Source organism: Malania oleifera, chromosome 2, assembly GCF_029873635.1.
Source record: "Malania oleifera isolate guangnan ecotype guangnan chromosome 2, ASM2987363v1, whole genome shotgun sequence".
In the NCBI taxonomy this organism is placed as follows: domain Eukaryota; kingdom Viridiplantae; phylum Streptophyta; class Magnoliopsida; order Santalales; family Ximeniaceae; genus Malania; species Malania oleifera.
This window is the reverse complement of record NC_080418.1, coordinates 57326209-57470387: the sequence shown is the minus strand read 5'-3', so window position 1 is coordinate 57470387 and position 144179 is coordinate 57326209. Positions and strand designations below refer to the sequence as shown.

The following is a 144179-nucleotide window of genomic DNA, read 5'->3' as shown; positions in this document are numbered from 1 at the left end:
TGTCCAACTTTCTTACAATTATTGCATGTTGGAGTTTCAGCCTTTGTTTTCTTTTTTCTGATTTCTTTATCTTCTTCTTCATCTAATTTTAAGTTCCGGATTTTTCTTGTAAATTTATTCTTCCTTCTTATGATTTTTGAAAGTTTCTTGGATATGAAGGCTATTTCATTTTTATCCATCTCTTCTTGATCTTCATCACTAGAGTTTTCTTTTGATGCTTTAAAAGCAATTAATTCTTAGGCTTTAGATTTTCCACTTCTTTCATTCATGGGCATCTCATAGGTGAGAAGGGATCCTATGAGTTCATTTAGGGATGTATTTTTGAGATTTCTTCCTTTTCGTAATTGCTGTAGCTTTAGGTTCCCATATTGGAGAAAGTCCTTCAAGGATTTTCCAGATCATTTCATAAGTTGAATAATTTCTCCCTAAGGCATTGAGGGAGTTTATTATGTGAGTGAACCTAGTGCACATGTTAGTGATGGTTTCATCCGGGTTCATCTTGAAAGCCTCATACTCACTTGTGAGCATGTCGATTCTACTATCTTTAACATTAATGGGGCCTTCATAAGTTACTTCTAGTTTGTCCCATATTTTTTTGGCTGATTTACATGCCATGATCCTATTAAACTCATTAACATCTAAAGAACAATATAGTGCATTCATGACACTTGAGTTTACTTGTAACATCTTATGGTCATTGTCGCTCATGTCTTTTTCTTTTTTGGGTACTTCTTTTCCATCTACAAGTTTTTTTTAGGAATTAAGTCACCATGTGTGACAACCTTCCAATCCATTGTTTGAAGATAAATTCTCATACGTTGTTTCCAAAATGTGTAGTTGAGTCCACAAAAGATGGGTGGTCTAGTTGAGAATTGACCCTCTCCAAAGGGAACTACTCCTAGGTGTGCCATATAGATCTTTATGTAGCTACTAGTTAGGATTTTCTATAACCTCGCTCTGATACCAATTGAAAGTTGAGGTGCAGTACCAAGAGGGGGGGTGAATTGGGTTATAAAAATTTTCTTTTAATTCTTTTCAAGATTTCTTAACCCTTTTGTTAATTTAACAATCACACAGTATAGAATTATTTACTCATTCAATCCACAAACCAAAACACAACACAAGGAATCAAAACTTAAACAATCAACCAACAACCAATCAACAACTTTAAAGTAAACAACCAAAGATACCAAATTAAGATAAAGTATGCAACTTTTCAACATTTTTAGCTTTTGCAACCTTGTGAATGTATGATTTCGTTTCAAGCCTTGAGTTAAATGAAATTGTTTGCACTTCTCTTAATAAAGATTTAACCAAATGATTACACAATGTGCTCCCTTTTTAGGTTTCCGTAAACGTTTAATCAAAACGTACTTTATTTTATTAAGAGTCTTGTTGTTATTCTCAATTCTAACTTCAGCTACCTGCACTTTGCATTCATACACAACAAAGTATATAGGTTGAAAAGTAAAGAGAATAAGGAAGGAGAGTGACATCACATTTTTTATAAGGTTCGACTTATCCCCAGCCTACGTCCTCACCTTTGGCCAATACCACCAAAAGATTCCACTATACCGTTCCTTTTTGGGCTAAACAAACCATTACAAGCGATACCCCACACTTAGACACTCCTTAAGTAGTCTAGAGCAACGCCTCTTCAAGCGATACCCCACGCTCGGTCACTCCTTCAATAGGCTAGAGCAAATCTTCTCCAAGTGATACCCCACACTCGATCAACGATCGAATAACCTGGAATCGTCCAAGAACTACAAGAAACAAGAAATACTTTTTGCATACAAGAATACTCTCACAAAGAGCAGATTAGTACAATTTCAAATACTAGATACTTCAATATTCAAATATCAAATTGAAATAAGACTGAAGCTCAAGTAAGAATTCACCAAGTTTCTTCTCCAAATGAGAAATCGGCAATGGGAACTCAAAGAATGGTGATCAGCAATACAGAGATTTGGCAATTCAGTTGAGCAAATATTTGAGCCAGAGAGAGTTTTGATAGCAAAATGGCTTTCGGCAGATTTTTCAATTCTTGGTATGATTTGATATGCAAAATCATGTATTTATAGGCTTAGAAAAGTAATTTCGTGTTGCCCAAGATTACTTGGAGTATCGTTCAAGTTTTTAGAAAATTTGGGGCACAAGAAGCCATTATTTGCAATTTAAAACAATTAAAATTTCTAACTGTTAATAGTGATCAGACGACTGAAGTATCAAGTTCAGTCTTCTGATGTTCCTTAACACACTGAAAAATTTGAACTGGACATAGGATCAGACGACTAAACTGAGGGTTCGGTCTTCTGAAGTCCCAGATCAAACGACTGAACTAAGGATTTAGTCTTCTAAGGGTGTACTGTCTTTTCTATATTCCTTCAGAAAAATATTCAGTAGACTGAACTAATTCTTCAATATTCTAAAGAAACTCTTCAATAGACTGAAGTAAAACTTCAGTCTTCTAAGGTACATCTTCATTCTTCTGAGGGTGCACCTCAGTCGTCTAGGCAGACCAAATTCAGATTTTTCATTTTAGTTTTAGAAAATCCTTTTTACTCTTTTGCTTTGATTTCTCATAAAACATTTTTTGGGATTTTAAATAAGGGCCTTAAGTCAATAAATACCCCTAAAGAGCTTTCAACTTATTTTCATAAGATATTTAAATACGAAGTACTTACATAAAGACTTCTTAGGACTTTTGACATTCTAAGCACTTAAGTCTTCATGCTTGTTCTTTATTTGGCACATCTTGTCTTCAAGCATCAATACACTTTAAGCTTTTAGCAAGTTCTATTTATCATTCATGCTCTCATGATCATCAAGCTTTATTAGATCATCTTTGAATTCATGCCTTAAGATTCTTTAAGCTTCATTTGATCATCTTTCTTTGGGGCATAAGCTTTCAGTGATCCTTATGAGCATTTGACCTTATACTTGAGTCTTGAAATATCATCACTTAACCAAATATGCTAAGTTCCTCTTGTTTGTTATCATCAAAACAAGATTTTAAGCATTGTAAGGTCAACAGAGCCTAGCGCCCCAGAGCAGGGCATTGAGAGAGAGTGTTGAAAGTAAGTATGGGAGGGAATTATTCTTGTTTATGGAGATGTATCTGTACACCTAGGATTATGATAGCATTTTGGGGAGAGTGACCTATGTGTGTATAAGATAGCACTAGAACTCTGGTATATTGTATTCTAGCTTGATAGTTATGATTCTGCTGTATGTATGTATTTTTGGGTTATACAGTTATGGTATCAGAGGTGAAAAAAAAAATGGTAGTAATTTTGGGGCGTTACAATCCACGAATGAATCATATTGCTATTGATCTCATTTTGTTTGTGATTTGGTTATAAAAGGTTTGCTGCATGTCTCTTATGTTAGTACCCATGATCAACTTTCCGACCTCTTAAAGAAGGCTCTATCTCATCACAAATTTCCTCACTGTGCTCCAAGATTGGCTTAAATGATGACACGCCTATCTTGTGGGGGCGTATTAAGGAAATTACTTAGTTTTCTAGCAAACTGTTGACGGTTTCAATAAACCATTCGACGGTTGCTTCAACGGATTAAAACATAATGGTTATTATGATTAAACCGTTAAAGGTTACACTTGTTACTGAACTGCTGAGAATCCTAACAGTTGAAGATTTGTGAATATCCATTGTATGCAACGATTTGGGATTCTTCAGATTGTATTACTTGAATATATATTTGTATTTGATAGTTTAGAATCTCTTTGATTTAGTATTTAAATATTTTTGAATTTGTATTTGAATTTGTAACAACTATACCTTGTACAAGTTCTATAGATAGGATATTTATACATCAATGAAAGGGTCTTGCATTTTCTATATTGATGTCAGGTACCATTTCTTTGTGATATTATTTCACAATGGAAAATTATTGTAAAGAAAATTAATACTGTTGATAATCGTATAGATATGTTGATAAAGTCTCTACCATTAACTAAGTTCAAACATTACTTGGACTTGGAATTTCCAAGTCTTAAGTATTCAATTTCATTTTTTATGCATCCACTAAAGCTTTCACTTAGATTTAAGAACATTCCACATATTCAATATCATACTAGCTAGTCTTCAACAATATAGGTACTAATCTCACATTGATTTTATAAATGATATGCATACCAAACATGTTTTGATTTCAAGATTCATACTTTCCAATTTCAAGAATCATACATCTAGCACAATTTGATTCCAAGAATTGGACATTCTGATTTAAAGAAACATGCATCTAATGTTCAAATCATGCTAGTATTATGCATTCTACACATTTTCCATTTAACTACTTCAACAATATATGCTTATGATTCGCATCAGTCATTATTTCATATTGACAAGCAACAAGCACACGAATAAATTGACTAGGAATAAATCATCTTCCCGAATTTGTATTATGAACAAACCAAATATGTCGATAAATCAAATCACATCTAGTTAAATTTCAATAGTATATACATTTTGATTTTGGAAGCTTCATGTATAGTTCATAATCATAACACATTTATTAGTCAAATTTTCAATTTGATTTAGCAATTTCACAATCATCTATCATACTTCAATCAAATCTAAGTAACAAGCTATACGACAAGCATGTTTAGATTTCAGCAAACAAGCATTGTTCAAATTTTAGCAATCATTAACTAACTTGCTTTCAATTTCATGCGTCGATTTACTTATTTTCAAAATATGAGTATGAAAAACAATAAAATTACACTAGCCCTTTGTGAATCCAATCCAACTTGATCCTTAACTTCCACAGAATCTTCCTTTCAATCTATTCTTAGTTTTTTTTCTAATTTTAGAATATAACTCCTCATGGCTCTCTAAATTCTCCAATCCAAGTACTCTTGAGTAACACTCTTAAGTGACAAATTGTGTTTAATTGCGATATATCTATGTATAATCCATTTATAATCGTGTAATTGTCCCCAAAATGGCTAGCCATCCCTATTTATATGGCATGTTGTATATGTGCACCCACACCAAACACAACCAAGCCCTTCTCTATAACCAATTTTGTAACTAAGTGTTGCCACTACTTGATAGCCCATAGCCTCTCTTTATGATTTCACTAATCTAATGAAATGACTAATTTTCCTATTTTCTTTTTATTCCTAAAATACCCATATTAGTTTTACATATTTCCAATTTTGCCCTTTTTTTTTTCTTTTCTTTTTTTTTTTTTTTTTTTGCTTCTTGTCTCATTGTATTAGTGGTTTTAACCTTGTCCAAGGACAAGAGTTATTTCCTAGACTAGAGAGAGACACAAAGAGACACATAAACATTGACCTTGCTTCCCTATAGTTGCCACATGGCTATCAATGGACGTTCCCCAATTAGAAGAAGATTCCACCTCAACAAGGAAAAGAAGGTTGAGGCTACTTTGAAGATATTGTTTTAATATATTTTGAGATTTGCATTGTAATTTGGACCAACTCAATGTATTGTATTCTTTTTTTGGGTCACAATTCAACGGCGCCCCTATCCCTTGAGTTGCAACTCCCATCATCTAGTCAGCCCACGATCGCCAACCATGCTTTACAGGTTATTGTCTCTCGTCATTAATGTGATTTTTTTCATTTATTAGTTATTTTAAAAAGTCTTGCTAATTAATTAATTGTATATCATTTTTTTAAAAAAAAAATTATGGGCTACTTTTTAAAAGAATATCAATAAACTAATTATTCCTTATTTGATAATTTTTAAAAAAAAATTAACTCAAATGAAAAAAAAAAAACTTTTAAGAATAAGAGAAAATAAAAAATAGAAACCGAGAAGACTGAAAGCAAACAATTAAACAGGTTTTCGATTTTTGCAATAGAACCAAAGATGTGTTGAGAATTCCACTTGTAAATTTGTCCCACATTGAAAAATTTGAGTGGATGATGGGTGTTTATATATATGGTTGGACCCACGACCCAATAGACGTGGGAGATAGGATTGGTTCAGAAGCACGTAAAATGCAATCCGAAACATGCAGGGCACCAGTGGTAAGGCACACTTAAGCAAACAGATGTCATTTAAGGGAGAGTAGTTAAAACTCACAAGTGAGAAAGAAATTGTTGAAAATTCCACTTGTGAGTTTGTCCCACATTTAAAATTTTGAGTGGATGATGGGTGCTTATATACATGGTTGGGCTAAGACCCAATAGGCCCATTAGCTCCTCCTGCGCTAACAAAATGTTAATAGCTTTTAACTTTCGGTTTTAAATTTTGCTTTTCGATTTTGATTTTCTAAAATTTTTATAGTAATATCAAACAATTTCTAAGATTTTGTAGAAAAGATTTAAGATGAAATAGAAAAGAAAAAAAAAAGCGTTAATCCCTATAAAAATGAATTTTCAAAACAAAGGACTCAAAAGCCTTTTCAGATTTTCCAATCAAAACTAGATTTTGAAATATCAAAATTTTATTATGTGAGCTCCAAAATAAATAGTGACTATGCATTATGCCCTCACGCATGAGATCTATTTTTCACATCTCAACTAATTAGATTGCACTTGAGATGAGATATCAATGGTGACTATGCATTATGCCTTTCTTTCTAACCTAATGTGTTGAAAACTTCTAACCATTTTTTCAAAAAGTCATTATAAAATAATGACAAAAAGTCTAAAAACCAAAACTATAAAGTCATAGAGCCAAACACTTTTTTCCACGTTGGATTCTCTTTTTTCCAAAGTTCAAAGTCATTCAAATAATCTTTTTCTATTTATCCTCATGGGAGCATTCAAAGAATATATATATATATATATATATCTTATCCTACATAGTGGCAAGGCAAGATTTCAAGGCTAGCATTATACTATCATTAAATAAATAAATAAATAAATATATATATATATATATAAATATATAATATGCCATACATAGGAATATTATTGTAAGTATTTATATTTGTGGAATCACTCATTACTTTAAGAAATTGACTAAGTAGAATGGTTTTATGCCCTAAGAGATAAGGATTTGTGGGGCACATATATCTTTAGCTAGAAATGGGATGTCCATCTAGCATGGCAATGATATCCCCACCCATCAAATGTTATATAACATTGGTGCATTCTAAATTTTTGCTTCCTATCCTTGGGATTGATTTTGACCTGTAGATCAAGCAGGCTAAATGGTTACATAAGATTTCAAAATTTTCATCAGTCTCTTATGAGATTTCAAAAATTTTTATAAATTTTTTTTTAAATTAAATTTGTAAATTTTTGGAACATTTGCACACAAAAAAAAATTGTCTTTTTGCAAAATATAAAGGGGGATTTGTTTCTTTTTGACAGACTTATAGGAAAAGTCTCTAAATTTTTTAAGACCTCAAGAGAGATTAGTATCTTCTTGTCAAGTTTTAAGAGAGGTCAATATCTTTTGCTCAATATTTTAAATTCTTTATTGAAATAATTTTTTAGACATAATTTTGAACCAAACTTTTCTTAAGCATTTAATAGGATGACATTAATTCACACACATTATTAATCATTTAGAATCACTTGTACAGATGTGCTTTTCAGAACAAGAAAAAAATACTAAATTTAATAAGTGCTGATAATAAATGCTAAACTAGGAAAATGCTTATAGTTGTAAGTTGTGTTTGATTATGTTTAAAATAAGTTGTATTTGGATACTTATAATTATTATAGGAGTATATGATTATTTTTAAGTATGTTTTTAAATTACAAATATTAATATTCAGTAATAGTTATTTTAATTATTTATAATTAAAATATAAATATTTCCTTTTAAAATTAATATAAGATTATTATTTCTAATTAATAATAATCTTAAAATTAAAGTGTATTTATAACATATTACTATCATAATAATTTATGATAAAATTAATTCATTAATTAAATTTACAATTTTAATTTATTTTATATAATTTAAATTAATGAATAATTATTATTCAATCCAAAGTTGAATTAGGTTTATAGATGTTTTTTATTCATTCTTGCATTTAGTTATATTTTATTAATAACTAATAGGTAAAATGCAGAATAAAATAATATATGATTAATTTTTAATTAATAATTTAATTAGTAATTATGTTATTTTTTATTTTAAATATTTTATTTAGTTAAAATAATATAATTTTATTTTTTTGATTAACAATAATCTTATTCTTAATATATATTTATAACATATGATTATCATATTAATTTATGTTAAAATAATATTTTTAATTAAATTAATATTTTAAATTTTAATATTAATTTAAATTAATAGATGATTTTTCCTCTTCATTCCAGAATTGTGTTATGTTTCATTAATAATTAATATATTACAATACATAATAAAATAACATATGATTATCTTATAATATATTATTTTAAAATATAAAATCGAAACTTAATTTTCTTATATTTATACAATAATTTTGCCTATAAATATTGTTGTTCATAAGTAACCAAAAAGTTACGTTAGAGTGTTTCATAAATTTAATTAAATAGTTCTTAAATAAGAGGTTCTAAAAAAAACACCTTTTGTAATAAGTGTTTGTTATAGTACGAATTAAACACCACTTTTTTTGTAAAAGTGCTTATTTTAAGTGATAAGTACTATAAACACTTTTCTAAAATAATTTTAAGGAGAGACTTAAGAAATTTATTGGACTCAACTATTCAATAAAAAGATAATTTCTCTATCATTTTTTAAAAAAAATACAATGTTGTCCGAGGTCCTAACATTCATTTTCTATCTTTTTATTTTGTTAAATTGAGTTAGAATCAAGTCTTAAAAAAATAGCTTCTCACTTGCGGCTCACAAAAAAATATTTTTAATGAAAAAAAAAAATGAGGGATATTGGTTTAATGGCTTCTAACTTATAATAATAATAATAATAATAATAATAATAATAATAATAATAATAATAATAATAATAATAATAATAATAATAATTTATTAAATGAGTAAAATTTAGTAACACCCCTTAAAAATTTCAAATATAATAGTCCACTTCCCGAGTTTTTTAAATCTATACAAAAATCTCCGGAGATTTAATTTTATTAATAAAGTGAACCTTCCGCCAGTTGACCGTTAGTCAACCCTTAAGTCTAATAAAAAGTAAAATTTTATTTTTAATAAAATAATAGTATTACCCTTTCATTTGATTTTGGTAAAATAAATTAATAAATGACATTAATTTGATAAAAAAAAAAAAAGTTGAAAAAATTAGTTAGTTAAATATAATATGCTTTAAAAAAAGAATTTTAAGTGAATTGTACATCCAACAACTAGTTATGTCAACTTGTTGGCATGAACATAATAACATAATAAAATAAAAAATTTTAAAAATACATAAAAGAAAATACTTTGATACTTATATCATTCCAAAATATTTGTTATATGCATTTTATGTAAATTAAATGACTGAATATATCTCTTAAAAATAAAATATAATTTAAGAGTCAATTGATCATTTCGAATTGTGGCTCACTTTTATGGTTTAATTGAATACCATATATTTTTTTTTTTAAAATAGCACCTTGAGAAAAATCAGGAAAAATTGAAGAATTGTCTCGAATAAAGGTAAAAGATTTCATATAAATTTGAATATTTATTTATTTATATAGCTGTTGTATTTTACATATAAAAGAGTTAAAATTCAATTTTATAAATTTTAACTTATAAAGTATGAAATTTGGAATTTTAGTTAACGTCTTTTTTAACTCTATATTTGATAGGGTGACTGAATTTAAAAATTTTGAACTATATTTTGTTTGTTTCATAATGTGTTTAGTTCTTAAATTTTCATGAAAACTATATCTAACAAACATTTTGTAGCATTATAATTGTTATACATTTTTTAATGATTTATTAGTAATTTTTATTTATAAATATGTTTAAATTTGAAATAAATATACATTTTTTTGCTATAATAATGTCAATTAGTTGATTCAAAGTAACTTATTAAATTAATGTCACTTTAAAATATCATTACTATGGGAAAGATTTATTTTTTATTTTTGCATATACTTAACAATTGACTAACAATCATTCAATGCATTACTTTTTTTTCTTTTTAGGTTTTTATTACCAAGAAATGTGAGAAAAATAAAATAATATTAAATTATGATATATTTTTTCTTCCATGTAATTAACATTTGTAATTATATTTCAACAAATTTTCATCCTTAACAATAGTAGAAAGATGCTATTGGTAGGCAAAAAAAATAGCCAATTAATACTCTTAGGTTTAATTTTCACGTATTTTAAATGATACTTTTTTCTTAATTATTGCGACCAACGATTCTATTTCAATCATTTTCACTTGTAAAGTAAAAGTTAAAAGTTGAATTTTTTAATTTATAACATGAAAAAAATAATGTGAGTGTAAGTAGTACATTTTTGAAGTATTAATGCCTCACTAAAAAGTTAAAAAAACAATTAATTTTTTTTTTTTACAAAACTTATTAATCCAAACCACGCAGCCAAAATCAAGGCTAGGGTATATAATAAACAATCTCTAATTGTCATGAAATTTCAAAAAATTGAAGCAAGTTGGATTAGGCCCTCTAAACCCTAGAAGGAAAGTTCTTGCACTGTTCCCTAGTCCCCAGGTTCTGCCTCGATTGAAGCCAAGCTAGATTCTTTGCTTGACAGTGTTAGTCATCTAGAAGCTTAGGCAGCTGACAATGTTGCCATGATGGAGAATATTTTGAATTTGGAATTCAGGGACGAAGATTTGTCAATGACTAGAAGCCTCTATACTATTAGTCTCAAAGTTTTATTAATTTGGTTTTAGTGAAAACAAACTATTGTGTTAATGAATTAAGAGCGGATTTGAAGAATTAAAAATTTTTTATTTATATTTTTATTCTCTAAATTACAATTTATTTTATTTTGTAAATCTCTAGTAATATTAAATATATGACACTAACGAAATGGGATAGATGGTAGGATATATGAATTTAAGCAAACAAATAAAATGAAAACCAGTAAAAGGCAGTCGACCGCTCTCTGCAAGCGGTTGACTACTTGATCCTGCAAGTGCATTTTGTGATTGTTTTCACTATTTTTCCTTTAAATTTTTAATTTTAAAGTTGGAGACACTCACACTCATACAAGTTAAGGTGCTGCAACCATTCTCAGAATGGTCTCTTTAGGGTGCTAGACTTTTTAAATATCAAATTAGAGAGATTTAAATATATATATATATATATATATATATATATATATATATATATCTTCCTTATTCATAGCGGTACTAGCTCCTAAATCATATATTTTCCTGAGGAAAGTTTTCCTTTATTTTACCTTTTCAAAAATCAAAATAAAGTGATGACTTTGTTGTAAATAAAAAGTGTAAGTAAAGGACCCAAAAGATGGTTCATATTGCTTTGTTTTTCCTAAGTCACCAAATGTTGGCAACTAAAATAGGTTCTCCTCTAAGCCTGGTGTTGACAACCACCAAGAACTCATAAGAGCCATATCGGGTCACATAGTCTGTCTTTGAATTATTCCCTTTTTTGCAATCGAAATTTTCTAATTCCACAACTGCAAGTCCAACTTTGTGATATTAGAGTCAATTAAACAGCAACCCCATATTTAGAACAAGGTACTTATTCTTAATAATACCTTATTTTGTGCCAGAAAAATCTAAGAATATTCACAGTGAACCATTCTATTTTTTCTAAAACATCATAGAGGCACCACAAAGTGATTTAGAAGTTTGGATAAATCTTGAACTCATAAATTATCCAACTACTTCCACAATTTAGTTAATTTTGAAGCTCATACCTTATAAAAGGCTTGTGCAGGGGGTCTAGCATCTAACGCTAACTCAGTTCAGTGATCAATTTCATGTCATTGAGAAAGTTACTTTGGAAGTCTTGTGAGCATCATCTTAAAGAATTCTCCTAATAAGTCAGCAAGATAAGATGAGAGGAATGGTGTATTCCCAAGAATAGGGGTGAATTGGATATATAAAAAAAATTTCCTAGGTTAGGTGTGTTCAAGTTTAAACCACATCCAGTATTACACAACCTAGGGTCTATCTAAGCAATTACCAATTCCCTAGATATTGAGATGTGCGAATATTTAAATCATACACAACAGTTTAAATATAGACATGTAAGTGCTGGAAAATAAAAAGTATAAGGAAGAGAACAACATAGCTATTTTTATCAAGGTTCGGCCTATCCAGCCTATGTCCCCGCCTAAAGTTAACTAGTAAAAGGATTCCACTATTTGCTCACTTAACCGGGCGGAGCAACGCCGTTTACAACTCTACTTATGGGACAGAGACTCCCCAACTCAATTATGGGGATGAGCCACAACCAGTTCTCCTTACAAGGTGAAGTTACCTCACCTTAATTACATAGTTGAGCCACAACCAGCTCTCCTTACGAGGCGGAGACACCTTAACTCAATTACCAAACTGAACCAAACTGGTACACCTTACAGGATGGTGACTTTCCTCTTCAGGCCATGCCTGGAATACAAAAAATTTTGTATACAAATATTAATGCTTCTATGAAAGCAGATGTGTACAATATGAAGCTCAATATGCACTCTCGTATGATATGAGTTTAAGCTCAGTATAGTAAGGAAATTTTCTCAATAAAGTTTTGTAATCTTTGAATAGAATGTATATATTGTATGTTTCAAAGATTAACCCTAAATAATTTCTTCCAAAAAGATGTTCAAAAATATGTTCAAAGGAAGCTAGGTTTTTGTTCAAAATGATTTTTTCAATAAAGATTAGTGAGCTCATGGAATCTCGCAATAGATGTGCAAAGATTCACAAGTTACAACAAGTTTCTCCAAAAATATTTATCAAGGAAAATATAAGGGAGAAATTTTTAACCTTACTCTCAAGAAATATTTTCAAACTAAAATGAGTGAGAGTAAAAGCTTTTGAATGAAATAAATGCCCAAAATAAAAGCATCTTTCACCAACCCTCAAATGCAATGATTTTGCAAGTGAAAGTAGTTGAAGAAGAAATCAACAACTCTCTTTCAAAAGATTTTTCGAAGGAATAATATGAGAGTATAAGAGTTTAAGCACAAAAGTATTTTTGGGAGAATTTAAAATCTAAGCATTATCTAATAAGAGAGTTATGAAGGGGTATTTATAGAGTCTTGACAAAATATGACCGTTAGGGATATGGAGGATATTTTTAAAATTATTTAAACAAAAATTAATTATGTTTAAGCGATGAAAAATTGGGCAACCCGAGAGGGTCAGTCGATTGACGACTTTGTCGGTCATTTTTTATATGCACTTCCATTTTCTAGGTGGTTCATTAACCTCATTTTCAATTTGATTAGTTTCAGAAGATGGTTCCTTAATTTCATTTCTCTTTTCTGAATCATCTTTAATGGATAGTTTTTCCAATTCCTTGTTTATCTCAATTTCACCTTCATCGGTCTTTTTAGAGAAGGGATTAGACTCATCGAACATTGCATGAATGGATTCTTTAACGGTTAATGTTCATTTGTTGTATACTCTGTAGGCTTTACTATCTAAGGCATACCCTAGGAAGACACCTTCATCTGATTTCACATCAAATTTTCCTAAATGTTCATTATCTCTAAGTACAAAATATTTACAGTCAAAGACATGAAAATATGATATGTTTGATCTATGGTCATTCCATAATCCATACGGAGTCTTATTTAGAGATGGTCTAATCGAAACTCTATTTAGAACATAGCATGCAATATTTACTGTCTCAGCCCAGAAGTACTTAGGTAGTTTATGTTCGTTAAGCATAGTTCTGGTCATTTCTTGTATAGACATATTCTTCCTTTCAACTACACCATTCTGCTATGGTGTTCTAGGAGCCAAAAAATCATAAGTTATTCCTAACGCATTGCAGTATTTTTCCATGCTTTGATTTTTAAATTCTTTACCCCTCTCACTTCAAATTTTAGTGACAGTGTAGCTCTTTTCATATTGAATTTTCTTACACAGATTTATGAATTGTTCACACGCTTCATCTTTGTGACCTTAAAATAGAACCCATGTATATCTTGAATAATCGTCAACTATAACGAATGCGTATAATTTTTCTTCTAAACTCTAAATAGGGTTTGGACCAAATAAATCTAAGTGTAGCATTTGAAGTGGCCTAGTAGTAGAGATTTCTTTCTTCTTATTAAAGCTCGTTCTTGCTTGTTTTCCTAATTGGCATGCATCACAGATTTTATCTTTCACGAATTTAGTCTTAGGCAATCCCTTAACTAATTCTTTCTTAACAAGTTTAGATATTAAATCCATGTTTGCGTGTCCTAGTCTCCTATGTCAAATCCAACTAATCTCATTTATGGCAGAGAAACAAGTAACATGTTGAGATGCAAGATTATCAAGACTAGTGATGTATACATTTTCATGACGATCAGCAGTAAACAATATTTTATTTTTAGATTTGTTCTCTACTGTGCATTTGTCATGTTCAAATGAGACTTTATAACCTTTATTACAAAGTTGACTTATACTCAATAAGTTATGTTTCAATCCATCTACTAACAGCACATTATCAATGACAAGCGAAGGTTCCTTACCAACTTTACCAACTCCAATGATTTTACTTTTAGAGTTATCCCCAAATGTTACGAATCATTCATCTTTGGATATGATAGATGCGAATTTAGCTTTATCTCCTATCATGTGTCGCGAGCATCTGCTATCCATATACCATTTGTCATTCAAGGAGGACAATCTCAAGCATATCTGGAGGATATAATCAGATAACTACTTTTGGTACCCAAATTGGGTCCATGGGGGTTAGTACTAGATTCTCCCTTGACTTTCCAGACTTTCTTAAGTTTAACATCTATATTTCTGAAAGGACAATCAAATTTTATATGACCCAACTGTCGCGATGTCCCGGGAGCGCGTGTGCCCCGGGCGGCGAAATAAAAATCAATTTTAATATTTTCAGGAAAAATGGTTATATCGGAGTCGTCACTAACCTTTTAATGTGGTTAGAACATATGATTACTACCCTGTTAAGGGTAGAATGGGTCTATGTTACCAGAGTTGGGTTCGGGAGTTCGGTTACGCGAGGGGAAGGTACGAGCACCCCCTACGCACCCGTTCTTACGAACGGTACCTAATTAATTTGGAATTATCCCTAAGTCAATCTAATAAGTCTTTAAAATTACTCCTCTAGTAAATTTGCTAATACACGTACAAAGTGGATAAAAAAATAAATAAATAAGTAAATGAATAAAACAAAAATATATATAAAAAATAAATATTTACATATTCCCTCAAAACCAAAGGTACATAAAGCCCGAAGGCTCATACCCCAGCATTAAAATCGTAGGGATAAAGAAAGTCGAAATTATTTAAAAATAATAACAATAACACTAAAATATAAAAATAAGTACCATAGTACAAAATAATAAATATACAGTATAATAAGTAATACCATATATATTAAAATACTAAAAATATCCTAATAAGTAATACTAACCACAAACATAGTAATAATACCATAATATATACCATATATACTAAAAATACTATAATAATGCTTCCTACCATAATAATAATAATAATAATAATAATGATGATGATGATGATACTAATAATAATAATGATGGTACGCACATCGAATATTATATATAAATATGACAATACAAATGTAAAAATAACTAAATCCCATAAATAGTATACAATATATGAACATGCAAACAAAATTATGGAAATAATTCAAACTACAAATCTATTATGCAAGTGTATACATATACAATATGGAAACAATGTGATAATTAGGAAACATAGCAAACATCTAAAATAGAAACACAATAAAATGCGCGGTCAATAATAATATAAATATGCAAATAACTATATGAGGCAATCACTATAATAAATATGCAAACTACCCATGCAATTAAATGATAATATAAATATGCCAATAAATAATTAAGGCAATGAAAATAATACATATGCAAATTAAATATACAATAAAATACCAATAACATAAATATATCGCACATTAATAATAACACAAATATGTGAAAATATATACAAACATACCAATAGCATAAATACATCGTACTTTCATAATAGCATAAATATACAAAAAAAAATAACATAAATGTAGAACACCATAATAATCTGAACCTACAGAATAAATAAACATGCAATATAAATATAGAACACCATAATAAAAACATTCTGAATATACCATAACATAAACATACGCTACAATAACAATAATATGATGATACAAAATAATAATAATAATACAAAAATAACATGAATACACACCAGTGATTTAATACCTGCAAATATAAATATACAATCCTGCATATATACAAAACATAACCAAGTAAATAATAAAAAAAAAAAGTCCCCTAAAATACATTCAATACCTAAAAATCAAACCTTTGGAGAAGGAGAGGGCTCACGGCTGTCCTTGGTGGCGGTGGCTACCTGCAGGGAAGATGACAATGCTGGATGGTTGTTCAACTGAACGTTTGGGAGCCGTGAGAAGCAGGGGTCGCCGGAGTTTCTAGGGATGACAACAAAATTTTCTGTGACGCTGCGGTGGTTGCGGCTGTGATTTCGTACAGCTACTGCCAACTGGATTTGAGGGCTGCTGCTACTGCCGGAGAAGATCGCCGTGAAGTGGCGTGGCAATGGGAGACGACGGAAATAGTGAGGGGGCGACAGCAAGGACGATGACGGAGCTGCTGAGTCGCTGTGCATGGCCGGAGGCTGGCGTGACTGGATCTGCAGGGAGCAGCAGCGGTGCTGCTGCTACCGTGTGTTACAGACGGAGGTTGGTCTGAAGTAGTGGTTTATGTGGGTGATGGCCGAGGATGATGGCTGGAGAATCTCGTGGCCGGAGTTGCAGGAGAGGTCGGTTGGTGTGTTGCTGTTCATGATCCGGGACCTCTGTCGTGGCTGGTGGGTTTCGTGAGAATGAAAGAGAGAGAGTGATGGAGAAGGTGGAGTTGGCCGGGGATGATGGCTGTGTGAGCGTGAGCAAGAGGCAACGGGAGACTATCAGGAAGAAGAAGGAGAAGAAGAAGAAGAACAGAAAAGTTGTTTTGTTTTTTTATTTGGCTGTGCGCTGCGCCTCCGGCCCCCTTTTGGCTTGTGAGAATGAGCCTATAAATAGGCTCTCCCCCCAAAACCCTAAAAAAAACTTCCTTTTTTGATTTTCTTTTTCTTTTTCTTTTCTTTTTCTGCTTTTACTATTATGGTAATAATGAAAATAGTAATAATAATAATTATTATTATAATAATAATATAAGGATCAATAAGGAAATAATAATAATAATAATAATAATAATAATAATAAATAATTATAGTAAAAATAAAAATAATAAAGATATTATCAGTAAAATAATAATAATAATAATAATACTTATAAAAATAAAGTAATAATACAAATATTAAAAGTAATAATTAATAATAATAATAATAATAATAATAATAATAATGATAACATTACTAATAAAAATAAAGATAATAAAAATAATAATAGCCAAAATAAGATACTAATGCTAATAATAATAATAATAATAATTATTATTATTATTATTATTATTATAATAATAAGGTAATAAAATAAATAAATAAATAAAAATAATAGTAATAATAATCCAGAATAGTTATAGTAAATTAATAATAATAATAATAATAATAATAATAATAATAATAATAATAAAATAAGGATAATAAAAACACTAATAATAATAATAATAATAATAATAATAATATTGGGCCTAGATAAAAATGGGGTGTCTACACCAACCTTTTACATTTAAAACATGTAATGTTTCTATGATAGTCTTTAGTTGGAACATACAATTTTGACTCTCTTACAAAATGTCTCATGTATAGATGTTTCGATTTTAGGTTCTCCTTCCTATTAAAATCAAGACCTTCCTTCTCTAGGGAATTTCTTTGAGCTCTTAGGAGCTTTTCAAAATTATTTTGACCTTCAGTAAACTTACCAATAATCTTAGATTTGTCTTTCAAATTCTTTTCTAACTCCTCAATTTTCAAATCCTTGTCTTTTATGAGGGATGCATGAGTTTCACTTTAATGTTCAACTAAACTTGAAAGTTCTTTGACTTTATTTTTCAAATCAGAAATTTTCTTAATTTTCTTCTCAAGCATTTTAATAGTGTACAAATATTCTTGTTTCAGTTCATCATATGAAAGCATGTCATTCTCATTTTTAGAATCACTAGAATAATAAGAAGATGATGAGAATGATGATTGTACCTCAAAGTCATTATGTGTCATTAGACACAGATTTGCAATCTCGTCATTGATTACGCGCTTAAATTGCGTAATTAGGTGTTTTAATTCATGCATTACGAATTATATTTTTTTATTTAAATGTCTAATTACTCTCAATATTCTAGCATTGTGTTATATTTATAAAATTTGGATTTTATTGAGTAATTTAAGAAATTTTGGTATTTTTTTTTATTGCAGGGCAATTATTGGAAGCTAAAAACCGACGGTACTTTATAATATATGCGTAACTCTTTCATCCGACCTTCAATTCAAATGATTCAGGATGCCATAGAAAGATAAGAAAACATTCTACAATTTTTATGTTTTGCATTTTGTCAAATACTAACTGCATCAAAGTCGAAATCAAATGAGAAGTTACCATACACTGTTTTATGAACTATTTCGACAATTCTCCGTAATCTAGGTGTAACGTTTTCATCCAAGATCCGATCGAGATGATTCAAAATTATGGGGAAAGATGACAAAATGTTTTACAATTTTTGTGTTTTTATTTTTGAGAGTTACGAGCTGTAGGAGGGTCGAAATTGGGCTTGAAGGTGGAGAGCAGATTGTGTACCTTTGAAAAAGGAAAAGAAAAAAAATAAAAAAATAAAAAAGGTGACATGTGACCCGGCCGCATGTGACCCGGCCATGCAGCCGGGTCATCTTAGTAGGGTGAGGCGCTGAGATAACACAAAAGAAAGGAAGGAAAGAATAGAAAGGAAAGGAAGGAAAGGAAAAGAAAGGAAAGAAAAAGAAGGTTGAAAAAGTCAAAAGGGAAAGGAGGCATAGGGTTTCTTTGTGGGAGGCCGTGCGCAAGAAGGGATTTTGAGGGGAGCTTTGAAGATTATTGATCTACGGGGAGAGGCCGCATCAAAGAGAGGGTGGAAGGTTTTTTTTTTTTTTTTTTTTTGAAACACACAAGGGAGGCCGGAGTGGAGGCTGAAAAATATTGTTTTGGGAGCTTTCCCGGCTAGTTCCTTTGGGGGTGAGCGCAGACAGAAGACACAGCAGCAAGGGAGAGATGGTGCAGAAAAAAAGTAAAATCTTTTCGAAATTGGAAGGCGGTGAATAACAATGGTGCCCGGGGTGTTCGCGGCGAGCGACGGTGGTGCTGCAAATGTTGATTTTTCTCATACGCTCCAAATAGAAGAAAATATGGTGAAATCTGTTATGTTGAATTTAATTTTCGAAATGAACTAAATTTTTGTATTCTAGGAAAACGATGTAACCAGTTTCGAACTATGCTTGCTCTTTCATGCTAATCTGAAGTAGTTTTCATTTATGTTTGTTTGAGTTATTCTGCGCTTAATGCTTTTAATTAACTAGTCATTAATTAAATGATATTAGTCTTGTGATTTGCTACCGAAAGGGGGATTATAGGATAGATTTTGGATAATTCAGCGTAGGTAAATATAAAGATTGAAAGATTTGTATAAACCTACGTAGCATTAAAAAATCGAGGGTCTTATTGCGTTCTTACGTTATTAATTTGCATACTCTTATGTTAAGTAATAAACAAGAATAGGTTCTGATTGACTATCAAAAGAGGCTTTTGGAAAAATTGACGATTTGCTAACAAATAGAGAAAAGGAAGTCGAATTAGCTAAATGAGTAAAGTATAGTGAGAAATTAGGTGAAATCGGTTTCCTAAAAGTTTTCATCATCAGTAATTTGATACGCGGCATCCAATTTTAAATTCTCTTGAATAGTTTATTTAAAGTAGCTTGGTTTAAATTTCGCATTCTAAAATATTAATCTTTCTAAATAAAATCAAGGTTATTATAAATTCGGTACTCGGTAAAATTAAGATATCAATCCCTGAGGACGATACTCTACACATCATTATATTATAAAACTACGATACTGTGCACTTGCAATTTGCACCGGTCAAGTTTTTGGTGCCGTTGCTGGGGATTGAGTTTATCTTATTTTTGCCAATATCGGTACAAAGTAATCTTGGTTTTAATTTAGAATTTTTTTTTTATATTTTTATTTATTTTATTTTATTTTATTTTATTTCACTATTTTATTTATGCATTTCTGGTGTGTTTTTTATGTTGGATGCGTAGTGCTAGAACACGTGCCATTATTCCTTTTGATCCGAAGATTGAAAGAATGCTTAGAGCACTAAGGAAAAAGAGGGTACTAGCCATGGAGAACAGACAAGATAATGCACAGCCACGCACCCTGAAGGATTATGTGCGACTAGTTGTGAATGACAACTATTCGGGTATCAGACGCCAGCCCAATAATGCCAACAATTTTGAGCTCAAACCCGCATTAATCAACATGGTGCAGCAGGCCCAATTCAGTGGATCACCACTTGATGATCCCAATATCCATCTGGCGATGTTTCTGGAGATTTGTGATATTGTGAAGATCAATGGTGTTACTGAAGACACCATTAGACTGAGATTATTCTCTTTCTCTTTGAGGGACAAAGCAAGAGGTTGGCTACAGTCTTTACAATCTGGGAGTACCACTAGTTGGCAGGACATGGCAGAAAAATTTCTAGCTAAATTCTTTCCACCAGCAAAAACGGCCCAACTAAGGAGTGAGATTGGTCAATTCAAACAACATGATTTTGAATCACTCTATGAAGCATGGGAAAGGTATAAGGATTTGATTCGACACTGCCCACAACATGGATTTCCGGATTTGTTACAGATTCAGATGTTCTATAATGGCTTAAATGGGCAAATGCGAACTTTAGTTGATGCTGCATCTGGGGGAACTTTGATGTCAAAGACACCTGAGGGTGCTACTGCTCTTTTGGAAGAAATGGCCCCAAATAACTATCAATGGCCAACTGAAAGAACTATGACTAAGAAAGTTGCTGGAATTCATGAATTGGAGTCGTTTGCTGCATTTTCTGCTCAAGTGGCTTCTCTGTCCCATCAAATTTCAGCTTTGACAACCCAGAGGATACCACAAGGTGCAGAATATGTGGTAGTTACAAGTAGGACAGATCCGAGCAATGAATCGGGTCATGAACAGGTTCAATACATCAACAATCGGAACTACAACTATCGAAGCGATCCTTTGCCACAATATTATCATCCTAAGCTTCGAAATCATGAGAATTTTTCTTATGGAAATACAAAGAATGTGCTGTAACCTCCTCCAGGACTTGATAGTCATCAAGATGAGAGGAAGATGTCACTTGAGGATGCCATGATATCATTTGTTAAGGAGACAAAAGCAAGGTTTAAAAAGACAGATGCACGGCTGGATAACATTGAGACTCATTGTAATAACATGGGAGCCGCCATGAAGAATCTTAAAATGCAAATTGGGCAACTAGCCATGACCATAAATACCCAACAGAGAGGAACTTTTCCTAACAACACAGAAGTGAATCCTAAGGAACAATGCAATGTCATCACACTTAGGAGTGGAAGAGAAATTAACTGGCCACTAATTAAATGATATGTCTTGTGATTTGCTATCAAAAGGGGAATTATAGGATAGACCTTGGATAATTCGGCTTAGGTAAATATAGAGATCGAAAGACTTGTATGAACCTACGTAGCATTAAAAAATCAAGGGTCTTATTGCGTTCTTGCGTTATTAATTTGCATACTCTTATGTTAAATAATAAACAAGAATAGGTTCTGATTGACTATCGAAAGAGGCTTTTGGAAAAATTGACAATTTGCTAACAAACAAATAAAACAAAGTCGAATTAGCTAAATGAGTAAAGCATAGTGAGAAACTATGTGAAATCGGTTTCTTAGAAGTTTTCATCATCAGTAATTTGTTATGCGACATCCCATTTTAAATTCTCTTGAATAGTTTATATAAAATAGTTTGGTTTAAATTTCGCAGTCTAAAATATTAATCTTTCTAAATAAAATCAAGGTTATTATAAATTCGGTACTTGGTAAAATTAAGATATCAATCCCTAAGGACGATACTCTACACATTATTATATTATAAAACTACGATACTGTGCACTTGCAATTTGCACCGGTCAGTCATCACTCGATTCAGATTCTGAATTACTTGTGTTGTGCATATCCCAACCGAATTTTAGCCTTTTCTTCTTTTTCTTGGAAGCTTTCATTAGTTTGGGAGACTCAGGCTTGATGTGTCCAACTTCTCTGTAGTTGTAGCAAGTTGGTAGATCTTCCTTCTTTTTCTTCATGCTTGACTCTCCTCTTTCTAATTTTGAGTTTCGGGATTTTCTGTTGAACTTCTTATTCTTCTTCAAGAACTTCCTGAACTTCTTTGTTAGCAAGGTATGTCATCTTCTATATCGGAATCACTTCCTTCACTAGAGTTGTTTGATGATGCCTTAAGTGTTGTGGCTTTCTTTGCTTTAATTTGCTCATTTTTCCTCTCATTTATTACAAGCTCATAGGTGATGGGCGATCCAATTAGTTCATCAACAGACATCTTCTTGAGATTTCTCCCTCTGCTATTGCCGCAGCTTTTGCTTCCCAAACTGGAGGTAGTCCCCTAAGTATTTTCCTGATCAACTCATAAGTAGGGTAAGATTTACCAAGCGCATTTAAAGAATTTGTGATGTGTGTGAATCTAGTGTACATGGATTGAATAGATTCATCAGCAGTCATTCTAAATGTTTCATATTCACTGGTGAGCATGTCTATCCTACTATCTTTTACTTCCTTAGTACCTTCATATGTAACTTCTAACTTTTCCCAAATTTCTTTAGCAAAGTTACATGTCATTATCCTATTAAATTCATTTACATCTAGTGCACAGAATAGCAAGTTCATCGCAGTAGCATTTAATTGTACCGATTTCCAATCTTCCTCTGTATACTTATCTTCAGTTTTGGGTACATTTACTTTATCAATTACTTTCATGGGAATACGATTTCCCTTAGTAACTATTTTCCATACCTTCCGATCTATATTTAATAGGTATATGCTCATCCTACGTTTCCAATAGGTGTAATTTACACCACATAAAATTGGTGGTCTAATGGACAAGTGTCCCTCACCGAATCGAGTTACACTGATGTGTCATGTGATCTTTTAACAAATGAACAATTAAGTCTATGTAAACCCTCTCTGATACCAAATGTTAATTTAGGTGTAATCCCAAGAGGGGGGGGATTGGGTATTTTTAAAACCTTTCAGATTAATTACCACTTAATCCCGATTTCTATGTTTAACAAATTAAATGGAGGAGTTTGAGGCTGATTTAAATTTATTTTATCATAGAATTATTTTTACCCAATTAAGTGTGTGTGGAGTTATTCAACATACACATGCAAGCTAGATATTGAAATGTGATGCGAAAAATAAAAAGATAAGGGAAGAGAGAAGGCAAACACAATTTTACGAGGTTCGCCTTCAGCAACCCACTCAAGGATTCCACTATATCCCTGCTCCTTTAACTGGGACGGAGCTTCCCTTACATCTGCTGCTTACAAGAGGCACAGCTTCTTCCTCACCCGATTCACAACCCAAACTGTGATTTCAATATAATATCAAATCTACAAAACAACTCAAGATTCGCTTCTAATAAAGCTAGTGAGTACAATCGAAATCCTAACACATATACATATGATGAAACTTGAAGCTCAGTATATATGTAACAATATAATCGTTAGATGAAAGATATGCTTCAACACACAATTTCCCTTTTTATCAAAACTCCCAAAATAATGACATAAGTAAATTTTTTGGAGAAAATTAGGGTTCTAGTTCACTTTACGAAAATGCACAAATATCAAATGTGAACTTATCAAAGAAAAACTTTGTCTTGAATATTATATCAATCAAAATCAAAAACTTTCTTTCAAATATTCAATCACAATACAATCTTTCTAGTATGCAAATATATATATATATATATATATATATATAGACACACACACACACACACACACACACACACAATACGATCTTTGTAGTATGCAAATATATATATATATATATATATATATATATATAAATATATAATATGATTTCCAAAGATCAAAAGTTGAATATAATGTTTTCCAGAAAATATCCCACAATAAAATATATAGTTATGAACACTAAGGATATTTAATCAAGTGGTTTTAAGATATCAAAAATATAGAACTTTTAACTGAATACACACTTGATTCAAAAACATTTAATCAATGGCAAAAGCTTTTCTCAAATATTGATCTTATCAAAATAATCTATAAGTAAGTACACTCAAGATCAATCACTCAACTTATATTCAATAATAGATTTTGAGATGAAAGGTTCTTTAAAAACTAAATACCAACAAGCAAATTAGTTTTGATGAAAAAACTTTATGAGAATAAATATTAACGTGTAGATCGATATACCAAACCTCAATACCAAAATGATTACACAACGATTACAATATTGTCTTTTGAAAATTGAGATAGCCTTAGCTTAGATTCGACATAAGAACTTTAAAATCCCAATCAAAGTTTCGACAATGTGTTCAAAGTTGTGCTAAATGTGCAATCTCCTCAATCATATGTCAAAGGTTTGTTCTATTCTCTTCTCATTGGGTACTATTGTTTAGATGTTCATTATATAGGTACCTTGCCCTTAGAATGAATCTTAACCGTTGAATCAAAAAATAATTCGCGAGTTCTCTCATTAAAAATTAAAATTTTAAACTTTCCCACAGGTTCAGACGACTGAGGATTAAGGCCCAGACGACTAAAGTTCCTTAGAGTTTCGAAAAACTAAACCTAGACACAAGGTCAGACGACTGAAGTTAGGGTTCAGTCTTCTGAAGTATCGGGTTCAGACGATTGAAGTCTGAGTTCAGTCTTCTGAGGTGCTTCTATCAGGTTCTGTGTTTCACCATTAATTCTTCAGACGACTGAACTTAATCTTCGGTCTTCTAAAGAAATTCTTCGAACAACTGAGCTTAACTTCAGTCTTCTGAAGTTACATCTTCAGATGACTGAACGTTGAGTTTGGTCTTCTGAACTAACCAATTCCTGGATTTTTTCTTTTTAGTTTAAGAAATCTGCTTTGCTCTCTTTCTTGGTTCTTTTATAAAACATTTTTCAAGGTTTTAAAAATATCTCTAAGTCCATAAATATCCCCTAATGATGTTCATGAGATACATAAGTCCTAAGGTCAGTTTAGGGTATATGTTGAGCCTTAAAATTAAATCATATGAAATATGTGTATACATAAGTTCTAAGTACCCATTCACATGACGTTCTTGAACTTGTCGTTTGCATCTTCATTCTTCTACTCTTTCAATTCCATGGATTGTGCCAAGTTGTGTATGCTTTAATCTTCATGGCTTCCATGACTTGTTATCCTTCCATGCATGTTAAATATTGTTCATGTTCACAATCTCAATGCACAGATCAAATACCAAGTGATTTGTTATTATTAAAACCGGATTGGACTCATAGAGTCAAAACTCCCCATGGGCTGATTCCATGCTCACTGAATTTTTATTTTTCGAACAATAGGACGCAAATCCTGCAAGTCTGTGAACCTCACAAAGAAGGTATTGCTTTTATCAATGCATCTCTTACGAGTATGGTTTTGACAGTTGAGGTTAATCAAGGGACAATCGCCTAATCGATCCGCTCAATTCCTGAGACTCCATTTCCGCGACCTCTAATGTTTTAATCAAGATCCTGTTTTTCCACTCCTACCTAGGGTTTTTTCCCTTCCTCGTTCTCTCTGCTGTTCTAGGGTTTTGAAAAAGGTAGCAACAAAATTTTTTTACTCTGAAAATTGTGAGCTCCCAGACCCCAAATCGATATGAACAAAAGGGTGATTTTTTTATTTAAAAATTGAAGATTCAGAGTTTGATGGAGCTGGATGCTCTTTGCGTCATCCGATGAGGGGTGGATGATTCATTTGAGTTCTAGTTCCAGTTTGTTGATGGAGATAAAGTGTAAGTTGTTTTTTCGACGGTGAAGATGACAATGTTTTCTCCATCTCAGATATCCTGGGTACCGTGGAATTGATGAATCTGATTTTGTTTTATATTTTGATGGGTTTTTATGCTGAGATGGTTGTTCAATCTGAGAGTTATTTACAATTTTGATTTCGTAGGGGTTAAATTCGTGTGTACGATGGTTGTGTGTGCACCATGTGTTCAACCATTTGCGACTTTGAGTTTTGCAAATCTTTCAGTTTCTTTTCTAGTTGGATTTCAGAGCCAATTGGTTGTTGCACCAATTTTATGGTTGCTCTATCTTTGTTTCTGATCGAAGGCTATTCCCAGTTGGATTTTTCGAACATGGGGTTGCAAACTTGGAAGTGACTCATGCCCGTGGTAGATTGAAGTTTGAAATTGAGATCTGTGAGATGTCTACCATTGACGATGGTGATTTTGTTACTATTTGTTTTGATTATGGTGTGGATTGTTCAACTGATTGGGCTCCAGGTTCTCGACAGAATGTCACTAAGGAGCTCAATTTTGATGTTTGGGGTTTTGCTGATTGTAGTTGCTACAATGGTGCAATTTCAGTGCGCGTTGCAATTTCAACTCAAATTTCAAATTGCAATTTCAAATTCACTATTCGGAGCACTGTTCAGCACACATGAATGTGCAAGAGTCATTATTGCCGACCCCATGGTGCATTCAGCCAATCCATTTGAATTTCAAAGCTTGACTTTATTTATTTGACTAGCAATGCAACTATCATGACCCCACTATGCATTTGGGGCATAGGTCATTATTCAATCAATTAAATAACTTGAACATTCTATTAATTATTATTAGCCATCAAGGTGGAGCTCTTCAAGCGTTGAAACTGTGGCATCTATTTTTTTTTTTTTAGAATTATTATTGTATGATGGAGTAAAAATCATACCTTGAGAATAGGCATGTTGGCTACATAAATCTTGCGCATAGAAACATCAATTGCAGTTAGATTCACATTAGATCTAGAATTTCCTAATATCGCAAGCTAAGTCCCTGTTATTCATCCATAAATTTTCTTCCTTGTCTTTTTCAACACGAACAAAGTGCCATTGGCGTGCTTGAACGTGATAAAACCGTGCCCTTTCCTTTTCCCAGTGACCTTGCCAAGGATCACGACAGTTTCTTTGAGGTCATCATAGGTGGAGAAGAGATTGTGGAGGTTTTTGATGGCAGTGTCCCATCCAAGGCCACGAATGAAGAGTGTCACGACGTCCCAGACCTACCTCGAGAAAACCACTCTTTGGTGAAAAATGTGGGTACGGCTGCAAACTGGGAAAAATAGATGTGTGATTTGAAAAAGATTTTTCGTGGAAAAATAATGTGTGATGGAGTCGTCACTAACTTTTTGAAGTGCGATTAGAATACTTGATTGTTATCCCGTTAGGGGTAGAATCGGTCTGCGTCACCAGAATCGGACTCGGGAGTATGGTTATGTGAGGGGAAGGTATTAGCACCCCTTACACGCCTATTCTTACGAACGGTACCAAATTAATCAAAAATTATCCCCAAAATAAATCTAATAGGCCTGTCAAAATTACTCCCTTTCAAAAATCAAAAGAATGAAAATACTATATAGGTACTCCCTCAGAACCGGGGCAATCCAATACTCCGAAGAGTCTATGCCCTTAGTTGCAATCATTGGGAAAGAAAATCAAGAAAATAAGGTACAAAATACGCTCTCGGGGGTTTTGAAATCCGTAGGTTTTTCTAAGTAGGAAAATACTATTTCGGGAGGTTTTTGAGGTTTGTTTGGGATGAAAATGATTTTTTGGGTTTAAAAATATTTTTGTGATTTTTCTAAGTGTGAAAACATTTTTTGTGCTTTTTCAATATTTTTCCCAAACTTTAAAATAGCACAAATAAAAACCATGGAAATCAAAGTATGAAAACATTTTTTGGGACCTTGTGAGATTTTTGTGATTTTTTTGGATTTTCTAGATATTCAAATAATAATATACAAGTGAAATGGAGAAAATCGGCGTGAACCGGTTGGGCACCGACTGGTACGGGGAAGAAACCAGTTTAAGGTCTTGGTCGAGACCATGGATTAACACGTGTTACCTTACGCGTGAGCAGTGTGTGTTCAGGTGTATGCTAGAGTGCATGAATGATGCATAATGCATGTGTGAGCATGAATGCATGACCATGTGTATGAATGGATGAGCACGTGCATGAATGTGCGTGTATGCATGAATGAGCATGTGCACGAATGTGCATACATGCATGGATAAGCACGTGCATGAATGTGTGCATGCATGATTGTGTACGTGCGTGAATGTGTGTGTGCATGCATGATTGGGTACGTGCATGAATGTGTATACATGCATGAATGAGCACGTTTGTGTGCGTGCATGATTGAGTACATGCATGAATGCGTGTGCATGCATATGCATGCATGCATGGATGTGTGAACGTGCATGTTTGTTGTGTGCATGCATGAATGAGCACGTGCACGAACGTGTGTGCGAATTAGCATGTGCACGTGTATGAATGAATGAGCGTGCATGGATGTGCACATGTATGAATGTGTGTGCAACTAAGCATATGCACGTGCCTACGTGCATGAATGAACGATGACATAGACACATGAATATGTGTATGCGGGTGAGGTACAAATGGGCGTGCACATATGCATGATATGTGATGGATGGGCGTACGCATGGGCATGCGTATGCATGCATGCATGCATGAAAAATGACATGATGTGAGACTTGGACTAGAAAACTCATGCCATGGATGCATGAATGGTCAATGACCTATGTGATGATTTCATGGGTGATATCGAAATGCCTAAGTGCACGTGTGCATGGATGGGAATGAGCATGCCCGCGTGGTGTGTGAACAAATGAATGAGCACGTGCATGAATGTGTGTGCATGCATGGATGAGCAATAACCCAAATGATGATGTCATGGGTGGTGTCGGAATGCCTAAGTGTACGTGTGCATGGATGGGAATGAGCATGCCCACGTGGTGTGTGTAAGTGCGCACATGAATACGCATGGATGGACGCTCATGGATGGATGATGATGTACATGATGATGTCATGGGCAACATCAGAATGCATGAGGTGGGTTGCATGCACGCAAGTGTATAAGTACGTGATTATGTGCATTCGAGTATGAGTGCATGCATGCATGGGTGTGTGAATGAATGTGCATGTGAATGCATGCATACATGTGCATGCATGTGCATGTGAGTGTATATGAATACATGCTTGCATGTACGTGGATGTGGGTGTATGTGAATGCGTGTGTTAACCTTACAAGGCTTAATATCCTATTTTGTTGCTAACAAACAAGTAGAACTTAACATATTTGGTTAAGTGTTGTTATTTTCGGGAATAAAAGAAGAATGCAAGGATAAAGAGTTCATGAGAGCTTGTACTTCAAAAAAGGATAATTATATCAAACTTGAGGCATGGATTCAAGAATAAATAGCCAAAACTCAACATGGAAAACTCAAAGTTCAAATGAAGCTCAAACTTCAAATGCTATATCTTGAAAGCTCACAAGGATCAAGGAACATGAAAGTCTTATATAAATGCAAGTGATCCAAATTGAAAGCTCAGAGAAGTCTAGAAGATCATAAGTTCAGCAAAGAAGATCAAGAGACCTTAAAGCTAAGAAAATGTCAAAACAGCTTAGGTCCAAGTCTTTGTGAGTACTTCTAATTTTATTCAAATATGAAGTTTTCATTTTGAAGCTCATTAGGCAAAGAGATTTAGGGACCTTAATGTAAAACCTGGAACAAATTTTTCAAAGTCAAACAAGTTCATATTCCAAGATGAATTGAGCAAAGAAGAGAGAATTTTAAAAAAAATATATGTTGAAATGCAAAAATGTTAGTTGACAAACGACTGTTTGTTTATGGACAGACGACTGGCCAATTTAGAGTAGTATAACTGAAGACAGAAGCCTGATAGATGACTGTCAAAGTTTTGACGGACGACTGCCAAGTGTCAAGTGAGAAGTCTGTGAGTGTTCTGCCAGACGACTGTCCACTCTCTGTGTATATTGAAAATTTTGATTTGTTCATGGACAGACGACTATTACCATATGGGCAGATGACTTCCACTCTACTGAGTTGTAATTATAACTACATTATTCTGGTGACAAACGACTTCCAATCAAGGGACAGATGACTACCACCTCTCTGGCTATTATTTTTATAGTTATATCATATGGACAGACAACTGCCAGGACTTCACAGTCGTCTGGCTCGCGGCATTTTTCAATTTTCGAACGGATATAATTTTTGAAATTCAAATTATTGGAAGCTTAAATAATTTTATTATTTGGAAACAACTCTATGTATTCTTGGGGAATAAGCAAGGAGGTTTTCTACCTCTATAAATACCTCAAGATACATTGTTTTTAAACAATAAGAGAGACACCAAGAAATCAAATTCTGCAAATATACTCTCTCAAGTCTTCTGAAATTCTGAAATTCTGAAAGTTCAAAGCTCACATCATTCACGAAATCAACTGAAGTCTTGCTGATCTTCTCACCAATCTTGTGCTTAAATTGCTAATTCTTTCATCTATTAAAGAACTCTACGGTGAAACAATTCTAGAGCTTCAATTTTGAATTTCATATTCTGAATTTACTTTGAAGTATATTAGTTGTGCTATAATTGTTGTACTAACCAGCTCTTTGAGGAGCAAGTTCTTTGTACACATCTATTTGATTTTTATCTTATAGATTGATGAATCCAAGGACTGTTTGGATCATTGACTACGTAAGGGGATATTGCTTAGAGAGGCAGGCTCTAGCCTAGTTAAGGAGTGACCGGACGAGGGGATATCGTTTGGAGAAGGTGGGCTCTAGCCTTAACCAAGGAGTGCTGTAAAGGTATTGTTCCTCCCGTTAAAGGAACAGGTTTAGTAATCCTTTAGTGGTTTGCCAAAGGCAAGAACGTAGGCTGGGTATAAGCCGAACCTCGTAAAATCCCGGTCTCACTCTCTCTTTCCCTTACTCTTTATTTTCAGTACATATACAACTGCGTGGATGTTTTGAATATCTAAATCATACAAACTACGTAATTTAGGAATCAAGTAAACTTGAAGTTTAATTTTGATTTGGGTTGCGGAAACCGAAAGGGAGTACGTTGATTATACTATATCTTGCGAAAACCATACAGGAGTACGTTATTTGGATAACACCCCAAAAATAAATTAACTGAGAGTTTAGTTGAGTTCTAAGTATTGGGAAGAGTGTGAATATTGTGTTGATTGAATGATTTAAAGTTTGATATTGAGTGGTTCGTGTTAATATTCCAAAGAGTGTTGAATCTTGTATTAATCAAATAGTGCTGCAGTTAACTTGTATTTGACAAATAATTTGGTTGTTTGGTTTAAGCATTGTGCTTGATTGGTTTGGTTGAGTGATTGATTACTTGTTTGGTTAGGCAATAGGGTTGTTGATTGGATAAAAGAATTTAAGTTCTTTTGTTATTAAAAAGTTAAACAAACAAGTCAAGAATTGTGTAAAAGAAATAAAAGAAGTTTAAGAATTCTCAGAAGGAATTAAAAGAAATTTAATAATCCAATTCACCCCCCTCTTGGGACTATACCTTACTTTTCAACGTGTATTCATATGTATGCAACATGTGTAACATTTGGGTGTAGGAATGTGTGTAAATAACATGTGCAAAGTGTGTGAGCAAACGTGCGTAAGGGAAATAATATACAAGTAAGCAAACGTTAGTATGCAAGTTAGCATGTGTTAGTATCCAAGTTAGAGTACAAGAAATTAAATGTTAGTATACAAGAAATTAAAAGTTAGTATACAGGAAATTAAATGTTAGTATACAGGAAATTAAAAGTTAGTATACAGGAAATTAAATGTCAGTATACAGGAAATTAAATGTTAGAATGCAGGAAATTAAATGTTAGTATACAGGAATTTAAAGGTTAGAGTGCAGGAAATTAAATGTTAGTATAGAGGAATTTAAATGTTAGAGTGCATGCAATTAAATGTTAGTGTAGGAAATTAAAATGTTAGCATGAGTTAGTAAATGCATGAGTTAGGGTTAATATGAATGCAAGCAAAGAAATAAAATGTTAGTTAAAGTTAGTAAATTAGCATGTGAGGGTGTGTGAAAAAGGGTGTGAATAGTGTGTGTAATGGTGGGTGAGCAGCGTGTGTTGATGTGAATGAGCAGTGTGTGTAATGGTGAGTGAGTAGAGTGTGAGAAGTGTGCATGGTGTGATTTTTGGTGGTAGTGACACACCATGGCATTAATTTAGCCCATGTAAGCCTTTAAGAAGCCAAACCTTTTGTTGATAATGCAAAAAGCCAGCAGTGTCTTGGGCTTTAGTATCCACAATCGAAACACACTTCCTTCATTAAGATGTTTTCACAAACACCTCGCATGCAAACACAATCTACCAACACATTTCATTCATTAAAACATTTTTCACAAATATCCCACATGAAAAACACAAACCACTAACGCACTCACTTCATTAAAACATTTTCACAAACACCTTGCATGCACACTATCCCCAAACACCATTTCTTCATTAAAGCATTTTCACAAACACTTTGCATACACCCAATTCACCAATCCTGCAAGAAACAGAATCTCCTTGCAAGCCCATGCGATGTAGGGAAGAGAAACAAAGAGAGTATACCGAGAACGCTGCGAGAGCTGAAGGAGATGCCGGTGTGAAAGTGACGATGGGAAGCATTTGAGAAAGGAACTCGGGTGGCGGTTCTGTGAGTTTCCGCTGCAGAAAAAGAGGGTGTTGTTGTTCTATGAATAAGAGTAGGGAATGAAATTAGAATAGCTTCCCAAGACGGGGGTGAATTGGAATTTAAAAATTTTATTCCCCTTTGTTTTAGTTCTTTTGAGTTATAACAATAATCAAAACTTAAACACAATCACAAAATTTATCTAGAGTAATCACAATCAAATCAATATAATCAATCACTCAATCCTTGTAACAATAACCCTGTATTAATATGAAAATTGGCTGAACTTGTATAAGCCCTATATCACAACTATACTTCTTCCCAATGTTCAGTTTTTAAATAAACTTTCAGATTAATGAGTCAAGGATAATCAACCAACGTAGTCCCTTTCGGTTTCCGCAATCAATGCTGATCAATCCAAAACAAATTACCTTCCAATCTATTTAACAACCAAATACTCAGAATTTATTAATTTTAAAACAACCACACAGATTGTAACTTTTGCTGAAAAATAAAGAGTAGGGAAGAGAAAGAAGAACACAGTGTTTTACGAGGTTTGGCTTCAACAAAGCCTATGTCCTCGCCCTTGGCAAAACCACCAAAGGATTCACTATCACCGTTCCTTTACCAGACGGAACAATACCAATTACAACACTCCTTAGGTAAGGCCAGAGCCCGCCTTCTCCAAACAATATCCCCTTGTTTGGTCCAATGATTCAGCACTCGAACCGTCAATCAATCTGTTACAAAGATATAAAACAAAGCGTACAAAAACTTGCTCCTCAAAGAGCTGATTAGTACAAATTGAAAAACTATGTACTTTAGTAAATTCAGAATATGAACTTCAGAAAGAAGCTCTAGAAATTTATCACCGTAGGTATCTTTCAATGGATGAAAGAATCAAAAATCAATGCACAAACACAATGAGAAACTCGGCAAGACATCAGAGATTTTCGTGAGTGATGAGAGCAATAAAGAGCCTTCAGAATTTCGGTAAGCTTTGAGAGAGTATGAGAGCTAAATTGATTTCTTGGTGTTTAAATTAATGAACCTTGAGGGTATTTATAGATGTAGAAAGACTTCTTGTTTGTTCCCCAAGTTTACTTGGAGTAGGGTCTAGTTTGTAATTTAGTTTGGACTTCAAATAATTTAAATTTCAAAAATATGTCCGTTGGAAATTTTAAAATATGCCGCGAGCCAGACAACTGTGAAGTCATTGGCAGTCGTCTGTCCATGTATATCAACTATAAAATTCACAAACAAAAAGGTGGCAGTCGCCTGTCCTCAGGTTGGCAGTTGTTTGTCACTAGAATAACTCAGTTTTAAAAACAACTCAGAAGGGTGGCAGTCGGTTGTCCTCATGGTGGCAATCGTCTGTCACTGAACAAATCTATTTTTCAAAAACACACAGAAGGTTGGCAGTCAACTGGCAGAACACACACAAATGACTCACTGGTCACTGGTAATCGTCTGTCAATTGCTTGATAGTCGTCTGTCAGGCTTCTGAATTGTATTTAAAATTCTTTAAAAACATGTCAGTTGTCTGTCACTTAGACAGATAGTCATCTGTCAGCTGGCTGTAAGTCATTTTTTATTTCTCTCTCTCTTTTAATTAACCTTAGAATTTTAACTTGTTTTAACTTTTAAAAACCATGTTCCAGGACTTTAAGACTTCAGATTTCTGAGTTTGTATTTGCCTAATGAGCTTCAATATGAAAATTCATATTTGAATAAACTTAGAGTACTTACAAAGCTTTGTTCTTAAAAACAAATTTAAAACTTATTTGCTTTGAGTCCTTTTGATGCTACTCTTTAATCTTCCAAACTTCTATAAGCTTTCATTATGGATCTCTGGTATTCATGTGTGACTTTCCTTGTTCCTTGATCCTTGTAAGCTTTCATGTCAGGGTATGTGAAATTTGAGCAAATCATCTTTGCCTGAAATAATATCACTTGGAAACACATTAGATAACCTTACTTTGTTATCATCAAAATCAAGAGTTTGTAAGCCTAACTAGGACAACAATTTCCCTCTTTTTGATGATGACAAAGAAAGAGCAAAGATATAAAATAAAAATTCTTCTTCTTCTTCTTCATCAATGTTTGAGATCTTATCCTAAAGAGAAGCAAAATTTTCCCTTATTTCAAAACTGAAGTAGGTATAATTCTAATAAAATGGAACAAACCATGTAGGCATATCAGCTTCTTCTGGTCTTGGGTTAGGTTCTTCTGGTGCTGGTCTCGTCGGTCTATTTCCCCTAAACATCCATCCCTCAGTATACTTTTTGTAACCCATTCTTTTGAGTGTAGTAGAGGAGAAGACACGGTAATGGGTTCGCTTCACTATTTTTGAAGATGAAGTGAGGACTTGAAAATGAGCGAAGACCAAGGAAAGAATGCCTCCATATGGAAGTCCAATTCTGGGAGATTCGAGCTTCATAACCATCCATTTTAGTGTGATGCTAGCTAAATCTAATTTCTTCCCTTTTAATATGTACCACATTACGAAGTAAACGAAGAAAGACATATGATCAAAGGATCCGGACCTCAGAATTATATTATAAGCAATGATCTTGTGAAGGATTTGTGCTTGGAGATTGAGCTGTTTGTACCATGGAGGATGTCCAAAATAGACGGGTTGATCGTTCATCACAAGAGGCAAAAATTCTTGTGGTGAAAAACCCTGCTCCATAGTCCACTATTTTTCTACTGGAATACACTCAAAATCCCCATGCTTGATACGAAGTATTTTACGTAATGAGTGTGGAGTAAGTGTTATCTTTTGGCCAAAAACTTCAGTATCAAATCCAACGTCTTTCTTTACCAAGTTTGAGTAAAAAAGTTTAATCTGGTCAGGATAGTATCCCTTAACTTGGTGAAGAACGAACTTATCCTATCCAATATTTTTGAACAATTCAAGAATTTCAGGGAAGTTTTCTTCAAAGAAAGTAATATCTAATACCTTACAAAACATTGGATTGATTGCAGAGATGTGATTTTGATACAATGCTTTTGCATGAGTTGAAACCAGTCATTTCTCTATGTCGTTGTTGCTTGTAGCCTTTGAAGAAGAAGTGGATGCTTTGTCATTTTTCCCCACTGTTTTGGTACGAGCCATTTTGATGAAGCTAAATTTCAAGAAACCCTAGGTATGCAAGAATTAGAGTTGTGATGGATTGTCGTTGGAAGGAGGTTTGGAGAGGGGAAACTTAAAGGAGAAATGAATAAGAGCTAGTTTAGAGAAGGGGAAACGAATGGATAGGCATCTGAGGGTTTAAAAGGAGTGTTTTTTATGTTAAATGAATACGACCCATGGCGAGACAATCGTCTGTTACCAAGTTGACAGTCGTCTGTCCACTGTCTTTTTACATAGACAGTAGCCTTCCAGTCGCCTGCCAGCTATCTGGCAATCGTCTGCCCTAAACAACTGTTCTCTTCTCTCTAAGTTAACTTCTCTTACGTGTAACATTCCTAATTCCCGTCGGATAAATACAAATTGATCTTCAGCTAATGGTTTTGTAAATATATCAGCCAATTGATCGTGAGTGTTAACAAATTCAAGTACTATCTCTTTCTTATCTACATTATCTCTTAAGAAATGATGACGTATATCAATATGTTTGGTTCTTAAATGTGATATCGGATTCTTTGAAATATTTATGGCACTTGTATTGTCACGCTTTATAGGGATTGTTTGGTATTGTATTTTGAAGTCCCTTAATTGTTGTTTCATATACAAGGTTTGTGCACAACAGCTCCCGACTACTATGTATTCTGCTTCTACTATTGATAATGCTACGGAATTTTGTTTCTTTAAAAACCAAGAAACTAGTGAGTGTCCTAGGAAGTGACAAGTCCCACTAGTATTTTTTCTATCTATTTTGCACCCCACATAATTTGCATCTAAATAGCTAATCATTTCGAAGTCAGTTCCTTTTGGATACCATAAACCTAAATCAAGTGTGCCTAGTAAATATCTAAGAATTCGTTTCACTGCGATTTGATGTAATTCCTTAGGAGTCGATTGGAACCTAGTACATATACAAACACTAAACATGATATCCGGTCTACTTGTTGTTAGATAAAGTAAGCTTTCTATCATTCCTCGGTAATGCTTGGTATGTACTTGTTTTCCTTTTTCATCCTTGTCAAGACTTGTTGAGGTGCTCATGGGAGTTCCTATGAGTTTGCTTTCCTCCATATCAAACTTTTTTAAGATGTCTTTGATATATTTGGTTTGATTTATGAATGTTCCATTTTTAGCTTGTTTAATTTGTAACCCTAAGAAGTAATTTAATTATCCCATCATACTCATTTCAAATTCTCTTTGCATAGTTGTAGCAAATTCGTTACACAAATCTTCATGAGTTGCTCCAAAAATAATATCATCAATATAAATTTGTACTATAAGCGTATCATTATTTTTGGTTTTTATAAATAAAGTGCTATCTATCTTTCCTCTTGAAAAATTGTTTTGGAGTAGGAACTTACTTAGTTTATTGTACAAAGCTCTAGGAGCTTGTTTCAATCCATATAAGGCTTTAGTTAGCTTGAATACATGATTTGGATTTTTAGAGTCTTCAAAACCTTTAGGTTGTTTAACGTAAACTTCTTCATTTATATAAACGTTTAAAAATGCATTTTTTACATCCATTTGATATAATTTAAAGTCTTTATTGGCTGCATAGGCAAAAAGCATCCTTATAGCTTCCATTCTTGCTACAGGAGCAAAGGTCTCTTCATAATCGATACCTTCTTGATTATAGCCTTGTGCTACTAGCCTAGATTTATTTCTGACAACTACCCCAGTTTCATCCTTTTTATTTCTAAACACCCATTTAGTTCCTATGATTGACTTATCTTTGGGTTTAGGTATAAGTTCCTATACTTGACCTCTTTCAAATTGATTTAGTTCCTCCTGCATAGCTATGATCCAAGAATCATCTTTTAAGGCTTCTTATATATTCTTGGGTTCATCTTGAGATAAAAATGTATAATGGTTACAAGTATTTTTTAATGAGGCTATTGTGGTTATTCCTTTTGATGGTTCACCAAGAATTTGTTCTTTTGGGTGACTTTTAGCATATCTCCATTCTTTAGGTAGTTCTATATTTTCTATGATGTTTTCATTTGAAGCTTCATTATTGTTTTCTTCATTTATTTCAAGATCTTCTTCTTTTTGTGAAATATTTTCTTTTTCATCAATCTTAATTTTGTTGTCATGATTATTTGATTCATCAAACGTTATGTGTATTGATTCAATAATAGTAAGAGTCCTTTTATTATAAACCTTATAAGCTTTACTATTTGTTGAGTAACCTAAGAAAATTCCTTCATCAGATTTTGCATCGAACTTTCATAGATCATCTTTAATATTAAGAATAAAGCATTTGCACCCAAATATATGAAAGTAGGAAAATTTGGGTTTTCTACCTCTTCATAATTCATACAGTGTTTTGTCTATATTTGATCTTATGGATATTCTATTTATAATGTAACATGTTGTATTCACAACTTCTGCTCAAAAGTATTTAGGTAGATTATTTTCATTTAACATGGTTCTTGTCATTTCTTGTAGGGTTATATTTTTTCTTTCTACAACTCCATTTTGTTGTGGAGTCCTAGGTGCTAAAAAATTATGATTTATTCCATGTTCATTACAGAATTTTTCAACATTTTTATTTTTAAACTCCCTACCTTGATCACTTCTAAAATTTGTTACATTATAGCCCTTTTCATTTTGTAATTTCTTGCATAATGTGATTAGCATGTCACAAGCTTCATCTTTGTTTGCTAAGAATAATACCCAAGTATATCTTGAATAGTCATCTACTATTACAAAAGCATATTGTTTACCTCTTAGGCTTAAGATTCTAGTTGGACCGAATAAGTCTAGGTACAAGAGTTCTAGGGGTCTTTTTGTAGATATGTATTTTTTCTTTTTGAAACTTGTTTTAACTTGCTTTCCCTTTTGGCATGCATCACACATCTTATCTTTTATGAATTTAGTATTTGGTAGTCCTTTTACAAGATTTTTCTTAGATAATTTGGATAAAAGGTCCATACTAGCATGACCTAGTTTCTTATGCCACAACCAACTTATTTCATTCATTGCTGCCAAACAAGTTACGTTTTGATTTACTAAGTTCTCAAGGTTTATACAATAAACGTTATTTATCCTATGAGCTATAAACAAGATTTCATTGTTCTTAGGATTTTGGATAACACATTTTTCTTTCTTAAAGGTTATTTCGAACCCTTTGTCACTTAATTGGCTAATGCTTAAAATATTGTGTTTTAACCCTTCTACTAATAGCACATTATCAATGGTAAGAGAAGGTTCTTTACTTATTTTCCCAATGCCAATAATTTTACCTTTGGCATTGTCGCCAAAGGTGACATATCCCCCATCCTTTTGTTTCAATGTAGTGAACTTGGTCCTATCACCAGTCATGTGCCTTGAACATCCGTTGTCCAAGTACCATTTATCCATTGACAGTGTAATCCTAAAGCATACCTACAATGAGGGATTCATTGTGTTTGTATTTGGAACCCAAATTCTTTTAACTTTCTTTGTATTGTTTTTAGTTCCATTATTGACTTTCCGTTCTCCTTAAACTTTAACATACTTTCTTTTTAGTGGGCAATTGAACATTACATGACCTTTAGTTTTGCACATGTAGCAAGTGGTGTCCTCATGTTTGTTGTTTGAAGAAGTACTAGCATAGTGCTTGACTTCTTTGACAAAGTATCCCATGCATAATTTTTTACTCTTTTTATTTATTTTACCAGTATAACCTATTCCTTCTTTATTTCCATGTAGTCTTTGCTGTCCAATCATTTTTTCAAAATTTCCTTTTCTTTTGGTGAAGTTATATATAATTTTCTCCTTATCCTCTATTGATTTCTTAAGTTCATTTATCTCTAAATTCTTTTTATTCAAATCATCTACATGAGTTTTGCCTAACTCTTGAGTTATTTCATTTACTTCATCTTCTAACTTTTTAATACAAGAGTCTTTTTTTCTTTTTCAATGGATTTGAAGGATTCAAGTTGATTCATTAATTCTTTATTTTGATCTTTTAGAGTTATATTTCTCTTAGAAATTTTTATGAACATTTTATGTAAGGAAAACAACTCAGCTTGCAATTCCTTATAAGAAGGCATACTATCACAACACTCATCACAAGACTCATTGTAGGATTTTGTTGAAGAGAAGTAGGAATTCACCTCTTCGTCATTCGCCATGAAGCATATATTTGCCATCTCTTGTCCACTTGATTCATTTTCCATCTCGCTAGAGCTTGAATCATCTCACGTGGCCTTCATAGCTTCCTTCTTTTTCTTCTTGTCTTTCTTGAGCAACGGGCAGTCCGGCTTGATATGCCCTGGTTTCTTGTAGTGATACCATATACGAGGTTCATTCTTACCTTTATTTTCTTTTCTACTTGTCTCTCCTTTTTCAGATTTCTTTTTCTTAAATTTTCTAGGAAACCTTTTATTTTTCCTATAGAACTTGCCTAGTCTCTTAGTGATGAATGCTAATTCATCCTGATCTAAGTCGCTTGATTCGCTTTTTTCTTGACTTGAGCTGTTACTAGAGGCTTTTAATGTAATGGATCTTTTATGTTTGGGTTCAGGATTCCTTTCCTTTAAGGTTTCATAAGTAAGTAGTGAACCAATGAGTTCATCTAGAGAGGTGTTCTTAAGGTTTCTACCTTCTGTGATAGTTGTAGCTTTTGGTTCCCATACTGAGGGAAGGCCTCTTAGAATTTTTCTAATCATTTCATAGGTAGTATAAGTTTTTCCTAAGGCACTTAAGGAATTGATTATGTGGGTAAATCTAGTGTACATGCTTGATATTGTTTCATCTGAATTCATCTTGAATGCTTCATATTCGCTTGTTAACATATTTATCCTATTGCCCCTAACATCTATTGTTCCTTCATATGTCACTTCTACTTTGTCCCATATTTCTTTAGTCGTCTTGCAGGTCATGACCCTATTAAATTCTTTAGCATCTAAAGCACAATATAAAGCATTTATAGTGCTTGAATTGATTTGAAGCATTTTATAATTTGAATCGGTCATATCTTTTTTATCTTTTGGAATCTGTTTTCCATCTACTATCTTAGTGGAAATAAGGTCTCCATCCATAACTACTTCTCATGCTTTCCAATCCATGTGTTGGAGATAGATTTGCATTCTTTTTTTCCAAAACGTATAATTATGTCCACAAAAGATTGGTGAACAGGTTGAGGATTGGCCCTCACCGAAGGGTGCTACTCCTGTATTTTCCATTTGATCTTTTTATAGTTTCTTGTTAGGAATTACTATAACTAGGCTCTGATACCAATTGAAATTGAAATAGCTTCCCAAGAAGGGGGTGAATTGGGATTTAAAAATTTTATTCCCCTTTGTCTTAGTTCTTTTGAGTTATAATAATAATCAAAACTTAAACAAAATCACAAAATTTATCTAGAGTAATCACAATCAAATCAATATAATCAATCACTCAATCCTTGTAACAATAACCCTGTATTAATATGAAAATTGGCTGAACTTGTATAAGCCCTGTATCACAACTATACTTCTTCCCAATGTTCAGTTTTTAAATAAACTTTCAGATTAATGAGTCAAGAATGATCAACCAACGTAGTCCCTTTCGGTTTCCACAATCAATGCTGATCAATCCAAAACAAATTACCTTCCAGTCTATTTAACAATCAAACACTCAGAAATTATTAATTTTTAAACAACCACACAGATTGTAACCTTTGCTGAAAAATAAAGAGTAGGGAAGAGAAAGAAGAACACAATGTTTTATGAGGTTCGGCTTCAACATAGCCTGTGTCCTCGCCCTTAGCAAAATCACCAAAGGATTCACTATCACCGTTCCTTTACCAGATGGAACAATATCAATTACAACACTCCTTGGGTAAGGCTAGAGCCCGCCTTCTCCAAACAATATCCCCTTGTTTGGTCCAACGATTCAGCACTCAAACCGTCAATCAATTTGTTGCAAAGATATACAACAAAGCGTACAAGAACTTACTCCTCAAAGAGCTGATTAGTACAAATTGAAAAATTATGTACTTTAGTAAATTTAGAATATGAATTTCAGAATGAAGCTCTAGAAATTTATCACCGTAGGTATCTTTCAATGGATGAAAGAATCAACAATCAATGCACAAACACAGTGAGAAACTCGGCAAGACATCAGAGATTTTCGTGAGTGATGAGAGCAATAGAGAGCTTTCAAAATTTCGGTAAGCTTTGAGAGAGTATGACAGCTGAATTGATTTCTTGGTGTTTAAATTAATGAACCTTGAGGGTATTTATAGATGTAGAAAGACTTCTTGCTTGTTCCCCAAGTTTACTTGGAGTAGAGAAGCGTTTGAGAAAGGGAAAAAGAGAATATACCGAGAACGCTACGAGAGCTGAAGGAGATGTCGGTGTGAAAGTGACAATGGGAAGCGTTTGAGAAAGGAACTCGGGTGGCAGTTCTATGAGTTTTCGCTGTAGAAGAAGAGGGTGTTGTTGTTCTATAAATGAGAGTAGCGAATGAAATTAGAGTAGCTTCCCAAGACGGGGGTGAATTGGGATTTAAAAATTTTATTCCCCTTTGTCTTAGTTCTTTTGAGTTATAACAATAATCAAAACTTAAACACAATTACAAAATTTATCTAGAGTAATCACAATCAAATCAATATAATCAATCACTCAATCCTTGTAACAATAACCCTGTATTAATATGAAAATTAGCTAAACTTGTATAAGCCCTATATCACAACTATACTTCTTCCCAATGTTCAGTTTTTAAATAAACTTTCAGATTAATGAGTCAAGGATGATCAACCAACGTAATCCCTTTCAGTTTCCGCAATCAATGCTGATCAATCCAAAACAAATTACCTTCCAGTCTATTTAACAACCAAACACTCAGAATTTATTAATTTCAAAACAACCACACACATTGTAACTTTTGCTGAAAAATAAAGAGTAGGGAAGAGAAAGAAGAACACAGTGTTTTACGAGGTTCGGCTTCAACACAGCCTATGTCCTCACCCTTAGCAAAATCACCAAAGGATTCATTATCACCGTTCCTTTACCAGACGGAACAATACCAATTACAACACTCCTTGGGTAAGGCTAGAGCCCGCCTTCTCCAAACAATATCCCCTTGTTTGGTCCAACGATTCAGCACTCGAACCGTCAATCAATCTGTTCCAAAGATATATAACAAAGCGTACAAGAACTTACTCCTCAAAGAGCTGATTAGTACAAATTGAAAAACTATGTACTTTAGTAAATTCAGAATACGAATTTCAGAAAGAAGCTCTAGAAATTTATCACCGTAGGTATCTTTCAATGGATGAAAGAATCAACAATCAATGCACAAACACAGTGAGAAACTCGGCAAGACATCAGAGATTTTCATTAGTGATGAGAGCAATAGAGAGCTTTCAGAATTTCGGTAAGCTTTGAGAGAGTATGACAGCTGAATTGATTTCTTGGTGTTTAAATTAATGAACCTTTAGAGTATTTATAGATGTAGAAAGACTTCTTGCTTGTTCCCCAAGTTTACTTAGAGTAGGGAAGCGTTTGAGAAAGGAAAAAAGAGAGTATACCAAGAACGCTGCGAGAGCTGAAGGAGATGTCGGTGTGAAAGTGACAATGGGAAGCGTTTGAGAAAGGAACTCGGGTGACGGTTCTGTGAGTTTTCGCTGTAGAAAAAGAGGGTGCTGTTGTTCTATGAATAAGAGTAGGGAATGAAATTAGAATAGCTTCCCAAGAGGGGGGTGAATTGGAATTTAAAAATTTTATTCCCCTTTGCTTAGTTCTTTTGAGTTATAACAATAATCAAAACTTAAACACAATCACAAAATTTATCTAGAATAATCACAATCAAATCAATATAATCAATCACTCAATCCTTGTAACAATAGCCTTGTATTAATATGAAAATTTGTTGAACCCTGTATCACAATTATACTTCTTCCCAATGTTCAATTTTTAAATAAACTTTCAGATTAATGAGTCAAGGATGATCAACCAACATAGTCCCTTTCGGTTTCCACAATCAATGCTGATCAATCCAAAACAAATTACCTTCCGGTTTATTTAACAACCAAACACTCAGAAATTATTAATTTTAAAACAACCACACAGATTGTAACTTTTTCTGAAAAATAAAGAGTAGGGAAGAGAAAGAAGAACACGGGGTTTTACGAGGTTCAGCTTCAATACAGCCTACGCCCTCGCCCTTGGCAAAACCACCAAAGGATTCACTATCACTGTTCCTTTACCAGGCGGAATAATACCAATTACAACACTCCTTGGGTGTTGACCAAATTAATTACAATGTTGACTTTGTTTGGTTCATTTGACCAAATTAATTACACTGCAAAGGTTCAGTCAACCGAAGCCCTGTCAATGTTAATTTAAGGCCCTAATTTTTATCAAAAGTCACCCATGTTCATATGGGTATAACTTTTAAGTTATGGGGGACTTTTCATGTGATGTTTAGGAACCTAAAGTCAGTCTATGGTCATTGAGCTTATCTATCCTATCATGCATACAATGCGTTAATTATTACAGACTATGACTTAAATAAATATTACAGACCCAAATTGAATGAAATATAAATTACAACAAATAAATATGTTGGGTCTTCATTTTCTTCAAGTCACCACTTGCTTTCATATAACATTGCCAATATGATCCTACACACAAACTCGGCAAACATTAAATTCCAAAGTATTTGTCATAATCAAAACGAGATATGGCCTATAAGGTCAACAATCTCCTCCTTTTTGATGATGACAAATACTTAATGCAAAAGTGGTTATAGCCAAGAAAGGCTCCCCCTAAAAGTATGCATAAAGGAAATGTAAAGTTCAAGCATTTTCCCAATTACCCAATTTTGCCCTACTTCTCCCCCTTTCGATAATAGCAAAAAGGGCCAAGATATTGAAACAAACAAGCAAGCAAAGGGTAATAGGTTAGAGACAAGATTTAGTTTGGGAAGATTTTTAGAAATTTCAGAGGTATGCCATTTAAAAATGGAGCATTTCCCCAAAAAAAATTTGTATAGAAATGACCTGATTGAGTTCAAATTTACAATTTATCCACAACAATTAACTCAAATAGTCCAATATGGATCAAAATGAGAAATAGGAGTATGATTATCAACATGCAAGAGATATAATAGTCATGCATGAAACACAAACAAACTCACAAAGTATAAAGCAAAGATAGATGTAAAATTTTTAAGGCCGTGGAGTTTTAGAACAAGTAGCTCCCCCTAAGTTTGTGCACTCAACCATGTTTCTAAGTGGCCTCTCTACTATGCATTAGACCGAACTCATGTCTAATCTAGATAAACCTATCTTCCTGAAGAGGTTTGGTGAAAATATCAGCCCACTGTTCATTAGTACACACAAACTCAAGAGTCACATCCCCTTTCTGCACATGATCACAAATGAAATGGTGTCTAATCTCAATATGTTTGGTTCGTGAGTGCGAGATTGGATTTTTAGATATATTAATTGCACTAGTATTGTCACATTTAATTGGAACTGTATCATAGTGCAACCCAAAATCTATAAGTTGTTGCTTCATATAAAGCATTTGAGCAAAACAACTTCCAACTGCAATATATTCAATTTTTGCTGTGGATAAGGCAACTGAGTTCTGTTTCTTGGAGAACCAAGAATCCAGAGATTGTCCTAAATAATTACAAGTACTTCTAGTACTCTTCCTATCTATTTTACTACCGGCAAAGTCAACATCTGTGTAGCTAACAATCTCAAATGATGTGTACTTAGGGTACTACAAACCTAATTCGACAGTCTCAATTAGGTACCTAAGTATTCTTTTAACCACTAACAAATGAAACTCCTTATAAGCAGCCTGAAACCTAGCACACATACACACACTAAACATGATATCAGGTCGACTAGCAGTAAGGTATTGGAGACTACCAATCATGCCACGATAGAGTTTCACGTCAACAGGGATGTCTTGCTCATCTTTATCAAGTTTTGTGGAAGAGCTCATAGGAGTTCCCAAAATTTTACCATCTTCCATATTAAATTTCTTGAGCAAGTCTCGAACATATTTAGATTAGCATATAAAGGTTCCATGTTTAACTTGTTTAATTTGAAGTCCTAGGAAGAAAATCAGTTCACCCATCATGCTCATTTCAAATTTACTTTGCATGCATTTGGCAAACTCATTGCACAGTTCTTCATTAGTTGCTCCAAAAATAATATCATCAACATATATTTGAATAAGGAGCATATGATCATTTTTAGATTTGATGAAGTGTAGTGTCAATTTTGCCCCTAGTAAAACCATTATCTAAGAGAAAACCACTAAGCCTCTCATACCAAGCTCTAGGAGTTTGTTTCAATCCGGATAAGACTTTAGACAATCGGTAAACATGATTAGGATATTTATGATTTTCAAACCTTGGTGGTTGTTCTACATATATTTATTCATTTATATAGTCATTTAAGAAGGCGCTTTTGACATCCATTTGGTACAATTTAAATTTCTTAAAAGCGGCATAAGCAAGCAACATTCGTATAGCTTCCATTCTAGCTATAGGAGCATAGGTTTCCTCAAAATCTATCTCTTCTTCCTGATTATATCCCTAGGCAACTAGTCTAGCTTTGTTTCTAGTTACTACCCCATTTTTATCCTTTTTATTCTTATAAACCCATTTAGCTCCAATAACAGTATGATCATCAGGCCTAGGAACTAGGGTCCACACTTTGCTTCTCTCGAATTGGTTTCGCTCCTCCTACATAGACATTACCCAAGATTCATCCTCTATGGCTTCCTTAATATTTTTGGCTTCTTCCTGAGATAAGAATTCAAAATGACTCACTAGGTTTCTTAAGGAAGACCGGGTAGCTACACCACGTGATGGTTCGCCTATGATTTGATCTAAAAGATGGTTCCTAATGAATTTGCAATCCCTAGGCAGCTCATAAACCTCATTTTCAACTTTATCATTTTCAATTGATTTATCATTTACTTTAGAATTTTTGTCCATGTTATTTTCAATAGATAGCTTATCTAATCCTTTTCTAATTTCAATATCATCTTCATCATTTCTTTTGGAAAAAGGATTAGATTCATCAAATACAACGTGAATAGATTCAATAACAGTTAAAGTTCTCTTATTAAATATTATGTATGCTTTACTGTAAAGTGAATAACCTAGAAAATACCTTCATCAGATTTAGAGTCAAATTTTCCTAGGTGCCCATTATCCCAAAGTACAAAGTATTTACAATCAAAGACATAAAAATAAGAAATATTTGGTCTATGACCATTCTATAATTCATAGGGTGTCTTATTAAGAGAGGGCCTGATTAATACTCTGTTCATTACATAATAAGCAGTGTTCACTGATTCGGCCTAGAAATATTTGGGTAATTTATGTTCGTTAAGCATGGTTCTACCGATTTCTTGCAAAGACCTTTTCTTTCTTTTTATAACACCATTTTGCTGTGGGGTCCTAGGTGCAAAAAAGTTATGTGATATGCACTTTAAGTCACAATAGTTCTCTATGCCATCATTTTTTAATTCAATTCCCCTATCACTTCTAATGTGTGTTATTTTGTAGCCTTTTTCATTCTGAATTCTTCTACACAGTTTAGTAAATTGATCACATGATTCATCTTTATGCATCTGAAATAGCACCCACATGGACCTAGAATAACCATCCACAATAACAAAAGCATACAATTTTCCTCCTAGACTTTGAACTTGATTAAGACCAAACAAATCTAAGTGTAGCATTTCAAGTGGTCTTGATTAGGACCAAAAAAATATAAGTGTAGCATTTCAAGTGGTCTAGTGGTGGATATGATTTTCTTTTTCTTAAAACTTGATCTAGTTTGCTTACCCATTTGACATGCATCACAAATTTTATCTTTCACAAAATGTGTTTTCAGTAAACCTTTAACTAAATTATTTTTCACTAGTTTTGATAAAAGATCCTTACTAGCATGTCCTAGACGTCTATGCCACAACCAACTAGCTTCATTTATAGCGAAAAAACAAGTTACATGTTGTGAAGTTAAATTATCTAAACTAGTGGTGTACACATTTTCATGACGTTCAGGAGTAAGAAGTACTTTGTTATCAAATTTACTCTCAACAATGCATTTATCATTTTCAAAAGATATTTTATAACCTTTGTCACATAGTTGGCTAATACTTAACAAATTATGTTACAAACCATCAACAAGTAATACATTATCAATAACGAGGGAAGGTTCCTTACCAACTTTACCTATACCGATAATTCTCCCCTTTGCGTTGTCCCTAAATGTCACGAACCGTCCTTCCTTGGGAGTAATGGACGCGAACTTGGCCTTATCACCAATCATATGAAGTGAGCACCCGTTGTCTATATACCACTTGTCCTTGGAAGAGGACAACCTAAAGCATACCTACAAAAATATTTAGGTAATTGATGCTGGTCCCCAAATTTTGTTGGGTCCAAAGGGGTTAGTTCCTGATTCACCTTTGACTCTCCACACCTTTTTAATTCTTACATGCTTATTTCTAAAAGGATAGTCAAATTGAATATGACCTATCTATTTGCATTTATAACATGTTGTTTTCGTGACAGATTCTTTAGGTAGAATGTAGGATTTTGATTTATGAGTAAAATATCTCATATCAAGATCATTTCGCCTAACATTCCCAATTCCATTAAATCCTAGACCTTCTTTACTAAGTAAGTTTCTTGGGGCCTAGAGAAGTTTTTCAAAATTGTTTTGGCCCTTGATAAATTTGTAGATAATCTTGGAGCTATCCTCCAATTTTATTTCAAGTTCAGCCATTTTCAAATTCTTTTCTTCTTTCCAAGAAGAATGAAGAGTTTTTCCCATTTCAACAAGTTTTGACCAATTCTCACATTTCTTTTTCAAAACATCATTTTCCTTGGTCATTTTGTTTAACAATTTTGATACATGAATATATTCATATTATAATTCTTTATATGTAGGTATGCTATCAGAATCACAATCATCATCATTAGAATAATAAGAAGATAAAGAGCAGGAAGATAGTGCCTCATCATCGTATGCCATCAGACACGAGTTAGCAACCTCAAAATCACTGCAGTCTGAATCTAAATCATTGCTATTTTGTCTATCCCACGAGGTGTCTGCTTTCATTGCTTTCTTTCTTTTTTCTTAGACTCCTTTTTCAGCAAAGGGCAATCAGGTTTGATATGCCCGACCTTATTACAATTGTAGCACGTGGTAGCATTTGATTTTTCTTTTCTTTTACTAGGCTCTCCCTTCTCAGATACTAAATCTCTAAACTTTCTATATGGCCTACTGTTCTTTTTGAAGAACCTTGTGAATTTTTTGGTAAGCATAGCCATGTCATCTCCAAGTTTAGGTTCACTACACTCACTAGAAGTATTAGTTGATGTTTTCAAAGCAGTCACCTTCTTTATTTTATTTTATTTTATTTTATTTTATTTTATTTTATTTTGCTCATTTACTCTCTCATTAATAGTCAACTCGTATGTGATGAGTGACCCTATCAGTTCATCTAAGGACATAGCTTTGAAGTCTCTACCCTCAAAAATGGCAATAGCCTTAACTTCCCACACAGGTGGCAAACCCCTAAGAATTTTCCTAATCATCTCATACATGAGATATATCTTGCCTAATGCATGTAGAGAGTTAATGATATGAGTGAATTGTGTGTACATGGCTATGAATAAACTCACTAGTGTTCATCTTAAATGCTTCATATTCACTAGTCAACATATCAATCCTACTATCTTTGACATCTCTAGTACCTTCATAAGTGACCTCTAACTTATCCTAGATTTCCTTGGCAGTAGAACATGTCATAACCCTGTTAAACTCATTTACATCAAGTCCACAGTATAAAATATTCGTTGCAGTTGCTTTTATACTAACAGCTTTCATATCATTATCAGTGTATTCTTCTTCTGTCTGAGGTACTCTAACTTTATCTTCAGTTTTCATGGGAACAAAATTTCCTTTAGATATAACTCTCCACACCTTCCAATCAACAGTTTGAAGGTATATGCGCATCATTTGGTTCCCAAAGGTGCAATTCACACCGCTGAAAACAGGACGTGTGGAAAAGGGTCCCTCAAGAAAAGGGGTTACAGTATAATGATCCATTTTGATCTTTTTGCAGAAAAACGGTTAGGTCTAAGCAATTAGGCTCTAATACTAATCGTTGACTTTACTGTAATCCCAAGAGGAGGGTAAATAGGTATTTTAAAATTTTTCTCTCCTAGGTTAGATATCTAGCAACAGTACTGCACAATTCTAGGGTTAATCTAAGATAGATAATAACATGAATCAATAAATGCAGCTGAAATTAAATTTCACAAGTAAATTACTCAAGCATGCACAATAAAGCAAGTAAAGCAAGTAGGATACCAAATGTGTTATTGAGGTTCGACAAATGTGTCTACGTCCTCGCTTTGGCTTACAAGCACAAGGATTACACTACGGCTCAGTTAACGAGTGGAGCGGCACTTAAATACAACCAGGTCAAATTAAAGCAGGGCTGACCTTAACCTTTACAACCAATCTTTCTAGGCTGGATTAATGCCCCCTTAGGCCACGCCTAGAATACAATAGATTCACAATACGAATTTCATGTGCAAAAATATGTGCTTCTCTAATAAGCAGATTTGTACCAGTATAATCAATACACTACAATATGATAAGATATGATAAGCTCAATGTAGTTTAAATGTCTACTCTCAAATAATGCAAGTATAGCAATCAGAGTGTGAGTGTATGTGTTAGGATTTTGAATCAAGATAACAATATCAATCACACAATGCAGTATCAAAGATCTTAACCACACAAGCAAATATCTCAAAAATATTTTTCTCAAAGATCAAGCATAAGAGATATTTGAAATTAGTTTGTAAAAGATTTCACAAACAAACACAATATGAGCTTTTGAGTTTTGCAACAATACTGCAAGACTCACAAGCTCTAGAGAGTTTTCCCAAAGATGACTTATGAACGAAATCACAAAGGAAAAACTCAAAACTTACTCTCAAATAAAATCAATCTCAATCAAATACAATCAATGAGAGTGTAAGCTTATGGGGATAATCTCAAGGAACTCTCATAAGGTATATTTTGCAATAGGAATGAGTAAGAGGAGGGTTTTTGAGCTTGTATAGGAGAAAAGGGAATTTGAAATTTCAGAGAAAATTTTGCTAATGATGTTTGCTAATAAGTTACTAATCAAACCAAATGAGAGAGTATTTATAGACACTCTAAAAAATATAACCGTTTGGGACTCATTCGGTATTTTTGGAAAAGTTTAAGTATGGTTAATTAAAAATAACCCCGATTTTACCTCAGTAAAAATTGGCAACCCGAGAGTTTTTGGTCCACCGTACTAAGGGTTCGATCGACCACTTTATGAGCTTCAGTCAACTGTGGCATTTTTCAACAGAGAATATGGTCTACCGTACTCAGGCGATTTTGAACCGTTCCTGGTTCAGCCGGCCATTCATACAATTCGATCGACCGTGATCAAATAGAACTAAAAATTTGGTTGACCAAATAGTTAGGGTGTCAGACACATGGTAAATCGATTGACCGAGGACATTGTGTTCAAAAACAGATGGTCGACCGTACTAAGTCAAATTGTTGAGTTCATTCAGTTCGATCGATCGAATTAATTACACCTCAAAGGTTCGGTCGACCGAAGCCCTGTCAATGTTCATTTAAGGTCCTGATTTTTATCAAAAGTCACCCCTGTTCATATGGGTATAACTTTTAAGTTATGGGGGACTTTTCATGTGATGTTTAGGGACCTAAAGTCAGTCTATGGTCATTGATCTTATATGTCCTATCATGCATGCAATGCATTAATTATTATAGACCATGACTTAAATAAATATTATAAACCCAAATTGAATGAGATATAAATTACAACAAATAAATATGTTGGGTCTTTATTTTCTTCAAGTCACCACTTGCTTTCATATAACTTTGTTAATATGATCCTGCACACAAACTCGGCAAACATTAAATACCAAAGTATTTATCATAATCAAAACGAGATATAACTCATAAGGTCAACATGGAGTATCCACATGGATTAATGAACAGAAATTCTCTGTGGAAAGATTTGTAAACCCGATAATGACTACTCCGGTGGTCGATCTAAATCATACTCCCAGTTATAGATCCTTGAAACTCGAGGCAAAAATTGTACATCACTTGATCACATATAACATTCTACCGAAGTATGGATCCAGGGACCACATATCATATCTAGACTGCTTTGTTATGTGGTGCCTCTTCACGAGAAAGAAGTCGGATCTACCGACACTGATCTTAAAGTGGATGTTTATAAAAACTATTAGGAAAAGAATACTCTTGTCATATAGAGGTATTCTAAATAGGATCTTCATGAGAGAGAAAGTGGCCAGGTCACCACACTCACTCTTTAAAAAGATGAAAGGCTCAGACTTATTCTCTTCTACCACTTTGAAATTGATGGGCTACGAATTGACCGGTAACATGTGGTTGTCGACCATTCCAGAGAAAGTAGGAGGCCCACCAAAAGCTCCACAAGAACGGCCTCACAAGCCCGCCAACACAGAAATCATGGCAGCTATTACAGGTCTCATTGCTTCTAATAATGAATTCAAAGGGTCTATACAGAGTGAGTTGAGGGAGCTGGCTACTACATCCTATGCTAGGCACACTGAGCTTCACAATAAGTTTACAGAATTTGAATTTGTTGTGAAGGCAAACTTTCATATTCTTGATGAACACCTAAGGGACCTGAACGAGCATAATGAAAGGGAAGAGCATATGGATGTAAGTGAAGAAGAAAAAGAAGGATCTGCTGATGGAGAGGCATAAAGGGAGACTCTCAGCATCTATTGCTTCTCTATTTCCTTTTGCTTTTATGCACTTTGGGTCTGTAATCTTGATACGGCTTTTATTTTTCTATTGCACTACATATTCACCCACCATACTCACACACTGTTGATTATTGTCTTCATTTTATGGTGGTTGTTTTGATCTCTAATCACATGATGGCATGAACTTTTGAATTTCTCTGAATATTCTGTCTGATTGTTGATGCCTCCTACATGGCTAATGCAGTGATGTGATTACTGGTAATTGGCATCTACAAGATGCAAATATGTTATGAATTGTTTAACTTGTAGGTATGGGATAGGTCCAATTTACAGTCGACATGCTTCCGAATTTTTTTTAAAATTCCATACACAAATCACACGCCATATGCTGAATGATGAAATCATTTTTGAAAGGTTTGAGTGATTTTCAAACGATATATGAACTTAATCCCTAAGTCCATTTTTTATTTGACTATGTGTACTTTTTATTAATCTTGGACTCACGTGTTTTATTCAATCATCATCACTTCGGTACATGCCTATTTGGGACTAAGCAAAATCTTCAAATTGAAAGGGGGGGCAACTCAACTTAAAACACTACGGCTCTGAAATTCCTTAACAATTCTATCACTTACATTCATAATCTTAATGTATATATTGAGATGTTTGTTTTATATTGATCTTGAATATTGAATGTATTTTAATCATTGCATGCACTGTCTTGGACTATACTGAATATCTTGCATGAATTGAATAATGAGTTATACATATAATCATTCAAGTTTTTGATTTATTTTTTAGAATTGCTCTATTTTCAAATAGAATGCTGCTGAAATTTCAAAAATTTCTCCTAGAATTATATCTTATATTTGAATGTCTTTTACCTTGTATTTACTTTCTTACCTTAGCCCATTCCTACTGATGTCAAAAGGGGGAGAAGTGTCTAATGCAAAATTGGGAAAGCTAAATGCATATCATTTCATATTAATTGAGCTTTATTGACAACTAAAGATTGAATGCATAATTTGTGTGTGTTTGTCTTCATTTGTCATATGTCTGCACTTCAAATTTAAATTCTATGCACATACTTAGGGGGAGTCTGTTTGACTTTGCCCACTTTTGCAAATTATTTTTGTCATCATCAAAAAGTGATAGAATGTTGACTCTATGAGTCTAATCTCGTTTTGATTATGACAAAAGTAATGTTTCTTACCTGTGCACTGAGCTTCTTGAACAGGTTCATCCTTAGCACACCATGATGGTAGGAACACAAGGAAGTCATACGGACCACAAAGATTATGTTTCATATATGGCATCTGAAGAAGCAAAAGAATGAAGACCTCTTTGTTATTGTATTTGCATTCAATTTTTATTGTGTCTATAATATAATATGATCTGTAATAATGCATCTGCATGCATGATAGGGTATTAATGCTCAAGAGGTCATAGATTGACTTTAGGTCCCTAAACACTACATGAAAATTTTCTTTTAACTCACAAGTCATATCTATGCAAATAAGGATGAAATTTAAGCAAAACCATGACCTACCTTTAATTTTGAAAAGGCTTTGGCCGACCGAACTTAGGACGTTAAAAACGCCTTAGTCAACCGAATAGGTAAAAAGTCGATAAGTTGACTTAGCTCGGACGACTGGTCCAAAATGAACATGTTGTTTACAGTTGACCAAATGTAAATGCTGATACTTTTTACCTTCCTCGGTCACCCAATGCTTTAGTTCAAAAACATACCAGGTGACCAAATTGTGAGGTTCGGCAAACCGAACTACTCACCAGGTGACCAAACCTTGAACATTTGGAAAATCGCCATGGCATCAGCCAACCGAACTCACCCTTAGGCACACAAACCCAAAAGCTTACCTTTTCTCTTTGTCTCTGTTTGGGCGACCGTCCCTAAGGACCGAGTGACCAAAACTCTCGAGTTGCCATATTTTAACTGCAGTAATTGGGGTTAAAACTTGTTTAAACATTTTTTTTAAAATACCAAATAAGTCCCCAACAGCTATAATTTGTGGAGTACCTATAAATACTCATTCATTTGCTTTGATTAGCAATAAGATTAGCAAATAGATTAGCAAAAAGTTCTCTCAAATTTTTACACTCTTATTTGCTCATACTCCATAATTTTTCAAGCAAAAATTGTTCATACTCTCTAAGACTCTTATTGGCAAAAATCATCTTGGAATAGAGAGCAACATTTTCTTGCTCTCCTTCTTGCAAATTAATTGCAAGTTAGAAAGGAGATTGATTTGATTTCATTGTGTGCTTCAAATCTTTGTTTGAAAAATTGTCACTCTCAAATACTCAATGAGAGTATTATCTTAAAGTTCTTCCCATTGTTTTTAAGTGATACATATATTTCTCTTGGGAATAACTCTCCAAAGCTTGGGTGTCTTAGCACATTCATTGCAAAACTCAAAGGCTTCATTTTGTGATTATTGTAGAAATATTGTGAAGCTAACCTCTACAACTACCCATACTTCATTGTGAAAATATATTTGTGTTAGATATAATATTGTGCCTTGATAAATATTTGGAGTGCATCTTATTTTGAATCAAGGAACTTATTCATGTGCATCTCTCACACTATCGTACACTTCATTTGATTGAGAGATATAATAGACATACTCACTTGAGCATTAATTCCTTATTATACTTGAGTGCATTGATCATACTGTGCTTATTGCCAGTACATATTTGCTTAGTTGAGAAGCATCTGAATTATACGCAAACTTTACATTCATTATCGTATTCCAAGCATGGCCTGAGGGGGTGTTAATCTAGCCCGTGAGGATTGGTTGTAAAGGTTGAGGTCAACCCTAATAATTTGATCTGGTATTGTAAACGGTGTCGCTTCACCCGGTAAGCGAGCATTAGTGGAATCCTCTTACTTATGAGCTTGAGGTAGGAACGTAGGCAGTATTGGCCAAACCCCGATATCATATCATGTGTTCCTTTAATTTATGCACTTCAATTTTCTTATATGTATGCTATTATTCATTGTCTTATTTTACATACATGGTTTGAATGTTTGAGAAACACTAAGATTGGTTTATTTGTTTAAATATTTGCTCAGTAGTTTTTTGTGATATTGGGAAAAGTTTAGATAGACCCTAGGTTGTGTATTACTATTGCTGGCTTAGCTAAACCTAGAATGAATAATTTTTAAATATCCAATTCACCCCCCTCCCCTTGGGATTACACCAAAGTCAACACAACCCATCAGTGGTTCTCAGGTTAGCTAATATTTTTCCTCAAGTTCAGTTCAGATAAACAGGTGGATACTAAAGCATGCATAAGGATCAAGACGAACCTTGATGAAGCAATGAGCAAAAGCATATAGGAATACTCAATGCACAACCAACAAAAGACCATATGATGTTTTATATGTATAGTGGGTTGTGTGTGAGGTAGAATATTCCTGTAACTCTTGTGGCATGATGTTGGTAAGAATACTTAGCAAGAGTTGAACAATTGCATCTGCATGATAGTTTTAGGATATCATTAACAAACTCAATAAGTTTTCAAATATGCTTTTACAAGATATCTTATACCTTAACAAACTTTTTTATAAGGACAAGTTTTAAACAAGATTAGTATGTTAATAACTCACAAACTTGGTCCCTATTTTGTTTAAACGATGGTTAAGCACCCCAAAGGAAATGGATCAAATCAAGCGCTTAGATGGTTTTCTAAAAAGGGTATGGCCTACATAAAACCGTCGATGGTTTGGGAAGAGCCCAAAAAAACCATCGATCATTTGGGCCAAAATATGGTCATCTTACAAAAAACTGTCGACAGTTTGGGAAAAAGCCTATAAAACCGTTAACTATTTTGTACAAAGGCATACTGTAATTAATGTGCTAAAATGGCTAGTTTTTTTATTTGTCTTGCCTCATTAAATGCCCAACGGCTAGCCAACGGCTATTTCGTCTCCTTGGCCATAAATATACTCTTTTAGCATTCATTAAGAAATTAATTTTAAGCATTGATTGTTTGTGAAGTTAGTTGAAGCATTCATACTTGTTCATTCACTTGCTCAAGTCTCTCTTGCTACTTATTCTTAGCTACACATCAGTTGCAACAGAGAGTAGTGTGAGGTTTATATTGTATCATCAGCTCAATAAGGAGCAGCATATTTTAATCTTTCCATTTATTGTTGTTTGTGAATCTTGAAGGCTTTGGGTGAGCTTTCATTGAGGTAGTTCTTGGTGAACACCTAGGGTTGAAGCTCTTGGTGAGCAACTGGGTTTTATACCCGTGTTGTAAAGGCTTCTCCGCGTTGGAAGGGATTGCTTAGTGGACTTTGGAATCCTTGAGTTGAACTCAAGGTGTGGACGTAGACTTGGTACTGAACCACGTTAACATCGTCGTGTTAAGCTTCTTTTTCCCTTGTCCTTCTTACTTTACTTGCTTGTGTTTATTTGCTTTCAAATATATTGTGGTATATCACTCTTGCTTCTTGCCAAGGAATTTTTGTGTTTGTAGAAAAATTGATTATCCACAAAGAACGTCTATTCAACCCCCTCTAGACGCACACCCGAGCTTACAACTGCGAATATTGATGAGATTGGGAATAAGGATGATATTTGGTGCAGATTTTATATTGGTAATAATGATGAGATTATATGTTTTATTGCATAAATTACAATTATATGTTTTAAGAACTCTGATGGGCCGAATGTGATGGATGCTCGGTACCATAGCTACAGATGAGTATTAGTGCAGCCACACTATTGTGAAAGTGTTGGCGGTGGATAGTGGATTTGGCCTGAGTAGAGATAGAGTACCCACATGTTTTTGGAACAAGATGGGGAGGAAAATCGCACTTATAGACGGGTTACCTTTGATTTAGCTTTGGTCGGCCAACCAAGGCTAAGTCAAGTTTTCGGACCGCACAACCCGGCCATAGAGGTTAAACATGACATGCATAGGCCAAAAGGAGTTCGATTATACATATTTGTATATTTATGTGGTTCGGATTATGTGGTAGGCTTGAATGTTGTTTTAAGAAAGAAGTATGCATATATTTATATATTTACAAATGGTCATATTTGAAGGGCCTAACAGATGATTTTTAGTAAGGAAAAGTATACGCGTATATGTGAACAGAGCCCAGATAGTTGGGCTAAAATGTGATGTGAAGAAAGGTATAAAGGGAAGTATATATATATATATGCATATGTCTTTTGGATAAAAATGATTTACAATTATTAAAGGCAGTTTTTGAAAAGTTAAATTATTAATTGAGTTATTTTTACACTAAACCTCAGTTGAGCCATATACTGATAATAATCTAATCCATACTTACTAAGAGATGTCTCACCCAATTATTATTATACGTTTTAGATATCTTGAATAGCATAGTTGAAATCAGAGTAGCACAGTGGAAGTGTGGGTGGGATTAGAAAGAGAGGTTTAAATTAAATGTTAATTTTGTTATTTTTGGTTTATCTTGAAATTTCCTAAGGATGTATTAAATTTGATATTGGAGATATTGTTATAATAAAAGGTTTTTTAGTACTCTGGTAAATATATTTGAGGTCTTCCGCGATATAAAACTTCAGGCTGTTTCAATTGGTATCAGAGCATAAAATTTTGGGTCACTACGGTTAGCCTTCGGACCATGCTCCCCAAAAAAAATTTTTATGTAAGATTATAGTGAACATGTCTTCTATCCTTTTTGGAAGGCTAGAAAGTCACTCAGTGGCACACTATGGTTATCTATTGAAGTGAAATGAATTAACTAGGGTGATTGGTTTCCCCTAACAGGTTCTGATTTGGAGTTATGCAATGTGGTCATGGTCAAGGATAGAAAACCTCCCAAGGATTCTCATAGACAGCGTCAACTGTTGCTGCCATAAATAAAGCAGCTTTCATCGTCCATAGACCACAACCACCTAAAAAGAACCAAACAAGGATAGCTTGGAGGACACAGGGTTTACTCCGGAGGATCACTCCAATGTCTAAGTTAGGAAATTGGAGGTTCAAATTACAACAGTAAGTGAATAGCGATGAGCGAGTGAGAATGAGATGCTTACCTCCTCCTAAGATTCCTTTTATATAGTGGCGAAGTCAGAATTCCCTTCAACTTAGCATTTAAGAGCATGTCATTATGCTTAGATGGGTTATGGGTGACTCACCATTATACTTAGGGAGATTATGGGTGACTCGTCATCATGCTTAGGGGGGTTACGGGTGACTTAAAGCAGTTATGCAGGACATCAATAGTAGCTCTTGTAATCGCGTCGAGGGTTATGAATAACCTGAAGGCGGTTATACAAGACATCAAATGTTGTTTAATGTTGGCCTTATAACTATTCGTTCCTATGGGCATACCTGTCAATTTTGTGTATGCACTATTTATTTGTAGAAAGCCTAAAGGCATACCTCCAAAGGGACTATGCGTTCACACTGTTGTTTGGGCCGCCTTTGGTGGGGGTGGAGGTGGAGGGGGCTCTCACGGAGGTGGTGATAGTTATGGTGGAAGTGACAATAGTTACCTATCTATTGAGGAAAATATTCTTCACATTGTATTTACTCAAGCAGGCTTGCGCAAACAAACATATATTGTAGGATAGTGAGCTTAGTTTTAGATATAAAATTGTTTAAGTAGTTTTAAGAAAACATTTAAAATAATGTGAACCAAACGTTCCCACTATGATTTCATAATTTATTCTCTTTCCTTTCCCTTGCACAAGGCCCTCATTAAGCATAAATCTGGTACAGTTCTTTGTTTCATTATGCTAATTTTTCATGTTTGTATTGTGGTTATTATTTATTATATAATCTGTAAATTTTATCATTATTATTATTATTATTGTTTTTTTATTTAGAGAGAGAGAGAGAGAGAGAGAGAGAGAGAGAGAGAGAGAGAGAGAGAGAGGTAAGATAAAACTAATGTTAAAAGATTACAAGTTGCAGCCCTCAAACCAAGAGAATCTAACTGCTTCATTCTTTTTTACCAATAAGGTGTACGGCCCAATATACCATTCATAATTTTAAAAAAATATCTTGTTGACAACCGTTGGGGACCCCAAAACTCAATTTATTACAACTTTGAAACTAAGTCTTGAAAATAGCTGTCCAAATTAATTCTTGAATGAAGAGCTGCAAATCAACAAAGTCAAACTTTATCATCTTCAACCTTACTAATTTATTAAAGTTTTATTTAAGTTTGAAATTAAGTTCACTTTCAATTTCATGTTAGTTCAACAAAATATAATCAAGTTCAAACTTGCCTTTCAAAAATATGCTAATAATTAAAAGTCTGAAACTTTTATACTAAAAGCCTCAAGGATTGTCAAATGGAATCCCATTTGCATAAAAATAAAGCTCAAACTGGCTACAACTTTGGTTAATTTTGATTACACACACATGCATATTTTTGTGTCAATTATCAAACAAATGATTGGTAAAAATAGCATCATAGTATAATAATGTGAGAAGAAAACTGAGACAATAATCATATTAGAAATTTTTTAATAAATTTTTAAAATAAGTGCAATAGATTATGAGCTTAAAAATTACGTTGAAGCTTGCCTTTCAACAAACCATATAATTGTTATCAGGTAGGCCACTAATGCACACAGATGCATATTCACACTTGACTATTTTTCATTCACGCTTGTCTATTTTTGAGCTTTCTCACAATCGCTCGAAAGAAGTCTATTTAGGAACACTCAAATAAGCTTACTCATGCACTTAAGTTAGTCTTTTCGCTGAACCGAACTAATAGAGGCTTAAACTAGACTCATTAATTTAAAAAGCTCAAAAACAAACAAGCATGAATGAAAATTAGTCTAGTCAAATGTTGAGCCATGAAACTATTCATGACCGACTCAACATTGCTAGTTGGCAACAGTTCATCCTAGTGAGTTTTAAAATGAGTCTCAACCTCATAAATGAGCTCAAAATAAATCAATAAATGAACTATTCAATGAGCTAAACAAGTTATAGTCTTGGTTGCTTTCAAGCTCAGGTCACTCCATGGGCCTCAAAATTAAGAGTGAAAAATGATTTATGCAAATGAAACAAAAGCAACCCTAATCTAACCATCAAGCCAACTCGCCAAGCTGCTCTTATGAGTTTCCAAGTGTGCACGACCAGCAAGTTAATATTCAATTTGAAATTATTCAAAACACCTTCATAAACTGCTCCCTCCACTTAAATCTTCTAACCCTCACAGGATGGCCATCTTAGAAAAGGATTATTCCTAATTAAATTTAAAAATTTAACAAGAAGATAACAGATAAGCAAATATAGCATCAATCCAACAAGCATTTGCAGACAGCTTTCCTTAACACAGCAGCCAAATGTGCTGAAGCTCCAGCTGATTCAGCTGAATAAAGAAGCCTCGTGAAAGAGCTTTACGTTACGGGCCTAGTTCACAACATTAGATTGCCCAAGCTCATGTGCCATTCAGATTAAAAGAAATGCAGTCAAAGCTGCCAAATAAGTACAAAATGTCAAATGTTAATTGTCACCCAACATACAAATCATAGGCTGATGAAGATTACTAGAGATTGAGTTCTAATTTTTTGGGCAGTTTTTGGTGAGTGAAAGTGAGGTCAGTAATCAAAAAAACTATATTGGTATGGTATATAAATATATACAAGCAATATGCCCGACTCAAATAACCAACGTAAGTAACTATTTCTATGACTATTGACAAACCTCATCTACGAGAATTTTCCTTAACCACTCCTAGTGCCAAGAACCCTTCAATTAAAATGTATGGTACACCGACACCCAAAATTTCTCAAGGTTTCTCAAGGTTTGATAACAGGACCTTTGTAAAGCCCCCTTCGAATCACGAAGTTGTCAGGGGGTTGAAACTCTTCTAACCAAGTCACATCAGACACCGTAACCCCATTCACCTGAAAATCACCTTCATTTAGAAGGGAAAAAAGGTTATTTTTGGTATTAACAGTGATTAATGTCAAATTTCTAGCCAAAAAAAAGGGCATTGTTTTTCAAATGAAAAGAAATAAAAAATTATAAAAATGATGTAAAATTATAAAATTAATAATGTAAAATAAATTTTATTACCTGGTATATTCTTTTTTGGAGACTTTCGAAAATAAGTGCAGTGACGCCCATCCTCAGAAGAATAAGGGGGAGACAAGATATCAAAGATAGCACAGGGAGTTCGGGCTATGAAACTATGGATATTGCCTCCATTGGCTGGAAAAAGAGTAGTGGTCCCACAAGGAGCAGACATCTCAGCATCTTTAACGACCTGTGCAGGTCTTGCTGCAGAACCACACAATACCATTGTCAATCAGAACAAGATTTGCCAGTATAAATGACATCCTTCTAGACAAAATACAAGTATTAAAACCTATAGCAGACGCAATATTTAATAATTGGAATGGTTCATTGTGCTGTGCATTCTACAGTTAACATTCATCCAGCTCAACATGTCCAACTTAGTCACTCTCAATCTTGGGATGTTCCTGTGGCACCAATATTCATACCATTAAGGTAAGCTGCTCATGTGACCTTAATATGATCTAGATTTCAATCTAAATGCACTTGAAATTTGATTCTAACCTCACTCAACATCAACACTGTAACGGCACTCAACTTGTTCCTCTTTCCAGTGTCAACAGACGTATCATCAGGAGTTGCTGGAAAAGTAACTTTTTTGAAGAGCTAGAAACATCATTCTATTTCATCAACTCCAATTTTATGAGCAACATCCTCCCTATAAGTGATAACCAAAATAAAAATAATCATATCCTAGGCTTCAGTCACGCCTCAAATTTTCCGAGTCAGTCAAGCTTACCATAAAATTTTTTATTTAAAAAGCACCTCTTTCATGAAGGGAATTTTAGCTATGATGTGTTTTATCCTATTAAAACACTGAATTGAAGCATACTTCCTTAGCATGATGGGGGCCCTCTTTTGGCGTAGCAAATAACATTCAAGCCAAGCCCAACCTACCAAAGGCATAAAATAAACTTAACCAAGCAATAATAAAGGCAAAACAGATCCAAACCACATTGAAGAAAATTTTGGCTGAATAATTTGATACTAGTTTTTTAATGTCAAGAAATGGGTATCCCATAGAAGGATACTAGTAGAAGACTGAAGTACAACCTATAAATGCTCGCAGCCGGGTAAGTTACACTCACCTTGTTAGATTACCATTTTACCTAAAATCTTAAACTGTTAGGATGTGGGCCAATAATGTTTATCAAGCTTTTAACACTGCCCACCAATGCAGCCTGATAGCATGTGATGAGGCAAACTAACAACAAATAACACCCATTGCAAGGAATATATAATAGTTTTTAATCACAAAATAAACATAGGCTATAAGACTAGAACCCAGGACCTCTTGGAAATCAGCTCTATTACCATGTAGAAGAATTGGCTAAAATGGAAGACCTGATCACCATGATAGGTCTACCATAGGTCTCTCCCTCCATTTATGACAAAATTCAAGTTACATTCTAATGACCATAATACCTTTGCTCACACTTACTAACAAAACACTAGCACATACTAATAATGCTAGATGACCAAAATAATCATTAACACTCCCCTTCAAGTCAGAACATAGATATCATATGCTCCAACCTTGTTCAAATGAATTTAACATGAGCACCCTAAGGCTTTAGTGAATAAATCAGCAAGCTGCAAATCAGACTTGACATGAGTGGTGGTAATGAGCTCCTGCACAAGTTTCCTCAAACAAAGTAACATTCAACTTCAATCTGTTTCATCTGCTCATAGAAGACTAGATTGGAGGCAATATGAATAGCAAGTCGGTTACCACACATCAACTCCATAGACTAAGCATGTAGAAAATCCAATTCTTCCAACATTTTCTTCAACCAAACAAGTTCCCATGTATTCTGAGCCATGGCACTACAAGGAGGAAATGTGAACAAAGAAGTCTTAAGGAAGATAACTGAATATGGGATCTTTTACCACCAAGTACAAACGATGGCATTTTATTGATAAGAGAGCAAGTGGTGAAGCATAACATCACCCCAAAAAATTTTGACATTCATTTGATACAATAGGGTATGAGTGACGTCGAGAATATGTCTATTATTTTATTTTTTTTGCATTTCAACACCATTTTGTTGTGGGGTTTGGGCACAAGATGACAGATGGATCAAACCAAAGTCCGTCATATACGTAGTGAATTTAGGTATTGAAGTACTCCTTAACATTATCACTACGACGTATCCTGACTAGCAGATCAAACTACAACCTCATTTGAGAACAGGAAGCCTACAATGTATCCTGACTGGCAAATCAAACTACAACCTCATTTGAGAACAGGAGGCACAAAAGATATTAAACAACTCAACAATCTTTCATAAAATATAACCAAGTCATCTCAGAGTAATCATCGACAAAAGTAACAAAATACTCAACTTTGACCCAACACCATTCGGACCCCAAACATCATAATAGACTAACATGAAAGGACTGGTGGAATGTTTATTGATTCAAGAAGCAAAGAGAATACAATGATGTTTTCCGAATTGACGAGTCTCGCACTCAAGCTTAGACACAGAACTCAAAGAACTAGATGATTTAACTTGTCTAATGACGAATGACAAAGGCATTAGATTTTAAATGATGTAGCAACAGAACTGCAAGCAACAAGAGAGAGTGGCTCAAAGTAGTTAAGTCCACCAATCTCGCGTCCTATGCCAATCATCTTCCTGGTCTTCAGATGTTGATTAAGAATAAAATTAAGAAGGTTATAAAAAATTTAGCGACTTCATAATCTTACTAATAAACATATAATACAAATAAGATTGAAAAGGGATTGTAGTAGTCGACCCATTAGTAAGGGTAACTCGAGGTATATTTTTTGATTACTGGAGGGTAGAAAAGAAGATGGTTGCACCTGTCATGATTAATGGCAGCGCAGTTGATAACCCATGCACTAGAAACCAAATGGCATACAAAGTATGTAGGATTACCTCTCTAAGCAAAAGACGCAATGTGATGAGATACTTGTTGGGATAACCCTGTTGAGACTCTTGAATAGCCCTCTCTGAGACAGTCATATTATGTTGTTTACCCCAACAAGTGACTGGCAAGGGAAACATACTTTGGAAACTCCATCCCAACACACAACCACCTCAATACAGTATCGAATCATAAATAAATGACAAATAACATGTTTTCGAATTCATGGACTCCATCCCAACACACAACCTTCAATAACCAGAGCAAACAACAAACACATGACGAACAAGATGAAAACAAATCAGAAACACAGCAAATACCACTGTTTCAAGCCTCAATGAACTCAATAAACATTGACAAACAGCTTCAGAGCAGTACTAAACAATCATTCCCTGGTTCAGTACATAAGGAACTAAAAAAGGTGAGATCTTTGGACAATACCATCACCAAAACTTCAACGATATGTTCATAGAGGGATTCAAACACTACAGAAGGAAGTTAGGCCAGAAACATGCTTGGAATAACATAACGTGCCAGAGCACAGGGTCTATCCTGCCTGCCTTTGACCAGCATGGGAGGGCGCGTCTGTGTGTGGGAGGAGCTTCAGTGATAGAATTTTAGGGGTGGGCAAATAGGCAATCTCTGTGAGTAGCTATGGCCTCGTTTTTACAAAATCTAAAAGGATTTTTTGTGTTTCCGAACTAGCAGCATTGTCCAGGAAATTTTCTGCAAATACTGTAGCTTTCAGCAGCTGCTGGCTGTTTTTCAGGCCTATGGTGGTGCTGGCAATTAGGGTTTGGGTCTCAGAAGCATTGCTCTAATACCATGCTTGATTACCACGTCACCTAAAATCTTAAACTACTAGATTGTGGGCCAATAATGTATACCAAGCTTTAACACCTCATATGTAGTAAGACTTGAACAAATAATAATGTCCCAAGATAATTGATTTTATTAAAAACGTAGAAAACTGTCTCATACATAATAAACAAATGGTATCAACAAACTAGAAAAGGCAAATGTCCAAGTACATGAAATGTGCACATGGGAAAAAACACAATCAAAACAAAAGAGAATCATAGGAGGCTACATCATTCACCTCCCAACCATTTTCTTGCCTCCTGAAATTAAGGTTCCCCACAGGCTCCGTCTCCTCTTCTAGACAAGAGATCCGCAACCAGCTTAATTTGTTAGTGTCTAGAGTATGAAGGGCCTGACAAATATCTTTTTAAATGCTTCATCCCCGCACCACACAATGAACTAGAATCTAATGTGATTGTCATCACCAAACAAAGCCAATGAATTTTGAAAACCCTTCATGGTCCCCTTCCAAAAGGCAAACCCCGTGAAAATCTAACTCTTTTGAGAATCCACCTTCTTCAGTCTGCCCGAATTTTCCATTGACTGCCCTTTTCTAAAGCCTTGAAGTTTCAACAACATATCTCCCCAACCATTTGGCAAGAAGAGCTTGATTGCACTCTGTAAAGTGTCTCAGCCTCAGGCCACCATCTCTTAGAAGATCGCAAAGACAATCCTACTGAGCCATAGCTTCCAACATTGTGACACAAAATAAGTGGGATGATTAGCAATAGCTTCCAACATTGTGACACAAAATAAGTGGGATGGTTGGCCACGGTGCTTTCAATAGGAGTGAGCCTTCCTTGTTTGGAAAAATATCCACTGAGTTCCAATTCTGTGCTGCACTGGACAAAATCTTACTGCATTTTGTACTCGTGTTTCAGCTGCCAACATTATGAAAGTGACATGAAATAAAGAGGAAGGTTGTCCAAGCACCATCCATAAGAGTGAATCTTCCTCCTCTGGAAAGATATAGCATTTTCCAGCCAGCTAACTCCCCCTCTAATCTTTCAACCACCCTATCTCACTCTTGACTTAGACAGGGTGCCAATAGACATTCCATGTATGTTTCTATGAGTTATCAACTTTGCATGCGAAGACTTGTGAAGTTATTCCTATTGTAGACCTACCCAAATAGAATTATCTGTCTTTTGGGTGTTTATTCTCAGCTCAGATAATGCCTTGAGTCATAAAAGAATGCATTTAAGATAGCCAACCTCTTGTTCATTCGCACTACATAATATGGCCACATCATACCATATGCCAGAAGGAGATGAGATATCTCCAGTGATGACCAGGTGTTCAGCCCTACACAAAAGCCTCTAATGCAGCACCCTTCCAAGTGTTCTGCTAAGCAGATGAGGTGAAGCTTCCATTACCAGAATGGAAAGATATGGAGAGAATGTGCATCCTTGCCTCAATCCCCTAGAGCTTCCATAGAACCCTTTCAGACAGCCAGTAACAAATATAGAATGGTCAACAGTTGAGATACAATGCTTGATCCACTCCCTCCATTTGCTCTCAAATCCCACATTTTTTAGCATATACGAAAAAAAAAATATCCCATGTGATGTTGTTGTAGGCCTTCTTTATATCTATTTTATAGACTCCCCCGAGCTCTGAGCTTCTAATTCCAGAATTAACATTGATTAGCAACTAGAATGGCATCAAGAATCTGCCTCCACAATATAGCAGCGAGGGCAAAATGGTCTAACATGGGTTTAGGAATGCAGTGCTTCAGCATATCAAGGATTAATTCCCGCTATTCGTGGGCACAAGGAATCTATCCATTCTGAACATGGATACCTCTGACATGTTGTCAGACCAAGTGAAAGGTCCACCATGTAGCTGCAAATTTATGAAGTGGAGCTGATCTATCAGTTGGAAGAGTTCTGTCGTATCTACAATTATTCTGTAGCATCCCTTTCACTCATCTTGAAACCCAACCATACAAACTTCATACATCAAGGGCCGCCCCACTTGCTTCTAATATGTTGTGAAGATAGAGTAGAGAAGACGAGAAGAAACGATGAAGAAAGCAAGAGAAAAAGAGGCAGCAGTTTCCTGGAGCCTTATGTACAGCTCCAGGTTTGCCCTCTTATATATTAATAAAAATAAGACTAAGGGCAAAAATACCCCCACTCACACAACCTGATTACTAAAATAACATATTCTCTTCTAACAATCCCCCTCAAAAGCCTAAGTTGTATAAAAATTTCCCAACCTCAGCTTGTTACAACCACTAGACATGGCAGGCTTAAACAAAGGCCTTGTAAAACATAGCCTTACAGATCCATAGATTTCATAAAAGAGTCCTCATGGCCTTCTTCCACACAGAATCCTCACAAAAAAGAGGGTCAACTTCAATGTGCTTCTCCAATGAAATACCAAATTGCTAGCAATATAAACCAAAACCTTATTATCACAAAACATATCTATTGGCTTTATTACCCAAAAAACCCATCTATGAGATAAGAGATTTCATCCACATAAGCTGACTCACAGTAAGAGCCATAACTTGGTATTCTTCTTCAACACTAGATCTTGCCACAATATGTTGTTTTTTGCTACTCAAGGTAACAAGATTATCTCCCACAAATGTACAGGATCCCATAAACCTTCAATCAGCAGAGCCAACCAAATTTGCATCAATGTCAATTTGTTTCTTGCAACACCACGTAACAAGATTATCTCCCACAAATGTATACCATCCAGTAGTTGACCCTCAATCATCAACAATGTCGACCCAATTTGCATCAGAACATCCCATGATCTCATAGTTTTTATTACATTTATACATCAAAAGCTTGTTGAGAAAGACTTTGAGATACCGCAAAACCTTTCTAACAGAATCCCTATGTGATAGTTTGGGACTTTCCATAAATTCACTCATCACCCCACTGCAAAAGATATGTCAGTTCTAATTACAGTCAATTAAATCAACTTGCCAACCAACTTTGACATTTGTCTACAAAGTCTGGGACAACTTCATGTTAAGATTCATAGCAACATCAACTGTAACGCCCCGACCCTCTAGGTGGGCCCGGAGTGCTACTATACATTCGTAACTTACATATCTCTGATACCATACATATACAAACCACCCAAATAAGGGAAATCGGGTGTTTCATACTGATCTTCATAATCATGCACAGTGGAAAAATATAAACATACACCTTCTAATATTAACTTACCAGAGTTTCTAACTGTTTCCTCACATACATCCATACATACTAAAACATAATCTGCTATTACAAACTCAAAAAGGTAACCTGGCCAAAGCCTAGTACATATACAGGAACTTACATAAACTATCAAAACACTATACCATAGAATCCCTCTAGCAGTCTAGGACCGGTTTCCTGCAGGACTTGAAATAAGATTTGTATATTGGAGTGAGACACTTCTCAGTAAGGTAGATCATATTACATTAGTGTGTGACTTCATGAGTTTATTCCAGTAGAAAAGAGTTTTACATTTAAATCATTCTCAATCCTGTAATATAGAAGATATATATACAATTCCTACAAAAGATAGTTCGGCGCATTACAAGCGAAAGTTCCCGAGATTAGGGTAAGGTACAGGCCCATACACTATACAATCCCTCTGCTCGGTACTCGTCGCTGTGACTTTGCCCATTTTAGTTTCTAAATTATGTATATGCATATTGAACTCATCCCAGCTATGAAACATCATAACACCACCATTTACTTCCCCCATGGTAAGGGTTGTGCGTCCGTAGACCCTGACTAGCCCTAGCAGCCACCACACTAGTCACGTACTTTTTCTCCATCCCGACTTGGCCTTCACCATCCCGGCACATAACCAGTGGTCCATCGAACCAATCAACTACACATAAATACCCACACTCAGGAATAACGTGCAGTTGCATTGTAACTCTCTTTCTAGCAACGGTACCGTGCTCTCTTAGTAACAAGCTTTCTTAGGCGGTTCATATATCATACATACAATTTATAACATAAGTACCGTAACCTGTTTTCATTCCATAAAGCATTTAAGCAATTCCAGTATCCTTCACAATCTCATTCATTCATTCTTTCATTCTTTCATTCATTCTTTGGTATAAACCGACACACACAGCTCTCGATTTAACCCTGTACATACATCTCTTGGTAATTAACCGGAATCTCTTTTATACATTTCCTGATAGTAATTTGGAACTCCAATTCCCATATCTCATACTCATATTTCTCAGTTCAGTATACTTACATTTAATATCTCACGCCACACTCATTTGGTTTAATATGCAAAAGTATAGTAAATGGTTCGTAAAATATCATTTAAATTGAAAACAAGGGTTTCAAGCATCTCCTACTCTAAGTTTAATACAAATAAAGGAGTTTTTAAAAGATTGGAGACCATACCCCAAAACCATATTTTTTACCAAAACCGAAAAACCGGCAATTCCATCCGGTGAAATTTTCCAAATAAGCAGTCCTATCGTACATATAAACATAAACTACAGTTCTACCAGTTTAGATATCGAAAACAACTGATGTAAACAAATCTACTTACCTATTTCCTGAAAAACGACCCAAAATGGGTAAAAACCCGAAACCCTAGCTTTTTGAACCGGCCGAACAACAAGATCCTACGAGCTGGGGGAAGGGAGAAAGAACCGAGGAGCACTAGCGAAGAGTTCCCGCAGCTAGAGAGTGAGAGAAAATCGATATCCCTAATTTTAGAGAGGGAGGAAGAGAGAGAGAGTTGAGAGTTATATAAAAAAATACATAACTTAGCTCTTAAGTAACTATAAATATCTCCTCCAAGATATATATAAATATCTAAAAATATCTCCCCCAAGATATTTATTATTATTATATTTATTTATTAATTATTTTATTTTATTCTATATATATATATATATATTAATTTTTTTTCGGGTTACTACATTCTCCCCTCCTTATAAAAATTCCGTCCTCAAAATTTGCTGATTGACTCCCGTTACATCCACTTGATTACAACTGATCTGCTAGGCCGACTTTAGGAAGAGCCAGTGGCCACCCACATAGTAGCCCCGTCCCAAACTTATTACCTACTCTCACTTATGGCGGAGGAATACCGTGGTTACATACCATGTCTCAAGAGATTACAATATTCATACAAAACTCTCCCGGAGACCATACATACTCTAAACATGAACAAAACATACACATACATAAAACCACTTACCTGCTGCTCTACTTATCTGACTAGCTCTGAGCGTCTTTGAAAAGATGAGGATACTTCTGACGTATCTCTGACTCTAACTCCCATGAGGCCTCCTCTATTGCGTGATTACGCCACAGTACTTTTACTAAAGGAATATTCTTCGTACGTAACTAATGTTCTCTATGATCTAAGATCTGAACTGGTATCTCATCATATACTAACGTGTCCCCAAGTTCCAATGACTCGTAGCTGATCACATGCGAACGATCTGGTATATACCTCCTAAGCATGGACACGTGAAACAAATTGTGAATCCTAGACAATGCGGAAGGTAATGCTATCCTGTATGCCACCAAACCGACTCTTTCCAGAATCTCGAATGGCCCGACGTACCTAGGGCTCAGCTTGCCCTTCCTACCAAGCCTCCTCACTCCTTTCATCAGAGCAATCCTTAAGAATATAGCATCACCTACCTCAAACTCTAGCTCCCATCGGTGTGTATCTACGTAGCTCTTCTGCCGACTCTGAGCTGCTCTGATCCTCTCCCTGATAAGCTTGACTTTTGCAGAGGTCTACTGAATCAGTTCCAATCCCAAAATCTGCCACTCGCCCATCTCATCCCAGTATAACGGAGACCGACACTGGCGACCATACAAAGCTTCATATGGTACCATCTCTATACTGGCTTGATAACTGCTATTGTCAGCAAACTCAACCAATGGCAAATATCTGATCCAACTGCTACCGAAATCCAGTAAGCACGCCCGTAAAATATCTTCTAATATCTGGATGGTCCTCTCTGACTGACCATCTGTCTACGGGTGGAATGCACTACTGAATGTGAGCTGCGATCCCAAAGCATCTTGCAAAATTTTCCAGAAACGAGAGGTAAATTGTGGGTCTCAGTCTGAAACAATGGAAACCGGGATGTCGTGGAGTCGTACAATCTCCTGTACATATAACTCTGCTAGCTTATTCATGAAATAACTGACTTTCACTGGGACGAAATGGGCTGTCTTCATCAATCTGTTAACCACAACCCAAATCGCATTCTATCCGTGGAGTGCTGATGGCAACCCCGTGAAAAAATCCATGGAGATGTGCTCCCACTTCCATTTAGGAATAAGAAGTGGTTACAACGGTCCCGCTGGCCTCTGGTGTTCTGTCTTAACCTACTGACATGTTAGGCACTGCTCTACAAAACGCAGAATCTCTATTTTCATGTTAGACCACCAGAAAGATTCCCGGAGATCCCTGTACATCTTTGTATTCCCCAGATGTACTATCTAGAGCGAACGATATGCATCCTCTAGAATGACCCACTTAATCTCGGATTCATTCTGTACGCAAATCCTAGTGTGGAATCTCAATACCCCATCATCTGAGATATTGAAATCCAGTTTTAAACCATCCTGAACCCCTCCCATAACCTCTACCAGTTTTGCGTCATCCTTCTTAGCAACTTTGATTTTCTCTTACAAAGTTGGCTGAATAACTAAACTAGCAATGAACGCCCGTGGATCCTTATCCACCAACTCCACTCCCAGCCTCTCTAAATCCATCATGATCTGATGTTGCACCACAATTGCTGAAACTGACATACTCACTAACTTCCAACCATGGTTTTAAATAACGGCCGTTACGTAGCGTAACGGCCGATACGTAACGGAAATCAGAGGGCCCGAAACCGATACGGGCCGATATCGCGGTTCGGAAAAAATTCACGGCCGTAACGGCCGTTACGGAGGCGTAACGGCACGTAACGGCCGATACTCCAACGTTACATGTCGTAACGTCCATTACGGACCGTTACATGGCCGACAGGTAGCATATTCGCTGACGGGCAGCAGGCAGCAACGCTGCTTTCCCCCTCTCCCTAGTCCCCACACCCATCTGCCATTCAAAGGCTAAAAAGGAAAGTTACAAACTGACCTTGAAAATTTGTTGGCCTTCGGCAATAAGAAGGCTTCGAGGCTACCGAGCAGATCTACTCAGAATTGCAGACTTGCAGTTCCAGGCTTCCAGTTCCAGCAACTTGGCGAGTCACCGGCGACGGAAAAAGGTCTGCAGCAGCTCCGCCAGTCATCGCAGTCGGCACCTTCCTCCGCCAGTCGTCGCAGTCGCACCAGCCAGCCTCTCGATTTCAGCTTCGGAGACTCGGAGCTTGGAGTCATCGCTGGCTCGCTGCTTTTGCTTCGCTCCTTCGACTGTTCGAGGCTCCTCTGAGTTCCCTCGAATCCCTCCTCTCTCTCGGTCTGACTCGACTACAGGCCTCAGCGTATGAGACACTCTAACACCCACAGCACTTTTCATTATGTTTTTTTTGTTTTTTAAATTATATTTTGTTGCACCACAGGCCACAGCCCTTTTCATTCCTTTCATTCTGTTTATTTTTTAAAATTATATTTTGTTGTAAAATAGGTTTGTTAAATTGAATTAAAAAAAAAGTAATTTAATAGAGTAAAAAATTAGAAATCATTAATAATTATGTAAAATAAAATTTTCTTAATTTATAAATATTTTAATTGTATTATATTTTTTAAAAGATAATTATGAAAATTAATTCCATGACATAGCAAGCAATTATTAATATTATATAATTAATATTTTTTAAGGTTAGTAAATAATTAATATTTACCAATAATAATTGAAGCCTTTTTTATAATAATATTTGAATATCAATAATCCACTACTGCATTCACCATCTAAACAAAGCATTAAAATAATGTATGTACACAAGACATCCATGTGATGGCATTTTATATTATCTAGGCTTAATTGAGCTCTATTTTTCACCATTCTTAAAGAATTCCAAGGAATACTCTGCACAATTATTATAATATTTAGTCTTAGGATTTGCCAAACTTATAGAAATAAAATTAATTCATGGCACCAATTGGCTAACATACTATTTATGTCAGCTGGATAAAGTGGTCATTTTGATAAAGAAGATATCATATTCACTCCCATCTATTGAAAAAATATTAAATAATATTCATATTATAAAAGAAAAAAAAATTAAATAACATCTGTCACCCATTTTATGTTACATGTGTATCTACTTGCCATTTCTTGAGTAGGTTGACCCTGTTTATTAATATTTTTTAAGTTTTAAAACATTATTTTGACCTTAAATTTAAAATTAGGTAAAATAAATGTTTACATCTATTTTTGTTTTTAGTTATCAAATAAAGTAAAAATTAATAACTTAATAAAAAAAAATTAATCTAATAGTTAATACATTAATAAATTTGATTTTTACTAATTACTACTAGAATTTGTAGAAAATTTTAATTTTAATCCATATACTGAGAAAATGTTTAAAAAATTAAATAGTCAATTTGTAATGTATGGATCTCTATTTGTGATGCTATGATGTATATGAAAATAGAGTAAAAATCTTTTTCACCTGTTAATTTCTTATAGTTATAAATGAAAATAAAATCAAGCTATAAAAAATAATGAAAATATCTTTTTAAAGATAAAGGAATATATTTTTTTTGTAATAAAATATCTAATATTTTATAATTTTGTTTATTTAAATATAAAAATAATAAACATTACTTATTATTTTTAATCAAATATTATACTTATTTTTACGTAATAAGTATTTAAAATTAGGACTATTTAGTACTTATTATTTAATATTTACTAAATTACTAATTATATTATTCCTGTCATTGTAGGAAGGTTGTAAGTTGTAACTTTGTATTTTCTTTATATTTTGTGTAGAGATCATCAAATTAAGTCTATCAATATGTCACGTGATAGAGGAAATGAAAACTTACCTAGTGAAGATATTGGATGGCATTTTGGTACTGCGGTAGACGGTAATAGACATGTTATTATGTGTAAATTATGTGGGAAGATAATCAAAGGGGGCATTACACGCTTGAAACAACACTTGGCACATAAAAAGGGTCAAGTAGCTGGATGCTCAAATGTGACCACACAAGTAAGAGAACAAATGATGAAACATCTACAACAGTATGCTGAGAAGAAAAGAGATAAACAAAAAAGGCAAGAAGAAGCAGAAGCCCAAATTAGAGGAGATTTTGAGAATTTGAGCGATGAAGAAGACTTGGAAGAAGAAAGTATGAGATTTGCTCGACAAGAAAGCATGCGATCACAACAACAATGGGAAGATAGACAAAGATTTCGAGCAAGAACAACTGGAAGGGGTAATATTTATGAAGAGGGAGGTGGCTCTGGCAGTGGTGCTACCAGTGGTTTCAATAGAGCAGGAGCTCGATCTTATAGTGGTCGAGAAGCTGGAGGTAGTGGACGACAATGGATCAATCCTGATGCCCCTGAAGCTAGACTAAAGGCAATGGATCCTATTTTAGAAAGAAGCAAGAGTGCGAAACAACCAAAACTCAACACAAAGTTACTGAAAGGTTTAAGAAGTAAATTAGGAAAAGCGGTTGGAAAATTCCTAATTTATAATCGGATTCCAGCGAATGTAGCTGACTCTCCATTTATGCAGCCTATGCTTGATATTGCTGCAGAGGTTGGAAAGGGGGTGAAGGGTCCATCACCCTATGAGATATCTGAAATTTATTTGGAGCAAGAGTATCAAGAAATGAAAAATTATATAGCTTCTTTTGCTGGAATTTGGAAGGAAAGAGGTGTAACACTTATGTGTGATGGTTGGTCAGGACCAACTAGAAAACACATTATAAACTTTTTAGTTTATTGTGATAGAGGCACCGTGTTTCATAAATCAGTTGATGCCTCTGATGTGCCAAGCAGAACAGCTGAATATTATTTCAGGTAATTTTCTAATTTTAATTGTATATACAAATAGTATTATGGACTTGCATGTTTTTAATTAAATAGTAGTAATTATTGAATATATAATTTCATTTCAGATTAATGGATGAGGTGGTTGAAGAAATTGGAGAGGAGAATGTTGTCCAAGTAGTGACTGATAATGAAGCTGCAATGAAGGCAGGAGGAAAATTATTAATGCAGAAGAGGCCCAATCTCTATTGGACAGCATGTGCAGCTCATTGCATAGACCTTATTCTTGAAGATATTGGTAAGAAAAGTAACGTGAAGAAGGTCTTAGAAGATGCAAGAACAATAACCTCATTTATTTACAACCACACATGGACAGTGAATTTCATGAAGAAATTCACAAATAATAGAGAGTTACTTCGCCCTGCCATCACTCGATTTGCCACAAATTTCATTGCTTTGGAGACTATTGTCAGGCATAAACAAGCACTAAGGGAAATGTTTACATCTGATGCTTGGAAAAACTCAAGGTTTGGAATGGCAAAATCAGGCCCAGCATATGATTCAAAGAAAATTATCTTAGGCAAAGAGTTTTGGCAAAAGGCCTCTGATATAATTAAAGTGCAAGAACCCTTGGTGAAAGTTCTTAAATTGGTTGATGGTGATGAAAAACCAACCATGGGCTTCATATACGAGGCAATTGATAGGGCGAAGTTGGCCATTCAAAAAGATTGCCGGTTTTACAAAGACTATTGGAAAATTATTGACAACCGGTGGAGTTTTCAGTTGCACCAAGATTTGCACGCTGCTGGTAAGTGTAAATCAAATACAATTTCTTATTATTTTAACTTTTAAATTATGCATAGTTGCATTAGAAAACTATTGATTAATATGTTTCTAAATTTAATTGTAGGGTATTTTTTGAACCCACAATTTCTTTATGGTGCCCCACCCTCTCCTGAAGTTGCTAGAGAAGTCATGGATGGAGTTAAAAAAGTGATAACCAAGTTGGTACCCGATATAGATACTCAAATTCGGGCTATTAATCAAGTAAGTATTTGTTCCATTAAATTGAATAATGAATTGTTCTAGTATTCTGTAATACTTTCAAGAATAATTATTAATACATCTAATTAATTAATTATATTTCACAATCATCATTTTTTAGTTGTTGCTATATCGAGATAGGCAGGAGACTTTTGGAACCCCGTTGGCTCAAAGGGCAGTGAAACAAACAAATCCTGGTAAATATGGCTATATAGCTAAATAATGGAAAATTACTCTATTTTCTCTCTTTGTGTTCAAATTTGACTTTTGAAATACGCTATACTAACATAAAACTCTTTTTAATTATTCATGCAGCTGAATGGTGGATTCATTATGGCTTGTGTGCTCCTGAGCTCCAAAGAATAGCAATTAGAGTTCTTAGCCAGACCACATCAGCTTCGAACTGTGAGCGTAATTGGAGCACCTTTAGCCTCATCCATACGAAAACAAGAAATAGATTAAAGTATATGAGACTACAAAAACTTGTTTTCGTACATTACAACATGAGGTTAAAGTTAAGACGTACAATGAGAAGAAGCCAACGAGAAATTGAAGAGGGTTTCAATCCTATCAATTTGGACTACATTTTCGAAGAAGATGATCCTTTAAGTCAATGGTTAGAGGAGAGAGAGACACCACTACTCGATGGTCAGGACAATTCAAATTGGTTAAATGAAGAGGTTGGTGGTACTACAGAAGGAGGTGATCAACCACCAATAAACGCGCATGATGATTCAGGTTCAAGCCCTGAACGTACACAAAGTGATGACAATCTTGGTTTGAGCCCACCAAGTGATGATGATGGTAATAGTGGTGCTGGAGCTGGGGTTGGGGGGGGTGGCAGTGGTGGTGGTGGAGGCGGCGGTGTAGAATATAATCATGGATATGATACAGGGACATCATTTGGAAGGGATATATATCCTTCTGATCCTTATGGACTACATGACATACCTGAAAATTATGACTTGGGTATTCCTCCAGGGAACCAATCTTCACAACCCAGGAGAAGGAGGAGTGCTCGTGGTGACCCTAGCGATTCTACTGAAGATTCATATGGTGTGGTTCGTAGTTTTGGCGACTTTGGTTTAGATGGTTCATCATCACAATCATTTGGATCTCATCCAGCATATCCACATTATGCATCTCGTGACTCACATTTTTATCCCAGTGGATTAGGAATCTCAGGATCTAGTGAGTCTTCTTCTACACACTACCCAGAGCCAGCCCCTGCCCCAACTTATAGACATTATTCAGGAGAATTTTCATCACCAGTACATTTTCAAGAGCAACAACAAAATGATGCAAACTTGGGTTCATTCAACTATGTATTTCCACAAGGATGGGGAGATAATTTCCCATCCCAATCTCAAGATACAGATGCAAATTATGAAGACCCTCCACGTCATTCTTTTTGGTGGTGACATGTGTTATATTATAAATTTGTAATATTGTATTCATGTATTTTCAATTATTTATTGATATTTGATATTAATCACTTTTTAAATTCATGTATGTGTAATGTGTATATTGAGTATTAAGTCTATTGAGTATTGATTCATTTTTAGTAACTTTATGACTTAAATTAATTGATTCTTACATTTCTACATCTTTTTACTCATTAAAGTAATGTAAACTATAAAAAAATATGCTTTTTTTTGTAAACAGCGCACTAAAATTAATATAAAAATCATAATGCCTATTAAAAAGCATTTGTAGGTTGAATGAAAGCCTTCAAAATTCATTAAAAATCATGTATTAATGGATTTCATGCTTATTTTTTAATTTTCGCATGGTTGTGCATGCGTGAAAAAAATTCACGACCGTTACGCCCGCTTCCCGTTACGTAACACCCGCGTCTCCGGCGACCCGCGACACCCGCGACCGTTTCGCGACGTTACCCGCGACCGCGATTTCGAACCATGCTTCCAACTCAATGCATCAGCTACCACATTAGCTTATCCTGGGTAATAACTAATGGTGCATTAATAGTCTTTAATCAACTCAAGTCATCTGCGTTGCCTCATATTCAACTCCTTATGGGAGAAGAAGTATTTGAGGCTCTTATGATTCGTAAAGATCTCACACTTTTCACCATATAAGTAGTGCCGCCAGATCTTTAATGCAAAAACCACAGCTGCAAACTCTAAGTCATGCGTAGGGTAGTTTTTCTCGTACTCCTTGAGTCAACGACAAGCATAAGCGATAACCTTTCCCCGTTGCATCAAGCCACACCCAAGTTCCTTCTGGGATGCATCACTGTAAATCACATAAGCATCATTCCCTGACGGAATGGTCAATACTGGAGTAGTAACCAGTTGCTGCTTCAGCTCCTGGAAACTCTGCTCGCACTCATCAGTCCAATCATACTTTACGCTCTTCCTCGTAAGCTGCGTCAAAGGACCTTACAGTTTAGAATAGCCCTCGACAAACCGACGATAATACCCAGCCAGATCCAAGAAACTACGAACCTCATGCTCGTTCCTCGGTCTCACCCAGTCGACTACCGCCTCTACCTTGCCAGGGTCCACTGATATTCCTTCCTTAGACACTACATGCCCTAGAAATGCAACCTCTTCCAACCAAAACTCGCATTTCTTCAATTTAGAAAATAGCTTCTTCTCCCTGAGTACCTGAAGAACCAATCTCATATGAGTCTCATGCTCTGCTGGACTCCGTGAATAGACCAGAATGTCATCGATAAACACCACCACGAACCTATCTAGGTACTCGTGGAACACCGTATTCATCAAGTCCATGAATGCGGCAAGTGCATTCGTCAAACCGAACGGCGTAACCAAAAATTCATAATGGTCATACCAGGTTCGAAAGGCTGTTTTCAATACATCCTCTAGTTTCACCTTCAACTGGTGATACATGGATCGTAGATCGATCTTTGAGAAGATCAGTGTACCCTGTAGCTGGTCAAACAGATCATCAATTCTGGGTAACTGGTATTTATTCCTTACTGTCACCTTGTTAATCTCTCTATAGTCGATGCACATCCTCATCGACCCATCCTTCCTCTTTACAAACAATACCGGTGCTCCCCGGGTGAAACACTCGGTCGAATGTATCCCTTATCCAGTAGCTCCTGTAGCTACTCCTTCAATTCAATCAGTTCTGTTGGAGCCATACGATACGGAGCTTTCGATATTGGCGCCGTCCCTGGAGTCAACTCTATAGTGAACTCCACCTCGCAATCCGGAGGTAATCCTGCCAAGTCCTCTAAAAACACATCTGGGAACTCACTCACTACGGGAATTTCCTCCAGCTTAAGTTCTTCTTTCGGTGTTTCTTTCACACACTTCAAGTACCCCTGACATCCCTTCAGAAGTAACCTCCTAGTCTAAATAGCTGAAGGGATACGTGGTGCAGAACGCACACACGATCCTACGAACTTGAATTCCTACTCCCCGGGAGGCCTGAATACTACCTCTCTCCTGTGGCAATCGATATTGGCATAACTGGCTAATAGTCAGTCCATTCCTAGAATGATACCAAAGTCATGCATATCAAACATAATTAAATTAATTGGTAATACTCTCCCCTGAATCTTTACTGGGAAATCCCGAATCACCTTGCTACATACAACTACTGACCCTAAAGAAAATTGTTTAAAATCTTAGTACCTCACATATTTGCTACAACTATAATACTATAAGACTCATTTCAATGAATTAACGTTCCTACTAACGACATACTCTGCTAACTTGATACTCTCATTCTAACTCAAATTTCACCCCTCCACTCGGAAACAAAACCATTAATGAATTGTCGTGATTTTCTGAACCCGTCAACTGATCTAGAAAAACACAGAAGTCCATCAATGGATTTTGTCTCCAAGCCTACGAAGCAAAACTCAAAAGTCCTATCCTCATTCTATACTCTGGTAAAGTCATCCATCCTAGTCTGCAGAACCTAACAACCTAGGCTCTGAGCATTTCCATAACCAAGCAATGTGAATCTCATCACATTTCCGGCTGATTAAAGCTCTTATACCATCTGTAACACCCTAACCCTCTTGGTGGGCTCAGAGTGCTACTATACATTCGTAACTTACATATCTCTGATACCATGCATATACAACCCACCCAAATAAGGGAAATCGGGTGTTTCATACTGATCTTCATAATCATGCACAGCGGAAAAACATGAACATACATTTTCTAATATTAACTTACCAGAGTTTCTAACTGATTCCTCACATACATCCATACATACTAAAACATAATCTGCTATTACAAACTCAAAAAGGTAACGTGGCCAAAGCTCAGTACATATACAGGAACTATCAAAACACTACACCCCAAAATCCCTCTAGCAGTCTAGGACCGATTTCCTGCAAGACTTGAAATAAGATTTGTATATTGGGGTGAGACACTTCTCAGTAAGGTAAATCATATTACATTAGTGTGTGACTTCATGAGTTTATTCCAGTAGAAAAGAGTTATACATTTAAATCATTCTCAATCCTGTAATATAGAAGATATATATACAATTGCTGCAAAAGATAGTTCGACGCATTACAAGCGAGAGTTCCTGAGATTAGGTAAGGTACAGGCACATACACTGTACAATCCCTCTACTCAGTACTCGTCGCTATGACTTTGCCCATTTTAGTTTCTAAATTATGTATATGCATATTGAACTCATCCCAACTGTAAAACATTGTAACAACACCATTTACTTCCCCCATGGTAAGAGTTGTGCATTTCGTAGACCCTAAATAGCCCTGATGGCCACCACACTAGTCACGTACTTTTTCTCCAACCCGACTTGGCCTTCACCATCCCGGTACGTAACTAGTGACCATCGCACCGATCGACTACACATAAATACCCACACTCAAGAATAACATGTGGTTGCACTGTATCTCTCTTTCTAGAGACGGTACCGTGCTCTCTTAGTAACAAGCTTTCTAAGGGGGTTCATATATCATACATACAATTTATAACATAAGTACCGTAACCTGTTTCCATTCCATAAAGCATTTAAGCAATTGCAATATCTTTCACAATCTCATTCATTCATTCATTCTTTGGTATAAACTGGCACACACGGCTCTTGGTTTAACCCTGTACATACATCTCCCAGTAATTAACCGGCATCTCTTTTATACATTTCCTGATAGTAATTTGGAACTCTAGTTCCCATATCTCATACTCATATTTCTCAGTTCAGTATACTTACATTTAATATCTCATGCCACACTCATTTGGTTTAATATGCAAAAGTATAGTAAATGGTTCGTAAAATATCATTTAAATTGAAAACAAGGGTTTCAAGCATCTACTACTTTAAGTTTAATACTTATCTGGTGAAATTTTCCAAATAAGTAGTCCTATCGTACATATAAACATAAACTACAGTTCTACCGGTTTAGATTTCGAAAACAATTGATGTAACAAATCTACTTACCTATTTCCTGAAAAATGACCCAAAACAGGCAAAAACCCGAAACCCTAACTTTTTGAACCGGCCGAACAACGAGATCCTACGAGCTGGGGGAAGGGAGAGAGAACCGAGGAGCACTAGCAGAGAGTTCCCGCGGCTAGAGAGTGAGAGAAAATCGATATCCCTAATTTTAGAGAGAGAGGAAGAGAGAGAGTTGAGAATTATATAAAAAAATACATAACTTAGCTCTTAAGTAACTATAAATATCTCCTCCAAGATATTTATATATAAATATCTAAAAATATCTCCTCCAAGATATTTATATATATAAATATCTATAAATATCTCCTCCAAGATATTTATTATTATATTTATTTATTTATTATTTAATATATATTTTGGGTTACTACATCAACTGGTTTAGCTCCCAACAAACCAGTCTCAATTAGCAAGCCGATGGTATATTTTCACTAAGATTAACTCAACCCTTTCCTAAATTGTACAATCTCAATACCAAGAAAGTAATGTAGAGTACCCAAGTCCTTGATATGAACTTTAACTTGATGTTGCTGCTCAACATCTGCAATCCTGCTTTGGTCACTACCAGTGATGATGATATCATCAACATTAACTACTAGAAGCTCCACACATGTATATCCTTTTTGCGGACAAAGACTGAATGATCAAAATAGCACCAGGTAAAGCCAAATGTAGAGACCACCACAGTAAATTTGTCAAACCAGGCTCAAGGAGACTGCTCAAGACCATAGATGGACTTATGCAACCTACATAATTTATCATTCTCCCCATAAGCAACAGAGCCAGGAGCTTGCTCCATGTATACCTCTCCCCACAAATTTTCATATAGAAAGGCATTTTTCACATCCAATTGTTATAAGGACCGATCAAAATTTACTACCAACAAGATCAACACAAAACAGAATTTAGTCGAGCAATAGAAGAGGTCCCAAAATAGTCAATATGATATGTTTGAGTTTACCCCTTGGCAATCAATCAAGCATTAAGCCATCAAGAAGACATTTGATGGTGCAAACCCAACAACACCAAACCAATTCCTTACAATAAGAAGATCAACCAAGTCCCATGTCCCTCAAGTCGTCAAGGCATCCACTTCCACATCAATTGCATGCTACCACCCAAGATTGGCAAGCACTTCGACATACAAGAAAGGGATATAAATAGAGGAAATAGACAAGACAAAAGAGCGTAAACTGAAACATAATGAGCAATAGAAAAAGCAACTAAAGACTGCTAAGTACATGTTTAAGTACCTTTTCTATGAGCAACTGGCAAATTCTTCACATTGGGATAGATCTCAAAAACTAGAAATCGAAACAGTGATGGGCAAAAGAAATGGTTGCATGGTGGTAGTGATGTCCATGATTGCTTTCCATCGTTCATAAATCATCAATAATTTCTCTGGTTCTATAGCTGATCGATTTGGAAAAAGGAGCAGCAGATTTTTTAAGAGGGATAATGGTAGGAGCAAGAGGATCAGCACATGAGGGGAATTCAAAAATCAATAATGGACTCAAAATAGATTCATCCAAGGAGGCCACTGCAATAGAGAAATTAGGTACAACTCTGATACCATCTTGTAAAGTTAGAGATAGAGTAGAGAAGAATAGAAGAAAAGAAGAAGAGGGGGGGTGGAGTAGAAGAAGAAGAAGAAAGCAACAGAAAAAGAGACGATAGTTTCATGGAGCCTTGCATACAGCTCCAAGTTTGCCCCCTTATATATTAATGATTATAAAAGACTCAAATGCAAAAATAACCCCATTCACACAACCTAATTAGTGAAAGAATATCTTTTCTTCTAACATAACCTAATGCCAATCCCTTCCATAGTTCCCCTCTCCTTTTATCATCAACCAGGCTGTGACATCCATTTTGTTTTATCTTCTACACTCAAAAAGAGTGCTTTCCTCCCAAAGCCTCAACTTCGTTTGTGACCCTGCAATCCCAAAAAATCAAGACGTCGCCAATTGTGCACACCCCCCCCCCCCCCCAAAAGAACCAGCTGCCAACATTCAAGCTTCCCTCATCCCAATGTTTCTTGTTCATGTTTTCTACTTTAGTTTCTTGTTAACATATTATATCTACCCTCCATATCGTGAGAAACCCCATCACAACCTTTCTCTTGCCAGGATCATTAAATCACCTCACATTCCAGAATATGATTTTGCACCTCATTAACAAATTGATTTCGAATTTTTCCTCTTCTTTAAATAGCTTCGCTCTATTAACTAGGAGTGTAGGCATGCAGCACTAGCATCCTCCATAGATGAAACTCCCAGTACACAAGATTGCCATTCCATTGGGCGTTTAGGGAGGGCAAGATGTATAGTCTTATGACTCTTACCGCGATGACTGGAAGGATTGTTTTCATGATGCTCTCTGATCTTCAAGTTTGGATATAACACCCTTTCCATTGAGTCAAGGCTTCACCTCAATGGATTGCCTAAATATTTACTCCAAACATATTAGTTGAGAAGGGAGGAGTGTGGTGAAGAGTATTAGTGAGGGTGTTGAGGATGTGACGCTGACTCATTTATAGTTTGCTAATGATAATATTCAATTTCTTTCCAATGATGAGATATGCGGTTTTGGTAACATGCTTATTCTTTGGCGAGTTTTTTTAAAGAGTGTCGAGTTTAAGAATAATCTTCTTAAGAGTGGTACAGCGAGTATGAACTTAGATAATAGGGGTTCTAACTCAATTAGCAAACATGGCAAGGGTGTCACCTACGGCTGGCCCATCCCAGAGTTGAGGCTTTTTCACCCTAAGGGGGCACATTACTTTTTTTTGATAAACAAAGAATTGAATTGAAAGAAAGAAGAATGTACATCAAAAAATTAGAAAGAGGAAGGAAAAGAGAAAAGAAAAGACAAGGAGAAAAAGAAATCCTCCCTTTACATCAACAGAAACTAGATACAAAGAATGCAACCTAAAAAACAAAAACCAAACTCAATGCAATAGGGCCAACCAATCCAGTTGCAAGTCTTTCAAAGAAACATGATGAAAACAAAACCATTTGTCAACACCCATAGTGACGCAGAATATACCACTCTACGCCAAAGAAAATTGTTAGTTGTAGCCACACCTTAGAATATTCTAGTGTTCTTTTCCAACTAGACACCCCAAATTATAGCCATAAGGGTGCAATGTCACAGAGCTTTCCTATCCTTTCCTATGCCAAACCCCTAAAATAATGATATAAAAGGCCTTCAAAGTGTATGGAAAGACCTAATTTTCACCAAATATATCAAACAACTTATTCCAAAGAACCAACATGAAAGGGAAATGAAGAAACAAATGTCCACAAGTCTCTTCACTCATACAAAGGACACAAATGTTGGGGGACATGGCCTTATTAGGTCTTCTCTTCTGAAGCAAATTATTGACATTAATTCTTTCAAGTATCACAGTCCAAAAAAAACAACTTTTACTTTTTAGGGAGCTTTAGCTTTCCAAATCAAAGGACACAAAGCAAAAGGATCCGCAGTCAAATAGAGTTGAATCACATGTCATATAGGTGAAAAAAGATTTACAAGAGAATTCCCTAGAAGGATCTAAACTCCAAAACCTATTGCCACTGCCCAAATGAACATATAAAGAATCGAGCAACCTGGTCATAAAAAGAACCATCACATTAATCTCTCTCACATTTAGATTTCTCCAAAAATGGAAGTTCCAAGAATGCCCATCTTCTTGCAAAAGAAGAAAAGTAGAAATCAGGGTGTCATGAAGATTCAATAAACAAAAAAGACAATAGAAAGGACTTGCTAAAGGCATCTCCCCTACCCAATGATCCTCCCAAAAGTGAATACGCTACCCATTACCCACTGTTAAGTGGACTTTATGAAGGAAATAATCATAAATCTGAGATACAAACTTCCAAGGACTCTTCAAGTACTGTTAATTCACACTTTAGCATCCCACCATTTTGTAACATTCCAAATTTACTGCTAATTACTTTATGCCAAAGAGATTAGGTTTTAAAGGACAGTGCCCTACCATTTCCCCACCAAAGAGATGTTTTAATGCACCAAGTTACCAAGACCCAAGCCTCCCTCCTTTTTAGGCCTACAAATAATCTTCCAACCTACAAGACGATCTCTACTACACTCTCCCCCACTCGGCCATAAGAAATCTCCCATTAATTTCTCAAGCCTCCGTGCCAATCTCAAAAGATTCTAAAAAGAGAAAAAGGTAATACATAGGGATGGTAGATAGAAAAACTTGGCTAAGGGTAATACAAACCCCTAAAGTGAAGAATGTTCCTTTCCACCCATCTAGTCTCCTAGCCACTCTCTAAAAAATAGGGTCCCATAAAGAGTCTGTATTGGGATTACCACCTAGGGGGACACCTAAATAAGTAATAGGCCAAATTCAAAATGACACAACCAGCTAGCCTAGCAAAAGGATCCACATTAATACCCAGACCCACCATAACGCTCTTAGAGAAATTAAATTTCAGCCCAAACACGTTCTCAAAAACCTGTAAGATAGTCAACAAATTAGAGAAGCAGCTTCTGTTGTCTAATAGGAATCATCCTACTCAATACATCTACCATGGTAAAAAAAGAGGAAGGGAGAAAGAGAAGCTCCCTATCTTAGACCCCTGGATACACAAAACCAAGACTTGGCGTCGCCATTTACTAAGACGGAAAAGACCACAAAAGATAAACATCCTCTAATCCATCTCCTCCACCTAGAGGGCACATTACTTCAATTCAAGTTTCATTTTTAACTATTCCTTTTTATGTTTGCTCCGTTCTTGCATTTCTTGAGAACATTGCATAGGTTCAAGAAATCAATGAGATTGCATGTAGTCAAGGGTAAGTGAGTTGAAGAAGGATCAATTGGTTTGCTAGGATAGGGTTTTCAAACCAACGTGTGAGGGCAGTTTGGGCTAGGGAAACCTATTATCCAAAAAGGTTTTGTGAGTAAATTGTTGTGGCATTTTACTTTGGAGCCTAAATCCCTTTGATGCAACATCATTTGCAGCAAATATGGGATCCAACAGAATGATTAGGAATTAGGATGCCAAATTTGGAATTGATACCACCACGTGACCCCTTACAAGTTTATTTATTAGATAAGTGATTTTTTTCTTCTCGTTGTCTTCTATTCTGTTTTATGTTTGCTTCTTTTGTACAGTCCCTGATAACAATTCATACATGTTTGAGAAATAAATCAATGATTTCTTGTAGTCACAGGCAAGAGAGTCAAAGAGGGACCATTTGGTTAGCTGGGATAGGATTTTTAAACCGAAGTATGACGGCAATTTGGACCTGGGAAACCTAGTACCCAAAACCTTTAGTGGGTAAGTTGTTATGGCATTTTACTTTGGAGCCTAAATCCCTCTGGTCTAACGTTGTTGGCAGGAAATATGGGATCCAACAGAATGGTTAGGAATTAGGATGCCAAAGTTGAAATTAACGCCACTAATGCAAGCCCTTGCAAGTTTATTTAGCAAATCTTTCATTTTTTTCTTCCTTGGGTTAGATTTCATGCTGGTAAAAGGGACAGAGTTAGAGTTTGCTTCTAGGACAATATTTTGATTGGAAATGCTCTTTTCTCTACAGTTTATCCTCACCTTTATCATCTTTTCAGCTGTCATATTGCTCTTATATCTGCCCTTTTTGGGTTTTTGAAGGAAATTTCTAATAACACAGCAATGAGGAGTACACCAGCGAGGAGTGAGGAGTAAGCTAGTTAATGCTAGTGGCAGCCCTCCAATCATCAAGTGATATAGGTCATAAGGAATTGCGAAAAAGGATCCATGTAGCCAACCCTGCCTAAAGGGACTTGGGGCTTGGTGGTTGCTTGTTGGGTTTCGGATAGCTTTGGGAAGTTCTTTTGCAAATCTTTTTTTAATCATGTCACTCGCAACTCTAAAAGTTTCAGTTTCCTTTACAGCATATGATTTGGAAAGCCAAAACCCCCAAATCAGAGCTTCTAAGTGGTCTTCAGGTTAGAATATCTCTTAAAGACTTGCCTCTCAATGTTTGTTTTATGGTATTTGGAAAGCAGCAAAACAAATGCTCATTCCTTTTCATTTTTTTTTTTTTCTCATACCTTTTTATATTGTTATTTCTCAAGTACGTATCGAGCAGGATTTCTAATGTGTTTAGGGAGAATCGGGAGTGTCCTACTTTGGAGAGCTTTTCACTTCAAAGATTTAAGGCTTTAGATGTAAGGAGGGGAAGATATTTGAGAGGTGTTCAACTTTTGCTGCAGCTCCTGATCTAGTGTGGGGCACGTTGCTATTTTATGCTTACCAGAACCAGACGGGTTGATACCTCTACCAGGCATAAATCAAGGATAATAAACATAAACACATACTTAATTCCAAACATCATCCACTTACCCACAACAGTCAAATTCAGCAAATATCACACCAATCAGCATGGATCAGTGACTGCTATAATGATGATGATGATGATGATGATAATAATTGTTTCGGACATATGACGCACCCAAAATGCTATCCCATTACAAGAAATAGAGATGCAGCATTCTTAAGTTCAAATAACATTAACATAATAAAATTCAAAGCTACTCTAGCACGATTAGCAAACACAATAAGCGCAAGCATAAGATAATTCTCTAAGAAGAAATAATTTACGACAGAATGGGACTAGAAAAGAAGTTCATTCATGAGCTTTTGAACAGCATAAGGAAACAGTGATCATTTGAGTCAATTATATGTAGGCAATATGATCTCACAAAACAAATCAATTCCTTCAAGCCTCATTTGGAACTTGGAAAACATCAAGGAAAGAAAAATATGAAGAAATCTACTTTTTCACTTTTGGCTATAAAGGAAGGCAAAGAAAACTAAAAAAAAAATACATACGAAATCAATGAACAAATTTTAATTTTTGATTTTTCATAATTTTCAATCATATTAGGATAAAGTCTAATTTTTCATAGTATTTGATGTAGACAGAAAAAACAACAGAACAAAATCTTTGATACAAACGGACCCCAACTGAAATGAACATTCAAGACACGAGGCAATACTTGATTTTGAACCAAAGATGAGTACGTCAAAGCGCCATTCACTTCAAAGCGCCATTCAATAACAAAAACACCAATTATTCTACTCAAAGTAGTGAAGTTTTGACATTATTTGAAAAAGATATACTGAATTCTTGAGTTGAGCTTAAGATATGAATATTCCAAAATGGAGTTTTTGTTTTTCAGTAGATGTTGAGTTTGATTAGTTTGCTGGTGCTGTATCAACAGCTAATTAGAGTGATTTTGCTAGTTTGACTCAGTTTTGCACTTCGATCTGGAGCCCTTGTTTCCTAATGTATTTCCTTTGCTAATAAAAGGTCTGCATATCTTTTTCAGAAAAAAAATTATCATGCTCGAAGTGGGAGATAGTTTAAAAGGCATACCTTGTAATGGATTAGAAGGCCTGGGCAAATCAAGCCAATCATAAGATTTCACATATAATGAACCATATAGAAGCTTGCTCAACACAGTCATTCCAGGATGATCATGAAGAGGTATGATAGAGGAAGGCGGCATGCAGAATATCCCCATCTGCAGAAAATAAACCCTGTAATTCAGTTTTGAAGTTTCTTTTTCTTTCTTTCAATTTTTTGTTTCTTTTGAGACAGACAAAGTAATGAGGTATTACACGACCAAAAGTTTGAAATCAAGATTTAAATTACACATCCTAAACCACCAAGATGTAATTGTTAAAGCTTGACATACATTGTGAGTCCACACAATATAATAGCTTAAGCTTTTTGGTAAAGTGGTGATCTGACATGGTATCAGAGCTAAAAACCAGGAGGTCTTGGGTTCTAGTCTTGTTGCCCATGTTTATTGTGTGGTGTTCAAAAATTATTGTATTACCTGTAATGGATGTTATTTATCAATTGTTTATCTCTCCACATGCTGTCAGGCTGCATGTGCAAGAGAGTGTTAAAGCTTGATATACATCGTTGGCTCACAACCTAATAGCTTAAGCTTTTATGTAAAGTGGTAATCTAACAAAAACAGTTATAACTGATACTTGAAACTCCTACACTTACAGAGAAGCTGTCACACTCATGTAAATGCAAGTATTTGATTGGTGGCAATGACCTATGACTCCCATTACGCCCATTTGAAGAACTTGTCCACCCACGTACCACTTGTGCCTCCTGTTCGAGACCTACATCAGATGGCTTGATTTTGTCTGAAATGGAATCAAATGCAGTGTTAAAGGTCATGAAGTTATTAATGATACCATTATCATAATTTCTACTAACATAGAGATGCTCGGAATCACAAACTATAAATAATAAATAGATAAATAAAATTCCAAAAAACAGTATAAATCATGGTGAAAGTCAAGAGGTAACATATAAGCAAGATTAAGGCATTTGAGAGGTTCAATTTTATCATATGTGTAGGCATAATTTAGCATGTTTGGATTATGTTATGCAATTTTCAGCATTTAGGGATTTTCTGTGTCATTAGTTAAGGATTCGCTAGAATTTCCCTAATTATGTTTACTTATTTAGGGATTTGATTTTATTTCTTTAAGATTGTTTCTTTATTTAGTATTAGGATAATGCTTGTATAAAGACTTGATGTGTAATCTTGAGAGACATTGGAATATTGAGCATTAAGCCATAATTGAGCAGAATTTTGACTTCATTTTTACTCTCTTTCATCATCCTTCCCATCTTTCTATTTTTCTCTTATTTTCCCACATCCTTCTCTTATGCCAGTTGGCTTACATCAATTTGGCATCAAAGCCTCATTCCAATCCTCTCTCACTACCGCCATCTAACCACCATCCCCCACTGCCAGTCTAGCCATCAGATAATCATCAGTCCAGTATTATGAGCCACACCCCAAACATACCCTAGCATTCGCCCTTTTCTGTACATGATCACCACTGCTAGGAACCCCCAGTTCTTCATCAATCTCACAGTGCGCACAGGGGGGGCAGAGAGAGAGAGAGAGACCTTGTTGCAGTTGACTACTATGATAATGAAGGAGAAGCAGCAGCAGAAAAACGGCAGAGAAATAAACCACCACCCCCCCTCCCCAAAAAAAAAAAAGGGAACTGCCGCAGCTACTGCTGTGTCCAACACCAGATCACCACCATCTTCATCACCAAGAGAGAAGGCCCAAATCTTCCTTGCTGAACAACTCCCAAATCTTCCACTGAAATTTCATTTACCTTCAATCGCAGGCCACTACCAGAGCACTATCATCATCAGAACTTTGCCAGCAATGGTCAAAGCACTGCAAGCTGCCTGCTGCACATCTCCACCATCACATATTTGTGGCTCTGCCATCTTTCCCCTGCATGTGCTATTGAAATGAGAACTTCCAAAACCCTAACCCATGTATTCACTCAAGGTCTTAAATTTCGATTTCGACTCAAATTTCGAAGCTCCAAAAGTACGGAAATTTCGATTTCAATGTCGATTTCGATTTTGATTTGAAAAAATAATGGAAACTAGTAGTAAAGCATGGAATTCTTTGTGAAACTTTAGAAATGGTTAACAAACATAAAAATATAAGTTTTAAGACTAATATATTACAAATTAAATACATCTATGTTTTGTATGAGGTGGAAAAGTCGTAAAATAGTATGTGTATCAAACATGTTTGTAAGATAATGTACATTAAACATATTCAATTAATGCAAAAGAAATTCATAAATCATTTAAATATTATTTATTATACAAATATTGATAATTTAGACATGAATGGTTAAATAAAATATTACTATAAGTTTATTTTTTCATATAATTTCAAAAGCACTTGTGATAACCTTTTGTTTTAAAAAAATAAATTAAAAGAGAAATTTCACTTCACTCTCAAGGTTTCAATAAATTTCGACAAATTTCGCTAAAATTTCGAGGTTTCGATAAATTTCGGATGATTCGTTGAGATTTCGATGGAAATTATGCAATACGGTAATCGACTGCCATTTCGATTTCGAAGGTGACGGAAATCGGAAATTTCGACGGAAATTTCGACAGTTTCGTGGAAATTTAAGACCATGTATTCACTTCTTTAAACCTTATTCTCTTTTGCAAAGAACAACAAATATAACCCATAATCGCATTAGCCCAACCAGCTTTTATTACAACCTGATCCACCTATATCAAACCCAAACCCATGACTGTCCCAGCTTTAAAGCCATTTGATCCTGTTCAACAACAATAACAAAAAATAAATAAAAAACAAAACAAAGACAAAAACAAAAACAGATTAGAAAAATCCCAAAATCAAAGCATAAGCAACCAAGGACCAATTCAAGTTGGTCCAGCAAGAGGTCTAGATAGATATCCATATCCTTGTAGAACAAACTAGTATAGGACAAGAATATTGCTCGAAGGAAATCAGAGAAATTAATAGCAAACTGACAAAAGTAATAGCTCTTTTAGATATGTGGATGAAAGAGGAAGTAGTTACAAGCAAACTACTCTGACATTCATCAAGCTAAGCAATCGGCCCAATATTGTTAAAGCATACAACATGGTTGACTGAAAAGAGTTTATTGTTGAAGAAGAAAAGCAGAGGTATATGGAGATGCTTAATATGCCCGTGTCAAAACCAAAGCTGCAACAGTTTGTATTAGCAACAGGGCATGAGAGTGCAAAGGATATTCCAAAATAGAAATATAAGCCTAAAGAATCCACAAAAGAACTTACAGGGATTGATGTTAGAAGAGATAGTTGTTTAGTAATTATGGGGTGTAAGTAGGGGTATTTTTCTCTTTCAAGTTGTTTTTTATTATTAATATATAAGAGGGCAGACATGGAGATGAACGTAACTCTCCAGAGAAACTGCCACCTCCTTTTTCTTGCTTTCTTCTTCTCTTCTTCTATTCTTTTCCTCTTCTTGCCTCCATCTCTAACATTACATCATGGAATCAGAGCATTAATCACCTCTAAGTCTGATTTTTCTGAGTTTTTTTTCCTGACACTGTTTACCGTTTTCGCTCTTATCTTCCCGTAATTAGCTCTCAAATCTGATTTTCTGGTTGGTTTGATAGCGTTCAAGCCTTCAAGGTCACTTTTCATCTCGGTTTCGCTGTGCAGCATTCTTAATAGGATGCTGTGTGTGTTCATGGTGATTTGCTGATATGAAGTGATGCTCTGTTCCTATAATCTGCTGTTGCTGTGTTGCCATTCGCTGGTTGGTTGTGACATGATGATGTTGTGTGTTCGTGATTGATTGTGCTGCAATCTTGTATCAGTTGGTGGTGGTTTTTGATTGATGTTAAATGACTTTACTTCCTGCTCTTGTGGGCACTCAGCCCTAGCTGCTGCCAGCCATTACACCTGCAGCTGTTGTGCTGCCAAGTTGTTTATCAAGTGCCTGTGGTGTTTGTTGAGATCTGCCCACCTTCAAATGGTCAAGTAATTCCTCAAAGGATATTTGAACTTATGTTCCAAGGTCAGAGCAGTCCTCTTGAAGTTCTGAAGTTCTGCTCTGTGCTTGTGTGTACTGCCTGATATTGCATTGTTTCTGTGTTGTTCATTCCTGATACTGTTGTGCACTTATTGTAGACTGATACTGTTAACATACAGATCAGTCATCAAATTGGTTGGATCCTCCAACTACCTGTTATGGTCTCAGGAAGTGTGGGTATATTAACATGAAAGGGGAGTCCAAATATTTGCTGCATCTCCTACATCTCCAGACTCCAGGGATTATGAAGATTTGATGAAAGAGAATGGCATATTGCTTATGTGGTTGTGGAATAGCATGGAGCCAAAAATTGCAGCAAACGTTGTGTTTCATAGAACAGCAAAGGCCATATGGGATGAACTACATAAAAGCTTCCCACAAGATAAAAATCAAACTTGTGTTTTTGACCTATATGAGAAGTTTTCAAATATGACCAAGAAGGTAAGCCCATTAGTGAGTATTATAGCACTCTAAAGTGTATGCGGGAGGAACTCAACATTTATCAACTAGTTAGTTCCGACATTGAGATGATTAAGAGGCAAAGGGCAGAGTTCTTGGGTTCCAAATTTTTGGCTAGGTTCTCAGAGCTTCAACCCATCTATGATCAAATTCTTGCCGATGAATCCATTTCATATACGAATGAAGCATACGGCTAGAATCCAACGGATCATCAAAGATGGCTTTGTCTTCTTCTTAGGCTTCTTCACATGATAGTTCAACCATGGTTAGCAGTACATTTAATTGTGGTTGGGGTAGTGTTAGACAAGGACAAGGTTTGGATGGCAGTCGTGGCAAAAATAGTGTATCATGATGAGGAGTTTGTCATGGCAATTCTCGAATTTGCACACATTATGGCAAGGACAATCCTACTACTGATCGATGTTGGGATCTCCATGGAAAACCTACTTGTTCCAATAAGTCAAGGGTGATTCTTTAGTTGACACTTCCAATACACCTTGCCACTCCACTGGGGAGTTGAGTACATCATCTATTGTGTCCCAAGAGAATAAGAGTTTTGTCTACATGGTTCAACAACTTCAAACCCAGCTTCTACACCTAGTACCACTATGGCCCATTCAAGTAAAACCAAGCTTCTTGGCTCTTCATCCTGCTCACCATGGGTTATTGACTCTAGTGTCTTCTTCCAAATGACAAGCAGTACTAACTTATTTCAGTCCATAAAACCCACTACTTTACACTTCCAAGGTTGCTTTTGTTGATGGTTCAGTTGCAACAGTTTTTTATTGTGGCAATATTCTTTCATCTCCTTCCATTCTTCTTTCTTCTATGTTATACGTACCTAAATTTCCTTTGAACCTGTTATCAATCAGTCAATTAACTAAATCTCATAATTGTTTTGTGAGCTTTCCTTCTCATTGTGGTATTCAATATCTCTAGACAAAGAAGAGGATTAGAGAAAGGCTTGAGAAGGATGTTCTGTACTATTTCGGTGACAGTGGTGGCAGACCCAGTTCTTGTCATACAGCTTCTTCAACTTCTACCCATGCTGTTTCTTAGATCAATAGCATGCTCATGTGGGTCATCCATCGCTTCAAAAATTGCAACAAGTTTTTTCTATGTTCAAGTCTATTTCTCGTTTCGAGTGTTTTGCATGTCAATTAAGAAAAGGCTCTATGTATATAATAGGAAAACATGCTAGGACATCTATTCCGTCTAGAGCTATGTCTCATAGTAAATCAATGTTTTATCTTATTCATGTAAATATTCAGGGTCCATGTAGAGTCAAGATTTTGACCGGTAATCAATATTTGTGTCTTCTATGGATGACTTTTCATGAATGACCTGCATCTATCTGTCAAAATACGGGTCAAAATTTCTTAATGTATTTATTCGATTATATGAGGAAACAAAAATCCAGTTTGCTATTAGTATCCAATTTTTTTATATGATCATGCACATGAATTTGTTCAAAATGAGCTTTAAACTTTGCACTTGCCCAAAAGAAATATTCAACAAACATCATATGTACATACTCCTAAGAAAATTCGAGTAGTTGAACAAAAATATAGACATTTACTTCACATAACGCAGTCTCTCTTTCATATGCGTGTTCTTTAAACTCTTTGGACTGATGCTCTTCTTACAGCTTGTTTTCTGCTTAAAAGGATGCCCTCTAGTGTTCTGGGGGGCAATTCCCTTCTCAACCATGTATCCACAGTCTCTCCTCATGTTGTTAAATGTTTCTTAGTTGGCTACTTGAAAATGAAAAGAGGATATAGAAGATATGATCCCCGAACTCGCAGGAAATATGTTAATGCAAATGTTACCATTTTTTAGGAGACACCTTATTCTCTAGTGCTAGGTCCTCAATGGATGAATATATTGGGTCCATCAATGATTTTTGGCTCCTCGGATGCCTTAATCCTCCTATCCCTACCCCTATCCCTTCAAATAAAATTTATGATCCTCCTCTAGATCCATTATTTATTGACCCAAAGAAACAATTGAGGGTTGATGAACAACCAAAAGCAGGCACAGACATCGTTACTACCATGCAACCACCTCTTCTACCCTCCACTTTTCACCTTCTAGTTCCAAACCCATCCTAGTGTGATTTGGATTTGCCAACTACACATAGGAAAGGTACCCAAACATGCATACAACAAACATTAATTGCTTCTCTCATTGCTCATTTTGTTTCAGTTCAACACCTTCCTAGTCCTACGTGTTCTTTTGCCTTGTCAATGACTCGTCTCTATCTCTTCATCACAAGCTGAAGCACTTGCTAAACCAGGGTGGAAACATGTAATGGATGTAGCAACAAATGCACAGACCACTTGAGGGTCATAGGATTTGGTGGATCTTCCTAACCTCTCTATCATGGTATTAAATAACGGCCGTTACGTAACGGAAAAACAGGTCACCGATTCCGTTACAGGCTGCATTAGCAACGAGCCAAAAATTCACATGAGTAATGGCCGTTACACTAACGTTATGGAACGTAACGTCCGTTACTCCACGTCACGGCCGAAAGCCCCTTACAGCGTACCTTGTCTCCTCGAATCTGCTCCACTTTGTGCGTCTCTCCTTCGTCTGATATCGTCATTTGAATCCTCCAAAGCCCGAAGAACCGAAAAGCAGCTTCGAGCCTTCGGACCCTTACATCTGCCGTCTGCAAGCTGAGTTCAGTTCCCTCTTCACTTGAATTGCTCTTCGATTCTTCATCTCCTTCGTACGTACAGCTTCGATCTGCTGATCTGAAGCTTCGAAATCCCTAAAACCCCGAAAATCTGCTTCGTACAACTTCGTCTTCCTCGGTCCCTCATTCATCTCCTTCGTCCAAGAACACAAAAATCAGCAAGCCTTCGATTCCTCCAAAATTTGGAGGCTTGCAGGTTGCAGTTGCAGCAGGCCAGCAGTTCTCTCGCAGCGCAGGCTCGCAACTTCCGTGGGAGTGGGAGTGGGAGTCAGGAGTGGGTATTGGGTATTGGGTATTGGGTAAGTGGTAACTGGGTAATGGGTGGTGGCCAGTGGGTATGTAATTTATTATTTCAATTTATGCTTTATTGCTTAATAATTTATTCTGTTTTATTATTTCAATTTATGCTTTATTGCTTTATATAAATTGTAAATTTCAGTTTATTTAATTAGTATATAAATTGTAAATTTCAGTTCATTTAATTAGTATATAAATTGTAAATTTCAATTTTAAATTTAGTTTGTTTTATAATTTCAATTTATAGTTTATATAAATTATAAATTTCAATTTATTTAATTACTAATTAGTATATAAATTGTAAATTTTGTTTTATAATTTCAGTTTATAAATATAATTAGTATATAAATTTAGTTTATTTATTATTTAATTAGAATACAAATTAACAATTGTAAATTAATAATGATTGTATAAGTAGAATTTATTAATTAAAATAAAAAAAATAGTATAAAGTTTTTAAAATATAAAATTTATAGAGTTACTTAGGCTCTTACAGAGTTAGAACCTAAAACTTAGAACTTAGAAACTTAGTACAGATTTAGTCAAAAAAATATTAACTAATATTCTACATATTTATTTTTTTTAATACCTTGAGGTCCTTGACGATTAATAATTTAATATTAGATCTACAATTTATAATAAATTCTAATTTGTACACAATTAGTCAAGTCTCAACTCTTAAGTGACTCAAGTTCAAGTCTATTACCATTTAAATAATTAAATTGTAAGATTTACAATTCCACATTTATTTTGTTAAATTGTAAATTTTAAAGTAATGTAAATTATAAAAAAATATATTTTTTTTATAAATAGTGCACTAAAATTAATCTAAAAATCATAATGCCTATTAAAAAACATTTGTAGGTTGAATGAAGACCTTTAAAATTCATTAAAAATCATGTATTAATGGATTTCATGCTTATTTTTCGATTTTGGCATGGTTGTGCATGTGTGAAAAAAATTCACGACTGTTACACCCCCTTCCCGTTACGTAACACCCGCGTCTCCCGCATCCCGCGACACCCGCGACCGTTACGCGACGTTACCCGTGACCGCGATTTCGAACCATGCTCTCTATTGATAGAATTAAGCCTTGATTGGTTGCCAAGGGATACACTAACATATTGTATTGATTATTTTGAGACCTTCTCTCTTGCTCCTAAACTAAATTTTGTTCGTGTATTAATCTCACTGTAAGTAAATTTTGATCAGCCCTTATACCTATTGGATGTGAAGAATGCTTTAGTATGGAGATTTGCATGAAGAGGTTTTTTTTTTTTTTTTTTCCATGGAGCAACCTCCTAAGTATGTTTCTTAAAGGGAGGATGGTAAGGTATGTAGGTTGCATAAGGCCATTTATGGTCTTAAGCAATCTACTCGAGCCTGGTTCGATAAATTTAGTGAGGTGCACTCTAGATTTGGTTTCATTGAATTAAATCATTCAATCTTTGTTTGCCAAAGTGAAACAAGTGTGGTGTTTCTAGTAGTTTATGTTGATGACATCATCATCATTGGTAGTGAACCAAATGGGATTCCACATGTCAAGCAATGGCTTCAAGAAAAATTTCAAACAAGGTCTTAGGTGTTCTATGTTACTTTCTTGGTATTGAGATTGTACCGTGTAACATAAGGTTGAATCTACCTCAATGAAAATATACCTTGGACTTGCTAAATGAGACTATAGTATGTTGAACTAAACCAATTGATACTCCTTTGTATCCTAATGTGAAGCTACCTAAGGATGTTGGACCAAACTTTGAAGATAAATATCGATAGGCAGTTGGTTGGCAAGTTGATTTACCTGACTGTCACTAGACCTAACATATCCTTTGCTATGGGGATGGTGAATCCATTTATGAAAAATCCCAAACAACCACAATAGAATGCTCTTTTGTAGGATTCTAAGGTATCTCAGAGGCTCTTCCGGTAGAAGTCTGACATATAAATAAAAATGTAATAGAAATTGTGACATCAAGGGATTCTCTGATGCAGATTAGGTTGGCTGAATTGATGGCTGAAGGTCAACCACTAAATACTGTACATTTGTGGAAAGTAATCTTATTACTTAGTGTAGCAGGAAGCAAACTACTATAGCTAGATCTGGTGCTGAAGCAAAATACAAAGTCATGGCTCATATATCAGTAAGCTTATGTGGTCAAAGTCTCTTATGTCAAAGATGAGCTTCTTGGTTAAAAATCTCATCAATATGTTTTGTGGTAATCAAGATGCCATTTATATCACTAGCAACCCAATGTTTCAAGAGAGGACAAAGCAAATTGAAGTTGATTATCATTTTGTGAGGGATGTTGTATTAAAGAAGGTAGTAAATTGTAAGGACTACATTTGTGAAATATGTGGATCAGTTAGGCAATGTTTTCACGAAGGCATATTTAAGTCCGTCTTGTCTAATGGTTGCAAGTTGCAACAAGCCAAGGTTAGATGATATTTATACAACTCCAGCTTAAGGAGTTTAGAAGAGAGGATTTTTTTTAGTAATTATGTGATCTAAGTAGGGGTGTTTGTGTCTTTCAAGCTTTTTATTATTAATATATAGGAGGGTGGCCTAAAGTTGAACATAACTCTCCAAGAAAGCTGCTGCCTCCTTTCTCTGGCTCTCTTCTTCTTCTCTTTTCTTCTTCTTGCCTCCATCTTTGACTTTACAACAGTTGAAATTATGAAGAATAAGCCATCCGTGTAGTGTAAGTCCATTCAGCCCAAGGCTGAAGATGCAAGTGAGATCATGTATGTAGAATTTAAAATCATGAATGACTTTGTCCACTTGCATTCGTACTTATTTTTCAAATTTGTGGATTACATCATTCATTTCCAATTTTGCATGATTTGTTAGTTCCTCATCCTTCAAATGCCTGAAGGACCTACCAAATAAAAGTTGCAGGTTCTCTCTCTCCAGTGATGTTCATTAATACTTCGGAAACCTCGAGAATTCTCACTGAGCTGCTAAAAATTCTAACCTATTTTGGTTATGTGAATTTGAAGTCCGGACAGAAATTTTATATTTTATGCAAAAAAAAAAGAACCAAAAAGATAATGACGATGAAGTCAAGAGGTCATGCATGTGCATGATTAAGGCATTTGGAGATGTTCATGTTTACCATATGTGTAGGCATTAAATTAGGATATTTGGAGTAGTTATAATTTTCAGCATGTAGGGATTTGCTCTTATTTCCCAAACCATGTTTCCTTATTCAGGGATTTGCTATGGTACCAAATTACTAGAAATGAGGAACTAGCAGTCACACTCACACAAACATACACACACACTCAGCAGGTAGCTTTGCCCACCACTCAATGGAATTCACCATTCACAAAGGAAATAAGAACTAAAGAGAAACAAGGCAAAGGCCAGAGTCTCCAATTTTCGTTCAAATACACTTTATTTTTGCTAATACATGCCTTTGGATGCTTTTAAAGAGTTGGAATAGCCGACTATGCATAGAGAAATGCTACTTTACAGTCTTTCAGCTAAAAATAATTGAATTTGAAAAAACAAAGACTCAAAAAAACTTAAGATGTTTTCTTAGATAGGGAATACAAACAGACACGTAGAAAGCTTAAACAGACAGACTGCACACTAAAAGTCAATATTCAAATGACCATAACTGCTAGAAGGCAACACCAATCAATGTGTAATTTAATCTACTGAAAAGACCACTTCAACTTTAACCATAGGTGACATGCAAATTTTCAAGCTTTAGAACCTTTTTGAAACTGGGCACAAAATTGGGCCAAAACGTCTTGGTCCACAAGTTCAAGAAAATGCATTTATTTGCATCATTAAGTTATCTTCCAACAACCCAACTCACTAGAGCTTTTTGAGCACTCTTGTGTGATGCTCCCTCAGTTGAAGACGACTCATCCTCAACTCATATGTGCTATCATCACCATAATAAGAAGATAAATTAGCAACGTTGAAAGTGTCTAACCATCATAATTAGCTAGAAGTTCAGTTTTTTATGCATTTTCACCAATCCACTTGAGAACTTTGAATGGATCATCAGCCTTTGACTTGAACTTTCCAAATTGGCCTCAAGGGAACCTCTCCTTTCCAAGGTGACCCAAACTAGATGACCTTCTTTGAATTCAAAAATTTTTCAATGCCTGTTGCCTTGACCACAATACTTCTCATTTTACTATGCATTCTTGTGAATCTATTCATGCAACTTTTAAATTTGTTTAGCACTTTCTTCCACTTCACTTACCCTCACGAAGCGGGGAGCCTAATGGCCCGGGGACGCCCTTTACTTTCTTACACTTCACTAAAATTATTAGCAGTTGGAAGAGGAACCAAATCCAATGGACTCAGTGGATTCTAACACAAATAGCTTGAAAAGGACTACAACCAGTACTTTGGCTACTTGAATGAGTGTAAGCAAATTCAGCTTGTCACAAAACAACATCCCAAACTTTAATATTAATCTTAATCAAACTCCTCAAAAGATTTCCCAAACTAGTGTTTACAACCTTTGTTTGACCATCTGTTTAGGGATGGAAAATGGTGCTGAATTGAAGATGAGTTTCAAGATTTCTCCAATGTGGGCCCAAAATGACTCATAAATTTGGAATCCCAATCTAAAGTCATTATAGTGATTTTTTTTCTTTTTTTTTTTCTTTTTTCTTTTTGGAATACCGTGGATTTTGAAAATCTCTCCAAAACATAGATCAGCAACATTAGTACCACCCAGTGTCTTGCTACATGGAATGAAATGTGCCACTTAGAGAAACGATCAACCATCACCATGACAAAATCTTTTTTCTGCAACAATCCAGGACAAAATCCATACTGACATCTTCCCATAGAGCTTTAGCTATCGGCAATGGAATGTATAATTCTGTGTTTTGACTATGATTTTTGGCCACATTGCATGTTTTGCAATGCTTAATAAACCTAATGAAATCTCTTTCCATCTTCGGCCAATAGTAATTTTCTAGAAGATGAGCAAGCATCTTATCTTTGCCAAAATGTCCAGCAAGACCACCGCTATGAAATTCAAAGATAATAGCCTCCCTTATTAAAGAACCTTGTGGAATGCATAATTGGCTCTAGAAAATGCATAGAACTACATCTAGTGTGGGAAATGTTGCAACAAACCCAATTGTCATCTTCTACATGGGCAACACTCAAAACTCGTTTGAATGACAAGCAAATCTCCTTGTTCAGCATAAGTTAATTCTTCTTCCTTATTTAACTTGGCAAGCCATCTACATTTTCTACTCTTCATCTATCATAGAGAAAAATTTGCAATTTGGACAATCAGAAGCAATATGTCCATATTCTTTAACACTTAAAAAACTTTTTTGAGCTAGCATTTGATGAACTAGCTAACTTAGGGACAGGCTCAACATTACCTCTTTCTGGTGCCAGAAAAGATGACAGGTTTTGGTTGTTGTATTAGGCTTCAACATTGATGCACTCCCTCAGTTCGAAGAGCCCTCCCTAGCTAGCACTTGATGAACAAGCTAACTTAGGTACAGCCTCAACATTACCTCTTTCTGGTGCCTCAGAAGATGAGAGGATTTGGCTGTTGTATTAGGCTTCAACATGGATGCACTCCCTCAGTTTGAAGAGCCCTCCCTAATTCCATATTTAAAACCACTACTTCAAATTATAGTTTGTTGTTTCCCTACTATCAACACAATTTTTCTCACATCATTGAAACTCCAATAAGGCTGTAAAGTACCCCCCCCCCCCCCAAAAAAAAGCCAGCTATTATTTGTTCTTCAGCTTCAACTATGTTCCACTTCGACATTAGCTGCTCAAATTCCACTGTGTACTCCTCCCCAAATAGATCTCTTTAACTCAGATTATGAAATTTTCGAAAATTTTCTTGGTTACAGTGTTCTAGCAAGAATTCCTTTTAGCACCCTTTTCATTTTCTCCCATGACTTGATGTTGCTTCTTCCTTCACTAGATCTTTGCTTCTTGAGATTTATTTCCAATAGAAGCATATTTTCTGAGTTTCACAGCATCTACCATCAGTTTGCATTCATCCAAGTACCCCTTGAAATGCCAATCAATGAAATCATGAGGTTGTATTCTTTCTTCAAATTCTAGAATAATCCACTTTAGCACTAGAATCTCTGACAAACTTTTGATTCTTTTGTCCACGTTGACGAGAAGAGGAATCATCAGAGACATGATGGTTAACATCCCCATGATCATTGTTGGAACCATTTTCAAAATTATTTTCATTAACAATACAATTCTTGTAACATTCAACACATTGCTGGAGTTCCTAGATTTGCCTTCTCATCTCGTCCAACTTAAAATCACGAATATCTCTCTCATGATGTTCTAGCACATAACAACCACTAACAGCCATAAGAACTAGGCTCTAAATACCAGATTGCTAGAAATGAGGAACTAGCAAATTACAAACATACACACACACACACGAACACACAACAAGTAGCTTTACTCAACACTCAACAGAATCCACCAAAAAAATTCAGAAGCAAGGAAACTTGCCACTCTAAAGATACAGATAACCCACTGCTTAAAGGCACAGAGTTTTAAAGGATAAAGTTCACCACTCACAAAGAAGATACAGAAGTGAAGAGAAACAAGGCAAATGCCAGTCTTCAAGTTTCATTCAAAAACACTATATTTTACTGATACATGCCTTTGGATGCTTTCATAGACTTGGGAACTGGGAAGACCAACAAGAAAAGGAAAATAACAATTCATGTTTTTAGCTAAAAATAAATGGCTTTGGGAAAATAAAGATTCAAAAGAAGAGCGTTAACACGTTTTCTTACATAGGGGATGTAAATAGACACATAGAAAGCTTAAATTAGCATACCGCACACTAAAATTCAAATGACCTTAACTTCTAGAAGACAACCCCAATTAATGTGTATATTAATTGACTGAAAAACTACTTCAACTTTAGTTTCATAGGTGACATGCATATTTTCAACCTGTAGAACCTCTTCAAAATTGAGCTCAAATTTGGGCCAAAACAGCTCCACAACATCAAGAATTGAATTTTTTTTCGTTTGCATCATAAAGTCACCTTCCAGCAACCCAAATTCACTAGAACTCTTCAAGCACGGTCATGAATCATGCTACTATTTCCTAGAGACGGTTTCATCATTTTGTATTAGGACAAAGCCCATACAAATGCTCGATGTGTAATCATGAGGAGCATATCAAATACTGAGCATTAAGACCTGATTGAGGTTTGTCTACTCTTAATGTGCCATTTATTTTCCTATTGTTTTCTCCTATTTTCCTGCATCCTTCTCTTGTACTAATCAGTCTCACATCAAGAATACTATTTTCCAATATGGACTCCCTACTATTAGGGCACTGGCAATAGGCACCCATAGAAAAAAGTCCTTATCAAATGAAACATTCTAGGCCTCTTATTTCTTCTGCTATGCACAGAACACCTATATGCACTCAAATCAAACAGAAAATAAAGTCTAAGAAATTACATCAAGATTAACATGGTTTGGTAAGTCGCCCACATCCACAGACAAGAGAGAAATCAATCCTTCACTATCAAGAAAGGAAGACAGTAAAAAGTGTCATTCTCAACCCCTATGCAGTAACAACGACGACTTTCTTTCTCGCCCCATAACATAATGAAAAAGTGCTTTTTAAACACCCAAATCCCAAGTGTTGTCCACACAGCAGAGACCCTGCTCCAAACCCCCAAAAAAAATCAGCGACTCAATGGTGAGTTCCCTGCTATGCTTCTGCGATAGACCTCAGAAAATTTTCTCGTTCAGTTTATATCCACACCAAGCAAATTAGATCATAAATCCAGACACAACAATCTCCACCTTGGCATGTATTCTCATCTATGATGCATGGACGCAGAAATGGCGATATGGTATACAATTACAAAGATTTGTATATATAAAACTTCTTGAAACTTTAAGATGAGATACGGCAGAGATACCTTTATTATAAAATATATAATTTCCACATATACATCAGTATTTTACCATGTTCTATCTAAAACAAATATAACAGAGTGCCAATAAAATATGAAACTAAATACAAATAGATGTACAAGCATTTAGAGGATGTTATATTTTTTATCAAGCCTTGTGTTGATTTCTTTAATTATTCAGAAATTAGAAATAAAACATTTTCCACACAAAAAGAATGTCATGCAAATATTTGTGGTTTTCCAGCTACATGTTAAAAAACATTCGATACATTTCAAAAAATGTTATCTGTATACAAGTATAAGATATGTTTCTGAAATATCTATCGCAAATCTGAGGAGTATGTAAAGCGTATTGGAATCCAATATGGATACGATATGAGTTTGGCTACCCTCTAGAAGTATCTATGATTTATAAATTCTCATAAAAAAAGAGAGAGGGTCTCCAAATACATGGTACTTCCACACAAGGCACCACCATGCACCACTTTATGAGTAGGGGTGCATACCCTATCACCAATACAAGAATTAAGTTCAAGCTATGTTTGAACTTCCCAGTAGAAACATTCTTTATTAACATATCTGCTTCATTCTCCTTCATGTGAACCATATAGAGATGTATCACTCCCAACACCATCTAATGCCTAATTTTGTGATGGAAAACATCACTGTGATCCTATTTAGCACGAAAAACATTTTTTTGCCAATTGAAATGGCACTCTAACCTCAAAATGAAGTAACGTGCCATCTTGCAGGAAACCAAGCTATTAAACCGGCCACTCAATTAAATTGCCTCCCAAGCAGCCTCTGTCATAATTTCTAACAAACATGCCCCAGGAAAAACAAACAGAAAAACTATCATGGACATCATGCTATCAAAATTAATAGTTCGGTGTATACAAAACTCATATCATACCAGAGGCTTTGTTCTTGTCAAACGCACTGGAACATCTAGGCTCCTACAAGATATCTAAGAAATACTTAACTGTATTCTAAAATATGTTTATCATGGATCTAAATAGTTTATACAATGGGAAAAAGCTTCTTTTAGCATTCTTGGTCAAAATTCAAAAACTAAATCCACTATAAATTATAACGAAAGGACAACTACAGCATCATGGTGTGAAAGACAACTAAAATCAAGAGGCTTTACTGTTTCCATTCCTCTGTTTTTTAATGGGGCTATTTGCTAATCCACCTAGTATACATTCTAAGACATCACAAGTCTTTATAAATGCAAGTGATATCACCATATATTCCTCATGCACTTCATCAGAACATTGAAGAGAGTACAATCTAAAAGCAAGCATAAATCATGACATCTTTATAATACATTTTGTCAGAATGTTGAAATCAATACAACCTAAATATTACCACGAATCAGTGACTGATTGAGAAAGTCAAATGAGGCAACACATTCTCATTTAGTGCAAATCAGTGCATGAATGAATCATCCAAGTTCAAAGTGATGGCACCACCCATGAAGATCAGTCAAGCTGTGAAAAGACATTACCACCTCCAATTTAACAAAAGATACAACCCCCACCTCACCCAAAAAAAAAAACTTAATAACGAAAATGAAATTGTAGATCTAACCTGTTACTTAGCAGTAGGCTGTGTTGCTTCAACTATAGTACTTAGAAAACAGAAAAAGTTGGGATTGGCATCTTAGTTACCATTTCTCCCAAGCCAACAAGTTGTAGCACTACGAAAAAGATTCACAGCACTGAGAAAAGAAAGGCCATTTGCTTGGATACACTACAACTTGTTGGCTTGGGAGAAATGGTAACTAAGATGCCAATCCCAACTTTTAGACAACCCAGGAGACCACCACATGATCATCTTCCATAGACTAAGAGTCCATGGATCAATCTTATCAAAAACAAAGAGCCCACGGAACCTACTACAACACTAATGTGACTGTATTTAAAAAAAATTCACCAAAGTCACCACACAACTACGTAATTAACTACTCTTTGTCTCAGTATGTTCAATAATAAACCATGAATTTCTATTCTTGCTCTGAAGATAATTTGAAATCTCTTCTGAAATATATAGAAGCTCAAACACACATATATACAATTATACATGCAAACAAACATACAAATTTTTACATAGATCCAACCTCATGTGGGATATACACTGCATGTACATGTATAACTGACATTTTCATAAGTTTTGGTAACACAAAAGGAGATATTATCTTACATTCAATGGCATACATAATGAAATAAAAAATATCATAATATCATTAAAAAGATCTGCAATTGAATGAAATATTTATTATCAAAATAAATCCAACCTTCCAAAGATAAAGACCAGAAGCAACATTTCATTGAGTCAGTAAAACTCCATGTGACCATACAAGGCTAGGGTAAGAATCTATTGGTGCATACATATTTTGTGAAAACTTAATTTATTTCAAAATCAATTGATATTTCTTTGAATCAACACTTGCCATATATCTTGATCACTGGATGGACCTTAGCATCTTCCAGACCAGAAAAGTGGACAAACAGGTAAGGGCATAAGGCACACCAATGTTAACTAAATACCCAGAAGGAAAAATCCCATTGTGATCCTCTAGCAATCCCCATTAAATCATATGGGATTAGAGCTAATATGTGCCAGCATCTATGCTGCAAGCCTGAAACATCCAGATGGAATAACGGAAGAATAATGAGTTTAGGGCTAGGGCAGGCAGAAGAAGGAGAAGAAAAAGGAGAGAGAACTGGCAGCTAGAGAGAAAGGGTTCATGCCAACTATCCTGGCAGACTTATTTAATTAAAGTAGTTTCTTATGACACAAATACCCTCACACATAATAAACATAAAATACTTAAGATATACCTGCCGACACTTTAAAGCTCCCCCTCAAGCTGGAGGTGTATAAATATCACCTAATCCCAGCTCATTATATCAATTACAGAAGACAGGTTTAAATGAAGCCTTAATGAATATATCTCCTAGCTAATCTGAAGACTTCACAAATGGAGTACTCAGAGTCTTTTCATGCACACTTTCCTACAAAGTGACATTTAACTTCTGTGCATTGTCCTCTTGTAAAGAACACGATTTCTAGCAATGTAAATGCAGCCTGACTATAATAAAACACATCCAAAGGCTTTCTTACCAAAAATCCATCCCTAACATTAGAGACTTCAACCATACCCAACTCACAACCCATATGTGCCATAGCTTTTTTTGATAACAAAAGAAATTCATTGATTGAATAGGAATGTACAAATGGGAGAATAAGACATCTCCTTTCAAAATTCTTGGTTACCCCAGAAAAAATAAAAAGGGAAAACCAAAAAAATACTAGAAACAACCCAAAATAATCAGCATGCCCTGTCAATACGACAAGGAAAGCTAATCACTTGTAATATCTGAAGAGCACATCCACATTCCTCTGAAGCTACCATTACCCACACACCAAAGAGAAGCCAAATAGTGTATCTTCTCCCAAACCAATGAAAATGACAACTTCTTCCCTGAAAAAATACTCGCGTTTCGTTCCATTCACAAACCCAAAATACTGCAAACAGAGCACAATTCCATAACTCTTTATCTTCCTTTTTCCTGCCAAAACCAACAAAATGAATTGCCAAAAACCCCTCCATTGTCTTGGACAATCTCTACATTACCCAAAGTAATTAAATAGCTTGTTCCAATTCCTCCAAGTGAAATCACAATGTAAGAAAAGATGCAGAGCAGTTTCAGAGCAATTAAAACAAAGCACATACATCATACATCGGTAGAGAGAGCCTTTAACAGTCTTATAATCTGTAACAAGTTATTGGTCTTGATCCTATTAAGCACAAACAGCCAGAGAAAAGCCTTGATTTAGGGGCACTTTGGCGTTCCAAATAGTTTTATAGAGAGGAAAAGAAAAACCGGTGCTAGTCAAGACCATATATGCCATATCTGGATACGCTACTTCAGCATTTAGTAGTATATCCGACAGTATCAAAATTTTCATTATAAATATATACCAACCCTTTCCTAGGAGAGTTCTTGAGATAATGAAGAATCCTCCCAAATAGCAACCCAGGGTGCCTCCTTGGGATTCTTCATAAACTAACCATCCCTATAACAAAGGATGTGTCAGGCCTAGTAAAATAAATCAGTTCGTGAACCAACATTTTATACCAATATTTGTCTTAAGTCAGGTCCGCCATCCCTACTCAACTTCACATTTGGATCCATTGGAGTGTATCAATTGGTTTAGCTCCAACAAACCACTCTCATTTAGCAAGTCTGAAGTATATTTTTGCTAAGACAAGCCTAAGCCTTTGTACAACGTAAAATCTCAATATCAGAAAATAAAAGAGAGTTTCCAGGTCCTTCATTTCATTTTTTTTCTTAAACACCATACTGCCTGAAATCCCACAAAGGTCACAGCCCACGATTATATCACCAAGATAAACAGCACCACACTTGTCTTTTTTTTGCAGACAAAAACTGATAAAGAATTGGCTAAATGTCATCGGGGTCTATTGACCTAAAGCTTGGTTGGTGGCCAAGGAGCATAACCAAATGTATTGAATTTATTATTTTAAGACCTTTCCCATTGCTTGGCTGAATTCTTTTTTTTTTATTTTTCTAATAATTAGTACAGGAAACTTTATTGAAAAAGACATCAAGGGGATGCCAGTCTGCGGTACAGTAAGTCAAGCACCCTGAAGGGTGTCACACAAATCAAAGATTACATCAGTCATTAACAACAGTCTCACTATGCCAGCTATTGACAGCAAAAACCAGTGCTCTTTGCTGATCTGGACTGCTGAAACACTCGCCTATTCCTCTCTTTCCAAACGCACCAGAAAATTGGGGACTGAGGGACATAGCCTTTCTCTTCTCCTTTGTTGCCCGAATCCCTTTCCAGGCCCACAGTCCCACCCACAGAGTTGGTGATAACCCACTGTTGTCCAATCAAAGACAATGCTATATTCCATAGATTCCTGGTCCAACTGCAATGAATGAGGATGTTCTCTACAGATTCTGCATCAACTATGCAAAGGGGACATCTGTCGGCGACTAACAGACCCCTTCTTTGCAAATTATCCATAGTCAAAATCTTACCTTGAGTTGCCTCCCATGCAAGGAAGGCAACTTTTGTGGAGGCAGCTGCCTTCCAAATCTGAGTCCGAGGGAAAAAGTTGCTTAACTCCAAAGGGAAGAGCTTCCTGTAGAAGGATCCAACAGTGAAGACCCCCTTCTCATCCAAGGCACAAACAGGAAGATCATTACTATTATGGCACTAGAGGCTGTAAAGAAAGCTGTAAAAGTCTGGGAGCTGGTTGAGTTCCCCATCTTCCACATTTCTAGGGAAGGAGATGTTCCAAAAGAGCCCCTGATCTGAGGTTTGAAGGTGTTGACTGACGCAGGCATCTTTATCACAGGCCAAGTTGTAGATGGCTGGAAATAAGACACTAAGAGCTTCTTGGTTGCACCAACAGTCATGCCAAAAACAAAGGTTGTCCGCATTCCCCAGCTGAAATCTGATACAAGAAGCGAAATCATTCCAGCCTTTCCTGATGAAATCCAACACCCCTACACCATGTGGTCCTCTGTTAGCCTGGGAGATCCAATCATCATGTTCAAGCCCATATTTCAGAGTCATGATTCCCTGCCAAATGTGGTCTTTCTCAATCATGAACCTCCATACCATTTCCCTAACAATGCTTTATTGAAAATGTGGAGGGATTTCAAACCCAAGCCTCTTAAATGAAGGGCTGTTTCACCATGCCCAATTTGACAAGATGAAATTTGAATTCTGCCCTGACGCTCCCCTAAAGAAACCTACTTTGAATTCCTTCAAGTCTACCGGCAACTGAAGTGGGAGAAGGAAGGAGAGACATGAAGTAAACAAGGAGATTTGTCAAGGTGCTTTTAATGAGAGTGAATCTGCCACCTTTTGATAAAAAATTCCTTTTCATCCAGCCAACCTTTTTTCAACTTTTTCAATGATGGGGTCCCACACTCCTTTATCTTTGAATTTAGCACCAAAAGGTAGCCCAAGGTAGTTAAGAGGGAAGTACCCATCTTGCAGCCTAGAAGGCCTGCAAGGAGAGGCCTGTCTACAATGTCTCCAACCGGAATGATCTCACTTTTTCCAAGGAAATAGCCTTAAACCATATCAAGATACATCACAGATTTATAATGTGAAGAGGGTCGTCCTCACAAAAAATTATAGAAGTCATCTGTGAACAAGAGATGTGTGACCTCCATGGACCTTTCATACCTGCCAACTCTAAGGCCTTTCAGCAGCCCTTCTCCAATAACTTTTTTCAAAATGAGGCTTAGCACTTCCATCACTACGATGAACAAAAAGGGGGATAAAGGGTCCCCTTGTCTCAATCCTTTGGAGGAGCGAAAGGAATCAGGGGGGCATCCATTGATTAACACTAAGAAGCTTGGTGTGTTGATGCAATGAGCGATCCAACTACACAGGTTACCATTATTTGTATAATAAATAATATTTAAATGATTTAGGATTTTCATTTGCATTAATTGAATATGTTTAATGCACGTTATGTTACAAATATGTTTGATACGCATATTATATTACAACTTTTCCACCTCATACACAACATAGATGTTTTTAACTTGTAATAAATTAGTCCTAAATCTTATATTATTATGTCCATTAACCATATTTAAAGGTCCATAAAAAATTCCATGCTTTACTACTAATTTCCATTATTTTTCAAATTGAAATCAAAATTTCCATTGAAATTTTCCTATTTTTGGAGCTTCAAAATTTGAGTCGAAATCGAAATTTAAGACCTTGGTCACAGGTTCAAGGTGTAGAAACAACCTCTTGAAAAAATGTAAGGTAAGGATGCATACCATAGACCCATCGTGGTCCACCCCTTCCTTAGACCCCACATACGTAGGAGCTTTGTGCACCAAGCTGCCCCTTTTATCAATATAAGAGCGACATACGAAATCAAGCTTGCTCATCCTAGAATTGAACATCTCCAAAGCCAAGTTACGACTCATCATTTTCTCCCCTTTTTTTGTATCCCGATTTAAAAAAATAGTTAAGTAAAAAAATATATCTGATGCTTGGCCCGTTCGGCCCTGTTCAACAACATTGATTCGGCCTAATTCAACAGGATCGATTAGCCATGGTTTTAAAAAAACAGTAACAGTCCGCATAACAGTAATGGTCGCAGTGTAATGGTTGCAGGCATCATAGACGTCAGGTAACAAGTAACGAACACCGTGTCTGCAAATTCATTTTTTGCATTAGAACACTTGCTAACAACATATAGATTCACATGTTTTGATCCCAAAATCCTACTTTAAATGATTTTTAGTAAATTATAACGAAATATAACATATACTACAAGTATCGGATGTCATCTTGGTTGCTTTAGTTGCTATGGCGAGAAGAAGCACACACTTGCTACTTTTCCCACTTTATTTAATATAACTAAATTTAAACTAAGAAATTATAAATATAAAAAAATATAAAATATAGTGCCTCTTGTCAAAAATAAAATAATATGAAGAACGGCATCTTTTGTATCGTTTTAGTCTTCAATGGAATTTTTGTTATCCAAGAAAACAAATATAGAATGTTCATATATTGAACAAGAATAAAAATGCACAGCTAGAAGATATTTGAGCATCCAAATTAGGTGAAAGAAAAACACAATAAATATAGAAAACGTTGGGTATGAAAATATGCAATTTTAATGAGAGATGAAGTTAGGTTTATTTGAATACTAATTATTTAAAAATACATACCAAATGTCAAAAAAAATAAATTTTTTAATACAAAAAATACTAACTAAACAAACCAACTTAAAATTGAGTTTCCAAGCTTCAATAAAGGGAAAAGAAGGAAAATTGCCAAAAAAAACAACCCAAAAACCTATGTTAATCATTCACAGCCAGTCTGATAGTGTAACAGCCCATAACTATATGAGTCCATAACGAACCAGAACAGTTGTTAATCGGAGGACCTCCAAGATGTTGCCCTGTAATGGTCTCAGGAGCCACCGATACTGTTTGTAAAGGTCATTTCATTAAAACTATGGATTCAGCTGATTTAAGTGAACCAGATTGGTCTGGCTTAAAATGAAGCAGTTTTTTGGTTCCTGATGCATTGAATCCTCTCCTTGATCAAGGATTTCTGAGACATTTACCAACTCTTCATTTTCAAGCATCAGCAGATCAGGCAGCAGCTTATACAACAAATGGCTAGAATTGTTTTGGGACCTTTCATCATCTCCAAGGCTCTCCAGAACTGAAGGTGAGAGGGGCTTCCAATAGTGATGGTGTGGCTGAATGATGACAGGTACTACAACAAAGAGCATGAGGGCAAAAGCAATGGCGAGATAGGGGAAATAACTCAACCTCACAAGCAATGAAGAGTGATGGATTGCATAGGCTCCTGTGAAAGAATCTGGCAATGAGGGGAATCCCACAATGACTCTTGTGTGGAACTGGAACTGCATGATTCAGGTCTAATAATCAACAGGTTAGACTCATTGACTGCACGGTTTTTTTTAGGACAAAAGACACTCACCTCCCCTAAGGTTTGACAAGAAGATAGAGACCTCCCCGGAGGTTTCAAAAATACCAAAGATTCTCCCTAAGGTTTCAAAAATGCCACAGACCTCCCCTAAGGTTTGCCGAAAAGACATAGACCTCCCCTTAAAAAACTTTTCATTTTGAAAAATACAAGGGGAGAGTTTGTGTCTTTTTGATAAACCTCAGGTGAGGTTCCTCGGATTTTTAAAACCTCAGGGTCGGTCTTTGGAATTTTTGAAACCTTAGGGGAGGTCATTGTCTTTTTGCCAAACCTCAGGGGAGGTTAGTGTCTTTTGCCCTTTTTTTAATGTGATCCCAGCCATTATAAAATATGGTATGGTGGAGGTGGAGGTGGAGGCGCAGGGCAATTTAAAGTTAAAATTGCAAATCCTACGAGTTTAATTCGAAACTGACAAACAACCCTATCAAACACTGACACCCATGGCAACTCAAGTAGAAATCACAAACTCTATCAAATAACACTAATGGTCATGTTGGATCAGGGTATACACTAATACCACTTAATGCAGGACCAACGTCCAACAACTTTAATTCACATTTCCAATCTCCAAAAAAGTAATGCATAGGGACCTTCTATAAGCTTACAATGCTTAGAAGATAAGGAAATTAATTTAAGAAACCTAAAATAAACTAAAACACTAGTTTTCTAAATAATAATACCATATAATCTTGCTTCCTAAATAACAATATCCTGGACTATTAAAGATATGACCCTAGTAAACAAAAGAAACGAAAATACAATAAAAATCAGGAGAGTAAAATAGCTATTGTTTGCATGCTACATAAGCCCTCTGCAGCTTATGAGGAACCACAGGCTTGAATAAACATGCTCTAGAGATCTAAAGAAAACAACCAGTCAAACAGTTGCTAAAAAAAATGAGAAAGAAGAAGCAAAAAACCACAGGCACATCGCAGGCAGCAATCTCAGTTGTCTAATGAAAATGAAAAGCTGCCTTCATAGCAAGATTATATCAAAAACAAACAAGGCATTCAACACAGGATGCAAGCAACCAGAGAGCAGCAGAGAGACACCCGCCCAACTTTCAAAACAGAAAAGGGAGAGGAAGATCAGGCCATCAAAGAAAACAAACAGATTAATCAGATTTGAAAGATGGTATTGCTCTGATACCATGTTGCAAATGTAGAAGATGGAAATGGATTAGTGAAAGAACAATGATTTTTGGGTAAGGGCAAGAGAACAAAGAGAAGAAGGAGAAGAGAAAGGAAACACGCAGACTCTCCGACTCTCCAGACTGACCTATTTAATTGAACTAGTTTCTTATGACACAAAAGATGCCCCTCAGAGACAATAAACAAAAAAAAAATTAGATACATTGCCAACAGCTTAACAATGTAGATTAAAAAATTTTAAAAATGGCGTGTAAGTTTGATAAAAGAAGCTTTGCCGGTAAATCTTGTAGACACAATAAAGATTATTTTAGATTGAGCTATGGAAAATTTCATCCCGAAAGTGATAATAGAATAATCTTGACAAAATCATGAGTTCTCACAACAACTGAAGGAAAACCAGGAATTGAGAATTTTATATGTTGTCATAATAGAAAATAAGGTAGAGAAAATTAGTCCAATGTACCACAATGAACCAGCAAAGGAACAATATTTGCTTCATAAAAAAGTAGGCACACTATTAAAAATATACGATAGAAATAGAAGTTAAAAAATATCAACAAACAACTAAATTATACTTTTAAATAGCAAAGTATTTCCACATTGGGAACCTCACAAGTTGCAATATTATCGAACATAAAAGAAGAGGAGTTCCATTTAAAAAGAAATGCTAATGTTCCTCTTATTTATTATCTTCCATAAGGAAAAATAGACAGTTGTGAATAAATCCTCTGGGTCCATTTGGAAATTTCATAAAATATAAAGCCCAAATTAGCCCATTCAATGATTCAGACAAAAACCTAAATGCAGAGTCCAAAAATTGGTTTAATACGCATCCGCACAAGCTCCATTCCAGTGAATGAAGACCAGAATATGCCTCACCTAAGAGCCAAATGCAATATGTGAAAGCAAGCCACATTCATCTTAGCTGACCAAATATTCAGTATGCCAAGCAACAACAGACTAAGGAATTGAAACACAGATTAGTTAAAAGCAAATCATGATCACATGCTTCCAAATACAGAGACAGTAATCACCAAAAAGAAGAATGAAACTTTCTCAAGAAAAGAATGTTTAAGCAGAAGAACAAGTTACAGTGGTATATGGCAAAATATTCAATGATAATGGCTGGTCAATAAGCATCTCCTTGTGGAATCTTGACAGAGGATACAAGCACAGGAAAGAACCATGAGTTGAGAATTAAGGAATATTCAATATTTGTCATTTTATGGGAATTATTGTAATTTTTATTTTTATTTTCAGGGGGTCCAAATAGGATGTATATTATGTACTCTAAAGATTTAACCTTGATTTGGTTTCCTGTTTTATTTAGAACTAGTTTCCTTATAGATGCTTAGGGTGCCTGTATAAGAGCACTTAAGTCTGGTACTAATTAGAGTTGAATATTTATAGAAAACTGTGTTCGAGTGCATCTGAAGGTATTGGTGATCCCATGCTTGCTTTCTTCCCTCAACTCTTTTACCCTCTCTCTCTACTTCCCTCTGGTTTTGCATAAATTCTTTCTTGCAAACTTCAACTGACCCTTCTTCCCAATAGCAAAAGAAATGTAGTAATAACAAAAAGGAATTGCAGCATAAGAAAGGACAAGAGATCCACAAATAAAAAAGAAAATAAATAAATAACCAACAAGTAAACAAAAAAACAAAGAAAATCTAACAAACTATGGGTCTGTTTGGCATTGTTTTTTTTTCTCACTTTCTGTTTTCGTCTTTGTACAGTGAAGAAACAGATTATGAAAATGTGTTTGTTTAAGTTACTAGTTTTTTTATTCTATTGTTGGTTTTCAACTGTTTGCGAAAAAACTAAAAACTAGATTTTATGACTTTCAGTTATTTAGGCAACCTATTCCTAGGATATTTTTAAATCCAAAATTATTTTTTTTCAAATGAAATCACTAATCTTATATACACTTTTTAAGTAATATTATAGTAAATGATCATATGAATTTAAAATATGATTAAAATAAAAATATCCATAACTTTTTTTCTAAAAATAGATAATAAATAATAAGAGCCATTTATAAAATACTTTTACTATTTTTTTAATTTTCATGTATAATAAGATTGTTCCCGTAAACTTTGAAATATAATAATTAAGCAAAATAATTATATAAAATTTTATTTTCACCATAGTATTTTTATTTTGTATAATTTTGTAATTTTATCATTTTAATCATATTTTTCTAATTGTTATTTGATTCAAGGAAAAAATGAGCATTTGTTTAATCAAGTTTTTAATTTGTTTTAGTTTTAGAAATAATAACCAAATAGGTTGTTGGTTTGGTTTTTAGTTTCAGTTTCTGGTTTTCAGTTTCGTTTTTGGTTTCCGTTTTCATAATTTTTTATAGTGACACCAAATGGCCCCTAAATGAGGAATCTTTATCCCAAAAAGAAATAACTAAATGAGGAATCATTTTTTAAACCCTTCCCATATGTTTAATTAAACTCAAGTTTGCTAGCTAATGCTGACCTTTTTTCACCATAATTTTACCCCCATCCAATTCAACTTCATGTCACCTAGGATTAGACAACCTCAAGCCCACCTTGTCCATAAGGTGTTGAGCTTCAATATCCTTCCCATTAATCTGCTTCAAAGGAGAGACAGGAGTCGGCAAAATGTCATCCGTACTGTGATCAAATGCTGCTCTTTGTGCATACCATCATCCTCAATCCAACTAATTATATTTGTAGACTTATCCTGTTGGCCCATTCCTCACAGCTTAAGCATTTAATGGCAGCTAATAGCTTAACATGAGATTTTAGAGCCTTGGCTTTCGGGACATCTTGTTTGAAGTTCCTCACTCCTATTTGCTTATCACCTTATCTAGAATTATCATTATGTCTACCTCTCCATGTGAAATGAGGCTGCACATTACTCTTCAGTGTCGGCCATTCCCTGAAAGCTTAAGCTTTTGAAGCCAAGTCCTAGCCTAATAATAATTTTAGCTTAAAACATAATCCTGGTAATTTCCCTGCTTCATTCAAATACCAGAAGTGTGTGATAGCAAACATAAACATTTACTCAAAGTGATTTTGGTACCTTGATCATTCTTGGATTTATTATTAGAAATTTCTTTACGAAGGTGCAGTTATCAAATTATATTTTAAGCTAGAACAATCGGCTTGAGCATTTTAGGAAGAGAATTTAATTTTTAGAATGTTACCTTAAGCAGCACCTTGCCTGTACTTTTCCATAAGTAATGCCCATTCTGATAAATTTCCAAATAATTTTTCATGTAGAGAAACCATCAATCAGATAAAATAGTAAACATACTGTGAAGTTCCAATTTAGATAATAAATAATCAAAGTTGACTCCATGTAGAGCAATAGACATGGCCCAAACAGATAATATACACATCATTAAACTAATCAATAACACAATGAAGAGATGAAGTCCTGTAATAGTTTGCATCAACTAATACACTGCAATTAATTGAGTCAAACTTGTAAGAGGTTCCTCAAAACCTCATAGAAGGAATACCAACAGTATAAAAGAGAAAATATAACACGACTAAAGTGATGCGTGAACAGTGTAATCACGAGGCAATACAGGACAAGAGACTGCTCTCAAGGTACAAAGATATCCTCGGAAGTCCTCCAAGGAGTTTGCCTGCATTGTTTCCACATATAAATAAATAAAAGACCCTCCAACCTTTTTTTTATTTTTTTACTAGCAGGTAAGTACAGTCATGTGTGCGCACACACGCAACCTTTCCTAGGGGAAATCAAACCCTTGCCTTCTATGTCACAAACAAGAGAGCCACCAACCACTAGTACTAGCTAAGACAATTAAAGAACGCCTCAACATTCAAGATATAATGCAAATAATACCAAAGTAGAAGCAAAACATATGCCAGTAAAGTGATTCGGTCATAAGATAAGCCAAACTACATCAGTGTTGATCTCAGGAGTACGCGAGAATACACGGTTATAGACTTATAGTTGTATGCCATAAATCAATAGCCTAGATCATGCTACAAGCCTCAAACGCAACCTTGAGAAAGTGACTAAGTGCAATTATTATTGAAACAACACTTCAGTGCCACCTATTTAGGACTCAATTCAAACAACTTGCAAATCAATAAAAATGTTGGGCTATGGTTGTAAAAGCTATTCACTGAATACAAGCACAAAACAGGGGCTGAATTTAAATTTCCATAGCAATTTCACAAATGTAAGTTCTAAACATAAGCAACCATGGATGTATGGAATGCATTGACATTCATTTTATATTCGAACAGTTTAAATCAGATAGAAAAGATAGAATGGGGCAACTTAAGGATCATTTCTTGCTACCTAACATAGCACGAACTTTTTCAAGAGCTTCTTCTGAGACTGGTCCATTGGGAGAAAATGATACTTTGCATGCATTATATAACTTCTGTATAGCTGGCATGATTTACAGATGGTCCCAGCTAAGCAAACTGATAAAAACCCAGAAATTGATACTCACAACAATGCCTTGGCAAACTTATTAACTGCAACAATTGGGCAATAACAGAATCTTATCCTGAAAACCCAATTCGCAGTAATATATCTGCATCGCTGTCATTTGATGCACCTACCACAAAAACAAGATATATGCCAAAAATAAATAATCCAGAATTAAAATAAAAATAGCTACAATTTCAGGAGCTTAAACAAGATTATTTTTTCAATTTTAAAACAAAATCAGGTCTGCTCTTTCAGGAAAATAATATATTCACATGTCAGTCACTTGGGACAATGACCACACTGCTGCACTGAATAAAGTCAATTTAAAAGCTTTGATGTCCCTTTGATTAGTTAGCAAATCCAGGAAAAGTAAAACCAACCAATCCAGTCCACCCATCCATACACTCCTCTTCGGGTCCTTTAGAAAAACCAAAAAAAAAAACTTCCAACTGACACAACCAAATTCAACAGATAGAGTTCTTCATTATTGAAGATAAAAACAAACATGAGATTGAAAATTACTTCCCTTCTCCAGTTTTCGTCAGCAATGAAAAACGTATATGGACTTTTTTCTTTAAAAAAAAAAACGCCGTTTATCGTGATAATTGCAGAAACGGAACCGGGCAGACTAGAAAGCAAGCGATAGACAAATCGGTAAACCATAAAGGAAGCCAAAAAGAAATTCAAATAAAACTAAATTCCGAGTAACTAGTGAAATTCAATAAATTTGATAATGGATCAAAACCCCTTTCCCGTCATGGGGGGATCCAGCAGGCGAAAACCAAAGGAGAAACAAATAGGGGCAAAAAAGCTTTCTAATGAGAAAAGAAAAGAACTACAAAATGCACAACTGCAAACAAGAACGAGAGCGACAGACAGACAAGACGGACAGAGAGCAACCATACAGATAGATTACAAAAGAAATGGAATGGAAAGGTGATGATATCATACCTACGATGCCCATGACGAGAAAGATAGAGAGGTGAGCTGAAGATGCCAAGCAAAGAAGGTGAGAAGGTGCGAGGTAGGAGAGGAGAGGGGATCGCGCCAACGAAGCACAGTCACTTTACGGGCAATCGCCAGAGCTTCTCTGCTGCATCTTCGCCACCAGACATGTTTGGCCAGGACATGCCGCCCACTTTTTTTTCTTCTTTGAAAAAAAAAATCAACAATAATCTTAATGATTATATCAATCAATAATCTTACTTGCTTTGAAAGATAGAAGGAACTCGACCAGTTTTATATTTATTTTAAAATAATATATTAAATAATGTCCAGAAAAATATTTCTTATAATGACCCTCACATAGGGTCAGAAAAATTAGGTATTGATGTGTGTCAAGATAAATCTCATTTGACCAAATAACGAGATTTACCTAAAAAATGGAACGGGCGATCAATAGGCCTAGCAAAACGGGTCATAACCCGTCAAGTCACCCGGATCCGCCCGTTTAAAATGGGTCCGAATTTAAGAAAGTTAACCAATTTAATAATTGGACGGGTCACGGATTAACCCGTTTATAAACTAGTTAAGTGGGTTTGGGCGGGTCACCCGGCGAGTGACCCGTTAATTTCAGTTCAGTGCAGGCAGTAGTGCTTCTTCAATCTTCAGTTCTTCTCACACGCTGACATGCGCACGCCTCACCCTCACGGTTCACACTTCATGAATCACAATCACACACACTTAAAAAAAAAAAAAACCCTAAGGCTAAGTAAAGTTCCCCATCCCGACTCCCTAACCCGCGCCGCGCCTCTCCACTCCAGTCTCCAGTCTCCTCGAGTCTGGGTCGTCTACTCGTCTCTGACCTCTCGGCTCTCAGCAGTCAGCTCTCAGCTCTCACTCTCTCTATCTCTCAGATTCTCAGTCAATCCTCTCCAGCTCTCCTCTCCAGTTCGGCAGTAGTCTTTCCTCTCCTCTGGTGACTAGTGCGCTGCTACGTGCCGCCGTGCCGGACCTGCCAGTCGTCTCCCCCCCCCCAAGCTCTGCAGAGGACCAGCCGGCAGCCGACAAGAGGTGGAGCATTTAAATTTAGATTTATATATAAATATTTTATGCATGTATTATGCATATTTAATATTTTTAGAGGTGTGTGTTTTTTTTAATTTTACATTTTTTAAAAAATGTATTCATTAAAGGGATGTATTGTTTTTTACATTTTATGTTCTTTTTATTTAGAAATTAATAAATAAAATGCAATTTTATTAAAAAAAAATGTCATTTTATATGAAATTTAAAAAATAAAAAAAATAAAAAAAGTATATATTTTTAAACGGGTGACCCGTTACCGGCTCGTTTATTAAACGGGCGGGTTAGGGTTGACATATGTGTGATCCGTTTAATATCGGCCCATTTATGACCCGGCCCGTTAGTGACCCGCCCAAACCCGGCCCACCCGCCCGTTTTGCCAGGCCTAGCGATCGGTGTGTGACGCGGGGCAAATCTCGCTACTTGGTCAGGCGAGATTTATTTAAATCTCACTAAACCAAATAGCGAGATTTAAAGGGTCAGGCAAATCAGGTGTTGACACGTGTCAAAGCAAATCTTGTTGGACCAAGCAGCGAGATTTGCCTGAGAAATGGAACGGCCGATCGGTATGGCGTGTGGCAAATCTCGCTGCTTGGTCCAGCGAGATTTGCCTTGACACCCTTCAACTCCTCATTTCTCCTTCGCTTCCCTCGCAAACACACGGTGCAGAGGCAGAGAGCAAAGAGTCTGGCAGGGAGAAGGATGGCAGCAGCAGCAGGCTAGCAAGTGGTCATTCGTCGTGGCAGGTGATCGTTCGGCGTAACAAGTGACCGTTCGAGAGCTCGAGTAAGCTATAAAATGGGAGAAATGGGGTATGTATTTCTTATCCTAAATCTATTTTATTTTTATTAATTCTTCTTTATTAATGTGCAGTACCTATTGAAGATTTGTTATAATAGATTCACAATTTAATATTTTGCTTTTGATATGTTGTTTGGAAGGTGCATCTGGAACCCCATTTGAGGTAAGGCTTTTATTTCATTATTTGTATTTTATCAAATTAAAATTATTATATATTAATTTATTAAATATTGTTGAGTAAACTCATCTCCATCTCCATGAATAATACACGGCCTATAAAAATTTTTAAAAAATATATATTTTATGATCTCAAATTTTGAATGCGGCAGTTTGATAGATACTTCAATTCTTAGGTTCTACTTATGGGCATATTTCCACATTTTCAAATTTATTTTCTTTTAAGAGATAATGAGAGCTGAAAAAAAAAAAGTTATAATTTTATTAAAAATTTAAAATTAAAATTATTTTATGAATTTTTTATGTATTTATGATAAATAGAGAAATTATTGACACTTCACATTTATTTTTTAAATATTAATGTTAAAATATTTAAAAAGAAAAAAGTCACAAATTATTTCACACAATTTTTAATAAATGTTCTCTTAATAATTCAATTTTAATTTGTGATTAAATTTTTAAACTTGTCATTTGACCTAATCTAAGTATAAAACTTAATAATCTTGAATTATTTTATATTTCTTTTAAACTTACATAAACATGTTAATTTACATAAAATATAATCTTGAATTATTTTATATTTCTTTTAAACTTACATAAACTTTATTTTGAAATTTATAATTTATGATTGTCAAATATAATTTAATTTTTGGCTTGACTTGACAGTTACAGAATTATACTGGGTTGAGTTTATTCTTACTCATATCCTTTTTTTTTAATATTTTGTCAATCCAATTTAAGAAGCTTTTAATTGATAATTTATTCAAATTTAGCTAATTTTATTGGCTATCATTGGAACTCAATTTATCTAGGAGTAGAGATCAAATTTTATTATATTAGTTATAATTTTTTAAAATTTTATTAAATTTTTAATATTATATAAGTGATATATAATATATCTCACACATATATTAATGTTATTAATATTTTTATAAAATTAATTGACCTGCAATAACACAATAATCACTTAGACATCTATACATTCACATACTCACATACATGTATACAAATATACATATGCAAACGCACATTCACGTGCACATATATGTATTGTTGTTAATTAGAAAGTAATAATGTGAATTATATTAAGTAGAAAATAATAATCAAAACTTCCTTTCATTTGTTATGTCTTATGTGTAATTTAATTGACAAGTATCCTGAAATCTAGTATTTTAAATTTGGTATTAGAAAAAAATGAATTATTCATTGGATTTTAATTGAAAATGAATTACTGTTTCGAAATAAACTCATATTATAAAATTTCTTTTATACAAACATGTAGTTCAAATTTTCTAACCAAGCAAAAGATTTGATAAGAAAGAATTACAAATATCACTTGGCAAAATTGAAAGAAGATTATCAAATTGGAATGGTAAAAGTTTACCAAGTCAAGATTCAAATAAAATTTGGAAAATGACAAAGTCTGAAAGCCAAATTATTAAGCATAAAGGATCAATTGCTCTCGCCCAGATTACTCTTAAAACAAGGAAAGTTTAAACAATTCAAAAGCAAAAGGACATAAGCATGATAAATTGCATAAATTGAAAGTAAATTACCTTCTCAAGATTTAAGGGATGACTAAGAGTCCGCTGGGAGGACTGGCTATTACGTCTGTTTAACTAATCGGGTCAGGCTTAACAGACAACCCTTGAGCAATCTTTGAGAATAAAATAATTGAATAATTAAAACAATTTTTCTAATGCACAAGATCGAACAGAGTCGCAAGTGCAGAGCATACTTATTGGATAAATTGATAATTCTGAATTTCAAAGACTTGTATTAAATATTGTTAAAATTTATAAAACAGAATGGACTTACAGAAGTTGAGAGGGATGGGAGAAGAGAAGAGTTGAGTGGAGCTCGAAGACTCAGGCTTTCTCTATGAGAAATTAAACCCTCAACTTGGTGCGAAGAACAACTGAAGTTAAGCTTCTTATTTATAGGCAGACTGGCTCGGACTTGAAACAATTTGGAGTCTGGGAAAATAAGTGCGGGTGCTCTTTGGGCCCCATCGTCCACTTAAAAAACACGAAATCCTTACAAGACAAATAAGCCGACGCAACAAAACAAAATACTTTAAATAAAGGTGACAGCACATGGACGACTGCATTTGTGTGGGAACCCACCACCTTTAAATAAAATACTGACTCTGACTAGAAAATTACAATCCTGGCCCCAAATGGTGGACAGGTGTAAAACACTCAAACCTTTCACACTCATAATTTACAATAAAAGCTGAGCCAAGTAGCATAAAATTTTGGTAAAATCTTTGAGAAGCCGACAGGATGGCCTGTCATTCTTGAATAAAGAGCACTAACAGGATGGCCTGTCAATCTTGAAAAAGAAGACATCTTTAAGTTTCTTTTGAGGAAATTTCCTCGGGGTCATGAATAAATTTATACCAGGAGTCCATGTCAAATCCCAGTAAATTGAAATTCGGAGCGGTTGGCGAGTCAGGTTCGGACTCTGAATCATCCGAATTAAGTTGGGCAATCATCTTGAGTAATTTTGATTTTGTTGAAGATCTTGACTTTCTTGACAAAACTGTAGACATGGCGTCGTCTTCATCAAGAAAATTTTTCTTTTCTTTTTTAGCAACAGAAATCTCTAGACAATGAGATTTTGAAAGCTAGGCTCGAACTTTGCCTTCTGGCATAATGAATTTATCCCACCAACGGATTTTGAACATCCTTCGTAAAGTTTTTAAGTGACCAAAAGAACTGTCTTATGGAAAAACCAGAACATAATCCCAGCATAATATCCAGGTGATCATAAAAAATGAACAAAAGAAGAGGAGGCTTGTAGTCTCTTCAAGACGTCCTTTGGAATAATCAAGAGGAAGTTTAAAATTTTTTCTAAATAATTCAAAATCATTTTGAATTTCTTTTGGGAAGATACCTGCTTCTACTTCGAAGTAAGAAAACTAGGTGAGAAATCATTTTGGAAAATTTTTTATAATTTTTTGATCAAAATGAACGAATTAGGAGTGAGTAAAATTTCTTACATAAAAAACATAATATTAGGCTTTCTGGTAATCTTGATAATTATAAGTTTAAGGAATAAAACTCCTTTAAATTCTTTTGAATTTCGAGGATGTTGTCCCCAAACGGAAGGAGAAATAACTTTAATAATTTTCAATTTTGAAAAATTTATTTTCTGAGGCTCTTGAAGATCATATGTATGATCAATGATAACTGAATTTGTTTTAATAAGGATTAATTCGGAAAACCTTCTATCTTTGATAATGTCAGGAGTGTCAAAATGACATCCTCTAAAAAAGCATTTTTTGACAACTTAGAATGGTTGAGAGGCATCTCATTCGATTTCAACGGGAAATAGGTCTTCATAAACATTTTTAGTAAAGTAACCCTTTGGAGAATCTTTTGATGGAGAAGGTCGAGGGGAAGACACTCTTCCTTCCATAATATCTTTGAAACTGGGGGCTTGAGGTTTTGAAGGTCTCTCAAGTGGAGAAAATCTATTTGTTAATGGGATTCTTTCTGGGGCTTTTGAAGAAGAGGCTTTGGAGTAAAGATCACTTGCAGTTTGTCTTCTGGCCATGGTTTCCCTATAGGAATTCTCTTGTTAAGAAATCAGGAATTGAGTTTGAAGTCCCTTGGATAAATTCAATTTGAAAATCAAAAACCGAAAGAATTGCTTGCCATCTTGCAAAAATCTGTTTTGAAACAAGGTTTTTAACATCTTTTTCAATAATATTTTTTGCACTAGCGCAATTAATTCGAAGTAAAAATTCTTTGTTAATTAAATCATCTTAGAATTTTTGAATACACAAAACGATTGAAAGCATTTCCTTTTTAATGGTGGAATAATTAACTTGAGGACCTGACTAGGTTCCTGAGTGAAATCTGACTAAGGTTTCTTTTGAATCAATTTTTTGTTTAAGGATACTTCCGAATCCATCATTAGAGGCATCAGGTTTCAACAATCATAAATGCTCCAAGGTCAGGAAGACTAAGGCATGGTAATGATTTAACAAGGGTTTTAACTTTAATGATAATTTGAGTACATTCTTCATTCCAAATTGGAGGATTTTTTTTAAGTCTTTTAAATAGTGGTTTGATTAAGATTCTTATATTTGGAATAAAATCCACAATGTAATTTAGACATCCTAACAATCTTTGTAATTGATTTTTATTGGTAATTTCATTCGGGAATTTGTCAGCAAATTTTAAAGATCTTTGGATTGGGGTGATTTTATTTTGATAAATTTGATGTCCAAGAAATCTAATATTAGTTTGGAATAACTTGATTTTTGGTTTAGAAACGACTAAACCATTTCTTTTAACAATATTGTAGAATATGTTAAGATGTTTAAAATGTTGACTTATTGACTCAGAGTATATAAGGACATCATTGATGTATACAATAGTGAAATGTGTATAGTTATTAAAAATTTCATTCACAATATTTTGAAATTCTGAAGGGGCATTTTTAAGCCCAAAAGGCATTACATTCCATTCATAATGTCCGAATGGTACTGTAAATGTGGTTTTGTACTTATCCTCTTCAACAATCTGTATTTGCCAAAATCCTGACTTCATATCAAATTTTGAATATATTGTGGCAGTATTAAGTCTGTTGAGTAAATCTCTTTTGTTAGGTATTGGATACCTAATCCATTGTAAAGCTTTGTTTAAAGGTTTATAATTAATAACAAGTCTTGAGGCTCCTCTTTCTATTTCAACTTGATTCTAAACGTAGAAAGCTGCACAACTCCAAGGAGATTTGCTTTTTCTAATCAGTTTCTTATTGAGTAATTCTTGAATTTCTTTTTTACAATACTCAAGTAATTCTCTATTCATTTGTATTGGTCTTGCTTTTGTAGGTATTTTTTCTTCATCAAAGTTCTTAGCAAAAGGTAAGTTGATAGAATGTTTCTTTCTATCCCCAAAAGCATTTGGGAGATCCGAACATACTTCCTTTTCAAGTTTTTCTTTGAATAAACTAATTTGTTCTTTGATCTCTGGGTTTTGAATTTGTTCTTCTATTTTTTTATGACAAATTTCTCTTGATAAAGATTTAATATGCTTTTGTTTATTTTGAATAAGATTTATTTTACTTATTCCTAAATCCTTGAGTGTATTAATTTCTTTTTCATGCATTTTGTCAATAAATTCAAACGTAATTTTTTGATTACTGATTGAAGTAAAAATTCCTTTTTCATTTACTGTGAAAGGGTATATTATCGTAAAGAAGGGTGTTCCAAGAATAATTTCTTGTTGCATATTTTTGATAAGTACAAAAGTAGTCTTAAGACAAATGTATTCTTTACAAATATGAGCATTAGAAATTTTGTATTGAATTTTGAGTGTAGAGTTTGTTGCACTGAATAATTGTACCTTTGTTTTTTCGTAATAACAGGTAGGAATAAGTCCTTCTTGGATACAATTTAAATCTGCTCCTGTATCTAACAAGGCACAACCTTTAAGAATAAAGTCTTTGTTAATAACAATCTTAATTTCTGAGTACCATTTATAAATGTTGACCTTTGATAAATAATGAAGAAATCCTTGATTAATTTGAAAATCATCTTCATCTTCTGAATTGATTTTCTCTTTTCCTTTATTATTAATTTTTTCAACTTTTGAATTCAAATGAAGCATTTCTTTTTTAAATTCTTCACTTTGTTCTTTTAACTTTTTTATTTCTTCTTTAGTTTGATTAACTTCTCTTTGTAAATCTTGAATGGATATATTTTCTTTTGGTAAAATTTCTTTATCTCTAAATCTATTAAATATTTCTTCAAGATTATAACCTTCATCAATTTTGGGAAGTTTATCCTTTTCTAAATTTCTTTTTAATTTTTGTAAATACTTATTTTTGATTTCTGGTTCTTGAATGTGTTCAATCATTTCAAGAATAATTTCATTTGTCTTTGAAATAACATTAACAGATTTTGAGCATTTGTTACATGAACAAAATCCTAGATCTTCATGACAAGATTCTTCTAAAGATATACTTTGACTTGACGAATCAGAACTTGTATTAATTTCATTAATAAATTCTTTATCAGATGAGCTTGAGTAAGAAGTTTCAGAGTCTTCTGATTCACTATTAATGATTAAGTTAAGCATTTGTCTTTTTAATTTTTTCCCAATGTTAAGTTCCTTTATTTCTTGTTTAACTCTACAGTTTCTTGCATAATGTCCTTTTTTACCACATTTGAAACAAGTTTTTTGATTCTTGAACTTTTGAGGTTTTTCTCCTCTCCGAAGCTTTGAGGTTTCTTCAGATCTTTTCTTCTTTTTCTTATAATATTTTTTATCGTAATTTTTATAATATTTTTTGGATGGTTTATACTTTTTATGAACTTTCTTAAGATATTTTCTTGAAGGTGCTTGAATCTTCTCATACCCATATTGAGCACAGAAATCTCCAAGTTCACCTTTGTTTCTTTCGAACTCAGTTTTCATCTTTGATTGAATTTTGAGTTCATTGCATAATTTAAGACCTTCATGATTAATTGTACACACAATTTGACCATAAGTAATTGATTCATAATTTGTGCCTAAAGTTTCTTTAACACAATCTCTCACTCTTTGAGCAAAGAGTTTTGGTAATCCACTAATGAATTTTTCTTTCCAGAATCCATACCTTCCATATGGTCTACCCATAACTTTGGCAATAAAAATATCTTTGTACCATTGAAAGTCTGATAATTTTGGACAAGTAAAAGTTGAGAAGAATAACACTATCCTTTTCATGTTGACTACTTTGTTCACCAATTAATTGTCTAAAGATTGACCAAATAAGTGCTGCAACAGCATCCCTTTCTTGCGTAAGAGCTCCATTTTCTTCCTTAACTTTTCTTTGATTCGTAAATTTATCTTTTTTCAAAGGCAGTGAGATAATGATCCCACCATTCTCTAAGGGTTCCAGTAAAACCATGAGTAAGGAGAGAAACTATTTGTTCTTTACTGGCTCTATTTGAATGAAGTCTATAGGCAGTTGCTGCCATGGCCATTTGATGTAAAGGGGAATGAAGTTGATGTTCTGTTAAGCCATCAATTCTCCATTCATGGATTTCATTTCCTTGAAAGTTTCTTTGAGGAAGAAGATCATTTGATTCTTCTGATAAAAGACTTGGCGGTGTAGGTTTCTTGTAATAAGTTCTTTGACTTTGACTTTTCTAGTCTTTGATTTTATTTATGTCAAAGCTTTCTTTTGAAAAATTTGACTCAAGAGCATTAATTGCTTCTTCTTTGGTTATTGTATTGATTTTAAGGTTTGAAGTTTGACTAACCAATTCATCAATTCTTTTGATAAGTAATTCATTTTGTTTGTCAAAGTTAAAATTCTTAAGATTATGATTAACTATGTTAAATTTAATTGGTTCTTCAAGTCTTTCTTTTGATTTACTTGATTCACCTTTTTTATAAGTACTACTAATTTTTATCTCAACAAGACTTTCAAGTTGTTCTTTAATCCTTGTTGATTGGGTAGCTATTGATCTTAGCATTTGATTTGTATAATTATTTTGACTAATTAACTGATCAATTTCACCTTTACCTTTTGATTCTTTAAAGGGCGAGGCTAAGATTTCGTTTCCTTTGTAATGAAACCTAATTGAGTTCTCTGGAGGATGAATTGATTTGACAAAATAATTATCAGTAGTTTTCCAATTTTTAACAGGATTTTGAATTACATTAATCGTTTGTCTATCTTTGACAAATTTAAAGAAAGGAATATTTTCTTTTATCTGTTCCATCTTTTTAAACCATTCTGCCTTAATTTGTTCTCTTTCTGTATGATTATATTTTTTGAGAAATAACTTTCTGTTTTTTAATTAAGTTCATGATAATAGTCTCTTTTAATCATTTCCATATTTGGTTTGAATCCTTTATTGATAACCAAAACATTCTTCCTTTGACTTTCTTCATAAAGATTTTCTCTTTGTTCCTCTGTTAAAATTTATGATTCAGTTGGAGAACTTGATTCAGGAATTTCTTGATAATATCCTCGAGGTATTTCAAGACCAAAATCAACTCCCTTTAACTTAAGATTTGTTTGATTTGGTTCAACATAAGTGTAGAGGCTTGAAATACTATTTCTTCCTAAATCGATTGGTTGTCTAGAAGTCTGTCATAAGCTGTGACTTCTTGTGAGTAAGGGTTGAAAGTTGATTTTAACATTTCCTTCTTGATCTTGAATAATTTTTATGGCAACTGTCTTTTGTGTTTCAGAAATAATTTGATGATTTGTTTCATTTAACTTTGTGAATTCCCACTCTCCCCCGGCCTGAATCTCATTCCATAGAAGTTTCTTGGGATGAGAGGCAAAGGATTTTCTATTATAATTGGCTTGCAACATAAGAGTTTCTCCTTTTTCACTTGTTTGAATTGAATTTGGTAATATTGTTGAAGTTGTTGCTTTATAATAAATTTGGTAAATAAGTTCAAGATTTGAACTTCTTGAATCCATATCATAACCTTTAGTTTGAATGTCTAATGTTTATAGTTTGTATAATGATTCATCATTAAGATTTGCCCTAATATTTGGATAACATTCAAAATAAATCGGACCTTCAGCAATATTGGATTCTAACATTCCTAAAAAGGAGTCATTAAATTCATGATGCCTGGCATCACGAGGAACAACACAAACTGGTTTGTTAAGTCCTGCTCTTGTTAAAGGGAATAATCCGACTTGAACCATTCCAATATGAAGTCTATCATATTTTGATCTAAGGGATTCTAGATCTTCAAGACTAAAAAGTCTTTTCTATTGTCTTGCTTCACTGGTTGTTAATGAAATTGATTTGTTAATAATTTTAATAAAATATTCTTCATCTTTCTCAATTAATCCTTTATACTTAATAATTTGGCTTTCGGACTTTGTCATTTTCCAAATTTTATTTGAATCTTGACTTGGTAAACTTTTACCATTCCAATTTGATAATCTTCTTTCAATTTTGCCAAGTGATATTTGTAATTCTTTCTTATAAGATCTTTTTCTTGTTTCTTCTTGTTTATACTTAACTTCTTTTAAGAATTTTCCTTTGTTCATGATACTTTGAACTAGTTTATCCATCTTCTTTCTTGGTTTTCAATAGAATATGTTTTGAGGTTTTCCTCAACTTGAGAATCACACACCCAAGATGCATAAGCCTCAACTAAAAAGGCGCAAAAAGCATTTTTTTTTTTTGTAATAATGCATTGGCCTCAGCATGTAATGCATTGCCCCTTTTCAAATATAGTATTTTAGATTGAGCCTCAATGCGTTTTAAGCATGCCTTGCATTGAGGCGAGCCTCGATTGAGCATTTTAAAGCATTAAAAAAATACCATTAACAAAAATTAATAACGAATATACAGTTGAATATACTGTGTGAGCATGATTAATCTAGAACGTCAACTGTATGATTGATGCAATATTGTGAAATGCATGCTGGTAGTTGATTAGGAGTGCATGCTGATTGAACTGAATGCCACCTGCGTGGCTATTTTAGTGACTTGTGAATTGCATGCAGTGGAAACTCATAAGATATTTGGTGCATGGTTTGTGATATACAAGTTCGAGTTAGACATGCACCGGAAGAATGAGGTACAGTCCAATTCAAGTGTAGCACATCAAAATCGTTTTCTATCAGATATATAAAGTTCTCTTACATTTTACTTATGTTTAAGTGCAATTCATATGGATTCCCTACATGGTTGATATTCTAGCTGACCTACCCACTGATTATGTTGCTGGGAGGGACCTGTGGGTAGCTCGAGTGCCACTTATATACTTTCATATTACCGAGTGGTATCTCCCTAACCGAGTTATGCATTAGTTTGGCTATCGATTGGGCATTCTCAACTACTTTTTGACGTCGGGGGTAGATGTACATGGAGAGGACCTACATGACATTGATGGACACGGTCGAGAGGTCACAAACTGGGTGAGAGAGCACGAGATGTATATGAGTACATGGCATCATCGGCGAGAGTACATTATACAGGGAGTGGCGGAGGATAGTCTGATGCGTCCGGATGACCCATACTATACGTGGTATAGGTCCATCACACGACGCTTCGTGGATAGGATCGTTGCTGTCTATATGAGCCTCGTAAGAATACTTTAACGCATACTTACTTTTTTACTGTCTACGTTACGATGTCAAGGTGGTAATCAATTTTTTTCGTATACTACAGGCGAACGTTGTAATAACCCAGAAAAAAAACATTATTAATTAAAATTATTAATCAATTTATTAGTCAAACATTATTAAATTAATATATTAAATAAACAAATAAAAAGGAATAGTATGAAAAGAAAAAAAGAGAAAAAAAAAACTAATTGGAATAAAGATATATATATATATAAAATATATATATATAAGTATATAATATAATAATATTTTAATGATTAAGGTATTTATATATATATATATATTAATCAAAAGGTTCTTAAAGAAGTTATCTTCATTTTAATTCCAAATTGAAATTTGGAATCAAGTTGCGCCTCTCTTCTCTCTATATCTCTCTCAGTTTCTCTCTCTATCTCCGTCTCCCTCCTCCATCCTACCCTCTCTCCTCAATTTCGTTGCCTAATGAGCGCCGATCAGAAAATGAAAGGTACCGTTGGGTTCCTAACTTCGCCACCGATATTTTTACTAGAGTGGATTTATCATGGGGGCGGCATAGGCACCACTCCTGGGGAAAGATATATTTCCTCTAAATCCTTAAGTTCTCCTTAAATCTGCCGCTAAACCAATGATCGAGCACCACCACGTGGTCCTAGTCACGATTGTCGACATTTTGGCCGGAGTAAATTTCCAATTGGGGTTTTCTAGGTCCCACTCCAAAGCGAGAGTGAGATTTGAAAAATTAGGTAAACTAGTTATATTTGAGGGTATAATTATTTATTTGAAATTTATGAACTTAGAAAATATAAAAATAATATTTTATTTTGGGTTAATTTAATGGAATTAGGATTTTTGATTCAGGGCTCGGGTGAGCGCCGTATGTATTTTTTGGGATCCCTATTGGCGTAGTTCAAGAAACGAAGTAAGGAAAAAAATATATATTAAACTAGAATTTTTATGAATTTAATGGAAAATAAATTGTGTTATATATACGTGTATATGTTTCGATATGGGTTTAAAATGTCAACCATTTAAATTATGTTTTCCGAACTTAGGGCTATTTATTAGATACATATATGTGAAAATGAACTGACGGAAGTAGAAAATATTTTTCAAGATAATTATGTAAGAAATGAAAGGTATTTTTAGTATATAAATGTTAAATGTTGGTTGACTTATTTTACAGGCAGTGTATAAATTTATTACTAAATTGTGTGGCATGAGTAAACGTAAGTTATGTGCAAATATATGTTAAATGTATGAGATGCAGGCTAAGTAAGTAAAGCATTAAAAATGAAATATGATATGAACCATGCTGCTTGTGTATGTTAATACAACCACGTAAATGTATGATAGCTGAAAGCCGTGTTAGCAGATTCTAGCACATTTCTATGTGGACTAACTGATGACGGCTAAAGAGCAGTTGTAGTACAAATGAATGAAATGAAAATGGAATGAAAAGGCAATGAAATAACAATGGAATGAAATGTGAAATGTGAATGATGTAAATGGGAAAGAGTCACTTAAAGAGAAATGCAATGCAATGTTTAAGTTATGAACATGAACAGATATGAATGGTTGAATAATGACAGAAAGAATAATGTATTATGATATTAGAAGTATCTATGCTCGTAGATCATGGTACGATTGGGCGGGGCGTACTCTTCGCCTGAGGGCTTGCTGAAAAAGGCGAGTGCACTAGTAACTTCATATGTGGCAGTAACTACATAACGTACTAGGGTAGAGGGAACCTACTTGTATGGGCGGGCAGATTTTCCTATCCTTGGGGCCTTCGCTGGTAAACCTTTGTTTGAACTGTGTGAGTACGAGATTAATCTAATACTTGAGGGCTTACTGAGTAAGGTGAGTGCCCTGGTTTGCTTCAGTAGAGACTCTTGGGTTTCCAAATGTATCAGAGTAGAGGGGTGCTACTTCTATGGGCGGGTAATCACCCCTATCCTTGGGTAATCTCATGGGACTAAATATTTTACATATGTTTGATTAGGCTCAGATAATGATTTCAGTGTTTATGATAATGTTTTGCAAATGTTATTTAAATGATATTTAAGAACCTCATGTTAGGCACACACTGTTTTAATATATTGTTTCTTCCCTTACTAAGATGTGTCTCACCCGAATATGAATTCATCTTTTTCAGGTCTTCCACGCGATCGAGCTTAGAAAGCTCAATTTGAGTTATAGAAATAAATGGTATAATGTTGATAATATTTTGGGATGTATAAAATTTATGTTTTATGTTTATGTCTTATGTTTTAGGTTTTTTGAGGAAATGGTTAGTTGTGAATACTGAATGTTTTTGAAGATATGTGTATATATGAGAATACAGGTGATGAATAGTTATTTTGGATTATAGATAAAAATAGTAAACTCTGATATTATATTTGTGGAGATTATATTTATGTTTTCCATTGCAAACATGATATTAGTATGTGAATAATCAGGTAAATGAATGGATTAGTAGCACTCTAGGCCACATAGAGGGTTGGGGCGTTACAGACTACACGAGATTGATCTACTCTCTCCAAATCTAGCAATTCAGAGCTTAGTGAGAGCTGGATTGGACCTAGTCCAAGAGGATGGCTGACGAATCCCTAGATAGCGACCTGCCCCGCCTGCATGAGGAGGTCGACCAGCTCCAGTATGAGGAGGTCGAGCAGCTTTGTTCAGTCGTCCATTCAGTTTGGCCTTCTCACCGCCAGTTGTATAGGCGAAGTACATATTCTGCTCGTCCACACCATATGTACCTTCAACAAGGGTCGATATGGCGGGTTCGTCTAGTAGACAGGCAGACGCCCTGTCTGACTCTGCTGCCACCCCTCGATGTCATACCTATTAGACGATCTTCTCGATGCGAAGGAAGTGGATGCACCCGCTATGCCACCTCAGTCTTGTCCAGAGCCTTCATATGCATTATCTCCCCATCTGCTTCACATGGATGTAGATGATGCAGTACCTATTGGCAGAGATGTTGTACATACAGCACGTCGACGGTACAGGACACCAGACGTAGAAGAGCATCCAAGAGAGGGTAGACGCAGATGGCAGCCACCCTGAAATCGGAGACGACCTCCATGCGGCACGAAGTAGTAGGATCGATAATTTTTATTTCATTTGTACAACATCTATTTTTTTTTTCATTGTATTATATATGTATAATTAGGGATATTAATTAAATTTCCATAGCATGTATATGTGAATGAAAGTTGTAAATGAATGTTGTGACCATTCCCACCTTCCCAATTAAAATTATTTTCTTTTAATAGTTGCATGGATTTGAACAGGTGCTCTTATGTATTCACTACAAAAAAATAAGGTTATTAGTGAAAGATCAAAACTATAAAGACCTGAAAAATTAATTTATGGAAAATGATAAAGAAAAGAAGAAAGGGGGAAATTTATAAAAGGGAAACAGTAAGCTTTGTCGACGAATCCCCTGTTTTCGTCGACGAAGGTTCTTCAGTAGTTCGTCGACGAAGTTCAGGCATCGTCGACGAAGAGATCCCAAACGACAAAAATTTCAAGTTTAGGGTTCTTTGACGAAGTTCTTTTCTCGTCAACGAATGTCCTTTAGTAACTCGTCGATGAAGACGTCATCTCGTCGACAAGGTTGGCCGAGTATAAATAGAACTTTTTGTTTCTTATTCATTAAGCAATCAAAATTTTTCTTCTTCTCTCTCTAAAATGACGTTTTTCATCTTCTCTCTTCGATTTTTCCACCGTTCGCGCCTGATTCAATGATCAGAAGCCGCTACGAGGATCTAGGGGAAATTCTCTACAAGTCTAGCAGAGTGAATTTTCGAACGAAGTTTTTCCATGCTTTAGCCCAAAGTTAAGGTAAAGGTAGAAATGAGTCGTTTGATTAGTATTTGATTGTTTAAAAGGGGTGTATGGGCTTGGGAAGGTTTAATAGTTGTTGATATGGGGTTTGAGTTGATAAAGTAGGGTTTTTGAATCAAGGTTTGGGTGAGCACCGCAGGCATCATGTTGTGGTCTCTATCGACGTAATTCAAGAAATCAGGTAAAGGGAATATATTAAACTAGGATTTTTGAGGAAATAACTAGTGAAAAATGGAAATTTTATGTGTATATGTATATGGTTTTTACTTTGAAAAGTCGACCGCTTGAATTGTAAATTTCTAAGCCCAGGGTTGTGCTACTAGATATTATTTGCAAAAATAGAAAGTTAAAATGACATATTTTTTTGATAATTGTGTAAGAAATTAAATGTATATTTTCAGTATATTAATGATGAATTTGGGTTGACTTATTTTACAGTAAATGTATGAAATATGTTGTTAAATTGTGTGGCATGAGTAAAATGAACTTTCTGTGTTGAACTATGATATATGTTTGAGATGCTGGAAATACTGAAAATGTATTGAGAATTAAAATGTGATATGATTTATTTTGCATGTGTTTGAGAATGTTAAATTACAATGTATGGTTTAAGAACTCTGGTGGACAAGAATAGGCATAGTACTGTTGTGGGTATTTTTGGTAGCGCTAGTGCACCCACTCGTCTTAGAGAGAGTGTGGATACGGGATGGTCGATTGTGTTAGGAAGGGTAGGGTCCCCCTAGAGTCTAGACCAGTATCGAAACAACCAGTTGGACCTACAAACTATAGAATGTGGTTGATTTAGCTTTGGTAGGCCCACCAGGGTTAAGTCCAGCCTTCGGGCTGCATAACCCGTCATAGGGCGAAAGCATGACAGTGATTTCTCCATTGGTATAGAGAGTTCTAAATGTATAATTGTTAATTTAACCAGTGATAATATGAGAATAGCAGATATGAGAATAGCGTATATGAGAACAACATATATAAGAACAGCAGACGAGAATGATATAAAAACAGAGAAATGTGAAAGCTGAGAACATGAAAAGATGAATAATACAGAGATAACAACATACAAAGTAATGTAGTAAAGTATTATATGTATTAGGGACAAGATATACTCTTCGCCCGAGGGGTTGTTGAGAAAGGCGAGTGCCTTCATAGGTATCAGATGTAGCTGTGCGCTATATAACGTATTAGGACAGAAGGAAGCTACTTGTATGAGCAGGTAAACTTCCTTATTCTTGGGAGCCTTCGCTGTTAAACATTTGTGTGAATCTTGTGAATATGAGATAAATCATCCACCTGGGGGCTTATTGAATAAAGTAAGTGCCCTGATATGCTTCATTTGTGATTGTAGGTTGCTTAAGGTATCAGAGCAGAGGGGTGCTACTTGTATAGGCGGGTAATCACCCCAATCCTTGGGAACTCTCGTTGGTAAAATACCTTACATGTGTTTGAGTAGGAACAGAGAATGATTTCATAATTGCAGTTTCATTTGAAAATGATGAATATATATGTTATACACAAACCTCATAATAGCCACACACTGATTTAATGTATTCCATATTGAGACATGTCTAACCCGATAATTAAATTTTATCTTTTTCAAGACCTCCGCATGATTGAGCTTAGAGAGCTCGAGGCTGTTGTAGCATTTTTTAGATAGAGGGTATAAACTTTTGGATGTGTATATTTTTGGGTTTGTTTATGTTTCCAAAGATGTATGATTATGAATACTGGTTGTTTGGAGAATACCTTTTGAGATTATATATAAATGTAGAACCTTTGGTATATCTTTGAGGAATTGCTATTATTTCCGCTGCACTATTGAGATAATAGGGTATCAGATATATAAATGGTTAACGTGGCATACGAGCCCCACCAGGCGGGTTCGAGGCGTCACAGAGCATGATTTTAATTTACAATAACACTCCGTACCTCATTTTAGGGTTTGAGACGTCACAAAAATCGTCACTAATAATCACAAAACCGTCACTAATAGTATGAGTGACAATTTTCCAAGTATTGGTGACAGTTTTGAAATAGTTGTCATAATTGCGATTACTAATAATTATTAGTAACGAATTTTAAAATTTGTCACTACTAATAGAGTATTAGTGACGGATAATAACCGTCACAAAAACACTTATATCATCACTATAAATTCTATGTTGACTCCGCTTAAAATCATCACTAATAGAAGACTAGTAGTGACGAATTTCAAAACGTCACTAATACGAGAGTAATAGTGACGAATATAGAATTCGCCACTACTAATCTGCTATTGGTGATGGTTTTGAACTTCGTCACTACTAGTTCAATATTAGTGACGATTTTGAAATTCATCACTACTATTCTATTATTAGTGATGATTTTAAAATTCCTCACTACTACCAGGGTAGTAGTGACGATTTTGAAATTCATCACCTATACTTAAAAATGGCATTTATTAGTCACGGTTTTGAAACCGTCACTAATAATTTGAAACTATTATTTTTTTAATCATTAATTATTGTAAAAAACACTAATTACATTTTCACAAACATAACATTAAACCATAATTACAAAAAAATTCATAAATTATTAAAAATTCTAATTCAAATTTGAAATTCAAATACAAATACATTATTAAAATTCATTTAGAATACAGAAATTTCATATGTTCAGATAACAAAAAAAATTCAAAATTCAAATTCAAATTCAAATATGAATACGTTATTCAAATCCAAATTAAAATAAAGAAATTATATCTGTTTAGATAATATATATATATATATATATATATATATATATAAATAATCAAAAGCTGCATCTGACTGTGGTGCATGGTATCGTGCTGATGTTGTGACAACCACAAACCCTACAAATTAAGAATTATAAAAATATTAGTATACGATTTTTGAACATATATGTATACGTATTATAAGTATCAATGATTTGAAAGCAAAATAATCGGACATTCGGACATAATTAAAAAATTGATACAATTTTAAATGGCTAAGTTTTATCAGTTTAAAAAATTTTGGTAGCATTTCGTTTGTAAATAGGATATTTTTCATAGGGATATGCTCCAAACCTAGGTGTTTACAATAAACAGTACACAATAATCCAACCAGTAATGAATTTTATAAGTGCACTAGAACTTCATATAATAAGCATTAAATAATAAAATTTAGGCAGCATGTCATTTGTAAATTAGATATTTTCCCATAAAACCTGTACCTGAAATAGTATATTGTTTTTAGCAAATAAATCATTTCAAGTATGCAACAACCTAAATCCACTGCTAGCATGCAATTCACAATATACTACATCAACATGCAGTTGGTGTTGGTAGCAAACAAAGTTCCTGGTTTTTTAAATTATTGTTAGGGGTGGTGGGGTTAAGAACTTTTTAACGAAACAATAATTGTCAAGGGTTTGAAAGATGAAAACTTGTAGTTCGTAAGCTATGAGTTTCAAGAACCATCATCAACAATGCAAAGAATTCATCTTCATAGTCCAACACCCTATGTAGGAATGATCTTCTTAATGCCAATACCTAAAAGATCAGATTTATCCTTAATTTCAACAACAAAAAGGGAAAGTAGGCAAGATAAGTGGCATTTTCTCATGCCAATATTTAAGGAACAAAGAGATCAAACCCTACCCTCACGCTAATTTGATAGTTGTTCCCCATCAAGTTATACATTACAACATAAAGGAAAGAAGGTAATAAGGTTTCTTAGGAAAATTTTCAACATTTGTACAATGCTTATGTTGAGGAGATCAAGCTCACATGCACTTTCGCTATGCATAATGGGTATACATTTCAACTCTAAAGTCTATAAAGCACAACCAACCACTCTTAGGATGTAAAATGGGTAGCCTTGTACTAATAAGTAGAATAAAAAAGTCGGTCGCTCAATTCCAATACGATTCACTTTTGTGGGCTCACACAAAGCCTCCCCAACCACCTTTTTTTATTTTTACTTTAAGTTAGCCATCAAAATAGACTCTTTATTTTGAATTAATCACTAGGTGCAGTGGGAGTACTCCAGGGCTACATGATAGAAATGTTTTTTGCATAAAAAATATGGGCTTAGTTACTAATTCCTAATAGTGGCCTTCTGCACCATATTCCATTCGCATTTTTTTTTTTCAAAAAAAAAAAATTCTCACGTGGCTTCACCCAAAATTAAACTAATTTCTAGTGTCACTAAATGGATGAAATTCAATTATTCATTTATTCACTCATCTTTTTAAAATATACAAGACATTGTAATCATTTTAGCACACATTTTAATGACTATAGTCATGTGGGGGATTTCTAATGACATTTCGGCAGCATGTCGTCTATAAATAGAACATTTCTCAAACTTGCAAATCACGAAAATAATAAAAATACAATTCATTTGAATCCCTAAGATAGTTAAATTTAGGTCAACTCAGTAAGGATGGAGTTCAACTCCCTTGTGTGTTCTCATTCGTTCAATCCAAACATGAAATAACCTAAGCAACTACCAGCATGCAGTTCATAAGATTCTGCATTAGCTATGCAGATGAGGTTCAGTTCAAGCATGCAATTCAATATACAGGAAATTCAGTTGGGTTCATCCTTATGAAATTCAGTTGGGCAAATGTACCTTTTCGTATCTCTTTGAAGCTCTAAGATATTTACCAATCTTGAACAATGCATTTCCTTCTTCTTTCTTTCTACCAGCAACTTCAATCTTCTTGTGATTGCTTATATCCCAGGACTCCTTCTCCTAGAGACAAATAAAAACCAAATACTTAAGAACACAATTTCCGTTTGCCCTCCTTCAAAAAAAGGAAAATACGCCACAAGAAGGAGAAAAAAAAAGTGAATATTTATCTGCCTACCTTATATGTGTAAGTAACATCCACATAAAATCCAAAAATAGCCAGAAAAATGCAATGATATAGTGAAGCACAAAATACAGGTAGAAACGAAAAGCACCATATATTTTCATTAATTTCAGAGGCAATACAATGTAGATAGAAACATCGAAGCACGCGTACAACCATTCAAAAGCATGATAAAACAGAATACATGAAAAAAATAAAAATAAAAATAAAATAAAAGCAAAGGGTGCATGAGCACAATACATAAGCAAAAAAGGGAAAGCGCATCAAAAGATCCCAAGCATCTAGTTTATCCTAATTAGAGTTAGAATCAGAATCAGAACTGGCCGAGCAAGGCGAGGTAGCTACTGCTCTAGCGGCGTCTCAGTCCCATGCCATTTCCTCCATAATATGATGCAAGTTAGGGGTAAGAGGGGAGGGTAGTGGTTTGCATGGCCTGAGGATATGGAGCGGCACCAGCTGGTCAGGCGTGTCCACCGGAGGCCCTGCAGCAACATCCAATGGCATGGTCAGCCTGTCCTCTGTAAGCCCTAGGGTAACATTCAGGGACTGCTCTCTAATGGGTGGTGCAGAAAAACGTGTTGGGGGCAATTGCACATCCTTAAGAGTCACCCTTGGTGCTCTCGTATCATCCGAAATCCGTTTGCGATCACTCAGGGCCGCTCGACCCCTGGAAGAAGACTCTCCCCTCGGTGGGTCCTGGACCCTTTGCCGCTTGGCAGCGCATCGTGGCAAGTGGTTGTGCTTTGAGGTAGCCTGAGGCTTTGTTCGCGCAGGCAAGGCTTCGTTCGTGGAGGCATTGGCAAGAAAATACGAAACCGTATGATGTATGTTGAGAACAAAATTTTTTTACGAGGGGCATGCTTAACAATAACATTACGAGAAAATATTCACCCCTACTTATTAAAGCAGTACAACATAAATTTAATTTTAAAACTAATTTATTAAATAAGTAAAGTATGTTAAAAGTCACACTACAAAAAATGAGGTTATTTGTGAAGGATCAAAACCGTCACTATTAATAAAAAAACCGTCACTAATAGTATTTTTTTTTTCAGATACATCTTTACCATTTAAATTTTGCAATGAATGTTTCTCAAAATAACCCAAAATGAGGTTGCATTTCTTATATCACACCATTTCTTATAACACTAAATGGGCAATTTTCCAAAATTATGGACATAATTTCCTTTTTTGAGCTTGATTTCCAACAAGTAATAGCTATTTGTGGTTCCAAGAATATTACTCATCTCATTTGGTGCTTATACAACTATATACTTCAACATCTATTATCTCATATTTTGGAAAAGTTTTCAACAAAATTTCGGCAACATGCTGACTGTAAAGTGAACATTTTCAAAAAAAAATTTACCTGAAAAAGAGTTTATATATAAGAGCATGTGAGAACCTAAATTCACTATCAGCATGCAAAATCAAAGCAAAAAAAAACACATGCTTGAATATAGTATTCAGGACTTCTAAAGTCTCGAGGGATGACTAGAAGCTCAAAAGTTTAATTTTAAAAGAAATCTGCTTCTTATTTTCTGCACGAATTGTTTAAAATTGAATAATTCTTCATCAATCACTCCATACAAGCATAACATGTGTATATTTTTAGATTTATTTAGGAAAAAAAATGCATATGGTTTATCATTGGAACCTAATAATTATTAATTCTTAAATTTCTCTCCCCAACCCCCTCAAGCAATAAAAAAGAAAAAAAAAAGTGGCAGGGGTTAGAGAAGCAGTAAACTTATAAAAGAAGCATCTTAAACCTTCATGGAACACGAAGTAGAAACACAAAAAATGTTAACATTTTTTTTTCTTTTGTAGAATTATTTGATACTTTTGCCATATGGTAATTCGTGTCATCGATCAATGCCTTAGCACCAAGGACTCTAGCCCAAGAATATGTTAGAACTATTGGTTGCTTGAGATACATTATCCAATGACTTTCCTAAAACAATTAGTTTTTGCATAATATTCCAGTGCAAATAATGTAATTATCACTAAAATTAAATCATCCAAGAGCCAACCAACCAAGACCACAAAAAAATTGAGATAATGATCCTGTTAATCCTTGTTTATATGTCCCCTAAGACCAGAGTTCATTCAATGAGATTTCCACAAAATCCTACCCACCTCATAGTACTCAGCAACAAGGATGCAACATACCCTAAATCAAAGGAATTAAGAAGGATGAAGCCCCTGGGCTTAAAAATTGGATGCTAAATTACCAATCTCCCTGGTGACGGCGAAGATGAGGAGCTGCAATGGCGACGAGTTCTGTGAACGAACGGCAATGAGCCCTCGGCTGCGGCGGTTTGCGAACGGCGACAGACCCTCGGGCTGCGATGAACGGCGACGATGCTGCGACGGAGAGAGGAGAATGCGGAGGGGAGGATCAGGAGAGGAGGTAGGAAAGAGATAAGGGAAATGAGGAAGATTGGGGTGAAACCCGGTAAATTAAAGAACTAGTAGTGACAAACCCCATAACCGTCACTACTAGTGTGAAATGAATTAATTTTTTTTAAAAGAAAAGAACTAGTAGTGATGAAGGTTCCAAAATCGTCACTACTAATGGACTAATAGTGACAAATATTCCAAACCGTCACTACTAGTTTAAAATAAATTTGTTTTATTTATTAAAAGAAAAGAACTAGCAGTGACGAAGCATCCGAACCGTCACTACTAATGGACTAATAATGATGAATATGACAAACCGTCACTACTAGTTCAAAATAAATTTTTTTTATTTATTAAAAGAAAAGAACTAGTAGTGACGAAACATCCGAACCGTCACTAGTAATGGACTAATAGTGATGAATATGACAAACCGTCACTACTAGTTTAAAATAAATTTATTTATTTTATTAAAATAAAAGAACTAGTAGTGATGAAACATCAGAACCGTCACTACTAATGGACTAATAGTGATGAATATGACAAACCATCACTACTAGTTTAAAATAAATTTGTTTTATTTGTTAAAAGAAAAGAACTAGTAGTGACGAAGCATCCGGACCGTCACTACAAGTTTAAAATAAATTTGTTTTATTTATTAAAAGAAAAGAACTAGTAGTGACGATGCTTCCCAATCGTTACTAATAGTGACAAATATTCCAAACCGTCACTACTAGTGAAAAATAAATTTGTTTTATTTATTAATACAATAATAATAGTGACGGTTAATTAACAGTCACTAAAAAGTTCCTTTTAGTGACGCATTGAAATCTTCATTAATACCCGAATAATCGTCGCAAATTGTTTCCCGAGATAGTTTTCGGGTGAAAAGTGGTTTCCCGCGCTAGTTTGAGCGGGGAAATTGGAGTATTAATGACAAAAATATTAGTGATCAATGAAATTTCATCATTAAAAGTGCAATATTAGTGACGGATGAAATTTCGTCACTAGTAATCAAACTATTA

General features: G+C 34.8%; 2 protein-coding genes and 1 non-coding gene across 4 annotated transcripts; 1 reads left to right on the top strand and 2 right to left on the bottom strand.

The window, feature by feature from the left end:
* Positions 1–20793: 20793 nt before the first annotated feature.
* Positions 20794–20900, bottom strand: LOC131150089 (small nucleolar RNA R71). Its single transcript, XR_009135472.1, has one exon. It is a non-coding gene; the product is annotated as a small nucleolar RNA R71 (small nucleolar RNA).
* A 40282-nt stretch (positions 20901–61182) lies between these two features.
* LOC131149216 (plant cysteine oxidase 5) lies at positions 61183–120155 on the bottom strand. Of its 2 annotated transcripts, none has more exons than XM_058099466.1 (6): positions 119887–120155; positions 118798–119062; positions 90016–90161; positions 89371–89518; positions 61834–62037; positions 61183–61672 (listed from the first exon to the last, which is right to left on the bottom strand). In XM_058099466.1, exons 2-6 carry the CDS (start codon positions 118895–118897, stop codon positions 61554–61556), a joined length of 717 nt encoding a protein of 238 aa, XP_057955449.1. In that variant the 5' UTR covers positions 118898–119062; positions 119887–120155; the 3' UTR covers positions 61183–61553. The 2 variants fall into 2 exon arrangements, with proteins under 2 accessions (XP_057955449.1, XP_057955450.1); XM_058099467.1 differs by having other exon boundaries at positions 61183–61661; positions 119887–120146.
* Positions 72411–78048, top strand: LOC131149215 (uncharacterized). The gene is made up of 5 exons (XM_058099465.1): positions 72411–75528; positions 75627–76306; positions 76409–76545; positions 76664–76739; positions 76858–78048. The coding sequence occupies exons 1-5, from the start codon at positions 74513–74515 to the stop codon at positions 77961–77963; spliced, it is 3015 nt and encodes a 1004-aa protein (XP_057955448.1). The 5' UTR covers positions 72411–74512; the 3' UTR covers positions 77964–78048.
* Positions 120156–144179: the final 24024 nt, after the last annotated feature.

What these genes read in the sequence shown, in the direction of transcription:
- LOC131149215 (XM_058099465.1), top strand. Translation starts at nt 74,513, where the DNA reads ATGTCACGTGATAGAGGAAATGAAAACTTACCTAGTGAAGATATTGGA. An exon ending in ACAGCTGAATATTATTTCAG is followed by an intron (nt 75,529 to 75,626) that starts GTAATTTTCTAA and finishes ATTTCATTTCAG; the next exon opens with ATTAATGGATGAGGTGGTTG. An exon ending in AAATTCGGGCTATTAATCAA is followed by an intron (nt 76,546 to 76,663) that starts GTAAGTATTTGT and finishes ATCATTTTTTAG; the next exon opens with TTGTTGCTATATCGAGATAG.
- LOC131149216 (XM_058099466.1), bottom strand. Translation starts at nt 118,897, where the DNA reads ATGCCAGCTATACAGAAGTTATATAATGCATGCAAAGTATCATTTTCT. An exon ending in AAAAGTTCGTGCTATGTTAG is followed by an intron (nt 90,162 to 118,797) that starts GTAGCAAGAAAT and finishes ATTCCATTTCAG; the next exon opens with ACAAAATCAAGCCATCTGAT. An exon ending in ATGAGTGTGACAGCTTCTCT is followed by an intron (nt 89,519 to 90,015) that starts GTAAGTGTAGGA and finishes TATTTTCTGCAG; the next exon opens with ATGGGGATATTCTGCATGCC.